Below are 137,370 nucleotides of genomic sequence, written 5' to 3'. Positions count from 1 at the left end.
CGAGGTCCTGACTCTCTGTGGTCATTAAAAATCCCATGGCACTTCTCGTAAAGAGTAGGGGTGTAACCCCGGTGTCCTGGCCACATTCCACCCATTGGCCCTTACCAATCATGGCCTCCTAATAATCCCCTTCCATTGAATTGGCTCTATCACTCTCTCTCATCTCCACCTATAGCTGGTGTGTGGTGAGCGCACTGGCGCCGTTGTACTGTGGCTGCCGTCGCATCATCCAAGTGGATGCTACACACTGGTGGTGGTTGAGGAGAGATTCCCTGATATGATTGTAAAGCGCTTTGGGTGTACAGTAGTAGATATGAAAGCGCTATATAAATGCCTCATTCTATTCTATTCTATTCTAAACTAGATTAACAGCCTGGGCTGCGTTTCCCAAAAGCATTTTCTTAAGCCTAAATTTATCATAGAGACAATTGGTGGCAATTGTTCCACGATCAACTTAGTCTTATGACGCTTTCGGGAAACGCAACTCTGGTTGAAGCAGTCAAATTGTTCCACTATTACGAGATGATAGTGTTCTCGCATTCATTTTCAGAGCAAACATCAAAGTACGTTTTTAGAGCAAACTGTCTGAGGGAGACTGTCAGGGGACTGTCTGGAAGACTGTCAGACGATCAGTTTCCATTGGGAGACTGATGAACAATGGCGTCATTATATTGAGTTGTTTTTATTTCATAGAGAGAGAGCATGCTTGGCTGAGCATTAAGTGTTTGATAAAATAGTGTTAACATTTAACTGTCTTTACTAGTACACTCTAAAAACTGTTGGGTTGTGTTAACCCAATTTTGGGTCAAATATGGTCTCACCCAACGTTGGGTTAAAAATTCAATTTAAAAATGGACAAACCCAGCCGTTGGTTTACATTTTTAATGTAACCAATGCAATTTGTCCATTTTTAAATTGCATTTTTGTCCATTTTTGATTTTGTCCAAAATGCAATTTGTCCATTTTTAAAGTGCATTTTTTAACCCAACGTTGGGTGAGACCATATTTGACCCAAAATTGGGTTAACACAACCCAGCAGTTTTTAGAGTGTATTGGAACTCAGTTTGTTTGAGGTTAAATTCTTTGTTTTAATCAATGTAAAATAACTCTGATATGGTTAGAAGGCAAAACGAGGAATAGCAGTCTTTACCAATCAAAACACTTCAGAATCAGTAGTTCATTATTAACATGTTTAATTATTGTGTGGAATTTGTATTTTACTAAAAACAACTTAAACACTTTTGAGACTTATGAATTATATTTACATTACATATTTACATTGACATAAAAAATTAGTACTTGTGTACTTTTACTTAAGTAAAAATTGGTCTTTACAACTTTTACTCGTAACAGAATAATATTTGACCAGTAGTATCTGTACTTTCACTCAAGTAAGGAAGTTATGTACTTTGTCCACCTCTGGCTTCAAACCTAATTAAATACCTGATCCAGCTCATCAAGTCCATCAGGCTTATTTAAAACTACAGGTATGGTTGGAAGTTGGAACTAAACTCTGTAGGGCTGTAGCCCTCTAGGAATTGAGTTTTGTACCCTTGATGTATGAGTTCTAGATCTGATATAGGGCAATTTGTTCAGCAGAGTGATGTAATCTTTGTTATGATTGCATCATCTATGACTTCTAGGAATAACATGATGCATTCCATATAATGTATGACGAGGATTGCATCGTTCATTGTTTTGCCTAAAAAGCAAGTACTGTCTGATAACTGTCTGGTTCATCTTCTCCCGACTTACAGGCAGACATTTCAATCTGCCAAGCCTGTAATAAAGACTATAAAAAGATGGACCAATGAAGCAGAGGGGAATACAGAAGACAAGGAAAGCACCAGGCCCAGATGGTGTTTCACCTGCCTGCCCCCTGTGCTCTATAAGGACCTGAAGTGGGACAATCACATTGACTCCATTGTGAAAAAGGCCCAGCAGAGGTTGTACTTCCTTCACCAGCTGAGGAAGATCAACTTGCCACAGGCGCTGCTGATGCAGTTCTACACAGCCGTCATTCAGTCTGTCCTCTGCACTTCAATAACTGTCTGGTTTGGCTCAGCTACAAAATCAGACATCAGAAGACTACAGAGGATGGTTCAGACTGCTAAGAGGATTGTTGGTGCTCCTCTGCCCACCCTCCAAGAACTGTAAACATCCAGAGTGAGAAAAAGGGCTCAGAAAATCACCCTGGATCCCTCACATCCAAGCCACCTTCTCTCTGAACTTTTGGCACCGGCGGTCCGGCGCTACAGAGCAGCGAGCACCACAACAGCCAGGCACAAGAAAAGTTTCTTCCCCCAGGCAATCTGCCTCATGAACAGTTAAATGTTCTCCCCACTGTGCAAAGATCAATATCACTTATATTTATATGACAATGCCCTGCATCTTCTTATTCCATTCCCTGCTAATTCTATTATAATCCGTTTGTATATAAATATATATATATATACTGTTCACATATATCTTTATTTTTATTTTATTATCCGTGTACTGGAAGCTTGTTCTGTCACCAAAAAAAAATTCCTTACCAAACATACTTGGCAATAAAGCTTTTTCTGACTTTGCTTCTGTCCAAACCCAGTCATAGATTTATTCATAGATCCAGTCAAATATGTATTTGAGTAATTTCTGGTTTAAATTGAGAACCGTATTCATTATTATTCGCTCCCATTCCCAAGTATATACTGACCCAATACCATATCTTGGAAACTAGAGCAAATCAACAATTTTAAGCATAACCTTCATTCTCAGTGACCCAAAATTAGTAAAGTTTGACAACATTTAATTCAGAAGCATTTTGGCTGTGCAATCATTGCTTTTCATTCTCATGAGCATCATGCTTTAGCCCTTAGCTGTAGTGCCACCCTGGTGCTACAGTTTACACAACATGACCTGAAAGAGAGAGCTGCCATATGTCGATGATTCAAACCTCACACAGCCTGACACAGAATGCTTTCAGGAGAAAAATCTGTCTGTAAAAAAACTGTAGTTGCTAGCTCAAATCTCAATATACCGCTCTTAATAATAATAAGAAAATCATTGCCAGGTCACTTCAAAACGGTTGCTTTAAGTATGAAAGTGGGTGTGATGATTAAATAATTTAACCTGTGAATGTAAAAATAGAATTTAAAATATATGTGGTTTTTGTGATGTTTTTGGGTTAACTCATTTTTGCCTGTTGCCACTGGAGAGCGCTCCAGGTTGCATGTTGTTTGGCTGATGCTAAAAAGTAATAAAACGAAGAACAAGTTGTTTTCCCTATACTCACAGTGTTGCGTCAGTTCCTACAAGAAAATATATATAATCAGTATTATACTAGCATATTGATGCAGACATAATTTAAATTGGCGAAAGTTCCCACTGCCATTATCAAGCTGGAGATAAAGTGCACAGAATGGATGCAATCTGTCACAGTGTCTGGGTTGGGTTTCCCTGGGTAACCACTAGAGGTCCTCTTCTTCCACGGTGTCATTCACTCATTTAACTACATTTCCCATCATCCTGTTCTGTCACTCATTGATTATTACACACAGCTGTTTCCCGTCACCTTGTTTGTATCTGTGTATATATACCCTGTCTGTTTCAGTGTTTGTCATGGAGTCCTTGTTTGATGTCTGCACACTTCCATGTTTCCATGCCTGTATTGTTTCGTGTTTTCTGGACTGCCTTTGTTGGATTTGGACCTTTTGCCTGACTTGGATTATGATTACGGATTACCCTAATAAATTGCGATTGGATCTTACTTACCTTTCCGTGTGTGTGATCGTGACACAATCATCCTTCGGATGAGACGTTAAACCGAGGTCCTGACTGAAAAATCCCAGGATGTCCTTCGGAAAAAGAGTAGGGGTGTAACCCCGGCATCCTGGCCAAATTAGCCCATTGGCCTCTGTCCATCATGGCCTCCTAATCATCCCCATATGTACTGATTGGCTTCATCACTCTGTCTCCTCTCCACCAATAAGCTGGTGTGTAGTGGGCATTCTTGCTCAATATGGCTGCCGTCACATCATCCAGGTGGATGCTGCACATTGGTGGTGGTTGAGGAGATTCCCCCTTCTATGTAAAGCGCTTTGAGTACCCAGAAAAGCGCTATATAAATGTAACAAATTATTATTATTATTATAATCATCGGACATGTCGAAGCATTCGACGAAGCGAGGGAACAATGCTCCACCTATGTAGAACGATTTGAGCATTTTGTGGAAGGCTAATGACATCAGTGAGGAGAAAAGAGTCTCAGTATTTCTCAGTGTGGTGGGGGCAGCAACGTACGGACTCTTACGCAGCCTCATTGCGCCAGTTAAGCCTGGGACTATGAAGTATGACGAAATTGTGAGCACACTGCAAACACATTTTACCCCCAAGCCAATTGTGATCGCAGAGAGATTCCGATTTCACAAACGATATCAAGCTGAGGGTGAAAGTATCGCTCAATATGTGGCTGTGTTAAAGAGATTAGAGGAGCACTGTGAGTTTGGCGATAATTTGAGTGACGCGCTGAGGACAGATTTGTGTGCGGTTTGAGTAGCGAGTCGATACAAAGGAAGTTATTCACAGAAACGGCTCTCACGTACCAAAAAGGCCGTGGACATAGCGATGTCAATGGAAGCTGTGTCTAGGGAGTCACAGCACCTGAGTAACTCACTGAAAGTTAATGCAATGTCCCTGTCATCAGCGTCGTCCAGAGAGAAATGTTACCGGTGTGGGAAGTCCAACCACATTGAAAGTGAGTGTTTCTATAAGGAACAACAGTGTCACAATTGTGGCAGGAGAGGTCACATTTCACGGATGTGTAGAATTAAGAAAACGGGTGACAAAGGACCCAAAACAGCAAGGGGAAATTCATGAAAAAATAAGGATCAGATGAAGAAAAGACGAATTCATAAAGTGGATGTTAATGCGGAAAGAAGTGATCATGACACAACCTCAGATACTGATGCTGAGTTGACACTGCACAAAGTGACAGCAGTACTTGATGATACTTCATGAGTGAGTAAAATGCAAAAATCAACAAGGTCAATATCATCATATATCAATATCATCAATATCATCACATCAATATTGTGTCATGGTTCCTACAATGGCGCCGCTGCGTTCGGTCGCCGTCAGGGTAGCTCCTCATAGATTGTGCTTTTACTTAATTTTTTACTTACTTTTTCTTTCTCTTTCTACCCGTATTACATCTGCACTGATAACTTACGAGAAAATGACACTTTTGGATATTGGATATCGCTGTACTGACTTGTTTTGGGACACTTTATCCTCGAACTCTTCATTTCCACCGGAGATTCTTCGCAACGAAGAAACAAACAATGGACACCCACGAGACGACGCTACAAAAAACATCGCGGGAAACGCGCCGGTATTCGAAACAGATTGAGGCAGAGAGCACACAGTCCTCCTCTGCCTAGCATTTTACTCGCCAATGTCCAATCCTTGGAGAATAAGATGGACGATCTGAGAGCCAGGACAAGTTTCCAACGGGACATCAGGGACTGTAACATCTTTTGTTTTTCTGAAACATGGCTCGCGACCTCAGCCCCGGACTCTACTGTGACGCCGTCTGATAACTTCTTTGTGTTACGGAAGGACAGAACAGCTGAGGCCGGGAAAACAAAGGGTGGTGGAGTATGTTTTATGATTAACAAGAAATGGTGTGACCCCAGGAACACCACCACTCTGTCGCACTCTTGCTCGCCCCATTTGGAACATTTATCCATCTCTTGCCGTCCATTCTATCTACCCCGGGAGTTCTCATCGATCATCGCTACTGCTGTTTACATTCCACCACAGGCCGACACCGGTGAGGCTTTGTCTAAACTCCATGAAGTGCTAAGCGGCTACATAAACAAACATCCTGATGCTGCTTTTATCATCGCGGGGGACTTTAACAAAGCTAATCTCAGGAAAGTCATGCCGAACTTTTACCAACATGTCACCTGCCCTACCAGAGGGAACAATACGCTGGATCATTGCTACTCTTAGTTTAAGAATGCCTACAAAGCCCGATCACAACCCGCTTTTGGCAAATCGGACCATGCCGCCATTTTCCTCACACCGGAATATAAACAAAGGCTCGTCCAGGAACCTCCGGTGCAGAAAGTGGTGACGCGCTGGTCCTCCACTTCTGAAACTTGGCTACAGGCGGCTCTTGATGACGTAGACTGGGACATGTTCCGGGCGAGCTCATCTGACGTCAGCGAGTTTACGGACGTAGCATTAAGTTTTGTAAACACACTAACAGAACAAGCAACGGAAACTGTAACTATCAAGATTTTCTCAAATCAGAAACCATGGGTGGACAAAAATATTCGTGCTGCAGTGAACAAACGCACGGAAACATACAACGCCGGTCTTCTGTCGGGAAATATGAGCGAGTACAAATCATCCTGCTATGCTCTTCGCCACGCAGTTAAAGACGCCAAACTCCGCTACAGGGATCGTGTGGAGACTCTCTTCCAACTAAATGACTCCAGACGCATGTGGCAAGGACTGAGGACCATCTGCACCTTCGGCACCAAATCCTCTACAGAGGTGAGAGCAGATCCGTCGCTGGCTGACGAGTTAAACTCTTTCTTTGCTCGCTTTGATTGCAATCGCGGCAGAGCAACTCTGCCTCTCGGCGCGCGAGAGAGTAGCGGACAGAGCGGCGACAACCCTGCAATCACCGTGTCGGAGGACGAGGTTAGACGGGCGCTAAAGCGGGTTAATGTCAGGAAAGCAGCCGGACCTGATGGCATCTCTGGTCGCGTTCTGAGGTGCTGTGCTGATCAGCTCGCTGGATTGTTTACATCTATCTTCAACGAGTCCCTTGCTACATCCGTGGTCCCCTCATCTTTAAAAAAATCGGTCATCATTCCTGTGCCGAAGAACAATAAACCCTCATGCCTGAATGACTATCGTCCAGTTGCCCTCACATCCACAGTCATGAAGGTATTTGAGAGACTGGTTAAAAACAACATCTGCTCCTTCATACCTGATACACTGGACCCTCTTCAGTTTGCCTATCGGCCAAACAGATCTACGAAGGACGCCATCTCTCACGTCCTACATTCCTCTCTCACCCACATCGACAGCAAAAATGGGAACTATGTAAGGCTGCTTTTCATCGACTACAGCTCAGCCTTTAACACTATAATTCCCAGCAAATTAACTTCCAAACTCCTAAATCTGGGTCTGAATCCTTCACTCTGCAAGTGGATTCAGGACTTTCTTTCATACAGACCCCAGGTAGTGAAAGTAGGCCGGTCCACCTCCGACTCCATCACCCTGAGCGTAGGAGCGCCACAGGGCTGCGTTCTGAGTCCCCTACTTTACTCTCTCTACACACATGATTGCGTGGCTTCTCACAGCTCCACTTCTATTGTCAAATTCGCTGACGATACAGTGGTTCTAGGCCTTATCTCCAACAACAACGAGACCGCATACATGGAAGAGGTTGAGAAATTAACATCTTGGTGCCAGGACAACTGTCTCTCTCTGAATGTGACCAAAACCAAAGAGCTGATTGTGGACTTCAGAAAGAGACAGCAGGCCTTTACTCCTCTTATGATCAGTGGGACACCTGTGGAGAAGGTGAGCAGCTACAAGTACCTCGGTGTGAACATCTCTGAGGATCTTACTTGGACCTCTCACATTCACACACAGGTGAAGAAAGCCAGGCAAAGACTATACCATCTGCGACAGCTGAGAAAATTCAGGGTATCACCAACGATCCTAAAAACTTTCTATTCAGGGGCCATAGAAAGTGTTTTAACTCAGTGTATCACAGTGTGGTATGGGAATAGCTCAAGTCACGACTGCAAATCACTTCAGAGAGTTGTGCGCTTAGCTGAGCGCATCTCTGGGTCTTCTCTCTCACCCCTGCAAGACATTTACCACAAACGCTGCAAGAGCAGAGCCAACAAAATTATTAAGGACTTCAACCACCCACATAACTGTCTCTTCAACTTGCTGCCATCAGGTAAGCGCTACCGCAGCGTGAGGTCTAAAACAGAGAGACTTAGGAGAAGCTTCTTCCCTCAGGCCATCAGGCTCCTAAACTCGGCCTCCTAGCATTATCTGTACCCTGGACATCATACCCGCACTCTGGACATTAATACCTGCACTCAGCACTGACTGCTCTTATTGTAACGAAGCTACAAATCTGCATCCCTGCACTTTACACTGCTGCTATGTAACTACCTCGTTACTATTGTCTGTACATTTCTGTAAATATTCTCAGTTAGCTTACAGATCTTTTTTTTTTTTTTTTTTTATTATTTTTTATTATTATTATTTTTATTTATTTAATTTTTAATTATTATTATTATTAGAAATTATCTTATATTGCTTAAATTGTTAATATTTTTAGTGTTTTATAACATTGCACTATCTTGGAGTTCACCCTATTTACATTTCACTACTGGTTGTATATTCTGTATATAACTGTGTATGTGACAAATAAAATCTTGAATCTTGAATCTTGAATTGAATCAGTGATAAAAGTGAAACCTAAAATTGAAGGCCTGCCGATAGACATGGAAGTGGATACGGGAGCAGCGGTCTCTCTCATTTCAAGTGAAATGTACAGCGCTAAACTGAGCCATATTCTATTCCATCACACAAGTATTGTACTTAAAGGGTTAGTTCACCCAAAAATGAAAATTCTGTCAGTAATTACTCACCCTCATGTTGTTCCAACCCCGTAAGACTTTCGTTAATCTTCGGAACACAAATTAAGATATTTTTGATGAAATCTGAGAGCTGGATCACTCCTCCACAGGCTTATGGACACTATAACTTGCTGGCCCAGAAAATGTATTAAAGACATTGTTAATATAGTCCAAGTGACTCCAGTGGCTCAATCTTAAGTTTATAAAGCGACGAGAATACTTTTTGTGCGCAAAAACAAACAAAAACAACGACTTTATTCCACTTTTCATTTCCTTCTCTCTGGGCCTCGAGTCTTTTCACGTAGTGTAATAGCGTAGCGCGTCTGTGTTGCACGTCACCACGTAGGCTCACTATTGGGCGACGCTGGTCATGTGTGTGATACGTGGTGACGTGCAACACAGACGCGCTATGCTTAAACACTACGTGAAAAGACTCGAGGACCAGAGAGAAGGAAATGAAAAGTGGAATAAAGTCGTTATTTTTGTTTGTTTTTTGCGCACAAAAAGTATTCTCGTCGCTTTATAAACGAAAGTCTTATGGGGTTGGAACAACATGAGGGTGAGTAATTACTGACAGAATTTTCATTTTTGGGTGAACTAACCCTTTAAGACATATACGGGCGAAGTGATTTCTCTAGAGGGTGTCATCAAAGTGTGTGTGAAGATGAACAAACAAAGCGTTCGAATTTTCGGAGATTTCAAAATAACCGTAAACCCAGCCCTTTGCGTGGAACATTATCCGTTACCACGGATTGAGGACTTATTTGCTTCACTGGCCGGAGAGAGCAGCGGTTTAGCAAGCTAGAACTCTCTCACACGCTTACCTGCAAGTGCCAGTTAATGAGAACTCCCACAAATGCCTCACAATAACTAATCATAAGGGCATGTTTTCGTATAATAGATTACCTTTTGGAATAACATCGGCACCATCCATATTCCAAAAAAGTAATGGAGCAAGTACTTTGGGGGATACCATACGTCCATTGCTTCCTGGACGATATCCTGGTCACAGGAAAAGATGATGGTCATCACCTGACAAATCTGGAGACGGTACTGAGTCGACTGGAGAAGTTTGGCCTTTGTGAAACCAGAAAAAAGTGAGTTTTTCAAGAGCTCACTGGAATATCTGGGACATGTGATTGACGCAGCAGGGCTCCACAAGCCCCCAGACAAGCTGCATGCTATTGCAGAGGCGCCAGCTCCAGTTAATGTTAGCCAGCTTGGATCATTCCTGGGACTGGTAAATTATTATGCAAGATTTGTTTCAAACCTGGCTACAATTCTTCATCCATTAAATGCAATGTTGCATAAGGACATTAAATGGAACTGGTCTCTGGAGTGCGAGGAATCTTTCCAGGAGGCCAAAGCTCAGTTGCTGACACCAAGTGTACTCACCCACTATGATCAAAGACTCCCAGTTCGCTTAGCTTGTGATGCTTCACCCTACGGGGTAGGAGCTGTGCTTTCCCATGTGATGTCTGACGGTCAGGAGAGACCGATTGCATTCGCATCTCAAACTTTAAGCAAGTCTAAGCAAAACTATGCGCAGTTAGAACGGGAAGCGCTAGGAATTATTTTTGGAGTCAGGAAATTGCATACTTACCTTTATGGATGCCATTTTACCTTATTGACAGACCACCGTCCACTTACTACCATCCTCAGCCCTAGTAAAGTCACTCCATCCATGGCTGCCGCGATACTTTAGAGGTGAGACTTTTGAGGTATAAAATGTTTAAGTTTTGGGTAGTTCAAAAAGAAAGAATAAAATACTGTATGGAATGTCATGATTTGTGTTGTGTACCTCATAACTGAGTTTACATTCATTTGGAGAGACACCAACGTTCAGTTACATTATAAAGTGATCACGTTATTGCCATACTTTAAGTTGAATTCCCTGTGTTTCTATAAGTTTGGATATATGAAAATTGATGATGAAAGGGGAGAAACTGTGATGTTTTGGGGTTAATTCATTTTTGCCTGTTGCCACTGGAGAGCGCTCCAGGTTGCATGCTGTTTGGCTGATGCTAAAAAGTAATAAAACGAAGAACAAGTTGTTTTCCCTATACTCACTGTGTTGCGTCAGTTCCTATAAGAAAAAATATATAATCGGTATTATACTAGCATATTGATGCAGACATAATAGTTTTCTCATGTTTTAATCCAGCTTTTTAGGTATAAGTATTTGCAAACCTAGCGGGGAGTGTGGTCCAGCTGAAGAGAGATGAGCATTGGGTTTTTGATTATCTTTACTGTGGTATCTATTTTTAGTGCTTTTATCACTTGCCAATCTCTGTAGTGGGTCAGTGAAGAGAACATCTGGTCACAACCCTATAATAGGACTGAGCTTATACATCAGTTTAAATTATACAATATGTCTGAAAACCTAAACAGAACAAAAAATAATTTAAATACACAGGTTGTGCGTTCAAATTACCCTGGTCACTTTCATCCTGAACTTCCAGTTAGCAACTCTAAAATTGCCCTTCACCTAGACTATATAATCGTTTTGTTTTGTTTTTTTCTCAGAAAAATATATCCATACCTGTTATATGTGCATCTTGTACTTTTATAGTCCTACATAACAATATCCAAAGAACACAGAGCTAACTATAGAGCTTAGGCCGCTTTTGCGTAGTTTGTGCTTAAGGTTTAATAATCACTTGAAACTTAGCAAACATGCTAAGCAAACAAGCAAACACTATCATGGAAACTATGTGTAAACCTTAATTAAACAATTTATTAATCAATTCAAAAGGAATTTATAACTGTAGCCTATGCTATTACGCGGTAGCCACATTAGACAAGCTGTTTGAAAAATATTTGGATGGATGATTCAGCTGAGGGTGCCATCTTCTGGCGAGACGCGACCGTCACAGTGTATTATGGCTCTTCGTTTTCACTTTATTTTGATGGTCCCTTTAAAGGGATAGTTCACTTTGAAATTAAATTTTGGTATGTTTTAGCTTACCTCAAGGGCATCCAAGATGTAGGTGTCTTTGTTTCCGCAGTAGTTTCAATTTTGATATTTTTAGGTCAAACCGTTCTTGTCTGTCAGTCATATAATGCAGGTCTATGGCCACCACCTCAAAGAGCATGCACAGAGAAGTCCCCATCGTCAGTACACATTGATGGCCTAAGACACGAAACGAGCGGTTTGTGTGAGAAAACGAACAGTATTTATATCGTTTTTACCTCTTGTACACAACCACGTCCAAGTGATGGCGCGCGCGCTTCCTGGTGTGTGACGTGTGCGCGCGTTCTGGTAGTCTGCGCAACGTTGTCTGTTGATATATCGAAATCGTCTTCCATTGCGATTGTTATTTCATACAGTGGGGACTATGCATGGTTTTATTTTGCATTTGATTACTTTATTACATTTCTGCAATTTCTTGAATACTATTGTTAGATAGACCTAACAGATTTCGGTAACATGGATAGGCTATGGCCTTGTCGGAAAACAGTGCGTCTTTGCAAGCTCTGTAATCAACTAACTGCTAAAGTATCTCAGGACATTGTGCTTTACCCCCCTCTGAATACGCGTCTGAATGTACACATCAGCACTGGGTTCTTCTGTCATCCAGAAACAGGGATTTTCCTTCTACTGCTACACAGATGACATGCAGCTCTTTGTGTCGTTCTAGCTGGACAACCCCACAGTGCACGGATCTCTGCGTACCTGGCAGACGTCTTAAACTGAGTGAAAGAACACCAACTTCAACTCAACCTATCGGAGACAGAGCTTGTCATCTTATCAGCTATAGCCCAGTGATTCAACGTCACAAAAAAAGAGACATAAAGGTCACACAAAAGAATGCTGTGAATGCTTTTGCATGTGACTAACAGCTGCATTTAGTCTTACAATATATATTTTTTTAAAACAACAACTACTTTTTCACAGTGTCTTCGCTTCACTGTGCTGCTTCATTGACCATAAAAGAAGAGAGAAGAGCTTTTGATGTAGACCTATAACAGGAAATGAAATATTGTTGATTCGTTGAAGTGATAAAAAGTTAATTGTAGATAAATTACAGTAGCATTCTTAATTCAAACGTGTAACATTCACACAATGGCATACAATTTAGCGTCACATAATGATGGCCCTTGTTTTACTGTTTTCCGCTTTACAACTTATCTCTTCTGCTGTTAGAAGCAATGTATGAAAACATAATGGAATGTTTGTTTCGGTTTCTCAATCACATTGACTGAATTGTTGCCTCCGGAAAACAATTTAAATATAATTGCATCACTTCTACATTTATCAAAAGGAAGAAATCTAAGGTGACATAGGATTTCAGGTGAGACTAGCTGTGATGGCAAGCTTCTGCCACAAGGGGTCTTCAGTGCTGTTTTGCCGTAATGTGACAAAAACTGTTTAGGTTTAGTCAAAATAGGAGCTTGTGAATGAAAGTTCATTGCTTTTTCATTTTTGGTATTTCCCATATAGTATTTCCCTCACAGAAATGAAGATTCAGAAGTAAAAAAGCACACTATTACCCGGTAATTGATAAAATGCACTATAATATTCCACAGATTTGTGCAAGAAATGCAATAGGTCTCTTTTCCTTCCTTTTTATTCAGTCTTCCTCAAGTCAAATCTCTCCATAATCTTATCAGCAAGGATGCCACTAAGATAGCATGCATCCTCCAAAACAGGACACACTGGTGTAGAAACAATTTCCACTTAGACATTGCAAGTGAATTTTGCAAGCAATTACAAAGAAACGACAAGTAAAACCTTGAATTAAACATGAAATTTTTCACAGCCAGGGAGCCGTATACTCATGGAAAGAAATGGGAATGTCAGTGGACATATACCTTGACATATGAGCTGGTCCCTCACCACACATTTAAACGGCAGTTCTTATTTCTTTTAAGTACATGAGACGTGGTTTGAAGTGAGACCTGGGCAAAAATCAATCATGATACAATCATGCAATGCGAGTCCATAATGATTATGAACCTGCGAGGACCAGAGCAGCATATTTGGACACAATAATTAGGTCAGTTGTCGTAATAACTGATCCCAAAATAATTCAATTGAGATTAATACAGATCTTTTCAAGAGAGAAGCTCTTACATTTTAATACTGTGACACTTGGAGAAGCTACAAGGTCTAATACCTCATTCTCCATTTTGAGTCTGTAATGAGTGTGTACGAAATTGGTGAGAGCGTGAAACATGTTGTGAAGGCAGTCGAGCCACATAGGGTGTGCGACTAATTGGCCAGAGAGGACGTGAAGAGTGAGGCTGAATGGCTGACTGATGATTTTATTAACTCTCTGCAGCTGGGCCCAATCCTGAGGTATAGGAGGACTGCCCAAGAGGCCTCATACAGTCTCCTGGGAAACTAATGGTGAGTCCATAGGGGGGAAATAGGGGGAGGAGCTGTTTTTATTTTTTTGCCCCTCGCTTCAGTTCTCTGGTATGGCACATTTGGAGCAATGTGTGCTGAGATTTTGCAGGAGAGCTTTGCATTTATATTTAGTGCCCTGTTTCTTGTCAGATGACACTGGATTTAAGTTATTCAAAAAAACAAAACATCAGGGGAGCCTGGTAAACTCTACATTATGGGGACATAATATCCAAAATCCTTGTCCTTGTGGAAAACAGCTTATAAATCATACTAAGTGATGTTCTTTGAAAATGTAAAAATGTAGAAAGTTGTCTGTGATGGGTAAGGTTTATGGTTAAGGGATCGAATATACAGTTTGTATTGTATAAAAATCATTATGTCAATGGAAAGTCCCCATAAAACATGAAAACAAAGTGTGTGTGTGTGTGTGTGTGTTACAGTCCGAAATGTCTAAGTAACTGTCCAGAGATTGTAATAAGAAAAAAGTCACATTGTTGGCCTAAAATTCTTCTCTTTTTTTTTCATAAAAGTTAGTTATTATTATTAGTATTATTTCAAAAAATACTACAAACATTAGGCTATTAATATTTAAATTTGAATGATTTTTTCTGCCAAATTAAAGTCAAGTGTGGTGTCATGGGACAAGAAAACCATAAAAGAGCCATAACTGTCATTACATTAAAAAACATTACATATTTTGGCCATTTTACGAAAAGGAATGTTTTGTTCAGGTCAAATCCAGTTACTAAGCAAATTCCTTGACATTCATGAATCAAAATTAAATTATATATTTATAACAATATTGTAAACCTTGAACATGTTTGAAACCGTTATTGAATTTAACTATTAAGATTATAGCCAATAAATCAATTTGTTGTTCAGAAATGTATGAAACTAACAAAGGTTATTCATGTATTTTGTATTATATTTTTGAAACAGTTCTCCTGTTTATGATCTCAAACATCCTTATTTGTCATTGATTCATATTTTATTCAATGAACAACCAAGCAGCACCTGACATCTCACAAACACTTGCTATTTGTGTTTACTAACTTTATTTGCATAGCCTATATGTTCGTTGAATATATATTCACCTCTTACGTTCAGCTATATTTTCATAAAATGGAGAAATTAGTATGTCATATTTTAATTGTATATGTTCCATCTCCCTAATAAAGATAAAGAGTGGGTCTGGAATTGGGGAATGTTGAACAAAATGAACAAAAGTGCTTCAGAGAACAACAAATAATCCAAGACCAGAAACACTCATGGTCGCCCTATGATTCAAGGAAAATGCGAGATTCACTCAAGCGACATGAAGCGAGCGTGCGGCTGCGATGACGCGCTGACATGCTCTCACTGAAGGCGTAGTGCGCCATGTGCTGCTGCTGTCCGCTTGTGACGGGAAACATAGACACAAAGAAGCGCATGGTCCAAATGCAGCCCCACCCCATACAAATAAACAAAGACCCTGAGCTTCACACCTGTCTAACGTGGGTCCACATAAGACATTTTCTTCGAGAAGAATACTTCAGTATCTAAAAGTAGCCTACAGATAACGTCCAGCATGATGGAGCAGTCGATGCACGTGCACAAAGAGAGGAGCGCGCGACTTAACCCTTGCGGTCGTGAACGGCGTCTTTATCTATTTTCTTGCACATTACGGGTTGATGACTGGAAATAAGCGGGGGTTCAGATGCTCTCTGTGTGTCTGTGTTAAAAAGTGGACCGCCTCCTCCCTCATTTCTGTCCCCTCCCTCAAAAACCCCCCTTCCCAGTAGCCTTTTGTGTTCACGGTGCCCTACACAGTCACTGCATTCCTGTTTCGATTACTATCCGCTCATCCGAGAGCTCTGCATTTGAGATCTTCATGAGAAAGTGGCCCAATTCCGAGGAAATTCCTCACATCTACTTCTGGGACTTTGCTACGTTGAGGAAATATAAGTGGAGTGTCCAGTCCCATTCATACTTTTATCCGATCACTTACCTTCAGCGGACGGGGGGGAAGTGAACACAAAGATATATTGTACAAGCGTGAAATGGATTAAGTCGCATTGAGGAAAGCTGGAGCACCACAGACGAACGAAGCGACGGCGAAGGGGTCGGAGGGAGTCGATGAATTTCCAACATCAACGAGAAAGAGGTGAGATATCAGTGTCTGTCAGTCGGATGGTGACCGAGCCTGTTCCTGGGAGCCCTTAAAAGCAGACATGCTCAAAGCTGACATGTAGAATCAAGATTTTGGGGCTGGTTCGTAGTATATTTCTTTTTCTGAAATGCACATTAATTATAAAAAAGTTCCCTAGCATTACGCTGGGTGTTTCTTTACGACATCCAGAATAATTCATGACACCATTTCAGGAGAGGAGAGAGGTGTATGTGAGATGGTAACTGACCACGAGGACATTTTGAAATGCCAAATCTGAGAAAAGAAAAAAACAAAAAACTGTAAATGTAGCCTATAATTTACGTTAAATGGGGCTTTCACATAGCCTAAGATGTGCTATGCTATTATAAGCTAAAAGACAATATAAGAATGTCCCGTGAAATCGCGTATGCTCTATTCAGCACAGATGATCCTCATCTTCCTTTTTAATGTAACATCTCCGTTGTAGCCATGTGTCAGAGCATTGCTCAGTCAGAGCAGTTTCAGTACCGTGTAGTGGACAGCGCAGCTGGTACAGTAGATCAGTGATTCAAGGGTGGGAATTGTGGGCGGCGGGTGTGTTCCCCCAACCCCAACACACACAGTCACACACAACCACACAGGGGTCAAAACAAAACAAAACAAAAAAAGATGGGGGCGGGTCCTAAAAACGTATGTATTCTCAAAAAAAAAAAAAAATCTTTTTATTAATAAGTGTACATTTAATAAGCATTTGTAAACGTTTCAGTAACCAAAAAGTCATATAAAAAAATAAATAAAAAAAAAGCTAAAACATAAAAGACTGCACTAAATAGACGCTCATGAACAGAAGTTGCCTATGCCAGAGTAAGCCATATGTCACAAGTTTGTCGCATAGTGTTCTAGCACATCGACAAAGCATAAAGGCCCGTTCTCGCCAGGAACAATAACTGTAACAACAACGACAACAAAATTTTTTATAATCGTTCTAGTTGACAATTTTGAGTCCACACCACAGCTAACGACAAGGACACAGAGGAACGATATCGTTGGAATCACTTTAAGAACGATTATTTTTTTCCAGCTGATGAAGGAGAAAAATATTTACAGCCAATCAGAATCCATTGAGCACTTACAGCAGAAAGTAATGAAAAAAGTTTATATTTTGTAACACATTTCTGAATCTATATAAAATGCAAACAATAAACACAATATAAATAATTCAATAACGAAATAATAAAGTCATCCACATTTTATGGACTTGATGTTGTATGTTGTTACGGCAAACAAAAATAAAAAAGTATTAGCTATTTTAACCATACTACTGATGAAAATGTTGGATTCCCAAGGCGAAACTGAGAAATTACTGAATTTGTTTTTTCAAAGCATGATTTTGCTTACATTCGGTTACACAACACACTACTGTAATTGAAGTCCCTTCATTCAACAACCCATTTTGGGGTTATCTTAGATCTTGGGCATGGGCCCTGTGCAGACTCTCTTTCAGGTTCTCTTCAAACATCTTTTTCCAGCGTCGAGTAAGGAACCACTCAAATGAGTTGAATAATCTCACTTTCTCTACTATTAGTATGTATTTATTCAGTACCAACTTCCCACCAGCTAGGACATATTGCTGAAGAGGCTCACAGACCGACTTGATTGCTGCTTTATTGCTAAGCTCTTTTTATTTGCCAGCCAATAGACTCCTTGACAGCACAGACTTGAGTCTGTTCATTCTCGGCCTTCTCCTTATCCCCCTCTCTCTTCAGAGACAAACAAAGTTGAGCAGGATAAATAGTCCCCTCTCCCCTGAAAAGAGCCTTCTTTGTTTGTGCAGTGTGAGGCGTGGAAGCCGATGTGGCCACCATGTGTCACCCAACTTTCATTAGCTGTCCGCCTGGAGAGAGATGTGGCTATTCAAGCTATTGCATGCTATGTCAATAGTGAATTCCACAAGGCAACTCCAATAAGGGAAGCCTTACTAAGTCACTAATCAGTTGTCTGGGTATATGCAGAACTGACCATTTATAGCGCTAATATTCACATCACTGTTTTAATATGATACTAGGCAGTAGTATTAAATCACGATATTGACTGGCTATGCAGTCTACCTCATCAAATACCACCACAATGCTGTAATATCATCCAAAACCATTAATGTGGCACTGCAGTAATGTGTCATAAAGCTCTGTTTTTGAACCCCTTAAAAGCTGTACCTGTAATTTAATAAGATCTTGAACAGGTGATAATTTGCAGTATGAAACACAAAGCACTCTCCAAGCCAACTCTTTCATTTTTAGCCGCAAAAACCAGTGGATTTTATTACATGCATAAGGGGTTGATGAGCCTGATATCACACAAAAAATAAATCAGTTCTTCCTTCGTGGAAGATTATTTTTATATATATTTAAATAAATAACCCTACTGACGCTTTAATCAGTGTAATAAATGTACACTCTCTAAATGTCTACACATTCGCATCATATTTGCATGCTTAGCAAGACAACTTACAAACATGCCCAGTGATCTATTTACCAGACTGATTTGAACACTTTACTATTCCAAGACCATTTTAGGTTGAGCCAATTAAAAGTTGCAGGCTATTTAATACCACAAGCATAGACACTTACTTATCTTTTCAACAATATGTGTCAAAATTTCATGTCTTTTGATCTTATTCTGTCTTGACTGTATTCACTTTTAGATTTTACTCGGCCAAACCCCAAAATGATGTCTCCAAAAGACAAGCCGAAGAAGAAGCCTCCCAAAGACAGCATGACATTACTGCCATGTTTCTATTTTGTAGAGGTATGCTTTCACTGTATTTCAGTTGTTGTGGTGAAGCTTTAACAATCTCTTCAAGCCTTCTTCATCCTGCCCTTAAACTGCCGGAAAAAATGCATGACATGTCACGCACCACTGCCTTATCTTGTGTGGAGAGTCATCTACATAGAATGCCATTTACATGTCGCTCTGAGTTACAATAATGATGTGATGAATCTTATGAGCTTGTAAAATGAAATGTGCATCTTAGCTGTGTAATTTGACATTTGTGAAGTTGACATATAATGACAAATGTGAAGTTGATATTTAACACCTAGATGCTATTTATTTTACATATAGTGTGTCATAAGCTGGATATTGGAAAACTCAGCTTATCACCGTGTAAAATGAAGGCGATATCAAGTACCTCTTTAACCAGGGTTAAGAGATTTTAACAGGATTTCAGCAAGGATTACTTGGGCTTAAACTGCTTTATTTCTTTTCAAGGAGATAATATTGATGTAAACATCTAAGAAGAATGATTGTGAAACATGAATAGAAAATGTAACTAGTTACCTAGACTTATTATTATTATTATTATGTCTTGATATACTTGATATAAAAAAAAAAATCAAACCAAGTGGCATCTGCAAACAAATGATATCAGAGCTTTTCTTAGACCTAACATCACTCTTTTGCTATTTTGTAATTCATTTAAATAACTTGTCTCAAGTTAAGTTTTCGTGGTTGTATAAAGTCAGTTGCTCTCAAGTTCACAGGTGTCCTGGCTAGTAGTAACCACATGTGCAGTTCACCGAATTAATATGACCTAGTGATGTTACATATGACACCAAAGTTTCGAAGCATGTATGTATTGAACGCATCTCTATTTTTAGTGAAGTTCCGTGCTGGATCGCATATTGTTTTGAGAAACACGTGATCAACGAAAAACGAAGCCTCACTTACTTTCCAGTCATGTGAATGCTTCACTTTGCATGTCGGAACGTTTGAACCCAGACCGCGACTCTAAAAGGGTTTATGGAAGTTCAAGTCCATTTACTAAAAAAATTTATAGCCCATAGCCATATTCATTATCATATATTCAAACAGCATAAAAATTGGCTGAAGCAGTGAACTTTATTAAATAAAACAAAAGAATCCAACACAAGGATAGTCCAAACTAGCAAAGGCAACGTACTGCATGAAACAACGCCAGACAATGAACTGACAGAACTGAGGGCATTATACACAGAAAACTAATAAGCAACAGGTGTGTGTAATCAATGAATAACCATAGCAAAAAACGTAAACCAAAAGGATAAACTAATAGTCTTTGAAAACGAAACATAAAACATCACAGATTGTGGCACAGTCCAAAAGTGTTAAAATACTTTTGGCTTAAATTTGAACAAATATCCCTTGGTTTCACAGACAAGGCTTAAGCCTAGTCACAGAATAAAATGCATGTTTGAGTTGTTTTAATTGAAACAACTTGCACTGAAATATCTTTAAAAAGTGCCTTTGTTTTGTCTCTTATTAGTCTGAGCCTTGACTGTGAAACCAGGAGTAAATGTCCTAATTGAACTATGGCATAATCCTGGCTTAATCTAAGCCCTGTTTTTGAAACCAGGCCAATATGTTTTTTGTTTTTACAATATGCAAAACGCTTACACTATTTGTTTGTTTTTTCAAATAAATACCCTGTTTTGATATTTTGTTATTTAAAGAAATTCATACATTTTTAAGCTTGGCTTAAGTGTTAAAATGTTTCAGGGGGCCACTGTATGCCTAATATTGTTCGCATGAATAATTCATGAATGTGTCCATGTAGTAAATGTTGACTGATTCCTCCCTCCATAATCCTCTCCTGTGCCACCTTTCCCATAACCCACCTATTCTCTCTCTCTCTCAGCTGCCAATAGTGGCATCCTCCATGATCTCTCTTTACTTCTTGGAGCTGACAGACGTATTGCAGCCAGCCAAAGTTGGGTTCCGTTGCCATGACCGCACACTGAGCATGCCCTATGTGGAAACGGGAGACGAGCTCATCCCTCTGCTCATGCTGCTCAGCCTGGCCTTTGCTGGCCCTGCAGCGTCTGTGAGTGTTCATACTCTATTCATAAACAGCCTAACCTATTTATCCCAGTGTAGCTTCTGTGAAAATTATACAAAATCCTGTTACTCTATTCATTGATGCAATGTGGACAGTAACAGTGAATTGCATGGTCAAGGACTGAGTTTTAGCATCTTGTGTAAAGCATAATTAAATACTTGACAGATTGGATTTCTTATGGTGCTTCAGGCAGCTCTCAATATTCTGTGCATTTTTGGATTAGATCATGCTGGGTGAAGCCTTGATGTACTGCATGCAGTCCAAACTGAAGATTCGCTCTGGTTCAGAAGGGAGTATCAATGCAGGAGGCTGCAACTTCAACTCCTTCTTACGCAGAACTGTGCGCTTTGTGGGTATGTTAAGAAAGACCTCAAGTCTTGGCAAACTACAATTAAACAATGTGTAGTTATGAAAAATGTTAATTGCTGCATATTAAATATGAAACAAATGCAATGATTATGTTTTTCTGTAGGGAGAACTATGCATTATTCAATAGTCAATATACTGGACATGTATAGACTTAAATACAACATATCTGAATACGAATATTGAAATATAAATAATAGAATTAAAAATGTATTTTTAATGTTTGTAAAGAGGTCACTTTATACCAAATTTGTATACAAAACCTGCATTTATTTGATCAAAAATACAGTAAAAAAAACAGTAATATAAACTATTTAATATAAACTATTTTAATATATTTTAAATAATTTATGGCAAAGCTGAATTTTCAGCATCATTACTCTAGTCTTCTGTGTCACATGATCCTTCAGAACTCAATCTAATATGCTGATTTGGTGCTCAAAAAACATTTCTTATTATGAATGTTGAAAAAAGTTGTTTTGCCTAATATTTTTGTGGAAACTGTATTATATTTTTTTTCAGGAGTCTTTGACCTGAAATCATATATAGTAAATTATGCTTATTTGGCGTGCTGTCCGGGGGAGCGCTCCAAGCTCGGAATTTGGCCCAAACTCCCCCCTCCTTGACTGGGAAAGGAACCAGCCAAGAATTTTTTTGTTGTTGTTGTGGGTTGTGTGTGTTTGGGGGGTGTTATTGTTATATTGGTCTTTTTATTTAAAGGAATTAAATAATTAAAGGATTCAAAGGGGATTAAGAAGTTTCAGGTCTATTGTAGTTATGAAGTTGTCTAATCAATTTAAATGATTTAAAATATGCACATATTCACTCTAATTCGTATGTCTAAAATGTAAAAAACGCAAAACGCTTCTTGTCTCATCACATTCAAAAATGAATTAGCCTACATAAATCATTTAAATAATAGCATATTTTCAACTCGAAATGGTGAAATTTCTTTAAAAAAAGTTGACTAGTTTGCATCACTGGATATTACTGTCGGTCGCTGAACATTTCTATTGTAAAACAGCTGTCAGATATGAAATGTTTAGCTCCGTACATCTCCCTACACACTCTTTCACTGCTAAAACTAAAGCATCGCATAGGAATTCACACTCATCTTCTCTGAACAGTAAGGCTCGCCTACGTTGATTTGATTGGCCATCTCAATCATTCTTACAGTGACGAGAACTAAAAATGAGACAGACCAGCCTAAAAGTGTAACTTTTAAAACTTTTTGTCATCCGAACATCAAACAGAGCTGTGCGTAGGCTAATGGAGTGCAGCAGAGCAGCATCAATAATTTCAAAAACTAGGACAATTTGGCCATTTCTAATTATTGGGGAGGACTTGTCCCTCTTAATGTCTATGGTGGTTATGGCCCTGTTTTGTAATGTGGTCATTTTGTTTTATTCTTGCAAGAAAAAGAAAATCTTCCATTTCTATTTAATATTATTTATAGTAACTATTTAATAGTAACATTTTATAATGAGAAATGTACAAAGATATTTCAGGTATTTCTAAGTCCCTCTCATATGCATTTCTGATTTTATATCTAAGCTGACATACAAATCATATAATAAATGACCAATCAATATGTTATATGATTGTAGGAACATCTTGAAGTTTACCTGACAAATTGTCACAAAACAAAAGGAGATTAAGGGTACAGTTAAAATGAAATAATACCCATTTGAATGGTACTTTACACACAAAACAGCTTTAAATGAGAACTTGAGGAGAACAATTTGATTGTCCACTAGGTCTCTTATTCTTAGTTTTAATACTTGGGACCTCCTCTGACTTCTGACATTCATTATTCATACACTCGACCGCCTTCAGACATTTTTACAGGTTTGTCTATTTTGGTAGAAGCATATGGTCGAGTGTTGGCCATGTAAGACTCACACAGACAAACAAAAACAAGCCTGGCTCTGTTCAGACGGTTCCACACTGACAGTTTCTCGTCCCCTCACAGGTGTTCATGTGTTTGGGCTGTGCGCCACTGCATTGGTGACTGACGTTATCCAGCTAGCCACAGGCTATCATACTCCCTTCTTCCTAACCGTGTGCAAACCCAACTACACACTGCCGGGCGTGGCCTGTGATAAAAACCCCTACATAACCCAGGACATCTGCTCAGGCCGGGACCAGTATGCCATCCTGTCAGCAAGGTGAATACACATAAACAACACCATGCTTTCTCACATATGACTGGGTAAATTCATGTTGTTGCTGCATGTAGGCTATTACACGATTTGCATATTTGCATATAACTGCTAAAAAAACTCATTGCATATAAATAAACAGCACTATCCATATGCGCAATTCATCCCCCTAATGTTCCGTATCTAATGTGTGGGCTAAACAAGACGAAAAATAGATATTCTTTATGTTTATTTCAATTTTTTAGTTTCTATCCCATTGCAATGTTTTCCAACAAGGATTACGAATGGATTTGTCCTCAAATCCTTGTCAGGCGGCACATAGTACAAGGATGCTATGGAACAGAAATGACATTGTGTTTTGCTCATTGAAGTGTGGTACATTCCTTCTGCATCTATTTCTTGTCTCATTTACATTTCTTCCTCATATGCTAAAACTCTTGGCTGTGCTCTTTTTTTGATTATTCATGTGATGCGTTACTGAATTAATATTTTTTTCTATCTGTCTAATCAGGAAAACGTTTCCCTCCCAGCACGCCACTCTGTCTGGGTTTGCAGCTGTCTACATCTCCGTAAGCATTTCTCTGTACTTCTCTCAGGGCACTTTGATTTAAAAATGATCTGATGCAAAATACTTGTTATTTGGAATACCATGCCACTGTGATCATTGAGCAATCACTGTTATTAGAAGGATCCGGCATCAGCATTAAGCACCGTAGAACCGTGTCAACTGCTGAGTGACCTCTACTGATGGAGTGTAGAGTATATAGGCCACAGTCAGCTTGGTGTCTCCCAGCTGTAGAGCTAGAGATGCTCATTAGTCTTCTTTTGTTAGCTATGCCTCGTTGAACTCAATGTGGGATTCCAACTGTTAATGAAGTCATTCTCTCTGGACTGTGAAGAGAAACATTCAAGCTGCTGTAACTACATTTGGAGTATTTTAGTTCATTCTAATTGGAAATTAGTGTTATCCTGTAGAATCTAATTGGCTGACTGTACTTTAAAAGCATGAAAACTGGTTGTTGTAAAAAAATAAAGAAACTGAGTCCTTTGACTCAAGTAAAGTGGACTAGGAATTGCATGTCTTTTCCCATGGAAGCACAAGCGTCTTCTTAAATAGCAAACTTAAACCATTTAAGTAAAATTAAGTAGCTGCAAGTAGATTTAGCTTGTAAGTTCTATGATTAAAGTATCACTATTTTTACTTAATTATATTGAATTAGCTCTAAATTATATTAAATATATAATATTATAACATTTACTTTAGGGTTTACAATGTAGCATTAACTTCGAAGAATAGCGAAAAATCTAACTTTAGGTTAAAAAGTGTGTTAATTTGAGAAAGCTGTTTGGGGTCATTTCATATTTTGGGGGTTTTACTAGAGCAGTTGTTATCGTTGTTATTGTTTTGACACTCGTGTTTCTCTACTCAGATGTACTTCAATGCTGCCATCTCAGACAGCACCAAGCTATTGAAGCCAGTGTTGGTGTTTGCATTTGCCATAGCAGCAGCGCTGGCAAGTCTGACCCAAATCACCCAGTATCGAAGCCACCCGATTGACGTCTACGTGGGTTTCGTGATTGGGGCTGGCATCGCTGTTTATCTAGTGAGTCTTTAATTGTTTTGTAGTTTGCTTCTCTGAACAATTTTTGCTTTGACAGCTTCAATTTTAGGTTAGCAGAGGATATCAAGACTTATTTATCTTCCTTCTTTCACTCTTTTCTAATCTTTTGACTGCAAGCTCTATATTTAGGATTTCGATTCTATTAGAGGAAGACAAATCCTTCAGGATTCATCAGGGACAATTTCACAGCTCCTTTTCACTGTCATCACTTTGCTCCGTCTCTTTCCTCTGATATGTCTTTGTGTTATAATCTCCATAACCAGTCAAGTGGGTTGAAACAATTTCAGAAAGTATCATTTAAATTAAAATAGATAATAGGTAAAAGAAAAAAATCAACAGCCAAAAAATGAAAAATATAATGCAACTTTAAAAGTCTTTAAGCTCTGTATAACGGATGAACAGTAAGTGATTTGCTTTTACACTACATGACCAAAAGTATGTGGTTTTCTAACTAATGGGTTTGGCTATTTCAGCTACACCCTTTTCGAGCATAAAATCATAATACAGCCATACAATCTCCTCAGACAAACATTTATAATACAATGGGGTGCAAAGAGTGTGAAAACACACTCCTGGGCAAAAAGAAAAAGGTCCAAAATGGCCAAACACTAAGCTTTTAATTGTCTTAACCACCAATTACTGGTCAGGAAATTAGCTAAATTTAACCAAATGCACTATTAAAAAGCCATTGCTGTCTCAGAAAACCAAGGACAGAATGAGTTTTTGGAAGAATATGGGAATTTGTGTGTGGAGTGATGAATCACAATGAGTTGCCTGGTGATGCTCCAGAGCGATGTCTTCTAAAATCTGCTGAGAAATATAATAATAAATGCATCTCTACCAAAGTGAAGCTTGGAGGAAGAGCTGTCATTGTGTGAGGAGCCTTTTTAGCTGCTGGTATTGGTGAGCTACTTCAATGTGAAAAGTCATTTAATACTTTGGAGTACAGGAGAATATTGCAGAATGGCTTGCTTCCCAGAGGAATTTGGTATTTTCCAAAAAGACAATGCTCCTGAAAATTGTGCATCATGCCTGACACCTAGGCCTACATGAACAATTTACAGTTGGTTTTATGACTGCAAGTCATTCTCTTCAAATGCTATTGAAGTTAGAAACGTGTGTACCAATGTCGTATGTAACTTTAGACACTAAATGTCAGAATATCGAATATCCAGTGTCAAGCCAACTTTATGCCAGTATTTCACTGGGAATCGCTTAGCGTGAAACTCTGTGCGTTACATTCATATTCTGAGTCCACTTGCCTGTTCCTACATCTAGTATAGCCTACATCCCCAATAAGGTGCGAGTTTGGTCTTTTTTATTACTGTAGTAGTCCATTAAGCGTTAAGTGTCCTGACTGCAAGGGAATCCTGGAGAATGATGTATTGAGGGAATCCCGCAGAATTGCGCTGCAATATAAACCCACTAAACATTGGACGTCGGATAGACATGCAGATCATGTCTATATTGGGTCCGTCGGTCCATGACCAATTCTGGACATCTATTCGCCAAACTAGGTCCACTATTTGGACGTCCAACCATGACCCAACTTGGACGTCATATTGACGTTCAACATTGGACCTTTGAACTGGGTAATTTCTTTGGACGTCATTTGTACGTCTATGACAGGTGCAGGAAATTTACATGATTACTATGTAATATTTTTTTTTTATTTACAAATATCAACATTGTTATTATCAACCTGATTAATACATATGAATACAGATTATTTATAATTATTTAAGACAATTTTCCCAAAGCTCCATTTGATCGTCTCAGCATCAGGTGATAACTGGAGACGCGTATAAAGGTGTGATGCTGTAGCTCAAACAGTAGAGCGTTGGTGCTTGTAATGCTAAGATCATGGGTTCGATTCCCAGGGAAAGCAAGAACAAGAAGTGTGTGTGTGTGCGTCTGCTTGTCATCTCATGAGGAGAAGCCTAAAGAAGCTGCTGTTTTGTTTGAGCGCACTGAGCGCGATTATTGTTTGGAAAAGACTTATCTAATAAAACACACGATCCACAGCAAGCCGAACCCGTCTCCTTCCTTCTTCCCACAAACTAACTTTTGTGGACGGAAAAAAGACGTCGCCTGGCGTCACAAAACAACACCTTCAATGGACCGAATTTGGACGTCCAAAAATTACATGAAAATGACATCACTCCGACGTCACATTGCGAGTGGGAAGTTAAGAAAACTAAACAACCGAGAGAAATATATGTCTACTACCTCAGATTTAACGTTTTATCTGTACATCAGCATCGGGGAATAAATAACCTCGTTCACGGTAGAGAAAGCTGCTTACATATGCAAAACTAACTGCAGACTTAAATGTAAACACAGCTTTTGTGTCTTTATCAGCTTTTCCATATACTGGCCCTGATAATCATCACAAATACTGACCGCTTGCTCCATTTCTGTAAATCCGTTTTTATGAATGAATGAGTCTCTCCCCTGTTGCTCTATAGTTTTCTTTGTCAACACTCGCTTACACCACCTGGCCTGCTGGTGAGGTCGACTAACAGCTATGGAGATTATCAATCGGCAATCTACTGATATTCCTGCCATTCCCGGATGTCAAATGTTGCATTTTCTGTCGAGTTTGAACCACTGAATTTGTGAAAGCGAAATAAAATTTCTATTTTTAAACAGAATGAATATTTTGGAAGTGAAATCTGTAAGTTGAATGGATTATTAAATTTGTAATAATGAAAACGTGTGTGAAATGTTTTGAATTGAAATATCCGCAGCTTAAATATACAACCATGTTGAATTTCAGCCCATAAAAATGCAAGTCCTAAAAATACAATGCATTAAAATGCAAGCAGGGTTAATGCAATGCATATTTTTTCAAGTAGTGCAATTCAACAAGCTTTTTTGTTTCAAAAACATTTGTCATTATTTTACTTCCATACTCCTGCCAAAATTGCAAAGACAACAACCAAGAAATGGCTTGAGAACAAGTCCATCAGGCTCATGTTTTCGCCTGGTCAGAGTCCAGATTTGAACCCTATAATGAATGTTGGGTCTCACATTAAACTCAAACAAACTGGAAGACAGATAGCACATTAAATTTGGCTAAAAGTCAAATAAAAGGTTAAATAAACTAAGACTAAAAATCTAAGAAAAAACTAAAAACAAACTAGTTACAATGAAACTGAAATAAAAATAAAAACTGAATTAAAATTCTAAACCATGATCAACTCTACTATATAAAGGCAAAATATACCTGCACACTTCAGCATTTTATTTTTTCAGGCGTTTCAGCAACAGGCCTTTGTCAGTCCTGCTCTAACGCACCTTCCTATTTTCAAGTAATCCTGAACACCCTGATTATGTAAACTCTGCAGGAAGTAAACAATAATAACAATTTTTGAGGAAAAACTTCCCACAATAAAAGCTGTAATAGCAGCAAGAACCAACTCCCTATTAATGCCCAATGTTCTGAAATTAAATATTAAATAAGCACATATAGTGTTTAGTTGTCCACATACTTTTGGTGTATGTGCAATCTAATTCATTTGTCTTCATGTTGTAAAAATGTCTGATTGATTAGTGGACTCTCATTAACCTTACAATAACAAGTGTTTCTAATATTCCAGGCACTATATGCGGTTGGAAACTTTAGGTCACCTGAAGAGGCCTCCCCCAGGCCATTGAAGCAACCCCATCCTCCACAAAAAGATCCTCTAAGAGAACTGACACAGCGTGGCCATGACTCTGTTTATCAAAAGGCCCATGCTTCTGAGAGCAACGATGAGCTATCAGCCCCGCCTCATGTTGCTGGCCTGAACCGTAAGGTGCGTCGAGAGAAAGCCTCAATGGGCAGCCTGAAGAGAGCTAGTGCAGATGTCGAGCTTTTGGCTCCTCGCAGCCCGATGGGGAAGGAGACCATGGTGACCTTCAGTAACACATTGCCCCGTGCTAACACCAACGCTATGGAGGAGCCTGCTCAGCGTCACATGACCTTCCACGTGCCGATGGACTCTCAGCGTTCTAAACAGCTGGTGTCCGAATGGAAGCAGAAATCAATGGAGATGCGCAGTCTCAGCCTTAGGGATGAGGAGGAGGAAGGAGCAACTGCGGAGGGAGTTGATGGAGTTGAGGAGGAAGCTTCAGAGGAGCTGGGCATGCCGTCCTCCCTTTATCCTACTGTGCAAGCCAACAGGGGAGCAACGACAGCAGCAGGTGTTGCCAGGGTGATGATACCTCAGAGGCCCGGTGCACCGCAGTTGGTTCATATCCCAGAAGAAGCCACCAGACCACCACCAGTGTCACCTAAAAGCGTCACCACAAGGGCTAAATGGCTGTCCATGACAGAGAAAGGAGGTCCAGTACCAGCTGCCACACCAGAACCCCCACGGCTGCCCAACCAGCCAAGGGTTATGCAGGTCATTGCCATGTCTAAGCAACACGGTCCAGTTACCATCACCACACCAAAGTCCTCTGAGACCGCCTCGTCCTGTGCTACCTCCAGCACTGGTTCAGAGTCTCCGTACTACCGCATCCCATCGGAGCCAGACAGAAGCAGCATTGTCACGGTAGACGCTCATGCTCCTCATCACCCAGTGGTCCGTCTGTCTTCAGGCAACGGGAACACCTGGGACTGGAGAAGCACCTCCAATGGTAGCACAGAGGTCCATGAGACTAGTCGGACACTGCCCAGGCAGGAATGTGTGCGTGATTATCGTCCCATGAAAACAGACTCCCTCTGTTCCTCTACCAGCGAGCCTGACCCAGGGATCCTGCCTCCGCCACCTCATCCTGACCTGCTCATGGACAGCAGCCTCAGCCGAGATTCCTCACTTCACCGTAACTCCTCAATCTCAGCTAAAGACTGGGAGCCCGGACAGCCTCACCCAGAACCGGACCACTTCTTTAAGAACTTGCAAACAAACAGACAATTTAAAGACTGAGGAGGTTTTTTTTTTTTTTTTTTTTTTGAGGACTCCAATGTGAATAATTGTGTTTTCAGTGGATGGTTAGAGAATACAGCCTTCTTGGTTATCTCACATTGAGCATCTGGGGTGGATTAGTGCAGTGGAGCACCAAGAGGATCACACAGACTTGAGGAGGCTGTTCAGTGTACATGCACAAACTGTGAGGACCCACAAACCTCAGAAAAATAAAATACAAAATCAAGTTGTAATTAATACACGTTTATGCTCTTTTACATCTTTACAATTTTACAGTGCAGAAAATGTTTCCTCTTTCAAGATCAAGCTAAGTTCACATATACCAAGACCAAACAACCAAACATATTTACATTTTTATTTGAGCTTTCATTCATACACAATGATTTACATTGTATTGTACAAGAGGAAATCATGTTACAGTTATCTAATGACTCACTGGGGACAGATTTATTGTGGGAATAATGGCTTTGCTGTGTATGGAATCAGTTTTAAGTAGGCCTAGTCACTTTCTCCTTTTTATACTAAAATATGAAGTACTGTTCCTTGTTTGTGCGTGTTGCATGTGTGTTTATTTATGTGTCTTCTAGACCTTGGATGGACTGTTACATATCAGCAGGGATGGCCTCTTTCATTTTGCTGCCCAATGTTAAGGTTTTTGTAACAAACTTTGAAAAATAAAGTTGTAATAATACAATGTGCTTTTAGTCCATTTTTAGATAATTGTTTTGTCAAAATCAACTATATGAAAAACAAGTGATTGTGTTTATTACTTTTTTTCCTAAACTTTCATAAATTTATATTCAGACAGGTTTGATGGATTATAATTTCACAGTAATAAATTATTTATTTTTATAATTGTTTCAGAACATCAACATCCCGTGCATGTATTCCTTCCGCTAACAATAGAATCTGCATTAGTATATTTTATATAATAGTTAAACAATGTTCAATCATTTATTTTTTTAGGGAAACACATACCGTAATTAACGTGTATGAGTACATAAGTACATTAAAAAAATAAGCAAATATTTCTTCAAAAATTAGGTCTGGGAATTAAAACACATTTTATGGGGAATTTTCAGAGACATCATGATTTGTATACTGTACAAACTGTATATTCTATCCCCTAAACCCAACCATATACCTCTAAACAGCCCTCACAGAAAACTTTCCTAATTTTTTACATTTTCAAAAAAAAAAAAAAAAAAATGCTATCTTTAATGAGTTCACCAAAGAGATGACTAGACATCATAAACACGACTGTATTCTTTAACAGATAATGAATTAGAGCCTTTGAAGACACACAAATCTTCAAAGAGGCTTCTATCTAAAGAAAGGACTGTCATTATTAAAACAGCTGGAGAGAATATGCCGTGAGTCGCGTGACATGTCTGTTTTAAAGACGGTGATCAAATCATTATACTCATTTCAGAATAGTACATTAAACATTCAGTGCCAAGTCAGGCTGTGACTCAATATTGCAGCTATACAAGAAGAGTGAATGTTCCCTTAGTGGGTCATAAAAAGAGCTGCAGCCAAGGCTGGCATGACTGTTCCAACAGCACAGTTTTGACCTCCTTGTGGTGATTCAACATTACAAGAAGAAAAAGGCAGGGATTGAGCTTTTGACAGCAATGGGGAAATATATTTTTCTTTTTTGTTCTTTTGGAGATGTATGCAAGGATGGAAGATTAGCAGTAAGATGACTTTAAAACTGTTATGTTTTCCAATATCATGTGATTGAGGAGACATATATTATCCTAAGCAAGTCAAGACCACACTTGTTCTATCAATCAAGACCACAACTGTCATGCTGGACACAATGTTTGGGGGTTTTTGACTAGAGATCTATGGTATTGTAGAATTAAGGAATTTAGACCAAGTAGACCAAATCAATGAGATGGAATTATTCATGTTACAATTAATGTCAGACTACAAGTTCTCTATGTGGCTTTGAATGGTTGGTACACTAATATGAATAGTGTACAGTACATGATTAAGTGTATTCAGCAGCTAATTTAATTAAGTTAAATATGAATACTTTTTGATGGTTGTGATGGTTATTAAACGGGCATTGTTTCAGGTTAAGACAACAGTTGTCTGCTCACATGGTTGGACATTTTACTTCATGCCACAAAGTACCTCAAAGACATCTCTGTGACCAACAAGAAGTTCTTGCAGGATGTGGATTAACCATTTATCAAAGGAAATGAAGCACAAGAGAAGGTGAAGAACCTGGACTTATTAATCGACAGATTAATCCACAAATGGAGAAGCTGGCACAAATTACATGAGCACAGATGGAAGGGTAACAAGTTGTACTGTCCCTCATTTTGCTTCAATAACAAAAGGCATTAATGTTCACTATAGTGAATGTGAGAAAGCATTTGAGTAGCTTAGCTTTAGCTTCTCAAATGTTTCCTCACATTTATATATCCTCAATCAGTTTCCTATTTATCAAGAGTGCATTGTGTGAATACTTCATACGAGAAGGTAATGAGAAACCGCACTGCTTTCACTTGCACTAGCTCTTCAGAACAAATTAATAAAATTGTATTTGAGTGACAAGTATACAACATAAAAACTGAAATTACAGTTATTTGGAAAATGCAACTTGACTTGGCCTGCTCTCATTTACGTGTGTGCCTTGCATTTCACAGTCACAATACACAGTGTAGGCGATCTGAATGGTGATTTGAGCATGAGAATTTGCTTGCAGATGCATGAAGATTTTAAATAGTTACGTCGCTGTGAGCATGTCCTGCAGGCTGACGCTCTGACACAGTTACACTGTTCTTACAACAGATAATTGGGAAGACTGTATGCTTGCTTGTTTATATGTTCATGTTGTGCATTCACAGGCAGATAGAAAGAGAGGTAAAGTCAGCATGAATTGTTCGTTAATGGCCTAAACATCACTTGCATTACTGCTACTGCTAAAAGACTCACCTGCAGTGCTTCTTTCATTTCAATCAATCAGTTTGTAAAGAGTGAGGTATGTGGTCTCTACAGACACATCTCATTGAACAGGCCAGCAGGGGTTTCTATAAAATCTATAAAATCACACATGGTTTTTTGTTTATTCAAAATGTCATTAAGTGAGTCATATCAAGCTGTCTGTAAGAGGAAACTAAGTTTTATGCTGAAAAGATTTGCTTGTCAAAGTAAATTTGCCCACATCAAAATATATAATTTCACATCATTTTTTCCCCACATTTCATGTGTGGGGCTCTACAAACCCAAATAGATTTCAAATAGAATGAGTAGATTTGCCATAATTCCATGGCAGTGTTTTTTTTATGTTTTTTTTTCCTTCAGTTTATAAGAAAAAGAAAATCACAAAATATAAATGTTTCTCCAGTTTTTACTTTCTCATTCTTCACAGTAAAGAAAATGGCTTATCTTACCACAATTTTCCCAATCCTTTGGACTGTTAAATAATAATAAATAGATTATTCACACATAATCCTAAAATAGGCAATTAACATAAATGCCTCTTACACATCTACTTGTAGCATGAATTGAAAAAATAACAAAAAACATTAACCAAAAAATGTGCTTCATGCAGTAAAATCTAAATTAATTGATTTTATTCAAGTCAAAAATATTATTTAACATTATTTAATCAACCAAAATTAGGGTTGTAAAATTATGGGAATTTTCAAAGATGGAAACTTTCCATGGGAATTAATGGGAATTTAAGGGAATTAACAGGAATTTATGGGAATAAACGGGAATAAACTGGGAATTTTCAAATTTGAAGGTTGGCTCTTCATAGGGAACTTAAATATAGTTGAGGAAAGTATATTTTAGCATAATCTTGACTAAAACAAACAGATGCCATTCAAATACACTTGAATATCCATGCCATTCCTCAATCAGAGGAAAGCCCAAAGCACAAGACTATTGAAGGCACACATTTGAGCCTGTGGACTAAACAAAGTGAAGTAAGTTTTGATGATATTATGGGGAAATATATTTATTAAATGTTTAAATTGCAAATATCACATACAAATGTATTAATTTAGTAGATAGCAAGCTGATAAGTTAGATGCTAAATAAGCTAGCATAACTTTATTTACCACATAAGTAGGGCTGGGCGGTATGACAGTATATATCGTTACCGCGAAAGAAAATGTCAACCGTAACAGATTTTTTTATTCCGTGTATATACCGCAACATGTAAATAAGTAGGCGTGGTTAACTCGCGTGCAGCGTGCGTGAGACTGAGACACTGATATTTGTCAAAGAAACATGAAGAAAGACCAAAAGGATCCACAAAAGGAATTACGTTTAGAGCAGTGCAGCACACTGAAAGTTTAGAGAGACGCACATGCTCGCAACGGGGCTTACTTGACAACAAGTTCATATATCAATATTCTAACGAATAGAAATAACCTTAAATAATGTATCTATCTGTCTCTTATGTGTACAGTTACTTTCAGAGTGGACGCGCAAGCGGTTGCCGTGGTAATGAATATTTCCAAAATTCCCCAGCTTAACTTCCCATGGAAATTTACCGGAAACTTTCCGGAAATTTTCCGCCCCTTTGCAACCCTAACCAAAATACATTAGGTTACACCAACAAAACTAAATGTAAGGGTTATCAGGGAGAAAAGCCCTTTATTTATATATTTAGTTAGTTAGTTAGTTAGTTTTTTGTTTTTTGTAAAGTGGAGCTTCTTCTACTGTTGCATGCTCTTTGATTTTACTGTCCTAAAATCTGCTGTTGAGTCTCCACTGAATGATTCCTACACCCTCTCCTAGCTCAAAACCCAGGTGATTTGTGTGGCACAGATGCTATGAACATAAATAGCAGGAAGCTGGTAAAAAAAAAAAAAAAAGGTCCTATACACAGGCCAACAGTTTGTGCACTGCATGACACACCACTCATTTGCACAAAGATAACAGTAGCAAAGGATCTCATTTCATGTATTCTCTATAGTCCAGTCTGAGTTACAGAAAAGAGAGAAGTGAAAGCCTCCAGACTACATGACACCACAACTTCTTGAATTACATTAATCTCTTTCTGCAGGCCTTTCTGTCTTTATGCATCACAAAACAGCAGCTTCACTCTAAATTCCCATAACAGTAATACATCAATTATCAACCAAACCCACCATTCAATGCCCCTGAACATGTCCTTCAGCAGAAAACAAATCTCTCACATCTTAAAAAACCTTGAGCATTAGATTTAACTCAATTTATTCAATAATAAGTACTGAGTATGAGCGCTTGTTTGATCTTTACGTGTAATAGCCCTATGGCAAACCCCTGCTTTTGCAGTACTAACAGGCTTGAGATTGAGTCTCCAGTACCTCTACCCCTCCTCTCTTAGAACTGAGACAAAACGAATTGGCCTTGTATAGTGGAGCTCGAGCGTTGACCTTCAAATGTCAGAAACAGACTAGTTCATAGGCCTATTGAAGTTATGAGAGGGATATCTTTATTTCCTCGCATTTATGCTGGCTCATAAACACAAATATGCATGCAGAACAAGTCAAATGTGGGTTGCAACAGCTACGCTAAGCCTTTATGAGTCATATTGTCCCAGAAGAACACTGTTCATTCACATTTAGTTATATCTTCCAAATGTTAATTAATACCATTTCATAAGCAGAGGCCAATGAAATGGTGTGCATAAAAAAAAAAAATGGTTTGGTCTACAAGTGCAGACTAAAGAAAATACAGCTCTGTCCTCAAAGGTAATTCATGTTATTTTTAGAGGATGCAACACATTGGAATCTCCCTGATGCAAGTCAAAGAAATTGTTCTACCTTTGTCATAAAAGATGGATTACATTTATGCTAATGCTATTGTTATTGCATCTAATTTCATCACTGTGAACTCCCAGTTGAGGATGTTTTCAACACCTTGCATTTTGTTCTCACTGCAGATTACAACATTTATTCACTCAGGAATTATCTTATGATTCAAACGTATAGGCCATTTGTGAATTGATCCACTCTTGGGTTTGGGTTGAAAAACATGGATTTCATGAATGGAGCCTTTACGCCCCCTACAGGAGATTAAGTTATTACCGGTATTTAGGGTATACAAATATCTATGATTCAAGATTGTATTAAGGGATATAAAGAGAGAGAGTGATATTTCGCTGTTTTACTTGAATTTATAACCAATAAGAAATCAGAGGACACGATAAACACTATACTATATTTAAATGTTGGAGTCAGTTGGACTATACAACATTTGAATATTCTTGGAAGGCAGCCTTCGTTTCGCGTCCTTAGTTCGGCCTGTTTTGAAGGATGCATCAGATCTATCCTTCGCAGCCTTAAATCACCCACAATCCTTTGCACACATTCCAATTCACGAAAATAAACTGATGGGAAATGAGTCGGAACTGCAGCTTGTGTGAGTTTATTAAGAAATGTAAGACTAAATGTTTTCGTACATGAAAGCATATATGTTATCTTTTGTTTTGCAGTAAATTAATCACTAACACTAAACTGACAATAATGTAAACCACTGGGAGACTGCAGACGGCTGTTATTCAGTGAATTACATTAATAAAAAGCCAGTTAATATAAATATTTGTAATACAAAGTATTTTTTCTAAATTAAGTTTTAATAGTATTTTTCAGAACATGTGTGACGTAGCCATGCGCTCTACTAGACCATCTCATTCTAGCATTTAATTGCTGAATAGGACACTAGCCTACAAGTCTCAGAAGGACAGGACTAGGAAGGACACAGTCTTGGTAGGATGCAGCCTTCCATTTGAGAAGCACCCAATCCAGTGGATCTCTGAGCTGGTGTGAATGGCGGTGGGGCTCATTTGCATATTGATAGAACCGCGCATACTAAATGAGGCAAGGGTGTAGAGTGACATTCAAGCTATTTTAAGGCATGAAGAAATTTTAAATATGTAACGTTTTTTGGTGATCAAAGATTAATTTTAAGGGATACAATTATTGACAGGGGGACTTTAGCCTACTATTTTTTCCTTTCAGTAAACTTTTTCTATAACTTTCACAGTTTAGCATTAAATCATGCTGTGATATTTGCTGAAACTGTCCAATCATATCCAAATGCAGCCCTATACCTAGAACATTTTGCTATTGGTAAATTACTAGAAAATTAAGAAAGTGCAGTAAATACTAAAACTATTTGTGCTCGTCCTGCTCGCAACATTAATAAATTAAAATAATATAATAACAAATACCAGATTGCAACATCAAGCAACATAACCGTATTTTCAGCAAGCTTTTTTCACGGAAAATTTTAAATAATTGAAGTAAAAATAACCATTTTAACAAGTTCTGGATTAAGTTTGAGGATGATACACACAGAACAAGCTTTTTATGTACAGCCAAAATACCTAGCAGTAACTATGTGTGTGAAGCAGCTGCACCAGAAGCCTTGCACATTCTAGTTAAAAATGGCGCCCCATACACGTTAAAATAAGGTGGATGTAAATTAAAGAAATTGTAAATGCTGAATAGAGTTCTGCAGTTATGATGTATTTTTGTAGGCCAACCCAGAATTTGCATCACACTGGTTCCCTCAACAAAAACCGATAGGATTTGGGATTTTTGCAAATAAATAAAGAAGAAAAAGCTCTGTGATCAACAAAAGTTTATGATGCACATTACACAATTTGTCCAAGATAATTTTCACAAATGAAAAAAGCGGGCTAGTGCATGGATGATTTGTGATTAATGTCCCTGACAACATCTGTAGTAGGCTACCATAGAAACTTGTGAGCAAATGCATTTTTCAAGATACTTTAAAGCTTTAAAAAAATCATGGGGTATGTGTTCACCGCAGACCTTATTTCAGACATTTAACAATAATCCCAATAAAAAAACACACAAAAAAAACCCACATTGACTTTGGGACGATGGAACCTGAAGTGCTAAATGCTCACTTGTTTCCAGGTTTTGACGAACAAAAATACATCATACTTGCAGCACTCTTTATGGTGACTCTCGCCCTGTAGCTAAAAGAGACGATCAATTGCTTGTTAACTGTGGAATGCTCAATTAGCTGATGGCCTGACATTTTTTTATTGTATGATTTAAAGGGTTAGTTCACCCAAAAATTCAAATTCTGTCATTAATTACTCACTCTCATGTCGTTCCAAACCCATGGGACCTTCGTTCATCTTTGGAACACAAATTAAGATTTTTTTGGATGAAATCAGAGAGGTTTCTGAACCAGCCATCGGCAGCAACGTCATTGCAACTTTCAAGGCCCAGGAAGGTATAAAGACCTTTTTTGGGGTGAAGTAACCCTTTAAGCTAAAAAAGCTAATTTTATTTCACATTGTTGTTGGGTTTTAGTTGTGATTTGAAATGTTTCTTCAACGTAATCGTCTTGACCAACAGTTTTGGAGCTTTTTGTCTTTAATCATTCAAGTAGATTGGAAATCCACACAATTTGCAGTCACTTTGGGTTTGGGTCTGCTTAAGGAGGTCTATAATACCTGGAGAAATCTATCCCTTAGCATTTCACTTAACCACAGTGGTGGTTGTTTGGCTAGCGGATCAAAAATGTATAGGCTATTTAAAATAACTAGCCTACATGTTTTTGAATAGGTGTCAATGGAGAAAAATGTTTTTTGGCCCCATGTAGTTCTGGTAAATACCAGCAGGGACTAAGGGGAACATGTTAACCAGCCAAACTTTGACCTCTTGTTTAAAAATCCTATGTAAACACTCTCTTCACATGTGGAAAAAAGCAGTGTTGTGCTGCCCTTTTACCTGCATATTGTGAGGTTGTTTTTGAATTTAAAATTTGGGCTAAAACTGTTAGAGATGGTGCTGAGGTGAACTGGAATGTGTATTTGATTGTTCCACCTAATTCTGTGGCTAAGTAAATATTACAGTAATATTTAATTTTATTAACTTAATAAAATCTCTGAATATCATTTAGGCCTACTTGATTGTTTGAGTTACACATACCAAAATAATTGACTAAAAATCCAACAGTTAATTTTATCTAAAATTTACAGTTCTATTTAAGTTTTTTTCACTAAAAGAATTTAGTATTTGACTAACCCATTATTTATTTATTTATATAAATCACTTAATATATTTGTGCAATTTCTATCAAAATATTTGAGAATGGAGAATTAAACTGATCTGTTTCAAGAAACAAAAATAGTACTTAATTTCGCCGCTAGGGGTCGCTAACCTAATGTTACAATAACAAAGGCGTAGTTTGATGATGCAACATTTGCTAAGAATTATGGATCTTGTCGTCAACGTCAAGCCGACCGATCTAATAATGTTTATGGATGAGTGAATACATCGATGTTTTTATCATGACTGTGATATGAAGCAGGTCGGGATTGCTAAGAGACCTATCAGCTCCACACGCGACGCGAGTCCCGTGGATATAAAAGGAATATGGACATTTCATTCTACCGAACTACACGCAAGTGCAGAATTACTACTCTTACAGGTCAGTTTATTAGACAAACTAAACTTGTGATGTAACGCAGCGCTGTTTCACTTGGTCTAACATTACACTAGCTAGCACACTAAACTGCATTTGAATGTGTTGAAATTTATGTTAGTTTGTCTGTATGAGACTAGCAGTAAGTTAGATCAACATTAGAATAACATACAGATCATATTCTAACATTGTATCATTGTTGAACTATATAACATTGATTAGTTTTATGTAAATGTGCTCACCTGTTTAATAAAGTACATGTAGGAGCGGTCGAAGTCTCGGACGTGGAGCTCTCGTTTATATACTGTCTATGGGAGCTCACAGCATCTCGAAAACACCGCGCTGATATTGATTCTCGTTTTAGTTCTCCTTTTTTATCCAAAGTCTGCTTGCCATTGTCCATAATGTTTGAACGAAACAACAACAGCGTGCAAATAGACATGCTAACTACACAGTTGTCCACGTGTGTCGCCTTGGTTACTATCAGATTCAGAGGGTTCTGGTTGCTATGGCAGTACGAGCGGAAACCAGGGACAACGCAGATATGACGCCATTGACGGCGACAAAACGGAAATAAAGAAACGGTTACAAACGAAAATTTCAAATTTCTCCTGGTTTGAAAGTTGTTGGAAACTGTCGGGATAATGTAAGTCCTACACGACAAAAAAAAAATATATATATATAACATAGATATAGTGATTTTTGCTATTTTTAAAGCAAAAAAGTTACATATTGTGCCTTTCAGTCTCCAGAACTTTCTCTTCTCAGCATCGCAGAATTGGTGCATTTCCTCTGTGAAATTCAGGTGTGTGTATGTTTTATTTTATCTATAAAATCATTACTGTGCTTTAAATCATTTTATTTAATCCAAAACAACATAGCCTACTGGGACGCAATATGAGTCACCTAAACGAGTGTCACGTCTGTCTTTTCGCTGATTGAAATGCCTAAAGCCTTGCATAAAACACGATTTTATTCCTAAAGATAATGAATATAATTAATTTAGATCAGGGGCGATTCTAGGATTTTCATTTTAGGGGAGCTCAGCCCCCAATGAGGGTATGATTTAAAAAAAAAAGAAAAAAGTTAGTTTATGGTCTAATGCGCATCATTTACTATATTTTATAATCACTGAGGTACCAAATGCGAGGTATTTAGGGGGGTTCGGGGGCATGCTCCCCCGATAAAATTTTGATTTCTCTGATCTAGCCTACATATGTGCATTTTAAGATGTTTTGAAGGCCAAAAAAATTGGATGACAAAAGCTTTAAAACCATGTGCGGGCAGCTGTTTATTTTCCACACTTCATCAGCATCACACTCTTCTTCTCTTTGTTTTTATCTTGCTCTGTCTTTTCCCCTCCTAAAGCTGAGCTTTGACTGATTTAGGCTTTTCATTTTTGTCTGTCAGTGAAGAAAGTAAACATAGGGTCAACTGATAGGTTGATTTATGAATCATTTTCTCAGACAAAGCTACCAGGAAAGCTAGGTAACTAAGTTTATTAAATTCATTCACAATATGTACACATTCATTATTGATCTAGGCCTAATACATGGCCGTAGACAGGGCTTTATAATCAAAGAGGTCATAAATTTGAGGTTGTTATAGGGTTAAACATTTTTATTTCTCTGATATGTGCATTTCAAGACGTTTGAAGGCCAAAAAAGGATAAGAAATAGATTTAAAACCTGCTCTCTCCTCATCTCCATCACTGTCTTTTTCTCTCAGTCTCCTGATCTTGCCCTGTCTCTTCCCCTCCTAAAGCTGAATTTTTTTAATTTACTGAAGGCTACAAATTGTATTATATTAATTCTCAACATGTACACATGCACTATTAATCTTGTGCCTATGAAAACGGCTTTGTTAATGTTTCTTGTCCCCTCACAATGACATAATTACACGTTATAGGCCTATTTTCAGCTCAAAATGGCGAAATTAGACAAAAGTTTATTAGTTTTCTAATTATTTTTGTCATTCGTTTAACATTTATGACCTAAAAAACTGTCAAATATAAAATGTTTAGTTTAGCTACTTACATCTTAACTCGCACTTGACCGTAAACTGAAGCGTCAGTCGTGCTGCTAAAATTCCATGTAAAATTCGCGCTCAGCAGCTTCTGTGAACATAAAGCCCGCCTACTTTGATTTGATTGGTCATCTCAAATATTCTGACACTGACGAGAGGTGAAAGACCAATGAGGCTCAGATGAACAAACACACACACACACACACACGCGCGCACGCCTCTGTTTCTGACCTGCGCTCTGCTTGGCGCTTCTGCCGACTGAAGATGAAGAACATTATTTAACCTTGTCAAAGACAAAAATATATATATATATCTTTTTAGAATAACAACATTTCTTACTCCAAGTTTTAGGGGTGCTGAAGCACCCCTAAAAAGGGGCTAGCCTCGCCCATGATTTAGATGATAAAATATCCTCAGAACTGTGCACTGTTTGTTTACTGGCAGGTTTTGGAGTCAGTCGCGTCGCAGCATCGAGTGAAACTCGAAGAACGGCGATCTGAAGTTCGAAGTTCCCCCGCAGAGCCCGAGTCCATCTCAGGCACGAGAACAGACCGGTTGATTAGGCTACAGTTGAATTACTTTTTACATTTTTTGTTTTTACTTCTAATATTTTTGTTATATAAATTTAAATGTAGGAAGTGTTGTATACATGTTAAAACAGGCTAGATGCTGTATTGCTGAGTGCTGACTGTATAGGCTACTCATCGACAGTTAAGGCCGATGTCATGTAACTTATAAGGTTACGTTGTGGAGTATTTTACAAAGGTTTACAGGAAATTTTAAGTTAATAAATAAATAAAACAATTAATATTACTCGTGTTTTTTTTATGTTTTCCTCAATTATTACTCAATTTTATTTGTGTACCAAATACAGTTATTCAAATCTACTTCATATTTTTACTTACATTTACTCAGTTCATAATGGCATATGTAATTCATTTCATTGCCTTTATTAAATGTAATCAATATTTTTAAGTGTAAAACTGTTTTAGCAAAAAAAAATTAGTAAATCATAGTAAAAGTTTTTAGAGTGGAGAGGATAGGCTAACGTTAGTTAACGAATGGAACCTAATTGTAAAGTGTCACTGGAAAAATATGTCTTAATGCTGATATGGCATGTATTTTCATTTTATTGAAATACTGAAATACCGAGAATTTCTAACCTCAATTTCCAACAATTTTAACATCAATCTAAGTTTCGAGTCTGTGTTTACATCGTTTATACAGCCCCTCAAGTGTCCGGTGGGAGGCGTATCCAAGCATCTCATCTCACTCACTAAGAGGAGGAGAAGCCAGACATTGCCCTAAACTCTCTCGCGGAATAAGTGTCGCGCGGGAAACAAAGGCTTGGCTGCTGTGGAGTCAACAGTCGCGCGCTCCATCCTGAAGCCATGTGAGAGATCTTCTGCTGCTGCTGCTGCTGCAAAGGGACGCCACAACACATTCACCGTCGGGTTGAGCGCCGCTCCCCGGAAAACAGACCACACGTCCTCGCCGTATTTGCAACACGAGAGAATAACCGAATTAATGCCCATCATTAGATAGTAGCAGCTCAGTCATATTGATCGCCTGTGTCATTTACGCCTCCGAGCGGGGGTTTGGTTTTTTCTAAGCGGGCGCGAGAGAAACATTCGCTATCGAAAGGGAACGGGTCTGGCCATTGAGTAAGTATTCATTTTAGAACAATTGTTATTTTCCTGCGGGTTTTATTGTGTTTCGTTTCCTGACATCTCTGCTTTGTTGATATAGTAGGCTTGGTTTTGCAATGGCGCTTTAAATCGTCTGAATGTCTTGAATAGGCTACATTGCAATAACCGCGAAAATAACAGGATTGAAATGTAAAGTAGCAATGCGAAATAAGTGACATTTACCCCTTCGAAGAGAGTACAAACGGGTTAATAAGATATATAAAGGTTGCGTCTTTCATAATATGTTTACATACATTTTAGCACGAGCTTTCTGTAATGGCCCAATAACACGCTGGTGCGTTTTGCAGCGCATCCCCTTGTTGAAGAAGCAGTACGTGCTCGGGTGTGGGAGAACCACATCTAGTAATACTGATGAAACTGGGTGGGATGATCCAATATGGCCGTGCAGACCTGGATTTAGCAGCATATGATGTTAAATATTTTGGTACGCAATTGGATTTTGGTCATTTTATAGTTCAGAAATCTGAAAATAATTTCCCCGCGCGCGCAATCAAATAGGCTTCACGTTGGGCTTTTACTTCTGATGCGCCCCCCCTCTCCGTGTCAAATCTTCACAAATCTTCTCAAATCTTCCATCGTGCGTTCATTCCTCAGCTGGAAACGCTTTATTTTCGCCAAGAGCAAGATGAGAACCATGAAGCGTTTTGTATTATACACATTACGTAAAACAGTTTGTTGTTTATCTTTAATAACTGAAATGTATCCTTTTGTGTGGAGAATAACAAGACGCACATGAAGGGGGAATGGGAGAGTGATGTCAACCCTATTACATATCCATTGCCAAAGCTTTGTGAGTCAAATTTACGCTTCCATGAACATTTGAGGCACTAGGTCATTGGAGCCACCAAAGCATGTTCCTGGAAAAAAAATCAATGAAGTGCTTCTGAAATTGGGGTAGGCGCTCTATTCAGTGCATTATGAATTGTGCAAATAATATTTAGGGTATGGCAATAACCACAATTATCAAGGATTTTCTTATGAATAGTTTAAAGTATAATTTATAATTAAAACAAGTTATGTGGTTAATAACACTTGCAGAGGCATTAACATATTTGTTTGAGCAATTAGGTGTGTGAAGTATTGCTAGAATGTGAATATTGTCTTGTGTGAATACACCCCTTGAAACTTACACTTACCTACATATTAAATTTTTTTAAAGCTGGCATGAAATGAACATTCAGCCTATTTATTTTCTGAATAAATGTTACAGATCTTATTGGGAACCATTCATCCATGCATGTTTCATTTTAAAAAGTTTTTTTTTTTAACCTTGTAATGTTAATTCAAAATGTCTAACCTTCCGGTGAAAACAACAGACTTCTTTCTGTTAACTTATGCAGGACTTCTCCAGTCATTTTGTCCGATTAAACCCCGCCCCTGAAACCTTGTGTATATTTTACTAACATGATCATTCATTCTGATTGCATTAATTCAGCATAAATTGTATGTAGTCTTCAAACTTCAATACTTCAAACATGATTTTTGAAGCTGCTGATGTGTTTTTAAATAAAAAATGCTACTGACAGCTACAAAAACTTGCTCAAATTTGAAATGTTTCTAAGCTTCTCATATGGGACTCACAAAAAATGTCTGTGCCAGTTTTCCAACACAGCAACCCTTATCTGCCTGGGTCCCCAGCCCACATTGCTTGCTGAGAAGCATTTATAATTTATAATTAGAGACTATTGGAAAAATTAAGATTTCCCAATCAGTCAACTCAGTGGCACAAGTGCATTAAAATATTTTACATTGTTGCTTAAATATGACTGCTTAAGTATTACGCAAGTGGCCAAATGGTCACATGGGATCTGTCACTTCATGGGTGTGGCCAACTGGCCATCCAACAGCAAGGAGTCCTGACAGCTGCGGTGATTTGACACGGTTAAAATTGAACAGCTCTGGATCGTCCCTGATGTTTTAACCTCTCACCTATATATCTCTTCCTTTCTCTATCAGAACTCTGTAGCAGATAATTGCCGGTAACAGACTCTCCTCATATACTCAAGCCCTTCCTGCTCACTCCAGCCGTTATGACAATATCTTAATGACTGCTACAAAACATGAGTGTACACTTAATGACTCACTTTTTCACAAATGGCCAATTTACAGGAGACTTTTTTTAAAATAGCTAATGCCCATTTAAAAAAAATTGAAAGTGGTTACGGACTACATTCGCTTAGGGTGGAAAATACTCTTCAGTTTTATAAAGGCAGTTATCTCTAAAATCTCTAACTGTTAACCAGAAGGTTCCAGTGAGAGAGACCACTGACTGAAGTGTTACCAGCTATAAGTGTGACCTACATTCTATATGCTTGAAATATATATGCATGCGCCAACAGCTTTAGAAGGTATCCTCCCTTCCTTTTCTTCTCCCCATGGTTGATTGGGCCCCGGCTCATGGCATGTCTAAAAAAAAGGAGTGCATGAAACTATTGGTGCCGTCCTTTACAGCCAAGCTGGACCTTCTCAAAATCCTCATGTTGAAGTTTCTCAAGTCTCCCTCCCACATTCCTCACAATCAAATAGCACTTAGTATGTAACACAGTGTGTTTCTGTCAGTCCGTGAGTTTGTTCGGGTGGCCTTTTTAGCTCTTAGAGGATAAGTTTTGATATCTTGAACATGCGTAATTTGTAATATTTATAAATGATGCACAAATGCGGGCATGCGCACATTTAAACATTTCAATGGGCTTAAAAAGCTTGCCCTCTTACAACGGATTTAGTTTGTAAATAACTGATGGTCATGAACTAAATATGATTTCATTGACAATAGTCGATACTAAAATTCATACGCAAATTACTTTTCGTGCCATCAGTTGCATGCACAATCAAGCTCCGATGATATCCCTGTTCTTGGCTCATTTCGGATCACTGAATGAATGGCCCTGTTTACACCTGGTATTAAGATGCGCTTTGGTCGATCGGATCACAAGTAGACGAGGGAGACACATATCCATTTACACCTGGTGTTTTAATCCGTCTCTTTTGTCCACTTTCAACCACTTCTGTCCTAATTTCTTCGAGGGGAGGGTCTATGTTGGTAAATGTATGGGTTTTTTCAGATCTTTCAATCTAATGGACAAAATAAACTCACGCAATTTACATATGAACGTGACTGGAGACGACGGAAAAACATACGGATAGCAGCAGCTCTCAAGACGAAATCAGGAATGGTGAGAGTACATTGTGCTTGGTACGTTTTTCATTTTCCAACCAAACTTGGGTCTCCAGCCAACAAAGTTTAAATCCCGTCTGTTTAGCGAACTTCCCATAATGTTTACATGTTAGGTCAATGGCCGGAGAGTGGGCAGCAGACTTTTGGCTAAATGTATTCGACCACATCAGCGTCTACAATACTATAGCAATCCAGTCTAATGCGTTTTTAACTAGCCTATCTCTGGAAGTGTTTGAAAGTGGACAAGCTCAAAACATTTTATACCTTTACACCTGTATTTAGCATTGTCCACTTGTGATCCGATCAACCAAAACTCGTCTTAATACCAGGTGTAAACAGGACCAGTGAGTTGTTGACTCAAGAACAGATGCAATTGGATCGGTCCAATTCGCAAATGAATTGTTCAGTGTTATTTGTGAACCAATTCAACCTTTACAGGTTTAGTGTAAAGAAGCAACTTGTTCACAAATCGGACATCACTCTTGTGTTTCAGAGGGGGCGGTGATTTCTTCAGTTCGAAATAATGAGGAACAATATGCTTTTATGAAATGTAGTCAAGAAAAAAGTATGATGTTATGCTTTGGAATGAAGTAAAAAATAAAATAAATACTTTTGACTGTCCACCACTGTTCAGATGTTATGATTTGCTCAATGTTTTGGAGTTGTATATCCTACAAGCCATTAAAATCTACGACTCTCAGGAGAGATTTACATCACCATTCCTGCATCTGAGGAATGAAGATGGGCTTGCTTTTTTTGTACTTTACTTTGTAATTTGTAATTGGAACCCAATGCATAAATAGGCCCTGACATTTTTGTCACATCAAAGTTTATTGCATATACACAAAAAAGGAAGCCTTTGGTTGATTTTATGGCATGTTTTTTATGCATTTTATTTTCTCTGTAGAAATCTAGCCACGATTATCTATTGGCTGCTCTTTGTCACTTTTGGCATTTTAAACACTTTTGTTGGCCAGTGAGTGAACCAGTGAAAAGGTCACAGCATGGCTTCAGTGTGTTGCCCAGCAGTGGACTAGAGAGGGGAAACAAGCTGTAAGATAAGTGCACCCACACTGGAGACTTCACAGATTGGATAAAGCTGGCCAGCGTTGTGTTTTTCCTGGACTCCCAAGTGCTTTTCCAATGCTGTCAATGAGATGTGGCGAAAGGAAATGGCTGCATGGTGTTGAAACTTTTCAAAGAGTTTCTCCTCAGTCTTCCATTCCTAAACCACTGATGCAGTGCTGTTCTAATTTGCATAGAGTTTTAGAACGAGTTAAATTTATTGCAGATAAGTAAAAAAAAAACTACTAAACAACTGGTAAGATTATGTTATTGAGTGGAAGAGGATTATGAAACAAGACTAACACATTCGTGAAAATCATCTGAAGTGGCCATTTAAATATGGTCAAGTTCAAAGGTGTCTGTATGCTAGAGATTATATACTAGGTTTCCTACAGTCATAGAAAATCTAGAAACATCAAGGAATTCTTAAATTGTGATTTCCAGGGCTGGAAAAGTTATGGAAATCAATAAAAAATATATTTTTATCCAGTAATCAATCCCTGGAAAAGTAGTGGAATTCCACTGGTTGAATGGTGGGGTCCTGTTCATCAACTCTTATCTCTGAATCATTTGCTTATTGCTTTTGTTACAGTCCATGTTGCTCCACTTTTGATGAGTGGGCAATACTGCTCCATGAATCATCCTCTGCGTGATCTCAAGTGCTGCATTTGTGACTATCTGCACTAGTGGTTTAAAATGCAGGTGTTAATGCAACATTGAGTATTTTACACTGAGGAGTGGGTCTGGGGTGAGATTGAGTTCAACCGTTATTCCATCAGTCAACAGATAATACTTTGGTCTGAATGTACAGAAGTAAATGACTTAAGCTATTGCTTAGATTTCATCTTGCATGATCAGTTCCATTGTGAGTGATTCTTTAGGTCTGAATTTAGAGAGAGATAACATATCGACAAACATTCCCTGTGAGGGAGTGAACATGTGACTGGCTCTGCTCGGGTGGGCCATTGAGATCACTAATCAGCTGGATGACTCTCCCCTACAGCCATTTTCAGGAGAGAAGCTCTTTCTCTGTGGACCAGAGCAAAACCCTGCAGTAAAACAGGCTTTGACAAAAGACATCATTGTGCCAGGTTTATCATGGGCTTCCACTGCCCATCTTCCCATTCCATGGTTGACCTCTTTTTATCCATGTGTCCCTTTTCCTTTGATATTTTGTTCTAAGTTTCCTCAATCCATGCATTGTATGTTTTGCCTCCCTCTCACATGGATGCCCATCAATGCATCTTGCTCGACCTTGCCACCTTGAATTATAAATTCAAATAAGAGTTTTGGTTTCTCTTTTTCAGTATTCACCCATATCAAAGTCATACTGAACTAGTGGAACCAATAGATTATAAAGCGTTTGCTTTTTAATCTCTCCAGCAACATTGGTCTTCCCTCAGCCTTATGTTGGAGTTCTGGAATCAATTTAGGGAGGAATGCAAAGGCCTGTTAACATTTTTGATATTTACATGCCATTCATAACTTCTCCCTTCACCGTTGTTGGACTGGTGTGCTGTGAAAAAGATTTGCAATATATATCGGTGCATATGTGAAGTTTGATTTCTGAGAAGAGAAAAAGAGCTGCCCACTTTTTTTATCGATTCCTATCGACCTGCTTTCCCTCGAAGGAGAGAAGTCCAAAACACTCTTGACAGTCTGGGCTCATATTTTACAGGTGTTCAGCATGTGTAGACATAAAACGGGGTCCATTTGTAATGCATTGTGAAAGAGTACAAGATGTTCATTTTTGCAGGTAAAGGAACAAATTCTTCAATAGGAAATTATGTGTGTGTGTGTCTAAAGATCAGGCAGGGATCTGGCAATGCATTATGGAACAAAAATGTTATATTGAATGCTTTGAAGAAATGTCATGGTTTCAGGTAAATGTAAAGTGATGCTAATTACTTCTGTTACTGCATTTTTTGCAGGATGTCGGAAGCTTTGTCACAGGAAGAGAAACTTCGGGCCATTGCTGTAAGTACACTGTAAAAAAAAGAAAAGAAAAGAAAAAAAAAACTGAAAATGTACTGGTAATTTTCTGCCAGTACATTATCCAGTTATTTCATGGAAATTTCCGTTAACACTTAAAACACAACCTAATGCAATGCGTAATTCAAAAATACAGGTAAATTCAGTAAAACACCTGTAAAAAAAAAACAATACAGAAAATTCCTTCATATTTCTACAGTACATTGTATATTGTGCCCTATTTTATGGACTTTTTTTTACATTGTAAATAATTAAACTAATTCTAACTTATTTTTATTAGGACAACTAGTTAAAAGTAATTGATAAAAAAAAAAAAAAGAATTTCATTATTGAAATAGTCAGGTCTGTGCACCAGGCATGGGACATTTTGTTTTATTTAATGCAAGTATGCATTCATTGTTCAAAAGTGACATTAAAGACATTTATAATGTTTCAAAAGATTTCTATTTGAAATAAATGCCGTATATCTTAAACTTTCTGTTCATCAAAGGATCCTGAAATCCAGCTTTGCCATTACAGGAATACATTACATTTTAATATAAATTTTAATATTTTAAATTGTAATAAGATTTCACAATATGACTATTTTATTGTATTTTTGATCAAATAAAACCTTGGTTTGCATAAGAGACTTTTTATGCTAACTTATGCCAACTTTGGCCCATTGGTTAGCCTAAGAAACCTTTTCTGACCCTAAACATTTGAACAGTAGTATATACATTTTTTTAAATCATCAAAATAAATGAATAAGCCTTAGTATATGTGATTAGCACTTTCAGAATTACATTTTTGTGAACAAAATTCCTCATTACGCATCTTGAATGTAGTAGTTCTATTAATCACACAGGATTAGCATGAGGACAAATGTGAGGATACAGTTTTAGATGCACAGAAGGCCTAAGTGATGTTAGTCTCATGAGGTATTATGGTCCTATAGTATGTCAGTGAACATCTATAATGGCTAATGTATGTCCAGCCATTAGCACTAAAGCACTTCTGTGTGTTTAATTATTGATGGGCCTTGCATTGTTTGTGAACAACCAGACTAATGTTGCCTTCAAGCTGTTTCCCTTCATCCATCGTCTGAGAAGTGGAGACTTCCTGGATGTGCATGGTCAAGAGTTTTATTGGGAGTTGTGCTTTTCAGTTTAATGAAACTCTGTCTACAGTATGTTCAGATAGCCGCAGAATAGAGCAATCAGTCCTGGTTTAAAGCGCTAAATACGGCTTCGTGTCATTGGAGGGTTTTAGATCCAGTCACTGTCTTCCATCTGAACGTCTCCTTTCAGTTTTGTTGCCTGTGCATCTCTCAAAGGCTGCACTATACATTCAGTTAAAAAAAAACTTCCGTGCCTCAATTGGACTTGTTTATTAAATAACGTTTTTATTAAGATAGAACTTTCTGGTGTTATGGAAGTCAGAATGTTTTATATTTACTTCAGTCACTGTCACTATGGCTACTGCAGGCGTTAACTGTAAAAAATAGAAAAGGTGCTTGACTGGCCTCTCCTGTAAGCTGTTGCATGAGCAGGAAAATTAGAATCAGACCTGTTAGTACACTCTAAAAAATAAAACATTGGGTCAACAAAAAAAAATATGTTAACGTTTTCCACTAGAATTTTTATGTTAAGACTACAGGCAGAATTACATTAATTCAAAGCGATGTTTTGAGTATGGTGAATTACTTTTTTTGGGCCACAATAAAACGCATTTCTAAGTAACATGAACTTAATAATTTTCAACATGAATGCAAGTAATTAAGTTGATCCAACATAATGTTTTAAATTAGGTGAAGCAGTTTTTTGGCCACAATAAAACACATTTCTAAGTAACATGAACTTAATAATTAAGTTGATCTCTGCAAGAGTTAAGTTGAGCCCTTTTGATTTGAAGTTGATTACTCTTTTAAACATAGGCCTACATGTAACATTCATCTTTTAATATATTTCCCTTCCAAAACATTTAAATGAACTGTATTACCATGTCCCTTCTAATACAACGTAAAGCATACATTTTCTTAGAAATCAACCTGTGTACTTATCACTTCAAATCAAACATTAATTGAAATGTATGGTCACTACACTGTCATTGGACAGGCGCGCACACACTGTTAACGATATCATTGGCTGTAGAGTGTGACAATCTGTCAATAAAAATCAGCCAACACTATTTTGTTCTCCTCCGATCTACATTGATCTCATAAATTGCCTCTGTAAAGTTTGAACACAGAAAACATTTCATCACTGGATAGGTTTCGTTCGTCAGCTGAATGTGCGGAACGCTTTTCAGAGAAGATAAGGCAACGTTATTTTAGTACAATTCACACCCAGCGGTAACTCAGGGAGAAAAAAAATCTCTGAATGCTTAACGTGAAACTTCGGACTTCCGACCTATTACCATCGTGTCAATTCTCTATTGATTTTGATCGTAATATCAATTTTGATTAACGTTAACATGCGCGAGGGAGGGAGGGAGAGCAAGACAGTTTGAAGACTGTGAGAATGCGCGCGCGCGGCCGGAGGAGTTTCTCTCTCTCTCTCTCTGCTCGTTCTCTCAGTAACATGCACGGGCGCCTGTCACAATTGTAAACAATAAAAACGAAATTTGGAAAACTAAAACGGAATTCATAGGGCCCTACATAACTCCGACTTGTTTTGAGCAAAGTATCTGAACAAATAGTATAACATTAGCTATACTCAATCAGTGACAGGCTACAGGTACTAGCTAACTTTACCTCGGCACACAGACTAACGTATATCAACACTGCTCAAATTTCAGAGTAAGGACTTCCAGATTTCGGTATTCGGTTACAGTAGGCTATCACCAACAGAATCCTGAGCGAATGCGAATATGTGTAAGCATAAAATTACTTACGCTTCAGCGAGTTTCAGCTGTGGCCACACTCCGCTGGCCTTAAACATGCACAAGGAAACTGTGGACCGTTTACACGTCATCAAATTGTTTTTTACATTAACAGAACTTAAAATTAAATTAATTTTTGATTAACTGAAAATGGTAAACTCTGACAAGTCATGATAGTATATTGAATCAATAGGCATAATTTGTGTGTCATCCCAGCTCAATAAAATAACAATTACAAGTAAAAAGTCTAACAGCATCTCAGAACTTGATTTTTTATTTCACAACAATATATTTATTTAAGTAATGACTAAAGGTCCTCTGAATTAGTTTTTAGAGTGTAAATGTATTTATATGAATAAATATTATATATTTATATTTTAATAAATATATATGTTAATAACTAAAACCGTTAAAAACTATTTTTTTGCTGGAAATAAAATTAAAGTTAACTGAAATAATATGAATAAAACCTATATAGACATATATTTTTTTTTAAAACATAAAAATGACAAAAGCACAACAAAATGTGCTAATAACTAATAAAAAAAACGAATAAAATTACTAATAAAACTAATTGATACTGAAACAACATGATTGTAACTCATATAATAAAGGATTTTTACTATTTCTTTAACTAAATCAGTTTTGTTAACTGAGATTTGCACAGATGTTATTTGATTTTGTTAAGTGAGAAGTTTGGTTTCTTTCAGCAGTTTAATATTTTGTCTCTTTTTAGGAGAAGAGAAAGAGGGAGGCTGAGATTGAGAACAAAAGAAGACAACTGGAGGATGACCGCAGACAACTCCAGCATCTCAAGGTATCCAGACAAAACAGCTGAAATATTTTCACAAGCTGAGCAGGTGTGTGTTTGTCATTGTCCCTGTGTCATCATTCTGACTGCTGTCACAGTCTTTCACACAGAGGTTAAGAGTCAGGGTCTCGTGGCGTATCTTCCTTATGTAATTTACTGTCCATCTGGTCACACACACACTTCAAATTTCTATTTTAAGCCCTAGTGTTGAAATTCATAATGTGAGAACGATTTTGCAAGATTTTTAAGTTGCTGAAAGGAGAAGGGGAGTTTTAACAGCAGTTTCCTGTTTGAGGGGACAAGGGAAAAAATCTGTATCCTCCCTTTAAGTGAAGATCTGCCTTGTTATGGTAAGTCAGGCCCTCTCACAAATTTTTAAAAGGCTCAGTTTTAAAAGGCTCATGTACATTCTCTGGAATCATGAGAACCTTTAACTTTTTATTGCAATTTTGAATTAATGTTTTTAAATGAATCCTCATTCTATGCACAAGGTAGTTGTCAGCAACTATCTGCCTTGGTAAGAAAACATTTTTAAAGCTGCAGTCTGTATTTTGTCCACAACTATAAAATACAGCCTCACTCCATTCTGTTTAGATTTGAATTTTATTGTCTCTGTCTGCACATTAAGCCTGGATACTCTGTAAACCCTAATAAGTTGAGTTCAAGGGCGTAGGTTTGATTTTGACACTTAAAAGTCCCCCTTTTTTGCATTTATGATAGACTTTTGACTGCAATTTCATGTCATCTAAAGCCTTTATTTATAGATATGGTAGTCAACCCATTAATAACATAATTTTGATTATGTAAACCAGGGTTCACCAATCTCGGTCCTGGAGGGCCGCTGACCTGCAGAGTTTAGCTCCAACCCCAATTAAACACACCTGAACCAGCTAATCAAGGTCTCATTAGGCATACTAGAAACTTTCAAACAGGTGTGTTGGAGCTGGTTGGAGCTAAACTCTGCAGGACAGCGGCCCTCCAGGACCGAGATTGGTGAACCCTGATGTAAACCAACAACATTACAATTTAGCTTTTTGTACTTCATGATAGAGTATGTAAACAAGCATACATTCATAACTGAAAAAAAGTATTCAACATTATTCAAATTTTGTGTCTAAATTGTCTTCAATTAATCAATTCTGTAATGTTATAAGTTGAAGGTAAGTAATGATGACAAGGAGGCAGTTTTATTTTTAACTTTATTCAAAGTTTAATCGCTAACTGGCATGTAAATCGTAATTGGCAGAGTGCAAATTACACAAGTGTTTTTTGGGGGTCAGAGCGCTCTTAATGATGCTGTACATCACTTTATTTAAATGTTAAAAATGAATTGGACCAAAGATCATTCTAGAGGAAAACACACCTGGGAGTCTACTGTTGCTATAGACCTTATACGGCAGAGAATCATTAGAATTTTGTGCTTGAACTTCCGTTTTTGCAGTAGCTCTGTATATTTATATGGCGTCACTGTCTAAGAGTAATTAGTTGGTGAAGTGGATTGACTTACTGTAGAGTTAACAGAAGTTATCATTTCAAAACGAGCAGTTCATTCATAAATCCGTAAGATCTTACCTTCATGCTGTGGAAATGCAAACCGGAAGACAGAACACAACGAGTGCAGTGCTGAAAAAGGGCAGGGCTATCTAAGGTCTATAGTAGCGAACATAACTTTCACGTGCATCTGATTGACAGATAAATTGCATGCTCTTATTTCAGTGTTTTGGTTTTAATTTTGTGGATATTTTTGTTTACGGTTAACTCTAAAGAAGGAAAACATGATCATTTTACAGAACTGTGCAGTTATGTTTTAAACATTTTCATATTACTTATTTACACCGTTCAAATAACATAAATATACAAAACATATACTGTAAGACGGTTAAAGGTGCATTATTCTGGATTTTCCAATAATTAAATTATAGACTATAAGTAATGCCAACTTATTCTACTAACCCTAATCTAACAGTCTACTACTAATACTCTTATGAGAGTTAGCTAATATAGTGGACCATCGAAATAAAATTTAACCGATTTTGCTGCCAAATGAGTTATGATGCCAAAAAATTGTATTTTAAGTAATGTTAAGTTACGATAACATTGCTTTATCAATGACAACATTAGGGTTTACAATGTAGGAGAAAGTATTTTAACAACTAATAATAATACTATAATAAACACAAGTGGATAGATGTAACTTGACAGATCCTCACTTCTGCACACATCCATGACTAAAGACACTCATGCATATTTATTCATGGCCATATATTTTAAATGCATGCTATAATACATTATGTGTAATATTTATTATTTGACAGAATCTGAACAATCAGGAGGTTAGATGAACAGTTAATTAATGGGTGTATATGGAATATGTCATTCTTTTTATGATTTCGCAATTATCTCTGGATGCCTGCATACATTATTACCACAATTATTTTCATCATTCAGGCCAAAATATGAAAACGGGAAAATGTATGCAAATCCTAAAGTTCCCAAGTCTGCTGCAGAGGATCCATGGTCAAAAATAATTCGCCTGCGTGCCTATCCTCAGCTCCTAAATATCCGGCAAGGCGATTGTTTCCCTTTTGTTATCTGTCACAACGTGATATTTTTTGTTTGTTAGTTTTATACCTGCCATTGTTTTTTGTGCATAAGGGATTTTGCTCAATAGGGAACAATGGAACAGGCCTTAGTTTCCTACTGAGCGAGACTCAGATCCTTTGTCCTCCCCTCTGTGCTGGGATTGTATTGCGTGTGCATGTGGATGGGTGTGAACGTGTGGTGATGTCAGCATATCTGTCACCATGCCAGAATTTGCGGTCACAAAGCCAGAGCGGAGGGTGGGGGTTGAGGGACGAGAACGAGAGCAGGAGAGGGTCAGTTTGGACTGTTTTGAATGTGTACAAGTCACAAGATATTATATGAAATTGAGTAACTTGTTGCTAATTCTGTGTGAAGGATTACATTTAATACTGACCCAGTTTCATAAGAAAAGGGAGTAGCTAAGAGTTTTAAGACAGCAAAACGAATAGTAAGATCTAGGGCCCTATTTTAACGATCTGAAACGCAAGTGTCAAAGCGCAAAGCGCAAGTAACTTTGTGGGCGGGTCTCGGCGCTGTTGCTATTTTCCCGGCGGGATAAATGACTCTTGCGCCGGGCGCAAATCTAAAAGGGGTTGGTCTGAAGTAGCTTCATTATTCATAGGTGTGGTTTGGGCGTAACGTGAAATAAACCAATCAGAGCTACATCTCACATTCCCTTTAAGAGCAGACGCACTTTTTCCTTGGCGTATTGCTATTATAACGGCGGATTTGCCAGGCGCACGCCAAGAGCGGTTCACAGCCGAGGAGACCAACGCTCTCGTCACGGCCGTAAAAGAGAGAGAAGTGACTTTGGGGATGGGAGAAACACACCCAAATTAGCTTCGGTTAAACAGGCATATAATAATGTGGGTAAATGTGTAAGCTAGATGTATGCTTTTATAATAAATTATTATATTTATAATAAATTGTCTATCTGTCTATCTATCTATCTATCGTTTGTAATAATATGATTTGCAAAAATGAAAACTGCTGCTTCTGTGTAGATTAGAGAATCACAGTGTATGAGCGTTGTGCACTCTATACATTATGGTCAAGCATGCGCCCTTAAAATAGCATAATGAACAACGCGCAACGCGTCACTGACTTTAGACTAGGTTTTTTCTGGCCAGTGGCGCAATTGTTTTATGGAACAGTAAAATAGCACCAGGGAACGTTTGCGCCGGAACACGACTCCTTTTTTGCGCTGAACCGCCCAGGGAGCGCAAGTTCATTCCCTAGTTTAGCAACGTGCTTCTGTGGAGGGAAAAGCGCGCTTTGCGCGGGTGCAAAATAGGAATGAAACATGCGTCGGTGTACAAAGTCAATTGCGCTGGGTGCAAGATAGGGCCCCTAATGTTAAAGGGTGTTTTTGCATTTGGTAATTTTCAGACTGTACACAAAAATGTCAGTAATTGCCTTGAGTCAGTCTTTTTAGTTCATGTGACTGTGCTTTTTCTACGAATGGCTCTTTTTGACATTCTGCGAATCTGTCTTTCTTGTGATGGTGACTTTTTTTGTTGTGTACTTTCATTAATATTTTTAGGTAATTTGCCTTTAAAATACTAATTGCACACATACACTTTTTTTTGCTGTAAGAAATGTCTTGAGTATAGTGATAAAGCAGGTACCAGTAAGGATGGACTTGCTACAGAGAGCAATGGTACATTTCCCAGTAGGCTAGGCTGGTTGAAGGAAAAAAGTTCCAACATCCACAGACCGGCCCATTTGCAGTGATGGATCCTGTGCTTCATGTGTGATTCACTGTTAGTGAACACCTCTGCTGTATTCTTCTTCTTTTTTACCATTGTCTTCCTTCTTGTCTGATGAGGTCTCTTTGTTTGTCCATTGACCTTCTTCCTCATGCTTTTGTTATTTTCTTGTTCTTGTTCTTGACCTCACCTTCACCCTCTTTCTTTCTTCCCACTCTTAGTTATATCTTTTTTTTTCTTTTCATTTTCTCCTCCAGAGGCCTGTCTGAATGAATCTTTCAGATGTTCAGCCTTGCGGAGTTCAGACACTACCGTCTGTACAGTAGACAGTGTAAGAATGAAAGAAGGAAGAACAACAACAACCTCATATACGTAATTGTAAAAGTTTGTGATCCGAACTTAATTATTTATTTATGTATTCTCATATAATGTCATCTCCACCTTTATCTTAGCCTCCTTTTTTTTTGCTCTTTATGAAGCAACAGGTGTTATCAAGCGCTCTGTGATGTTTCTCTTCGGTTTTGCCCTATCATGGGTCTTCGGTTCACTGTTTGATGTTCAGCAGATGTTTGTTTTTATCTGCTGCAGGTTTAACAGCCTCTTCTGTCTCTGCTGCAAGAATAGAAACAGCACTGTTGGCAGCAGCAGTTTGTAATGCTAAACTAGTTTGTCTTGAATAAGCTCACTCTAATGCCATTGATCACTCGTGCTCATTGAGAAGGATTTTGCTTTCTTAATGTGACATTTCTTAATGAAACATAAGGCAGTCTTTGTTTTTATCCATATGACAGGTGACTGGATGGAACGGGTTGAGATTTCCAAGAACACACAGTGTGCCAGGATGCCTTGCATTGCTAATTGTGGTCCAGTGCCATCTCTAGGGCCACCTTTGTACCCGAAATATCTTCCATCCCTGTGCCAGAAAATGTTCTTTTCAGACAGCAGTGGCTTATTCTGCTTATCTGCTGTCTGTTTCTTCCCAACATGGTCTAGAAGCTCTGTCAGGAAGCCCTGTTTTTGCAGGCGCCTGTCAAAATGTTTCACTATCCAGAAATGTGCATAGTGTGCATTAGCTTCCAAGGAGAATGCCCTAAAGTGAAAAACTAATGGACAGCTAATAGTCATGTGCTACACTAACCTTAATGGTCCAGATATGTTTACGTCGTCAGCACAATGAATCAGACTGACATAATCTCGTTTTCAAGAGCTCATTTTTGTTAATATTAAGCAATTAGGGACCATGAAATATATTTGTATAGATGTACTACCCTTCAAAAGTTTGGGGTCTGTAATATTTAATAATGATTTTGAAATAAGTCACTTATGCTCACCAAGGCTGCATTTATTTGATCAAACATACAGTAAAAACAGTAATATGAAAGTACTAATGCAATTTCAAATTTTCTATTTGAATATTTTTAAATGTAATTTATTGCTGTGGTGGCAAAGCTGAATTTCAGCATCATTACTCCAGTCTTCAGTGTCACATGATCCTTCAGAAATCATTCTAATATGATGATTTGATGCTCAAGAGATTATTAATTATTCATTCAATATTATTTCCAATGTTGAAAACAGTTGTGCTGCAAAATATTTTCGTGGAAACTATGATACATTGTTTCTAGGATTGTTGATGAATAGAAAGTTCATAAGAACATCATCTTTGAAACAAGTCTTTTTTAGCAATATAAATGTTTTACTGTCACTATTGATCAATTTAATGCATCATTGCTGAATTTTTATTTTATTTTTATCTTACTGACCCCAAACTTTTAAACAGTAGTGTGATCTGATCTCACCATCATCGAGTCCTTCTGAGATTACATGAAGAAACAGAAAATACTGAGACTGTAAAGAGAGGATACTTTCAAAATAAATGATTTTTATTTATCAATTAACTTCTATTAACTAATTCAGTGGTTCTCAAACCTGTCCTTGAGTACCACCAGCACTGCACATTTTGTATGTCTCCCTAATCTATCTCACCTGATTCAACTCATGAGCCCATTAGTAGAGACTGCAAGAACTGAAATTGGTGTGTCATTGGGTGACAAACAAAATATGCAGGGCTGGTGGGATTCCAGGACAGGCTTGAGAACCACTGAACTAAATCAAATCAATATTTGGTGTGACCACCCTTCACGTTTAAAACAGCTTTTGTCCAGGTATACTTGCTCATGTTTTTTCAGGTAGTTTGCATGTAGGTTTCTTCAAGCGTCTCGGAGACGTCTCAATTTTTTCTGTTTCTTCATGCAATCACAGACAGATTTGACGATGGTGTCCTTGTGCATACAAACATCTCACTGGATTATTACAATTAATGGCAAAATGAATGTTTGGAGATGTAAACTGATATTTCCTACTGACACACTACAGCAAAAGATAAACCTTTTTATTTGTGGTGAAAATACTAACGTGCCTAAGACTTTTGCACAGTACTGTGTGTATATATATATATATATATATAAGTATAATATTTGCAAGATGTTTTTGATGTCAGCTGTTGTTTAAGTGATGTTATCTTCTCTAAAAAGAAATCTCTAAGCTATATGGCCTTTTTTGACAGTCAAAGGCTTTGAGAGAGAGATGGCTGTTGGACGGAGCGCCATCCAGTGGAGAGGACGAGGCACAGAAACAACTACAAGAGGATGAAGCCAAGACCAAACTACTGGAACAGACCATCCTCAGGTTAAGACCGGTCATTTAGCATTTTTATACCTTCCATACAAAAATCAAGCATACATTGCTGCGTGTAGTTCATGTTTACTTATATACATATTTTGTTATTAATAGACTAGAACAGGAGATTGATGAGCTTGAGACTGGCGTGCCTTTGAAAAAAGGAGAACAGGGCAATGCAAATGTAAGGTTAAGTTTACTCAATATGCTTTAAACTAAATTGACATATCTGTTCAGTTTAGTTAAGGTTTTAATGCCATTGATAATACTGACTTTCTGTCATATGTCTTCTCTGCTAGGCACCTGATGGTCCAGTGAAGGGTGAGTGTCAAAATACTTTGTATATTTCAATATTTTGAGTTCTCCATCATTCTCTGTTTTCACATGGCATTACACAAAATGGAATATGACTAAAAAGGATTGTTTGTTTGCAATTATGGTGACTCTTAATATTTCATTTGAATGTCCATTTAAACTTAACTGGTTATTCACATTTGGCATAAACAGTAGTGAAGCTAAATGAATCTCGTTCTCTTTCCCCAGCAGTTGAGAATGGCATACATCAGCCCAGTCCTAGTGCAGATCAAAATAGCAAGAAACAGATCACAGGCATTGAGGCAAAGCTGCAGTGCACCAACCCTGATGTAGCCATTGAGAATGCCAGCGCAGAGCATCCCGTCACCATGGTGTTCATGGGCTACAAGAATGTAGAGGATGAGGCCGAGACCAAGAAGGCACTGGGCTTAGAGGAGACAGTCAAAGCTGAATTTGTGGTCATTGAGGACGGTGAGAACAAAGGTGGAAACGAAGGGGCCAAAGAGGACCTGGCCCCACCAAACGGCAGTGCCTCCAGTCCTGACAAAGCTCAGGACGAGGCCAAGAAGGAGGAATCGAAAGAAGAGGGCAATTCAAAAGAAAAGCAGCCGTGCAAGTGCTGCACAGTCATGTGAGTGCAACCGCTCACCCTGAAGTTTAGACACTGGCGGAAAACTGACCCCCTGACCATAACGAAACAATGAATGAGTATACCCCGTATACTTATAATTAACTTTTGTTGTCTAGTATGTATTTCTTTTTTATTTCTATTAATATTTTTCTATATTTCTGTCTTGACATTTATATATCTATATATACATATATTTTCATTATGTAATGAAGTCCAGTATTTTACTTGTTGAAGAACTGAAAAATGAGGACCACAACAGACTCCACTTTAGACAACAACATAGTTAAAAGAACATCTTTGTGGTCCTCACCCTTATTTTGTTTTAAGAAAAATAAGATGAACGTCTCAAAATATGAACTAGTTATTTATCTCCCGTATACATTTGTGTTTCTAAGATATTACTTTATTACTGAGAAGAAATTACTATATTGATATTACAATGTTATGCTTTTAATATATATTTTGAGCATTTTGCTTTGTTTTTATTATTATTATTATTATTTTATTTTTATTGTTTTGCTAAATCATCTCAGACCACTGTGAACACTGGTACATTGAGTGTAGTCTTCGTCCACAGTCATACATTCTGCATTACACCTCACAGTAGACCAATATGTTTGTAAATATGATCCAATTATTTATGACTCTTCATGCTATGATAGAATACATTTAATCATTTTGTTTAAAACAGGCTGCTGTAATTTCCCCCGGAGTCCAATTATAACCACAGCAGCTATACCTGCTTTAACAGTAAATCACGTTTTATAGGCCAAATTCTATTTACAAAATTACTCATTTTAAACTCATTCTCTTTTCTACATGAAGGATAACATTGTTAGATATCATTATAATCAATATTCATTTTTGAAAATGTAATAACAACATTGCAATGCCTCATATTACATATATGTAGTCCATATTGTTAAAAAGCATTCTTACCGTATGTAAAATATATCTTAATATCATTTGAAAAAAAATCATTGTTTGAAGTTGAGGGTTTTTTGCTAAATGGATTGCTGTAAATTGCCCTCAATTAAACAAGAGTCCAACATGTTTCAATGTTCAGGCAGATAATTCCCAATAATGAATCATTCATTGGTGTTAATTCAAGTTCAATAGCCTGGGGTCTAAAACATGTTTCTCATTCCAAGACCAACAGCTTTGTAAATGTAATTTTGCTGTCTTTATAATATTACAATTTAATGAATTATTTCATTTCCTGTAAGACAGTATGTGTTGTGGATATCAGATAATGTCATGAGTTAAAGGTGCTTTATTGATATGGCCAATGCCTGTTATGGTCCAAGTGTTTAAAACTGGAACAATGACAATAAAACAAAACAAAACAGTTGTGTAATGGTAATTCTTTGGTAATTTTCTTTGATAATTTGGTATTTTTCCTCACCTACAATCAGTGAAGTCTGACACAGTTACAAATGTGAGTCATTTGGAAAACAAATTGTTTAGATTTGCCAAGGAACATGATGATGATACTATCTATTCAATGCAGAGAGTTTCTGTGAAAAAAGAACTCAATCCCCCGGTTTCACAGACAGGGTTTAAGCTAGTCCCAGACTAAAAAGCATGTTTGAGCTGTTTTAACTGAAAGCACCTTGCACTGACATATATTAAAATATGTCAGTGCCATTGTTTTGTCTCAAGATGCACACCAATAATGTTTTTTTTGTTGTTTTTTTTACAGCACTTTTATAAAAGCTATCTAAATGCCCTAATTGAATTAAGGCCTAATCCTGGCTTAATCTAAACCCTGGCTGTGAAACCAGGGCAATACGTTCCAATATTTGCTCTGACATTACTGTCATTGTTTTAGATGGAAAGACTTCAAATTCTGTATCAAATTCAATTCATGATTGCAGAGCATTCAACCCGTATGGGCTTCAATGTTTCTAATATGTGAAGGTTGCCATCTGCAGGCTAAAATCCAGTTTGGTTACAAGTGAAGCAGCAGTTTGTTGGCTAAAATGACGCTACTCACTACTACTGTCATGTTATATTCAGAGCTGGTGTGTTGGGGGTGGGGGTGGGGGCGGGACATTGTCCTGGGCCCTGATGAGGGGGCCCTACTGTGGTCTTTTATGGTATAGCCTACTTATTGGGCCTGAAGAAGGGGAGGCCCACCCATTAAATTTTTTCCAAGGCACATACATTTTAGTGACAGTGCCAAGTATAGTAGCACTACACACAGATGGTAAGTGAATGACTCAATGATTCTGACCTGAGTACATGGGTAGCAACTCTATAATATGGTGAATTCGGTCAGGTAAATTAGGCCACCTTTTGCAATCTCAATGACAAAAAGTGGCTTACTTTAAGGGACAGTTCACCAAAAAATGAAAATTTTGTCATCATTTACTCAACCATGTGTCCTTCCAAAACAGAAAGTGTCATACACTTTCTGAACTTTCTTCAGCATAATACAAAAGAAAGTATTTCGAAGAATGTTGGTATATGGATAAAACAAAACAATGAGACATTTCTCAAAATATTTCATTTTGTGGTCCACAGGAGAATATTTTTTGGGTGAACGATGCAATGCATCATGCATAGAACAATATTTAAAGGTGCTAGAAGTGGTCCAGGATAATAAATAGCCTACATTTTCTAAATGTATTAAAGGTTTTCTTTTTGTCCAGAGTTATGTTTAGATTCTACATTTAATAACGGCTGATATGTTTAACCATATAAAATTCCTTAATAATAGGCTACTTCCAAGACTGTGCCTATTCCACCCATATCTAGTTTCTTCCGACATGATTATAATCCTACTGTTCTTAGCCTATAATATATATTAGCAATGCGTCTGGTAAAACTGTTTTTCCCTTTGACAGCACATTGAGCTTCGTCCTTTTCGATGCTGATAATGGTGGGTTCAAGCACAGTTCACTCTTCAACTTCATTTTTCATGGTGGCAAGTTGGCAACAGGGAAAAGTTTTCGCAAACTTTTTTCGACCGCCTTTCCAGATTGACAGCTCTTCTGTCCAATCCCGCTATCCAAGGACAAGTGAGGTCCCGCCCACACTCGGTGCTCCAGAGTCGATTGACTAATCAGAGAGCGACAATCCCCCCTCCGCCATTTTGTAAGGATATAAGATATACTAGACGGTCTACCTCCCGTCTACGACAACCTGTAGTTTTGTGTAGTGCCATGGACGGGTAAGTTGAAAACATCTTCATTCCAATTATGATACCCCTTAAACACGTTTTTTCGTTGGATGTTTGATTCATTGTGGTGACATAATACGTTATGCACGTTTAAATTGTGTTAAATGACGTAAAGTGAAGTGGAAATGGTGATTTTTGACTCGTCTCTGCCGCTCTTAATGTCTCCCGTGCCGGAAGAGCCCAAAAGTTGAACCAAACTGACCAACAACCTGTTGCAAGTAACTTAGTCTAGATGAGACAGCTTTTTGAAACACTAGCGAACTTAAAATACAGTATTTTTTTAACCTAACTGGCAAGACGAAAATGTAAAATAGACCTTGTAACGGATAGAAGACACAGAACAGTCACTATTTGGCAACCAACGTGTCTCAGTTTCCGCATTGTTGTTGGGTGGCTAGCTAATTACCTGCTAGCCTGCTAAACCGATACCAGTTCAACTTTATTGTAGCTTCACTCGTTTGTATGGTCGATTCACGTTAAATGTTTTTTTTTCAATCAGTACTAAGTAAGTTTGATACACGTAACGTACAATGGTCCGATTACAGTAACGTTAACTGTTTTCGATAATGACGCGTTGAAGATATCAGCTGCGTTACACTGGCACGAAAATACGTTTTTTTTAGTCCCATTTGACACAGATCCGATTTTGTTGCACAAATGAAAACACAATAAAAAATCTCAAAGAGATCCTTTTTTGCACCCGTTCTGAGCCACTTCAAAATGTTTTTTAATCCCATATCTGGACATTTGACCAACGTCTAAACTCAAATTCCATTGAAATTGCAAGCCACAACAATGCGAGTTCGACACGTTTGCCCACAAAGATAGCTTTTTAAAATGTCGTATTATGAAGCAGACTTTCCTGTATTGGCTCGCACTATTGAGGTGGAAAATTCATAAGAGATTGTGCAGCACAGATATAAACATTCAGGAGCATAGAAACGTGTTTTCAACCTCTGCCCCCTGAATTATTTTAATAAAATAGCTTCGCTACTGAAAGCTGCATTATATTTCTCAGTAAGAAGGTGATAACTTGGCTGTTTTTATAATTAAACTCACAATTAGCCTACATAGAGACGCTGTAAAGAACGCGGATATCTTCATCAGACTTTATTGCTGACTCAAGGTCCATAAGAAACAAAACAACAAACAAACAGAAAAGAACATAAATTCAGTGCATTACAAAAAATATAATAATAATACCAGTTTATCCACAACTTGGACTGATAATGTGTAGTACTGACCCATATATTTGAGAAGCCCACAATAATCTCAATCAAATTCAAATTTTCAAACATAGTAACAATTGTACATAAGATTTCATAACTCCGCTTGGAAAGTATTAACTCCTGCACTCACAAACATTTCACTTGCACAATGCCATCTAGGTCTCCGCAAACTTGCTGTTCTATAATTTGACCAGTATAAAGTGGTATACAATATGCTTTAAACAATGACATCTTCTCTTCATCTGATCTAGAACTAAACTTGCATAGATGTCTATTTTACTTTCACAAAGTAAGATCTCTCTCTTACTGTATCTCTCTCGTTAATTTATTTGAATTAGATTTAAATGAACCATAGATAAAATAACAAATGAAAACTACTGTTATTTTTCGGTAGCCTATATATCCGTTTAGTCAAATTGTGTGCGAAAACGTCCATAACAGCTTTTAACTTGTCCGTGCTGGTAAATGGGCTAATCAATCACGGTACCACTTGACATGAGTTATAAATTAATTATAGCCTAATACCACAGCCATTCAAAATCTGAGGATCTACCCTGTAGCGTAGTAAAGATTTAAGTGTAAATTGATGTGTGAACAGATACTGGATACCAGTCGTGTCTTAAGTGAATATAAATGGGTGGGACAAAAACCTGATATGGTCAAAAGGTCAGATCTGTGCATAAAAGACTTGCAGTGTAAACAACTCAACCTCATTGTTCAGAACTGATCAAGGTTGGAACATGTAACGTTTTATTTAAGTATTAGTAAAGTATAATCAAAAAAATTATGTGTAGGCCTATGCTTTGAACTGAATCATTTGCATGAGAATGCTTAATATAAATTTGCACATTATATCCACAAGGGATATTTCACCCTTAATTTTTAATTCTGTCATTTGTACTTGCTACGTTCCAAATTGGTAAGACTTTATTTCATTCAGTAGTATAGATTTAGGCTGAAAATAGATTTTAGGCAGAATGACAGCCTACAATGGAAGTGAATGCTGACTGAGACCTTTCATTCAAGCCTAATCTCCTTGTGAGAAGGAGCAACTTACAGGTTTAAAACATGATAGTGAATGAATAACAAAATATTGGCATAAAATCCTGTTTTTGTCTTCTGCAGCCGGTTAGAGACTGATCTGTATCCTCTGGGATCCAGTTACGTCACTGAAATAGAGTAAGTTTTGCATCTCTTTGCTTTTAATGTTAATGTCTCTTTATTTGACATGGACATACAATTACATTGGACGAACCATATGCATTAGTTTTAGTGTTATAGTATACATGCTAATTTTCAACACCTGTCCAAGTACAAACAGAACTGGTTTTACAGCATTATCAACTGAATCTACCTGAACTAAATAATTCAAGAAATGTTCTCAAGAGAAGTGTGAAACTGATTGATACTGTTGAGTGGCGTGAAGAGTGGCTTAACAGGCATGCTTTGTTTTACTGTTTGCTTTTGTATCAGATTGCATCCTAGAAGGTGTGCCTGAATTGCAACTCTTGTTTTGTACAACAGCAGTCTGTAGTTCCTGCTGAGCCTGTTTGCATGACATTTGTGTACCAATCAGAAGTGACATTTTCTGGACACCTATTGTACTAAAGCCCTGTTCACACAGAATGACAATCTTTAAAATGATGCAAAGTCACTGTATCCAACTGTATCTGGCAACATGTCTGCACTCACATTGGTAGTTGCCGCATTGTTACTGTTTATTTGCATGAACTTGAACACTTAACAGACATACAGACAAAACAGACAAAAAATTACCAAGCTCACATTCAGTTTTGCCTCTATCCAATCAACAATTGATGGGTGGAACCAACTCTCTGCTCTACATTTTTCTTTAATAGTCCGTTTCACTGTGTATTTCACAATATGGAAGAAAAAATGTGTTCCAGCTTCCATTACATGGCAGACATAGGCTACTTTAAGGATTGCATAGCCCTATCTTTTGCTGAATTTATCAAATGTGATTGAGCCTCTTCTAATTTGTTTAATGCTTCTTTTTTTTTTCTTTTTTTTTTATAGCAGTGTCCATGATATAACGGTCGGCACAAAGGTATGTCTATTCTCTTTTTGTCTTTCTTTTTTTTATTTTTCCATCTCTGACATGCAAATGTGTAACGTTGGTTTTCCCTGGTTGTTGTGGGTGTTCAGTAACAATATTAGTTTGGGTTGTATGTCTGGTTTTAGAGGTTGTGTGTTTTCTAAATTGCTGAGACTGAAATTCTTCTCCCATTTGCATCTGATCCTTCAACTGTAATTATTCTGGTCAAAGGGCACCTGCTGTTTAAACAATCACTGTGATAACTGACCCAAAGGTGAAAGAAGTAGCCTACACTCAAATCTTGATGTTCTGGAGGCAATTCAGAAATGGCGACCTGGAGGATTTAGTCACTACTCTTTATATTTTGCTACTTAAGATTTTGCTAAATAGTTGCGTCATACAGTTATTTACAATATTGCTCTCTTCACATTCATTTGGATGTGTTTGTACATGGAGACTGCCTGCTGTTGTTTCCCCTGATGTCTTTCACACATGTGAGGAGTAAAGATGTAGTAGATGAAGTCGGAGTCTGGGCACTAATTACTGTGGTTGGAATGCTGTGCTTGCATTCCTGTCTCCCTGACCTCCTTATTCAACACAGACTGTGCTCTCACCCTGAAGGCTTGCACTTTGTCAATGGATGTAAACATGTTGGCACCTGCAAGTCTTAAGCTCCTAGAGACCAGTGTGGGAGTCATGGTTCTCGGCTCCTTTTTTCCTTTCCTAAGCGAGCACTCAAGCTGCTATGCCCCGCAGTTAAAAATAGAGGAAGGAAATGCTGTAGTTGGGTGGATGTCTCGCCCAAAAACAATGGATGGTTCAACCAGAGAAGGCTTTCCTGTCATAACTGTTTTATAAAAGTGATGTTGAAACCTGACTCCTGCAGGATTTAGCTGGGAGGAATGTGGCGTCATCCAATTTTAAAATGCTGTGCCACATAAACAGTATTAAGTTATTTTTTCCCTTTCTCCGCAGTGTTATTGACTGTTTACTGTAGGCTGCTTATTGAGCCTATGGGCTGTATTTAAGGTAAACATTTATCCAGGGTGTGGTAAAGTGCTCTTGAGGCTGTTTGTAGTAGACCATAGGGGAGAAATCAGCCCGAGGACCAGGCGTTCAGCTTTGTTAACAATACTTTCTTTTGGGCTGGAACAGAACACACATTGTGGTAATGGAGTGTAAAGGCTTTGGCTTATCCAGCGCATGTGACCACTTCAGCAGAGACTTGCCATTTGAAGTGGTTTATTAAGAGAGTGATGCTGAATGATTTGCTCATTGCTCCATTGGCCAGCCAAGTGGCTCCAGCTTGGCCTTGAGTGAGAGACTTTGTGTTAGTGTTATGGCAGGACACAGCTGCCTCTGTTTACATTTCTGTCTTTCTTTGTTCTGCTTTTACCAGCAGTAAAGTGTAGTGATCTCTTGTGCTTAGATGCCTATGTAGTAGTAATTAATTGTAACCATTAGGCAATGAGTTTTGTTTTTGTCATTTTGGAAATTTTCCAATTGGATCATATCAATTGTGTAATCAGACTGTTTTGGCACATGCTTATCTTTGTCATATGAGTTTCTATAGGCTAATATTATGTCAGATGACAATTTATGTTACCCTTTTGTCACTAATGCACTGATGTAGCTGATTCACATCTTGTCGCAGTGTTTAGGGTCTTCTGGTTTGAGTGTTCCATTTTGCAAACCTTGTATATGTGTCCTGCTTAATGAATCACTTCCCTTCTCTTTTCAGAGGGGATCTGACGAACTCTTTTCCTCCTGCATTCCTAACGGACCCTATATAATGAGCTCTGGAGCAGGTAGGCATTTATGGCTGTGGGTTTATACGCTACTGTTCAAAAGCTTTGGGTCAGTATGATTTTGTTAAATTATAGCCCGGCAATATATTTGAAATATTATATCCAACTTTACCTGCGTACATAGTACATTCATGCAAGGTAATGTATGCTATATAGCAAATCTCGGCTGTTTATAATGCTGCAAAATGTAAACTATATTATTGCCCAGATCTAATCTGCTCTAATGCAGGCATAAAAATATGAATGCATTATAAACCTTGACTTTTTTTTTTTTTGTAAAGCTGCTTTGTGTAATGTGAAGTGTTGTGAAATGTGAAAAACTACATTTTAAAATGGGAAACGTTTATTTTGAATGGGAGTAATATTTCACAATATATATATATTTTTTTTTTTTACATAAATGCAGCCTTGATGAACATAAGAGACTTCTTTCAAAAACATTAAAACAGATCTTATTGAGCTCAAACCTTTGAAAGTAAATGTACATGTATTTGGATTCTTAAGTATGAAATTAAATTGAGATGCATTCTTTTTGTCAGCTAATGGTAATGACAGCAAAAAGTTCAAAGGGGACATCAGGAGCCCTGGCATTCCTTCAAGAGTGATACATGTACGCAAACTGCCAAATGACATCAACGAAGCAGAAGTCATTTCTTTGGGGCTTCCCTTTGGAAAAGTGACTAACCTTCTGATGCTGAAAGGAAAGAACCAGGTAAAGATTACTGCTGCCTTTCATTTCCCTCAAAATATGATTATACCCCGCTTTGAATGTACATCATCGGGCCTTTCCTTATTGTGTTATCTCCTCACAGGCCTTCCTGGAGATGAACACAGAGGAGTCAGCACAGACCATGGTCAGCTACTACTCCTCTGTCACCCCTGTCATCCGCAACCATCCGATCTACATGCAGTATTCCAATCACAAGGAACTGAAGACTGACAACTCACCCAACCAAGTTGTTAGTACAAATTACATCACATTAGACATTTAATCAAGGGTAATTACTCAATATAAATAACTCTTTCAAGAATGATAATGCATACTTGTGCCCTGCCCCCTCCATTCCCATAGAGAGCACAGGCAGCACTGCAGGCGGTGAATGCGGTCCAGACAGGAAGCATGTCTTTGAGCGCTGTTGATGGAGCAGGTATGGGCAGCCAGAGCCCTGTGCTGAGAGTAATCGTTGAAAACCTCTTCTACCCAGTTACTCTTGATGTCCTTCACCAGGTACTGACTTTTATTTCTTTATAGTCCTTAATTTAATTTATTTTATTTTATTATTATTATTAAATAATATTGATATTATTATTATTATTATTATTCCATTACTTATTACCCCACCCTCCCAGATCTTCTCAAAGTTTGGGACTGTTTTGAAGATCATAACATTTACCAAAAACAACCAGTTCCAAGCACTGGTTCAGTACTCAGATGGAATGACTGCACAGCATTCAAAGCTGGTGAGTGGCATAGTGGATCAATATATTTATGGATGAATGGGCAGCTAAATCCCTTCTAAACCATGTAATCATTTGGCCTAACATTCAACAGTCTTTGGATGGACAGAACATCTACAATGCCTGCTGTACCCTTCGCATCAGTTTCTCTAAGCTCACCAGCTTGAATGTTAAGTACAACAACGATAAGAGCAGAGACTACACTCGTCCTGACCTACCTACAGGAGACAGTCAGCCCTCCCTCGATGCACAGACGATGGCTGCAGCTGCCTTGTGTAAAACTTATTTCTTTTTTTTTACTGCTGTTAATAAATGACATTTTCAAACTGCATTTTTTTCCTCCCTTTTTTATTATTATTATTATTATTATTATTATTATTTCTCAGCTGCTCCTGGGATCATCTCTGCATCACCATATGGGGCTCATGGTTTCCCACCAACGTTTACCATTCAGCAGGCAGCAGGTCAGTCATTGCCCTCATAATAACTCTCTGTGGATTGCTTTAGCACAGTTTCCCAGCATAGCATCAATGCTGTGTAGTGATGGCTGTCCCTCCCACAGGTCTGTCTCTGCAGGGCATGCCTGCCGGGGCTCTTGCATCGCTTGGTATTCCTGGTGCTGCGGCAGCCGCCGCCGCTGCTGCTGGACGCCTGAGTTTTTCCAGTCTCACTGCGGGAGGAAACAGTGTCCTGCTAGTCAGCAACCTTAACCCTGAGGTTAGTGCCATTTTGAATAGTTTAGATTCTCTTAGCCTTTTAGTTCATTAGCCTATGGTTCTTGTTTCAACAAGCCATACTCCATTTTGGTTGGTAGAACTGTAAAAATAGAGAAATGTTGGAAGGAAATAAAATTAGATGGTATATGGTGATGAATTAACCAAATACTTCATAATATGTGTAGCTCTTCAAACCATGTAATAAGTGTTTATGACTGTGGAGGCTCATTTGACTACTGTACAAACATGCATGTCAACCATTTCTTAATATTTGTTGACCCTTGTCTGAAGCCATCTGAAACATTTCATTTCTAGTATTCCTTTAGAGCTATGAATATATATATATTGTCTCTATCTTTCCTGTATTTCATTGTTAATCTTCTCTCCTTTCTTTATTTATTTATTGCCTTAGTGTTCCTATAGTGAAAAGCATTTTAATTTAGCAAGTTCTGCTGACTGGAACACTACATTTTTCTTTGTGTATACTGACCTTGTTTTTTACTTCCTTTTCTTGTTTCTCTCCCTCCCCATTCCCCTTCCCCCTTTTATTATTTTAATACTTTGACCTGGAATCTTTTGCCAACTGACTGCACCACTTTTGTTTTTTTGTAATAATTTAAACTCCCTACCCACCCAAACAATATGATTCCCTATTCACACGAATACTGGATACATAAACAATTTGTTTTTCTACTGTGCAACCAACACACAACAAAATCCCCACCATACATTGTCGGATATCTTCCTTTACTTCTACCCTTCCCCCACCTTTTCATCATGAACAATATCACCCACCTTCATGATCCTACCACCGTTTTTCGCCATTCCTGTGGAACTGCCTCGCTGTGGACATGTTCAACCTCCACTGTCCTGCCTCCGATCTTTTCCTGTCCCTTCCTCCCTACGCTGCCTTCCTCTGCTGTCTTAAGAGCGTTACGCCCCAATGCCTCTTTATTCTTTTCGGTATGTTATCATTGGCATCTCCTTTTTTATTACCTTTTTGTTTTTCATATTTTAACTTCATCTAAGATGTGTACTTTGGTTTGTATATGTGACGGAGTTTTAAAGAATTTTTGGGCTCCTTCATTTGGTGGATGCTAAATATCTTTTGCAAATGGCTAAATTGTTAAATATTGTGGTCATAACTGTTGTGTAGTTTAGACTGATCTTAGCCACGTGACTCTACATTCAATTTGAGAGCCAATTTTATAGCACCTCGTTGCTTATTTTAAATGCCATACCCTCTCAATAAGCCGTATTGAATACTACATTTAATAATCTTTTGGAAGTTTTATGTTTGATTCCCTGTATGTTTAATCAAAGGTTAACATGCACATTTTTCTGCATTCCTAAACGTATTAAACCAATCAAGATTACTTTGAGTAAATCTTTCGAATAGCGACATACTCTGTGTTTGTTGTGAAGTAATTATACATTCATAAATGTAGAAAGCCAGGTCCAGTAGTGATGTGTCACAATAGAAATGTAGTCTGTTTGTACCAGTAATGCATGCCTTACTTGGCTATAAAATTACTTGTATAGATATTTCATTGAAACATTCTTGAGTGTTTGGTTGAGAAAATGGTAATCAATTGTCCTGTCATACCGTAGTCACGTCCTTATGTAGCTACTGCTATCTTTTGTTAGGTGTGTATGGTGATGTCATGAGAGTGAAGATCCTGTTCAACAAGAAGGAAAATGCTTTGGTGCAGATGTCTGATGGAACCCAAGCCCAGCTAGGTATTTATAAAGATCTTTAACTTTTTAGTAACTTTCCTAAGAAGCAACACCAACCTCTCTTGCCCTTTTTAGCCATGAGCCACTTGAACGGGCAGAAACTGTATGGTAAGGCTTTGCGGGCCACTCTTTCCAAACACACCACGGTACAGTTGCCACGTGAAGGCCATGAGGATCAGGGGCTCACCAAGGACTACAGCAACTCTCCTCTTCACCGCTTCAAAAAGCCAGGCTCCAAGAACTACTCCAATATCTTCCCTCCTTCCTCTACTCTCCATCTCTCCAACATCCCGTGAGTCCACAAAACTAACACCCGTTAGTAACACATCTGTTTGGCTTCTTTAGCCCTACTTTATTCAATGTCAAAAAAAAAATTTTTCTCTTCTTAGTCCTGCGGTCACTGAGGATGATCTCAGAGGATTGTTTCTAAGTTCAGGAGCTGTGGTTAAGGCCTTCAAGTTTTTCCAGTAAGACATTTTTCCAGATTTGATTTCCACAGATTGTCGCGATATTTCCTGGAAGTTTTAAAATATTGTGTTAATCCTTTCAGGAAAGATCGTAAAATGGCTCTCATCCAATTGGGCTCTGTGGAGGAAGCAATTGAGTCTCTGATCAAGTTTCACAATCACGACCTGGGAGAGAACCATCACCTCAGAGTGTCCTTCTCCAAGTCCACCATCTGATGGAGGTTGTTTTGTTTTAAAGAGGTTGAAAGGACTGTCACTTTAGACCAAACTGTAAGCCTTCCACAATTTATATCACTGTGGACAAATGTGTTCCACAACACACACTTGATCATTCCTTTAATTATATCTATATTCACACATGTATGTCTATTTTGTAATTCCACTTTAAACCAGTAGACCAGAGGAACTCTTTAACCCAATGTGACTTGGGTTTTAATAGTATGTTTTCTCAGACGGTTTGTTTTATGACTTAGTTCATTGTTGGCACACATCGGTTTTGGATCATAGATGCTGCATAGTTTACACTTGTGCCTCTGCGGAAAGCCGCACCCCTTCAGGTTGCACACGCAAAGCCTTGTTTCGTTTGTTGAACCTGTAATTAACCTTTTCGAACCTATTCCCTATTTGCCGTTCCAAAAAAAGCAACTGTGCCTTACATGGTGCTTAAAGTTTATCTTCTTAAATGGCCTTAGAAATATTTTGATGTTTTTGGCTTCTTTACAGGAACCATTAACCTCAAACAAAAAACAAAAAACCCCTGCCTGCTGTTCCTAGGTGTTCCCCATTTAAAGACATTTAGACTAGTGAAAACAAAAATGTTTTCCTGCTAAATGTTTTGTTAAATTACTTCAGTTTATTAACAGGCTTTGGTTCTGTACCTGACTGTCACTGCTTATTTTGCATATAGTTATTCTAAATGTGGATCTTTTCCTTATGTACCGTATGTAAGATATTCTATAATCTATAGTTTCATTCCTTTTTTTTTATTTTTATTGTAGTCACACATACTTCTATACTGTCATCTATTTGGGCTTTGGCCCACTGGGTTCTCTGTGCCTAGACTGTTATATTCTCAATTTAGTTGGGAGAAACGCTTCATAATTTCCCCATTTTTACCCAATTGCCTTGCTTTTTATGGGTTTTGTCAATTTTGAAACCGCTTGGAACCAAACCAGAGTTCACTGATTTTTACATAATTTTTGATTACTCTGCGCGTGGCAAAATAAGTCAGGTTTTCTCTTACTGTCACTTGCCATTTATGTTCAAGAAAATTTAGCATTACAGAGTCTTAATTTCCTATGTGACGTTTGTGTGAACCGAAACACCTGTGACAAGACTTCGGATTGTTTTTGGCACTTCTGTGTTGGGAAACATTAAGGCCACGGTCTTTCCGACACATCATTTCATGTTGTTTGTGGCAGAAGTCCTAATGCTCAGACATTCCCTTTTACCTTTGAGCTTGTACTTGTAATCTTTCCATTAGCCAATCTTTTTCTTTTTTTTACCCTTTGTAATTAACATTTGTTTGAGTGAGTTTTTTTCTTTTTCTTTTTTCTGAAGAGTAGCATGATGGACCAAAGCATCTTCCCTGTACTGCCAGACAGTTTTTGCTATTTCTTATTGAAGTGTATCTTACTGTGCAGCAATATTGTTTCATTGACTGCTTTGATTTCAGTGAGCAGAGGCAAAAAGTTTAGAGGCCTTATCTTTATATTATTGCCTTTTGTTTACAAGAAGCAACACAAGACCTTAAAAGAAAATATTACAACTTAGACAAGACATTGTGGGCTTTTTTTGGCCTAAAGCATCAAAAATTTCTGTTGTCAGAACAGAACCAAACAAAAGTCTTAAAGTAGCGACAGAGCTCCTTTCTATTACGTTATATAGATACTACTTTCTATTGCGTATATAGTTATACTTGTTTTTCCCACTATGGATGTAATGTTGAGAAACAGAGTGGGTGAGGGCTACTGTATATATATATATTTTTTGTTTTGTACCAGTAATTGAAAATCAGCATCATTTCTGTGTCAAACATGTATATTTTGATAAGGTAATAGCAGACATTCAGCTCATTGTAGAGCCTTCCTTTTTTATTACACAATATTAAAGAGATTTCAACACGTGTCTGAACATGTAATTGCCCTCTTGAAAGCGTAACCTTCTTTTGATATAGATGCTCATACTTTTCTGTCTTCAATAAATCTTTCTGTTTCTTCCTTTCATCTGTCTTTTTTAATTTCTGAAATTATTAAACATCTTGATCTTTTCACGTTCTACATCTGTTTGCTTTGTCAGTCATGTGGTTAACAATCTCTCTTTTCAACCTTCCTGCATTTGGGAGACCTCTAATGACTCACTGGTTTCACTAACTTATTTCCCACCATCTGTTTGCTGTTAGGGGATATAGAATGAGAAATTAGTGTATAAATTCACTTTAATTTTGGTGGGAAGCTATTTGAATTCTTGGAGTTGCTTCAAGTGGCTCAATTAAAATATTTTTTAATGATTGTGATGTTCAAAATTAGTTTGTGTATGGAGTAGCTGGAGATAAAATCTGCCGTCTAGACTGAAATATGACAATTCCCCCTGTATAAACTTTATTCAGAGCAGTGCCATGACAGTTATGAAAGTGAGGCTGTGAGGGATGGACTTACCGTGCTTTCAATGTCATCTTTTTCTTGGAAAGATATATTTTTGCAGTGTTTCATCAGCAAAAACACCTTAAATAACAGTGCAACCCACTGAAACCTGGCGCTGCTGTGAATAAGGTCTATTACTGCTTTGCTAATTTATGACTTTTCTCATGCCATTATCAGTAACAAATGTTTTGGTGTGTCTTTTTTTACAATATTTACAGATTTTGCATATTTGGATGCATTAAATATGAGCCATATGCCAATGTACTTTTAAAGTTAAACGTTTATAGAGAGCCCAATACCTAGGTCTGTATTTTATATGTATATCTTCTATACAGCATGTACTGTACATGGATGTGAAATGTTTCTGTCGACTTAATGTTATATTCTGCTTCTCGTACAGCAGGTGGCGCACTAGTTTAAGATTTAAAAGTGGGTCATTCCTACATTTTGGTGCCGTTTAGACATTGATACTTGTGGAAAATACGTGTTTTATTTATTTTATAAAGAATTATGGAATGTTTTAAAAGTCGTATAGGTCAAGAACAATAATGTATTAAGTGTAGCCCAGCTATCTAATACATTTAGGAGGGTTTAGCAACATGTTATTTTGAGGTCACATGATTACAACAAGGTGACAAGGGTTGTGTTCTGATAAAATAGTCTCACTTTAGCATCTTTTTTTTTCCGTACAGCTTTTTAACCTCCTCCTCTACAAATCTTTTATTCTTGCCAATATGCCTATCTCTCCCCCATCTCCTTCTCATTTTCTAAAAGTATTGCCTCCTCTCCTCAGAGTCAGAATCCTTGGTATGCATCTGCTGCACATCCCTGCAATCAAGAAGATATACATAAAATATGCAAATGTATTTCATATCCGAATAAATAAATTCAGATGTCCATCCCATTAGCATCACTGAGACATCAGGATTATAAAAAGACTGGGCATTGAGTGGGTCAAAATTAGCCACTTCATGGCTTGTAAACAATGTAACATTTGGTTACCATTTACAATTATAAAAACTGTAACCTTTACTGGGAACTCAAAAGGCACAGAATCATATGAGTTTTGATGTGTTCATAGAATTGAGATGCAATAGGCAAACCATTTTTCATGGCTCAGAGGATTGCTTTATTGGATCAGGTGAAGCAGCTCCTATAAAGATGAGGCAATGCTGAGTGAGAAAGTTATCTAATAGTTCTGTACCAGACTCTGTTTTTCAGATGTTTTAATATTTTGGTTTGCATGCCATTTTCTGCTTGAAATTTCAGTAAATTAGGTATAAGCAAGGGAAACGTAGTTCATTGAATCTTTTGAGGCACGGTACATTAAATAGGCCACAGCTATAGTTCTCTCAGCAAACTTTCAAGGGCACTGAAAAGAGATAAAAAAGGAAAAAGTACAACATAAACAGGTTTTTTTTTTTTTTTTTTTTTAAGAACCTATCGTTAACAATGGTCTATCAATCTATGTAAATTCCTAAGTTTTGTTAATAAGTTTTAAATCAAGCAACTTTATACCAAAATCTAAATTAATATTGTTTTGGGCCATGGATGATGACTAGTATTACTGTAAAGAGACTATTTGAGGAAAAATGACCCTAAAATGCTTAAGAAAACGACTCAAAGACGCATATGAGCAATCTTGAGATGACAGTAAACGGCAGAGGTGAGTTTGAAGAGAGCTCGTCCAGGCCCCGCCCCCTCCTGAAGGTACACCGCTGATGAAAACTGTCGCACACGAATCAGATTCAGGATGATGAACCGATGAATTATGAAGAAGTGCGCGAGTCAGATGCATTAGAAAGCTTGCGCGATTTAGTTGATCTAAGCTAAATGTATACCAGCTCCGAAAAGCTAATCCAAAGTGTGAGCACAGGCGTAGATGTTTAAGCCAGAATGGGGCAAAATTGCCTTTGTTCCTCCAGGACAGAAAGGACTCGTGCAAACGGCTTGAGATGTGCGTAGTATCTCTGCTTTTCAACTGGAGTGAGCTAGAAACAACACGATTCCGCCAACAACCAACAGATAACTTGTGCGAATAAGATGAAACGCTAAGCAGAAAGGCGTGCGTTACAGACGAGGATGTGTTTCTTGTGTGCTTCTCGAGCAGACCACATGGGGTAGAGGTATCTGGAAGTTGCAGCGCTGCAAACGGGGAGCATCACTGTAGGAGGCTCGAGACGCGCATTACACTGTCCCGCGTTCAGATGATGGACGGATTTCTGACAGAGCGATAGAAAATGACCGTGGACCACATTGGAGCCCCCTTGCAGCAAATGAACCAATTGTAATGGATTTTCCCCTAAAAAAACATCAACTGTGTGCCGATTAAGAAGTAAGCTACAGAAAGTGATGCTGCTCGTTCTGAAGGAATGAAAATAGCTCTGGATTAGCCTACAAGCCTAGTTATGATGTTCAAAACTGCGTGTAGGCTATACATTCACTCAAGCAAGCGGGTATTTGAAAACTTGTCTGTGAAATAAGCGATTGAGAATCTTCGTTTGGAGGTGAAGACTATATCAACTCAAATGGAGTTGCCACTGGTGGTTTTTACGGTAGTGTGTTGGGTCTCCGTATGGTCGGACGACAGGATCATCTCAGACAGACATGCGGTCTACTGGAACAGTTCAAACTCCAGGTGAGTGTACGCTATGGCAAGCTAGCTTAATATTTAGTCCTATATCATGTTAGCGTACAATTTGCTTTACATTACGTGTAGTATTGACTAATTTGCTGAATTCTTTACCATTTAATTCAAATATGTTTCATACCTAGTCCTTTCCGATTATTCCAGTTGTTACTGATACCGATTTTACTTTTACTAGTAGAGTAAAACATTGAAACATTCGACACAGTATCTATCCTGAATTGTTACTAGTGACATTTTCTCACCAGCTATAATTTGCATTTTGATTTGTCATATGTAATGACTTACTGCTACAAGATAAGTAGGCTATTTAAATAATCAGTGTCTAACCAGGATAATAAGCTAACTAGTAGGCTACCTTATTAATAACTATATTCGTAAAACTGAAGGGCCAGCAATAATTGGAATACTCACTAGTTAACTTTGAACAGTTGATTTGATCCTATCCAATGGAAAACCTTGCAATTTATTAGTAGGCTACTGGGATAGTGACTAGTAGCAAATGAACACTAGGATCTAATTATTAAGCACTAGCAACTAATTGATTAGGTTCTTCGAGTCACAAATGAATTAATTATGGTCATTAAAATTGGGGTACAACTTAGTTTTAAGGAATACATGTTAAAATGGTTTGCCATACTTTGTTCAAACCCTGGGCCATAAATCATTACCACTATAAGGCACAGATGATGGAGATGGGCTTTTCTTGTGTTTGAAAAGTATACATTTTATGAATTACAAGGCGTAAGTAAAATTGGTTGGACTGTAGAATATGCATCATCCACAAAATATTTGTGACTAAGTATGAGTTTAACACTTCTAATCCTCTTAGAAAAAAAAGCAAGTAGGGTTCATATAATTGCCAGGATTTGTTCACCACTGCTGATGCTGTCAGAGGCACTGTATCATTTACGAAATTAATAGAATAGCAAAACTTGTTCAATGTATATGATGTGGAGATGCCAAATATACTGAATATCATGGTATTTCACAAAAGATTTTGCATGAGCTGAATCAAAAAAAAAATTGCACATTATTATCATGATGTAGGCTATTTTAGTCAATCAAGAGTGCAGCAACCCCAGATGCTTTCACGGGTTGACAGGTTTTGAAATCATAAGTTCCATGTGAAGTTCCCTGACATTGCTTATTCCTCCTTATTTCAAGGGTAACTGTGAGCAGGGTTCTCTTGCTGGCTTGGAGGGTTTGCTCAGGGGATGTCAGCCTAATGGCTTTTGACATGCAGCTCCTCAGGTAGAGCTTGGCTAGATAAATAAACACGGCGAAGGTGCTCTCACGGCTGAATTAACAAAGTTAAGAGTGGCTGTCTTGCAGTACATCAGTAGTCTGCCGAGGTTTAAAATATTAAAGAGGCTCAGAGGAAGATTTCTTCTCGAGCTGGGAGCATGCTCTTCCACCTCAATGAAATGTAGGGCTGGATTTGAATTTTTTTGCATTGAAAAAGCCACCCTGATGCGTTTAATCTTCATTGATCCTTATTTAGCAGGATACTTTACCTTTTTTCACTCTGTAGACGATAAATGTGCAGCGTTAGAGTCTAAAATCCATTTCCCCTGTTTATGATTTAGCTTTGCTTACATACGCTCTTAAAAATAAAGGTTCCCAAAGTTTTTTGTTTTTTTTGCAATATGCCATAGAAGAACCATGTTTGGTCCCTCAAAAACCTTTTACTGAACAGTTCTTAAAATAACTATTTTCTTTCCACTAGTGTGAAGAATTAAAAACTTTTTCACTTTAAAGATCATTGTGTGGAATGGAAAGGTTCCATGGATGTGAAAGGTTATTCATGGCTGCCATTAAAGGCTTTTATTATGCTGGAATAGTTTTCAGAACTGAAAGAAAAACGCATTTCTTAGATGTGAGTAGCCTGTAACCCTGTTGGTGCTCACAAAGAACATGTATTTCTATTATTTTCCAGCTACTCTATCAAAAAGAGACGCATTTGCGCCCCACCAAGGGATTATACGAGAACCAATCCAAAAAAAAAAGAAATCTTAGGGGTCAGCTTTACTTTTTAGCCCATCCTGACCTCCCTTCTAGTCCTCTTGCAGTATTGTCACAATCGAGGTGAGCCTTTTGCAGGGCAATTCACCTTGAGCATTAAAAGCTTGCCATGAATCATATTTTCTCTCTCTTAAGCTCCCTGTCAGGGGTTTTCTATTGAAGCCCACACTGAAAAGAGGATGGACATCACCTCAATGCCAATATGCTTGTCCTCTTGGGGGTCCAGATGAAAAAAAGAGAAGATGCCCAGCTCTGTAACCCAAGAGGATGGACTAATCTAATCCTGTGGTTTATCCTTCAAAAGGCCCTCTCTTCTTGAAAGCTTTGAGGTTCTTAACAGAAGTCCCGGCTCATAGCCCCTCGCTCAAGTTGTGCTGCGGTTGGCTGGGGACAGCTCAGTGCTGGATGTTGTCTCTGCCTTCGCAAAGGAAAGAAGAAGAAGAAAAAAAAAAACAAGTGGAGCTGAGGAATCCAGTGCTCACAGTGATTCATAGATGGCTGCTGTCATTATTCCCTTGACAGCTCACACTGCTTTTTTTCTGAGACACTCTGCGGCTGCCTTTTTGGCCTGCAGTAGTGCTTTCTGTTGGAAGTCCTGGCAAAGCAACTGAGTGTTATTTGCATGCAGGTTCATCTCTAAATTGTTACCATTATGGAAACAATGAATATGTGAAAAGGTCTTGATGGAAGCCACGAATAGGCCTGGCTCTGAGAAAGGCTATGAATATCTTAAAGTAAATTGCCTGTGCAACATACAATGCGTAGAAGAGTCCAGTTTGCAAGTCGTTATATCGGCTTATTGTAATTTGTGATTGAATTTAATTAAACATAACCTCTCCTCTCGTCTGATTGTTTGCTATTAGATGGAGTTGCACAACCATGTCTAATGATTTTGACGATCCACAGCTGTGCTGATGATGATGATGATGTAACGGCTTTGAAATACCCGTCTTTACAACGGGGAGAATCTCAAGCACTCCGGCTCAGATTTATATGGTACCCTTCGGTTGGTTTCGTGGTTTTTAGGTGGAATTTAATTTTTAAAATGAAACGTATTTATCTCTTCATGCTTATTTGCCTTACGCCGAGATAGCACTCGGATAACTCATAAGCGGATCAAATTTCCTCTTGTCAGACAAAGCAGGTAGAAGCTCAAGTAGCCGTTCGCACAGTAAAGAGGTTTGATGCTCATGTTCTGATTTGTCATTCCTGTCTATCTCAAGTTTACAACCTTCGGTGGCTAAAAATGTATTTTCAAGATGTTCTCTGCAGAGCTGGTCCCGATATAAGGCCACAGTGCTGAAATCTTTCACCGTATGAATTATGTTTTCAAAACACAGCACTATCCTGTCAGGAAACGGGAATGGTTGTTAGTTAAGTTTTATTCTTTCCCTTTCTGTTTGAACGTCTCTTTCTGATTTTACTGCACTCTCCAGGTGCTTCACCAGTGACTCATTGTCATATGGGAATATGTCTTGAAATATGTAGGTTCACTGGTTAAAGATTCATCCCCTTTGGTTTTATCATTTGGTTGTAGTGCCGCAAGCGCGTCAAAGTGCATCGTTCTGTTTTTAGTTTCAGCCCTGATTGGTCTGTATTTTCATCCAAATTTTCAACATTAGCCGTGGTAAATATTTTACTTTGCATGGTAAAAGTGTTTTAGTGCTTAAGTTTTCAAGCCCTATTACACCCTAATTACATCTCAGTATCTGATGTGTATTAATGTAGTTTCATGGTTTTCCCAAGGCTTAAACATTTCAGTATTTAGAGCAACTGTGTATGTTTATCTAAGAAAAACAGAATAAAACATGCTCTTTGAGATAGACATGCTGGTCTAAATCATACTATTACATAAAAGTGCTCATTTTACACTTTTTAAATGCTCTTAAACGTTTAAAAATAGCACAAGGTGCAGCTTTAACCCTGGGGCTACAGTAAGACCTGTGGCAAACCACTACATTAATGCGTGTTTTTCCACTTTCCACAAGCAATCTGGAGGGAAAAAAGACTGTCCTTTTTCCAGTGAACTTTCATAAATCTTTCTCTTTAAATACATAGCAATGGTTGTGGATGTTGCTTTTGCTGTATATCTTGCTTTCAATGCTTGCACAGTATGCTGTGTCTGTCTTGGGAATACAACTCAAGGAATTTTTCAAGCTGTCGGAGCGCTTGCGGCTCTGTGGAACAGAAGCTCGGCATTGTTTTAGGGTGTGCAGTTTCAGACCTGACACATGCTTGTTCAGCAGTCATTGAATAAACCAACTGTATGTGAAATGCGAAAATCAGATTGTAGGATCCCTGTGCTGATGGAATGAGATTTCTTCTTTTGTGATTTATTTTTGTTAATTATCACTTCTCTGCAGCTTTTACACCTCAGAGCACAAAAGCTAAAAAGGCAATGTACACAACAAAAAGGTGCATTTACACAGTCTAATGTTGCACAAAGGATGTATAAATGCATTTGCAACAGCAGGTATAATAATAATAATAATATTATGAAATGTAATGTTTTTCAAGTATTGAATTTTTAATGTAGAAATATGAAATGATTGGAAAAATATAAAATGAAAAAAAAAAATATAAAATGAATACTCATTCATGGCAATGACAAATTGTATAGTTCACCTAAAAATAGAAATTCTCTCATCATTTATGTATCACTGATACATATCAGGGTTGGGTATCGTTTGAATTTGAGCAATTCCGATTCTGCTTATCGATTCCTAGTTTCGATTCCAATAAGGGAAAAAACCTTAGTTATCATTCTTTTTGCAAAACAGCTGAATATCATGAACAAAAGTCAACAGGCTAAAGAACACTTACACAAGGAACTTTGCCTGTGGTTTTAAAATACCATAGCAAAAACAACTAGCCTGACTAATATAAATTTCAAGCATTATTAAAGACAAGTAAACACTTAGTAATTAAATAAGAACAAATAAATTAGCATTAGCACAAACAAATGAACAAAGATACAACTAAAACATTTTTTTTTTAAGATGTTCAGGTAGGTTTATGTAAAATAACATTGAACTTTATAAATAAAATATACATTGCAAATATAGTTACAAAAGTTATTCAGTCAAGATCAGCGAGTACATTTTCTCTGTCTTTTGTTGTTTGATTAACATTAATTACACAGATGGCAGCAGGATTGTTAGGCTGCTGTCACTTTAAAGGAGTAGTTCACTTTAAAATTAAAATTACCCAATGATTTACTCACCCTCAAGCCATCCTAGGTGCATATGACTTTCTTCTTTCAGAAGAATACGATCGGAGTTATATTAAAGGGATAGTTCGGCCAAAAATGATATTAAACCCATGATTAACTCACCCTCAAGCCGTTCGAGATGCATATGTCAATCATTTTTCAGACGAACACATTTTCAGTTATTTTAGAAAATGTCTTAGATCTTTCAGTGGTTATAATGTCAAGTTATGGGGTCCACCTCCTTCAAGTCCCAAAAATGAGCATGCATCCTTCACAAAAGTAATCCATCCGGCTCCAGGGGGATAAACGAAGGCCTTCTGAGGGTAATCCGTGTGGTTTTGTCGTAAAAATATACATATTTAAAACTTTATAAATGAAAATAACTGGCTTCCGGCAACGGTCGACACGCGACATTATAACCACTGAAAGATCTAAGACATTTTCTAAAATAACTGAAAATGTGTTCGTCTGAAAAATGATTGACATATGCATCTCGAACGGCTTGAGGGTGAGTAAATCATGGGTTTAATATCATTTTTGGCCGAACTATCCCTTTAATAAACACCCTGAGGCTTCCGAGCTTGATAATGGCAGTGGATTGCAACCATCAGTTTGAAGCTCAAAAAAGTGCATCCATCCATTATAAAAGAACTCCACACAGCTCCGGGGGGTTAATAAAGGCCTTCTGAAGCAAAGCAATGAGTTTGTGTAAGAAAAATATCCATATTTAAAACTTTATAAAGTAAAATAACTAGCTTCCGGCCAAACGAACATAGGGATTCGACTTAAGTCTAAAGCGCAACTTATGCGAGTAACGCGACGTACTGCTGATATTTCAATACGCCATGACGCACTACGCTACTTATGACGTCATAAGTCATAAGTAGACTGCGTTTGGCCGGAAGCTATAATTTTATTTTGTAATATTTTGCATATTTTGCTTTGCCTCGCCTCAGAAGGCCTTTATTAACCCCCCGGAGCTGTGTGGAGCTTCAAACTGATGGTTGCAATCCACTGCCATTATAAAGCTTGGAAAGCCGTGTGTTTATTAATATAACTCTGATTATATTCGTCTGAAAGAAGAAAGTCATGTGCACCTAGGATGGCTTGAGGGTGAGTAAATCATGGGGTAATTTTCATTTTAAAGTGAATGCAATATACTGTTACACATGCATTTTCTTTCTCAACTGTTTACCAAATTTGTATCACGTGAATTTTTCAAAAGGTGATTTTTTTTTTTTTTTTTACCACGTCAAAATCTAAAATTACCACAAAAAAGATTATGAAAATATATTTTTCAAATAAATGCAGCCTTGGTAAGCATAAGAGACTCACTTCAAAAACAGTCAAATAAAAACTTTAGATATACGACATAATGAGTATTTTATAGCTTAAAGCTGAACAGTATCTGTCTCATGCATTCCCAGCTAATTAAGTGCTCTCAATAAATTGTGATAATGTCCTTCACTCGTTTTAGGTGAAGAGCGGAATTCATGATAAGGGATCCAATCACTAAATCGGGGACTGAGTGTTTGCAGCTCATCAGACCTCGCTGATTAATGACATCTTAACGGCACTTTGCGCTATCTGAATCATATAATGAAGAGTCTATATATTTCGCTAGATGTCCTCAGGCAATTCTGCACAGCACACGGGATGTGTTCTTCCAACCAGCCAGTGTGTTACTTTACATGTATTAAAGAACAAAAAAACAAGGTTATAATGCTGTTTTCATCCAAGAACATTTGTGATTTAGAGTTTCCTGACATAGATGATCCACTGTGAGTTAGGTAGCGTGAAGTTCTAATTTCTGTTGCCTTAAACCAAGCTATAACTTTCCATTGTGCTCAGCACCGGAAAGTGGTTGTCCTATATCAAGCCCATCGCTGTCTGTGTTTCTCAGCCCCTCGCAGACATGCCCACAGTGGCTCTTAATTAAGAATGTTGTCACAGAATATAACTTCAACAGATTGGTTATTGATTGAACCTCTTTTCTTGGCAACAGTCTCCAAATCCCCCATGACTTTTTGCCAGCGGCAGCTATTACACACGAGCAGTAGGTACTGCATGTTTAACTCTGCCATTATTCTCCAAAGCCATTTTACTTTATTTCTGTTATGTGTGGTTATTTATCAGTGCCTTCTAACTGAGGATTAAAATGGGTTGTAGCATAATTCCTAAATACATTACACACAGCTCTGCTTCGGTCTGTGCGTTTAAAGGCAGATAAAAGCCAGATACTAAACCTGTTTGCAGTCCTTAGGCATAGATTTCAGGATGTGGGATAAAATCCCTCCCTGAGGCTTGGTCTCACATATGATTAGGACATTACACTAGTGTGAGATAAGATATCATTTAACATTTGTGTTTCAGACCTTGGCTAACCCCAGATCATCTTATTGATTAGCACCTTGATACACCTTTGAGCAAAATTGCAAAAAAAAGCACCATAAACATCAGTGTTTATATCTGAAATATAAACTTTTATCCCTGTACTTCTGTGGTAACTTGAATTATTGTAACACAGAAATAATGATACCGAGTGGCTGAAAAGAAGTTTGTGAAGCTGTTTCATACCTCTACATCATAATAATAATACATTTTATTTATGGGCGCCTTACTCAAGGACACCTTGCATGCAGATAAAACACGTAAAACAATTTACAAGCAACAATTAAAAAAAGCAACAAAACAACCTTTACATTTGCAACCAATAGGAGATATGCCTTTTTAGAGATGCGTTTTCAAACGAGATTTAAAAGTACGGAGAGAGTCACTGTTGTGAATGTCAGGTGGAAGTAAATTCCACAGATGAGGAGCAGCATAGCTAAAAGCTCAAGATCTCATAGAAGCCAAACAAATGCGAGGGAAGAACTAAGGAGAATGCAGACGATGATCTAAGAGTTCGAGAGTGAGTATGTTGAAAGTAGGTCAGATAAGTATAAAGGAGCCAGGTTATGCAGTGCCTTGTAAACTAGAAGCACAATTTTAAATCCAATATGCGGTTTACCAGGGAGCCAGCATATTTGTTCCATCGTAGGAGTTCCAGTAATTATTTGTACAGCTGAGTTCTGCACTAACTGTAACTTGTGTACAATTTTAAGGGGAAGACCATAAAATAGAGCATCGCAATAGTCAAAACATGAAGAGTCAAGAGTATGAATCATAATGCCAGTGCTCCTCGTTGAAAGGGCTGGGCGGAGGCGATTAATGTTACGTATGTGATAATAATCCGTCCGAGTAATCTTGTTAATATGTGCTTCGAAAGACACCCAAGCTCTTAACCAGCGTTGAAAGAGCAATTGTAGAGCCATCAATACACACTGGTAATTGACAGATTCTTTTTTTGTACCTACAAAAAGTTTTACTGCTGTTAAGCTTGGTGAAAATCAAGTTTTTAATGTTGTTTATATGTCTATGTGGTGTTTTTAATATACTTTAAGACAAACCATGATCCTGTTACTGCGTAAAACATGACAACTGCTCTCTCCAGGTCAGCGGCAGCGTTGAATGTTCGCTGTGATTGTACTTAATATGTAAAAATGTAATCATTGTCGTTTAGGAATAAGATTGTGTTGGTGTTGGAATCGATTTTTTTTTTTTTTTTTTTTTTTTTTATTAACTTCCATTATATGGAAAAATGTATCTTTTATGTAACACAGAAGAAAGTCAGTTATATGGGTTTGTAACAGGGCCAGATATTTAATAGAGCACAGGGTAACATTTTCATAAAACAATGACAAAGATGCCCCATATATTTCAAATTTGAGGGTTACATGTATTTAGAATTACTGGGGGGTTTTTTTATCTGTTTTTTAACAATCAATATTTTGAATATTATTATATTAAGTTCTGAGTCGTAGTTACCATTTTAATTTCTTAATTGAATTACTTTTTTTTTTTTTTTTTTTTATTGATTAAAGTATTTGACAAATGGGTGACATTGTATTTTTTTAAATAAAAGTGGTCCTCAATAATGTAAAATGTAATGATAAGAGTTAAACATTTTTAGTGAGACGTATTTAAAAAGACAACAGCTAAGTAAACTTTATAAAGTTTGCATGTGTGTGGGTGGAGAAACTAAAGCCCTGAGGTTTCAGGCATTAGAGAAGGACAGTTTGTGGCCCCTTTTGCATCTCTTTACTATGTCATGCTCTTTTTGGTATTAATGCCAAATGTACTGCTAAGAATATCAATGAAGTGGATGGCGTAGAGAGCGAGGGATGGCATCGCTAATTTTTAACGCCCTGAGGAATATTTTATGCATCATATCAGAAAGAGCTGCTTAGTACTTGATTGGATACACTTCATACAAAACAGTGTGGATGTTTCGCACAAACATGCAAGTCATGTGTATGTTCATGTGTCTGTTGAAGTTTAAGTTTGAATCAATGTTTATTAATAGTTAACCTTCTAATCTGCTTTTTTATTTATTTTGAGAAGTCTTAGGGGTTAAGGAACTAGTTCAACAAGGAACTGTTAAGATCTCCAATTGTAGCCTGTGGTCAGAAGCGCAGCATTTAGCTGTAAAGCGACTGGACTAGAAGGTTCTCTCTGCCCCAATGCCACACAAGGTGCCAGACACATTTTCACCCATGGGACTTCTTTGGCTGCTCAGATTAATGGCAGTGATGTTCTCTAATGGACCATAAGAGCTGCTTCCTGTAATGCACTCAGTGACCAAGTAATAATTTATTCACCTTTTGCCAGACTGTTTTGAACATTTCTCTAGCAATACATGGCAACTTACTCTGCAGCTATTTTTTAAGTTTCCCTCCACTAAGCATGTGTCTCTACACCCCCCAGAGAACTAATTAACTTACTTCTCTCTGTCTGTTTTCTTATATGAGGGGCTGTAGGCATAAGTTTGTTGTAGGAAATAGTATGTGCATTTGGAGATGACAAAACACAACTTTAAAATTTCTAGAATTGCTGGCCTTTGAAACCTTTCCGTGAATTTGCACCAATATAGTGGATTTATTAGTGGATAATTATTTATTTTTATCCATTTAGTTGTATTTATGTTTATCCATTTATTTATATTTATTTTGCAGACAAATGACATATGGCCCCTAGGGTGGTTACTTCACCCAAAAATGAAAAGTCCCTCATATCGTTCCACCTGTGAGACCTTCGTTTATCTTCAGATCACAAATGAAGATATTTTTTATGAAATCTGAGAGCTTTCTGTCCCTCCATTGACAGCTACGCAGATACCACATTCAAGGTCCAGAAAAGTAGTAAAGACATCATTAAAGTAATTGTTTGCGCAAAAAAACAAACAAGCAAAAGAAAATGTAACACTTCATTTACAAAATAATATTATCCAAACTATGTCAGCTCTCAGGTCAACACAACATGCATGCATCGTGGTGTTCAATATTTTTGTAAATAAAGTGGTAAAAAAAAAGAGTTTTTGATCAAACAAAGCACTCTTGTCCCTTCAAAAAATTAAGGTTAAACCACTGGAGTCACATGGTTTACTTTAACTCTAGAAGTGCCATGGCGGTCATTTTGACCGTTTTGAATTTTATATCTGTAATAACTTTGTTGAAAAAATAAATAAAATCCTGCTGGTACCTGACTTTTCCTAAAAGTGTCTGTATTTTCATTAAAAATGTTTTTCATATAAATTACACATAGCCTAAGGCAAAAAAAACAAATGAACATATTTACCTATTTCGGCCATAGACGGTCATATTGACTGCACTGAATTTCGCGGTATTATTATAGGCTACATATACCAATATACACAACAATAAAATGTGGTGAAAAATACACAAAACATATTCCACAACAAATCATTTAAATGTATTAATATTCAGAACAGAACAAGAATGAAAAAATAACTATAAACAAGCCAAAATGAAATACTTTATAAGCGAAAGTGAAAGTAAGCGGCGTTGGGCTCACGTAACTCTCTAATTAGAATCAAAATGTTTCAACATTTGCGATGTATTTGGATGGTAAACTATTCTTTATTATAGGCTTTGTACTTCACTCACGTTCCAATATCGACGGAACAAATCATCCTCTTCACATGCGCAAAATGGTGTGAATTTTACTAGGCTACTGACTGTATAAACAGAGCAGTGGAATTTTTATAAGTTAGGTTGACTATTTTATTATTATATTTTATTATGGCTATAATGAACAGGCTGCAATGTCAAGATTGCAATGCTGGAATATGGTGTGTGTGTGTGTAAGGCGCGGGCGCGATCGAACAGTGGAAACATGAAAACATAGGCTACTCCGTCATTTTGTTCAGGACATCTACGGATATTATTTATTTATAAATGTATAATTAAACTTGTTTAAATGGACAGTTTGGTGTTGTTTTGTTTTTAAAAGATAACCTAATACAATAAATGCATTAATCTCTCAATTGGGTATTTATCATTAAAGATATAGAGTTTGGAGTCTAGCGGTCAAAATGGTCAGTTCTAGTAGATATGGAATTCTGGCACTTCTAGTGTTAATGATGTCTTTCCCGTTCTGGTCTGGACCTTGAATATGGTAGTTGCGTAGCTCCCAATGGAGGGACAGGAAGCTCTCTGATTTCATTAAAAATATCTTCATTTGTGTTCCGAAGAAGAACAAAGGTTTCATGGGTGTGGAACGACATGAAGGTGAGGAATTAATGACAGAATTTTCATTTTTGGGTGTACTATCCCTTTAAGCCAAAGCATCATCCACCCAGCTGATAGTGATCCCTGTTGTACAATTAAAATGAAGGATGCAGATTGTCTTGTTTTTGTTGAGTGTATTGTATTACCAGTAGTTAAGTGCAGATGAAACAGATTAACTAGCCTTACTGGGTTCAGAGAGTAGGTCAACGGCTACTAGTCAACAGAATTGTAAATAAACAGTTCCTGTCATTTTTTTCGGTCTTCAATTGCCTGAATCATGTTTGTCATCAAAATGTTAAACCTCTTTGTGTTTTGCATCAATTTTATGTGTGTTTATGTGTGTGTACCTGTGTGTTGGCTCTGAGCTCCCTTGTCCCTTTCTGCTCACGTTGAGGGAGTCTCATGGTGCTCACTTTAATTCTGAAAGGCAGGCCCGTATAAATAATTCATTTCCCCATTGCTTGCCTAAGTTGCCTTATTTCTGCATGTGGTACAAGTGTTACAGCCAGTCTGCAGGGGAGGGTTTTGGGGAAATGCAAGAAGGTTACAGAGAAAGTAAAAACAGGGGTTGGCAGTCACTCTTTCTCTCTACTCCTTTTCCTCCTTTCTCTCGCTCCGTATGCACTTTCTTTTGTTTACACATTGTCTTTGTTCCACATATCATCATTGTGCAGATTGTTTTTTCTGGAGCCAAGAGCGATCAAACACTCAAATACTTTGACAAAAGAAATCATCAGAGCCTTACAACCAGTGAACGGTTTAGAAACCCCAATTTTAAAGCATGTGAAATACCAAGTTGACATTTCAGGAGCCATCAAGTTATTGTTGACTGCCCTTCACTGTCCAGTTTGGTCACCCGAAAAGTTGTGCATTAAAAAGGTGAGGAGAATATTCAGTTTAACCTTGTAGGGATAAGTCCACCTAAAAAATTTAAGCATTTATTCATTCTCATGTCTTTCCAACCCTGTATGACCTGTGGATAACAAAAGGAGATACTTTAGATCTGTGCTTTTTTGATATGATGAAAGTCAATGTGTTTCAGTGTTGTTTTAGACCCCGTTGACTTTCATTGTACAGACAGTTGAAACATTCATCAATACATAATTTGAAGGTGGGATGGGGGGAGGTGCCACCACTTGCCAGGGTCGATATTGTCCCCAGCGCTTTTTTGAAAAATGTTGCTGCACAGACGTACATAACACATCCAGATGACGTTAATTTGTCTTAAATAGGAGGCGATCTGGCGCTGGAATGTGTTTTTGAAATCATGCTGAGTATTCGTTGCCAGTGTTCTGGCTCGTGCGTATTCTTCACAGTTTACACAGACGAGCGCATCAATCAATCGCTTAATGCCGTTGCAGAGACTCTATCTTTTTAGGTGAAATCGCAAAACAAAATGTACACAAACGTCTCCCTCTTCCATTGATGAACATCTTTGATTTTAATGAGGAAAAAAACCATGAGGGTGGATTAGGGTTGGCAAAAACTTATGAGGGTGGCTGCTGTTGTTTATGCATTTATAAAATTGTCAGTTTTCCTGTTCAGCATATCTTGGTGTGTATGTATTTGGACATTTGCAGTTGATGATATTAGCATTTGAATATAATGACATTTTTGTTTACTTTTGTATGATAAACTACACTACTATTTTGAATGTTTGGGGTCAATACGATTTTTTTGAATACTGTATTTAGCAAGAATGCATAAAAAGTAGCCTAACATTACAATTGTGTTGCAAAGGATTTCTATTTTAAATAAATGCTGTTCTTTTGAACTTAAAAAAAAAGGAACACTGTATATTGAGCAGCAAAACTATTTACAACTGGTAATCAAATCAGCATATTAGAATGATTTCTGAAGAATCATGTGACACTGAAGACACAGGAATATATTAAAATAGAAGACTATATTACTGTTTTTACTGTATTTTTGATCAATTAAATGCAGCTTTGGTGAACATAAGAGACTTCTTTCAAAAACATTACAACATCTTACCACCCCAAACTTTTGAACGGTAGTGTATATGATACTGTGATAATTCTCCGCTTGATGTCCAAATTAACATCTGGATCCTGAAGTAACACCAATTGAGAACTACTGTTGTAAAGATAATTAATGTTGACATAGACTACATTGTGCAATGTGCATATGCTGAGGAATTATTTAGAAGTGTTGAAGAACTTCAAAAATCGAGTCTGTATGTTCACCATGAGAAAATGTTGTAACACAAAACTGTTCTTTGAATGCACACAGATGGCTCCTGCAATGACTCGACTCTAGGGACGTCAATCTACATAAATTCTCATAATCGATCGTTGTTTAAATGAATGATAAATGAACTGATTAACTACTAAATTACAACATTACTTAACAACCACTCGCTTAACCAACAAAATAGTTGTCGTTTTTAAGCTTAGAAGCTTGGCTTTACAGTGAATATAGTGAATATGACCATCACTTAACAATTGCTTTTAAATTTGCTGACATATTAGAAGTACTCTATTTTCATAGTATGAAAAAAACAACTACTTAACATGAAAATGTGATCTGTAAAATTATCGTACATGACAGAGAGACTTGAAACGGTATAACTCCATCGAAAAAGAAGTTAAAATCTGCAGTATGAGAAATGTTTGGATTTAGAAAAAACAAATGCTAGTTGTCCTCAAGGATAGATATCTAATTTTGAATCGCAGAATCCAGTCATGGAAATGTAATTTACAGTATAATGCAGATGTTATAAAACGCTTGAATTGATGGATGGATGAATAAATCGAAAGTAGAGCTGTGCAATAAATCAAATCGCAACATGGTCTGTGAAAAGGACTGTTCCAGGCCGCCACCTACCAATTGTCAAATACACTCAAAACTTGAAGAAATTATGACAGAAATATATTGCTATTGTACAATAGAATGTACTTCTCAAAATAATAATAACAATAATACAATTTATTTAAACATTAAGGGATATATTTTTTGTCCATGTTTTATTTGAGTAAATTGAGTAAAATTGTGCTGCACTTTGCCAAAAAAAATAAAAAAATAATCAAATCAAATTACCAATCAAATTAACAAAAATGTAATTAATCAAAATATTAGTTTTATGCATTCATTTGATTACCACCATTTGTATTAAATCGTAAAAAGATTTTTATTCTATTAAACTATTATTTTTTAAATAAATTATTAATGATAAAAATAAGTTGTTAATTAATCCATCATCGATTATAAAATTTAATTGACTAGACTTGTTTTTGATGATTGGAATTTTAATAAACAAAACAAACAAATGGTTTCAAGTTTGTTAGAATGAAGCATTTGTTCAACCAAAAAAACTTTTTTTATTAATTTACCGGACATTTTAAATGATGGTAATAATAAGAGATGATTGTTTAATACCACATACTGTGAAACTGTGATATTTTCTTATACGGTCATCATACCGTGAAAATCTCATACCGTTACAACCCTATTCTCAACTTGCAGAATATAATAAGCATATTTATTTCAGTTAGAGTTAGAGACCAAACTATACCAAGTATTTGTGGTGTGTAGATGTGTAGCTCGCCTGGATTGCTTTGATCGCTAAGATTGACATGTCTTGATTTACCATGCGCCATAGAATAGGAGATCATGAAGATCATCACTACTCGACTCACATTGTTATTGCTTTTAAATTATTAGTGTCATCGAGAAGCCACTTTCCCAAAAAACTGTCTTGGCATAGGCAATGAGATTGTTCCACACAATGCAGTGCATTTTTTTCAGCTTGTGACTTTATAACCAGACCATTTCCCTGGAAACCCCTCTAAACAGACCCTGCAGTTCTTGAGGCTTGAAGAAAAGTGCTTTTTCCCCTTGAACCCACAAAATTACTGTCTCGTTATGGTCTATTTGTGTTGGATAGATTTCCTCAGTGCTAATCTCTGCCACAGAGGACATTGATGCAGCACAGTGATAGCGATGCATTATATCCAGACCCAATCCTGGACCACCTCATCTCCTTAGAGGGCTATTTCACTTCTACTCTACCCCGGTTTAATGTCGCTCCGTACAATTATACAAGCCTCTCTCATGCACACAATGCTCTGCCCTGCAATTTCAGGCCCTTTTCTGATATGGGTTATTATGCAGGCTTAGAGGTGACTTGCAAAAACTTTTGTCGGTAAACAGGGCTTGAGAGGCAATACAACGCCGCGCAGGTTCTTCGCTCAGGGTTGACATTCAAGAGTCTGGCAGAGAGTGTGGGAGGACCGCTATGCCACAGAATGTAGTTTCCATGACTGCTCAAGCTCACATTTCACAATTCAGATTTGAAGCTGCTGTATGACATGGCACTGTTTTCTCAAGCCGTGCTGCTGGTGGTCTTGGTATGCGTGGGGACGTCTTATAAACTGAGGTTATTGTAAGAACGTGGTCGTTCTGTTAGTCATCTTGAAGTTTTACAGAGCTCAGACATTCATCTTGTTTATTGACCGGCACTGACTGATTTTATTGTGTGATTCTACCTGTTTTTCTTGATGTTGCAGTCTGAGAGTGTGGAGAAGACTAGGAGTGCCACTTAAATTGATTCCTTCATTTTAATTTCATTTTTAAGAGTTAATTTTCAAATTACACTACAGTTCAGAAATTTGGAGTCAGTAACATTTCTTTTTTAAATGATTGTTTTGAAAGAAATGTGTGGTTTTATTAAATTAATCAAAAGTGACATTTAGAATGTTACAAAAGATTTCTATTTTAAATAAATGCTTTTCTTTTGAACTTTGTATTTATTGAAGAAAAAATGCAGCAACTATTTCCAACATAGATAATAATAAAAGTTTCTTGAGCACCAAATCAGCATATTAGAAAGATTTCTGAAGGATCATGTGACACTGCGGACTGGAGAATCAGCTTTCACATCACAGAATTAAATTACATTTTAAAATGTACTTAATGTTACTGTTTTTGTTCATATAAATGCAATCCTGGTGAGCATTTCATTGAAAAATCTTACCAACCCCAAACTTTTGAGCGGTATATTTTACACTGTTTATATAGTTAAACGTAACAATAAAATAATACAATAATAAAACAGTAAACGAACGTAATTTAAACTGTTTTAAATGTAGCAAAAACATTTTTTTACCCTTTAACATCAATTAATTAAGCACTTATAAATACATCTGTTGTTAATTGGTTTCTTAATTTGTTGTATCTGCCACTAGTCCCCCACAAACTGTATTTTCTACATTTTCTGTGGATAGACAGTGATTGATGAGACCTCTGGACATTCAAGCTAACAAGACTAACCATCTTGTCTTCAAGGATTTAAAGTTTTTTTTGTACCACCTTAACAAGATCAATCCATTGCCATTTCTTCTGAAAATAAGTATCGACTCTTCTGAACTGAAGAAAGCACTCTAGTCAGCAGATTACAGGAGTCAAGTATGGTCAAGAAGGCTTGGAGAGGATCTTTAAGGAGTGTGTATTTCAGTATGGAGCTTGATAAGTTTTTTCCTGCTCCTCCACTGGTCTTTTTTTTCTCTTCTTTTTTTGATGAATGAAAAAGCAATCACTTTCTATTTGCAATGCATTCAGCTTATAACTGATTAAACATGAGAGGGCTCACAACATCTGTCATTTCAACCAATCAGGATTTGTTTATATAGCGTTTTGGATGTCTTTTGACTGTCTGTCTTGAACCTTATTAAATCCTCTCAGCACTCTCTGCACGTTTACCGAGTTCGTCAAAATGATCTGAGAAGATTTCAGACCACACTGTTTGTGCTGATTCATGGCATTCATCAGTCAGCCACTGTAATGAGCTTCTCGAATCAATATCAATAAGCGGAGGATGAGAAATGTGATGAGGACGAGAAAGGCCGATTTAACACTGCCTTCTGCCTGCTCATCGCTCTCAGTCCTCCATTTATTGAATAGGATTGGACTCATCTGTCCATCACGGCTTAGTGTATCACTGACACCAGCCTTAACGGACTCTTGTATCTTTTTCCTCAGATAAAGTAAACACGATTGAGTGCTCTTCAGCTTCATTAAATCCCGCCAAGTTTTCATACATATAAAGCAGGTGTGTTCTCTTAACAAAGATATCTATCTGCGTTGGAATATAGATTAAATACCCAGAATATAGAGGAGCTGATTTGTGCAAAAAACTGACAAATATCTCCTCTTTCCTCTGGCCTGTCTAGCAAAATGCTGACCAATGACACTTCTGTAATAGAACAGTAAATGTATTGATTAAAGGGCTGCGCCTTAATAATCGGCAAATGCCTTGCAATATCGTTTTTCTGACATGGACTTGACGATGATTTTTTTTTTTTGTTATTTTAACCACAATTTGAGCATTGTAGCACAGTACATGCTGAGTTCTGGGTTGTTTCAGTAAATGTCATGCTTTATAGCAACATGCTGTGTGGAGCAAGACAGCGCTACTCAACATGTGGCCCTCGAGCCTTTGCTTTGGAGCCTGCTTGACATCAACAGCAACAATCACAAACATGCCATCTTACTGTTTTAGTAAGCAGCAGGGCGGTATGACAATATAAAAAATGGTAGAAATGTGTCAAGTGGCAGAGATTGTGCTGAACCATGTAATGTATTGTATTCTGCAAACTGTCGCAGAGCAAGCGCTTCAAATGTAGACAGCTTTGTTGATTAGAATGGGAGTGATTTAGTTTTCACTTTCAGCCCGTGTCCAGTGTAAACACAAAGAAAATGTCGGTTATTTACAGCAAGGGTTTTTAAGATGGGGTCCGCGGCCTGCTTTTGTATACAAAATATAAGAGAAAAGAAAACCATTTTACAGAATGTATTTTTGTAGGACTGGAAATCTGACTGGAAAAAGACTGGAGTAATGAAGCTGAAAATTCAGCTTTGACAATGCATGAATGAATTAAATTAAAAAATATATTACAATAGAAAACAGTTATTTTAAAATGTGATAATATTTCACAGTATTACTGTTTTAATATAGCCTACATCAAGATGATAGGTCTGGCAACTCACCATAGACACGGCTCAGTCCGAGGGGCGGGATAAACGGTGGTCTTTCAAATTCCCTCGGCACGCAATAAGACAGTGCTTCAACCAACCAGAGCGTTTTCCCAACAGCGGAGATAACGTTAGTTGATAGAGTCAACTTTTGCCGTATCTGGCCGGCAAAACGACCTTTTTTTAAGAATGACTTAAGTGCCGTTCTTTGTTCTTTTCTCAAAGAAAAGCTTAACTCCAGTCTTCCAGAGTTGCGGCCAAAGCCGAATCGAAAGACCGCTGTTCGTCATCAGCCATTCTTTGTTTTCAAGTAGCAGGGAACCGTCACAACTCTGTCGTCATTATGTTAAGCCCGCCCACTGATGTGATTGGCCTGACCTGAGTTTGGTTTTTCCAGCTCAAAAAGTCAACGGAGAGTTGCTAGACTACCCTGGAAGCAAAATAAATTTTGCTGCCGCTAGGGTGCATCTAGATTTCTGGGCTAGTTGTAATATATTTCTGATCAAATAAATGCAGCTTTGGTGGGCATAAGAGACCAGATTATATTTTTTTGTAATTTGTTTTGGCTTAAGTACAGTAACAATATAAAAGCCAAATATTTTTTCTTTTTTTATAAACTTTTTCATGTTTGAAAACCCTTGGGTTACAGTTACCAAGCAGTGTTACAACTTGGAGCACATATTATTTAATGATGAGCAGTCACAGGTGTGTTTAAATATGCTTTTTTTATATAACCGTTTCAAACATGACTCACTTAATCAATTTTATAATGTATGCCAGTTCTGAGTATGTTAAGTGTTACATAATGTGCATCTGTTTTTGCCCTGATGCCAAACTTAGTTTTCATCCATCAAGTTTAAAAAAGAGATGAAGTTTTGTACTCTTTAATTTCCTGGATAATCAGACAATAGGCATTAATTCAAGGTTTTATAATTTTTGGAAACAGTCTGGGTTAGTACCTGTACATCCCTTTCAGACATCCCTTTAATCCCTTTCTCTTGCGTCAACAGTTACTCCTGTTGGATGGGGTTCATCCAACGTAGTGGTATGCCGACATTACCCTGGATATCATAGCTCTCGATACACCACAAAGACTTGCTGTCCTGGTCACAGATCAGCCAGCGAGGCGCACACCAACAATTTGTCCTCTTTTGAACTCTGATATGTCCCCCATTATGTTGTATGGATTGCAATAGTACTATTGCTCTGCTAATTCAACCTTCAAACTTTGCTCTTACTGATGGAATGTAAAATCAGTGAAGATTGACCACCAGGACACCCATATATAGGTGTGAAACCTCCAACACTATATTGGCCAGTGTTTCAGTTTCATTGTCCGCCCCCTTGTCTGACCCGCACCTCGGCTCTCCTGTATCCACCAAAACTGTTTGTTGGGAGCTCCACAGAGTCAATATTCATGGTCGGGCTGCTATAACCAAACCTTTGTTCACTCGTGCCAATGCCAAATGTCGGTTTCATTGGTTCCAGCAGTGCAAATCTTAGGCTGTGGACAATGTGAAACGTGTTGTTCTCTGACGAGAAGAAGCCTCAAAGAGGCTCAAAACCCGTTCTGTACTTGTGACAGAATGGTTCGATAAACATGAAAGTGAATTGAACTCCTCCCACTTTTGAGCTACATTGGGGCATTTTGGAGAAGCAAGTCAGAAAACGTTTTCCTCCACCAGCATCACATAGTGACCTGGCCAATGTCCTGGAAGAGGATTCGCTCAAAATCCCTCTGGCCACTGTGCGGGACTTGTATCTGTCATTCCCAAGACCAATTGATGATGTATTGGCCACAAAAAGAGGCCCTACACCATACTACACCCTACACCATTTCATTGTCTAACCCATTGTCCAAAAAACATATACATATATATATTCACAACTATAATATACAAAAATACCACCACACATGTCTATATACTTTGTTAATAAAAAATTAATTACTATACAAATCAGAAGTGTGGCTCTTGATGATAAAGACCTGCTTTGTGACCCCCGTTTTTTCCCCAAAGTTAATTAACTTTGGAGTAAACTGTGAATATACAAATATTTAATATTATTTTTGGAAGGAAATATGTTTTTCCACCAAAGAAGGGGGCAGCAATAGTAAACACACCTCCTCTAAGCAGGCACGTGGAGCGGATCAGAGGGCACGCTGATTGCCCATTGGTGCATTGTGTGGCGAGTTTATTCAAGGCTCCAAAACTGGAACGAGTGGCCCCTCCTGGTGAATGATGGGTCAGGTCCCAACAGAGACTGCTTTCCTCTCTGAGTGGGCCTTGTTTCCCCTGGCAACATCACAATCCAGGAGGTCACAAAGGGCTGGGGGAAAGAGGCTTTAGGGTTCAGTTCTGATGGTTATTTCTCCCCTTGTCTGTCAGAGGCTGAATGAGACGGGGAGCTAGGATTACACTGGACAATTCCTCCCTCTCTCACTCCTTCCTCTTGTAATGTGCGTTAGAGCAGCACTGAGAGAAAACGTACACGATCTGCGCTTTTTGTTTCCGCCTTCTCGTTCCCTGCTGAGCATGGACCTCCACCAATTCTCAGAGCTGTAGTGTGGAAAGCGGGCGAGAGACTCTTCTGTTCTCACTCATTTAAGTCCTCTCATTCACTAACACAGAAACAAATAGACACAGAACAAGATTTGATTGGCTATTAGAGGAGTTTGCATGACTCGAGACAGGAGTGATGGATAAAACGATGGTAGACTGCAGAACTCCAATATAAAGTTCGCCTGAAACTTTGAAGTTAAGTGAGCGTGAGCTAATGCGGTCTGAAAACAAAACAACAGATATAACAAATGATCCATCCTTTGAGCCTTTTCCGTTTGAATTCGGCAGCATGCAGGGGTATTCATTAAGTGCAAATAAATGAAATCCTCTGAAATCTCCCTCTCCGCTTTTGTTGAGGCGATGAAACACAGAAGCTAATGCTAAAAATTGAAAAGAAAAATAGCAATAGAAAATGACAATGAATAATTCATGAGACATAAAGTCACCATTTTGTGTTCCTGTTACTTTGTTCCTCTGGAGAATGAGAAACAAACATGAATGCAAAATGCATGTCAGTTTGCTTATTGGAATCACTTTCAGTTATTGTTAGAGCGTTTGTTTTGTCATTTTGTTTTGACCTCCCTGGGGAGAGATGAGCTTGTAAATCTCTGATAACATATCACTGAACTTTACTCTCATGAGGTGTGTTCTCAATTTACATGGTGAGCTTTTAGAGATCTTTGCATGACAAATGAGTCTTATAAAATAAAATAATTTCAAGTTGTTTATTTGTACTGTTGTCTTGCTACTCTAATCTAAAGATGACAACGGCGTCCCTTCAGGCCTTCCACCCTATTTAACCATCGTTCTCAGCAAATGAAAATACTTCTAATGATGATGAACCAGGGAAGGTCTGTGTTGAACCAGGGAAAATGATTTAGGAGATTTAATCTCCAGGTCTGATGTTTAGCAATGCAGCATTATGCCTGCAGGGAAAAACGACTAGAAGTTTTGGCTATAATTGTCCTTGCTTTGGATTAAAAGAGCTGCTTTTTGTAGATTTCCCACTAGCTTCTCTCTGTAGACGGGGTCTCTGTAGACATTCTTTGCTTATTGAACCATAGATCAGAGAGCTCAACCTGGATAGAGTGATGCAGTGCTGCTTTAAAATACAAAAACTGTGACCATTTAAAAGGGAACATCAAATCTAATGAATTTTTGTGCAAAATAATGTAATGGTGGGTATATTTTGTATGGCCAAGGTTATAAGACTAACAGTAAAATAATACAGTTTCCATAATCTAACCAAATCTTCCATAATGTAACCAAAAAATACTTTATGCATTTTGGCAGATGTTTTTTTTATCTAAAAGCCTACTGCACATTGTACTATTTATAATAGTCCTTTGCAACTATTGCTTGTCAGACTGTGCGAACATGATCCACGCTGTAAGCCATGTCACACTGTGGGATCTCAGTTGTCTTTGATGTCAGACTCCACGGCAGTCAAGACGCGTTAAAAACGGACGCAAACAAGAAGACTCGTCCAGAGATTTACATCGTCAATCCGTGATCTGCATTTACATGCGGGATAGAAATGGTGGCTAGCAAACGAAAACAATCTCTAGCGTTGATTTTGATCATCTTAAAAAAAAAAAAAGTGTGTGTGTGTGTGTGTGAAGCAAGTGGTGGTTTGTTGTTGTCTCACTAATTGCGTCATCAGGTTCGACGCTCTTATTTGATTTTGATTTTGTTGTAGGAGAAGTCACACGGCAGGGCTGTGCGTCAAATCTTCTGACGCTGCCAGAATTTCTTTGGAGGTAAAATTGATCTCATTGGTTATTAATCTGGCTGTCGATCCCAGATAGCCAAAATCGTACATTGTGAACCCGGCTTAAAGCAATTTAAGCTAATACATATTAAAATATGCTATTTATGGCAAGACGTGACAATTATATTGATAGACATATTTCACATGCAACTTGGGCTTTCTGGCATTATTTTATTCTGGTCAGTTATGGCATTCTGTGGTCAAATGTTGCAAACATTTGCAGAACTATTTGACCATTGTCTTTGGCAACCATGAAGTCTCCTAAAACTCATGTTTCATGTCTCTTGTATCACTCCACTGCTTCTTCTCATGTGATGAAGTAATCTAAACTCAAATCAATATGTCATGTCCATTTATTTATTTATTTGGAAAAGTAGCCATGTAATAAGTGGGGGATAATGTACATTTCAGCTTGTCATTATCTGAAAATAAACCACTCCAGGATAATACAAGAACTCTCAGCTTTGTGTCAGGGTCATGATCACCCTGTCAGGGGTTGTTTTGCGATAATGCTGTACATTATACCTTACATAACCGCTATTTGTTACGTGATCAAATAGCACGTCTTGTAGCATGAAATGGAAACTATGGAAAACATCAACATCAAAATCAAACCATCAAATCTCAGGGAACAAGAATTATTATGCAGGCTAGATATGTTGAATATGCTTTTTGAAAAAAAGTATGATAATCTGTATTTTTTAGAAGCTAAGTTTAAACAGAAATAATGCACTTTGCTAAGGGTAAATAGTCTGAGCAATGTCAAGCAAGTTGGTCAAAATCGCCTTTGGCAACAAGGTCAGCTACTTGAACATAGTGTAAATAGACTTTTTTAACCTTTTTGACACATTTTGCTAAGCTCATACGATGCATCACAAATATTCAATCCACATGGCAGTGAGCCTGCAGGCAGAGACGTGTCTCTTGCACAGTGTTCCCATCAGTTGAGCTACAGCTACAGTGTGTTTATCATCCAAAGATTCATGTGTTTTTTTATCACAAACATCTACTGGACATTTACACTTTAAAAAATGGTGTCAAGGTCAAATAAAATACAAGTTTGACCAGATAACCGAAATTACATATTGATTTGTTTTGCATGCAACTCCCGTTCTGTAGAAACACATCAGTTCTTGTGTGATTTCATCTACATTTGTTTGAGGGACTGTCAAAACCTTCCCACAAAGCATTTCATGTTTCTGTCGAGGGCATCAGCGCAATAGTCTTCTGGACATGAAGTCTGACAGAATGCTGAATACCTCACATGAGTTACTGTGTCTCTCACTGATTTTATCTCGCCATTACACTCTCATCCATTTTGTTTTGAAGGTTAGGGAGTTGGCAGTAGCCCCGTAAAGCTGTACAGGAGCAAACAGCAATCTTTCCTTAGACCTTTCAGACATAAAGAACAAAATGCCAGAAGGATTTGAACAGTTATGTCAATAACACAGGCTCCCTCTCAATTCTGTTTTGTCATTCTGCATCCAGAAAGTTGTTCCAATACCATTAGTGCATTAAATGAGTGGGGTGTCACTTAATTGCTATTCCATTATTTCATTCATCCAAGTGTAAAGACAAACAACATAGGAACTGTTACACTGATCTGGTAATGGAAAAAGAGGTCAATGCTCAATATGTTATTCCAGCATGCCATAGCGCAGAAATCAGAGCCCCCCGTTCAGCTTCTGCTCTTGACAGCATCCTACTTATGAGATGCAGTTGGTACAGTGACACCTGTTTGGAGTTTTTTCTCTCTCTCTCTCTGCGTGGTTTATGTTCCCTTGAGTGTTCTAAGCCCCAGCTGGTGAGAGTCTCTCATCTGAGAGATGATTAATGAACAGGCATACAGAAGGCTGCCCAAAGAGCTCTTCAGGACCCCTCCAGACCGCACCACAGCTCTGCTTGTAAATCATCAGTTATCGCTAGCATCCTGCTGTCAGTGCTTTAGTTTTAATGTGTTTAATGTGTCATTCGTACATGTGCATGTGGGAAATCATTGTTTGTGGAGGTGATGGATTTGTTCTGTCTTTTCAAATAATTGTTAAGTACAGTGGCCCAGTAGTGTAGCCTGGTAATACCAAACTCTGCTACTTCGCTTTGTTTCGTAGACAGAGTCTGGAAGGGCATTTGCACGACTTTTGCAGATTATGTGAAGTAAATCTACGCATCCACGGTACAATCAGCGTCTACGTCACGGCTCTCAGCCCGCCCTCTGTTCGTTGATTGGCCAGCTGTTTTGAGGCCGGAGGAAAACTGGGAGATAGGTCGCTATCTCAGACTGAGTACAGAAGCGAACTGAAATTGAGCGGAAGTACGAAGTCTGACGTAGTCAGGCTACCAGTAGTGCACAACACAGCTACATTTAAAAAGCAAACATAAGTTCACAACACAACGAAATGAATCCACAAGACAACAGAAATGAGCTACAACACACCGGAAAATGTACAACACAACGGAAATGAGCCACAACACAGCGGAAAATGTACAACACAACGGAAATGAGCCACAGCACAGCGGAAAATGTACAACACAACGGAAAATGTACAACACAACGGAAATAAGCCACAACACAACGGAAAATGTACAACACAACGGAAATAAGCCACAACACAACGGAAAATGTACAACACAACGGAAATGAGCCACAACACAACGGAAAATGTACAACACAACGGAAATAAGCCACAACACAACGGAAAATGTACAACACAACGGAAATGAGCCACAACACAACGGAAAATGTACAACACAACGGAAATAAGCCACAACACAACGGAAAATGTACAACACAACGTAATAAAGCCCCAACACAATGGAAATGAGTTACCATCACAACTTAACTACGGTGGCCCAGTAGTGCACAACACAACGAAATTTAATAAGCAAACATAAGTTCACAACACAACGGAAAATGTACAACACAACGGAAATAAGCCACAACTTATTTCCTTACTTATTTCCTTCTGATTTCTGTGCTATGGCATGATGGTATTTAACTTACTTAAGCCACAACTTATCAAATTATATTATAATAAATGATACGTTTTAACAACTTGGAGGAATTGCCAGACGTTCCCTTAGAGATCATGCGCTGTGGTAGCAAGTCAAAGCATTCTAGACTAGAGTATAAATATGCAGCTATAATGCACGTAGGTGATTTTGAATTAATAAATGTCGATATACAATGGTTAGCTACATACTGTTAAAACTAATCGTGGTGTTGATACTGTATATTAAGACTGATGACTCTATATAACAACGCTCCGAGAGCCCTCTAGTGGTCGGGAGCATTTCCATTGTGTTGCGGCTTTATTTCGTTGTGTTGCACATTTTCCGTTGTGTTGTGGCTCATTTCCATTGTGTTGTGAACTTATGTTTGCTCTTTAAATTTCGTTGTGTTGTGTACTATTGGGCCACCGTAGTTAAGAGTGATGGTTTGTGGAAACCTGTTAAATGGGTAGTTCTCCCAAAAATGGAAATTGTTTTGTTTTTTTAAACGTGTTCAAGCTCCTCTTCAAAAAATGAAAAAGTGAATTGGGAAAGGGTGTAAAACTCCAATTATGACCAAAAGAAAATAAAAAAAACACCTTAAAAAGCAGTTCATAATCTTATGGTCCATTTCAGGGTTCAGTTTTCACTGCCTGACAGACAAAGGGTCTTATATGGGAAAAAGTAGGGCTAGATTTCGACAAACATTTTTGAATCAATCTGCTTTGAGTTTGATTCATTTCTGATTCACAAGCTCTTGAACCAATTTAATTCAAATTTTAAATTGTTTCCATCACTGCACTGTAAGTAATAATAACTTGAAATTGATTCAGTAATTGTTATACTGGACTTGCTATCTCGTCAGATTGATTCAAATGATAACTCTTAGTCTTTGAATAATTTCAGAACCCAAATTTCAGTTGTGGTGGAACCATTACTTTAAAAGTAACAGGACTAGGTGAGATAAGCATGAAGCTCACGTCGCCTCTTTCTTGCAGATGATCGTAGAGCTGGTGGAGGTGTGCGCCAACAGAGAGACAGGGAAGCAGCGTGGATGTGCAAATAAAGTACTTGTCAGACGTTGACTGTGCTAAACACAAATTCATGACATATGAAATGACATAGTACAACATTTATTACTTAATAGCATCCAGAATCTGCTGTCACAGATATACTCACATATTTAACATGGTGGATTACTTTTTGAGAGCTGAATCAAGTACTATACTTGCAGAGCGCTTAGAAAGAGCATAAAGCGATTCTACAAAGGCAGAACAGTGAGAGCCATCCGGCAAATTCCCTCGATATAAATGCATCTTGTTAGACATCATTAAGAGTATAAAGGTCTAAAAACATAAAAGGGCTGAGATAATTCTGCATGAAAGAGAGGTGAGAGCTCATGGGAAAGCTGGTTATGTTCACGTCATTATGCTATGCAGTTTCATCAAATGACTTCTTTGATGCATCTGGTTCTTGCATAGAATCAATTTTACAGTTAATGAGTTAATGTGCAAATACAAATCTGATGTATTTATTACTATTGTTTCAAATGTATGATTACTGCTTGTCTTTTAGTGCATACAATACAAATACTGTACACATAAAGTGTATTTATTCTTTAATAGGTTCTGAGAAGTTGTGTACTGTGTATTGAGCATTAATATTATTTTGACATAATATCAGCCAGCAGGTGATATTACTCGGTGTGCCTCCAGTTTCTTGGAAAAACTAAAAAAGGAAAGATATTTACACCCTCTTCCAGTTCCTGTATTTCTAATATGTTTTCCTGTGTTCTGGAGTGTAATTGTCCATCTGTTTGACTTGATCATGCGGAGGATTCAGTGTGACTCCTCTCATGAAATGTATAATTTATTTATCAAGTGACATTTAAAAAGCTAGAATTTCATTTGCAAGAATCCTATAAATGTTAACACAAAGTCGAGCAGTCACTAAAGGTGCCCTACAGCAGTTATGTAAGACAGTCAAGTCCCTAATGACTCAGTAAAAGTCACTGAATCACTGAGTCATTACGCATTACAATGTGTGGGTAAATGTTTAAGACCACATTGCGTTCTAACTTGCAGATAGAGATTTTGTACTAGCATAATTAGTGCAAGGTTAACTTTGTATGTAAAAGTTATTTAATAAAGTGTTTACCTGCTAGAGGCATTTATTCACTGATGAAGTGTGCAAGTGAGGTTTCTTTGCCACTAGTGGCACCAAATGGAATAGCAGTCTATTTGTTTTAATGGCCTGACTTGGCTAGACATAATAACTTACTTTGGTTCGTTCAACTAAACCTTACTGATACTATTAACAAAAGCAAATGTGAGATAAAAAAGCATTTGCTGAAGCAACCATGCTATTTTAGAATGATTTTACTGTAATGCAGAGGACTCGTACCCGAGCGCAGTGCTGTTCCAGTTAAACTACTGAGCAAGTTTACTATGTTAGAAAAGCCATTCATATAGAGCTGGTTATGTGATGCAAATTAATTAGTTTACTGCATGAAAATAAGTCTTTATTAATTGATAATCTGCTCCTGTAATCATAATTTGTGGGAAAAACAGTAAACGTTATTGCAATTTTACTGCCACTAGAGTTAATTTAGCTGGAAACTGCAGTGAATTGTATTTATAAGTGTGCAGGCACGTTTTCCCAGTGAGCCTAGGTTGCATAAAATAGCTGATATAGACCACACGTATTCTATAGATTCTGCCACTTTTGTGTTCTCACCTTACCTACTGTAAAATCTGCTTTAGCGCTTTCATTAGCATTCTTAAAAGGAAAAGTTTAAGGGCACCAAGTCATGCATAGTTTAACATTTTGCCAATAATTGAAATTCTAGTAGGCCAACATACCTTTTGCCCAACAGAACCATTAGACCATTATAGGGTGAGGCACAAAATGGTGTCTTAGATCAAGATGACAGATTTCGTGTTATGTGCTAATGTGGAGCTCTTTGCCCCTAGCACTTAGCTCCATGAATGTGAACTCTTGACAGCTGTTGCCAGTAATAACACTACACTTACACAACAGTAACGGGACAGTTCCCCCAAGCATAATGGTCTGCAGGGGTAGAGATATATTACAGTAAGTCTCATCAATGCTAATAAGCTCCAGAGGGGCTCTCAATAACAATTAGTTTCATCATCTGATCCCCAAGCTCTGTGACACACTCATGAGAAACTTTGACTGCCGTATGCCAACAACTACAGATATGTGTGTGTATGATGTACAGGGTGAAAATACCATAATCATTAGTTGACATTAATGTTATTCTTCGCAGTGTCAGCAGGGTAATAAACAAGATGAATAATTCCTACAGATTTCGTCTAACCATGATGATCATTTAAAGTTGTAGATAAACAGCGCAATGAAGCAGAAAACATTGTAAATACAATGGGGTACAGAAGTGAGAAACCAGTAGAATACTTATATTGTGCATTTAATACATTTTTATTACAAATATTTTCAACATAACAGTTTGAGTAAAATATTTAATTGAACAATTGAATATTTAGGATTGTCCCTCTTTTTTTTTAATGACAACTGTGCTTATCCATTGTATCCAAGCATGTTTTGCGAATGTTTCAGAACATCTGACCATCTGTACAAAGGTGTCACATGATCATTTATTAAAATTCACATGATCATAGTCACAAAGTTACTTATTTGATTAGTCACCAAGAAATAATCCAGACTTTCTCCAAATACTATATTTAAGGTGCAGTCCAATTGACAAAATTTTGGCAATATTTGGCAGAAAACAGGTCCATTGTCAATTGTGAATGGCAAATCAAGCAGTTTTCTGTTGGTCAACACGGAATGAACTTGAGCTCGTTGCAAAATCTGTGTGGGAAAATCTTTCAGCCTCACACGTAATTCCTAATTGTGTGGATTCCTATAGAAATGGTCTATTTTATACATATGTATCAAATATAAATTTCACTTTCCCTTTTTAATTTGAATTAATTTATTGTGGTGCATGATGCTTATTGATTTCATATGGGTTCATTCATTTTCAAGCACCGTTTGATGCGCCACTACCCCAAGGGCTAATTGCTACAATGAATCCATTCATTCTCCATTAACACAAGAATGAGGTTTTGTTTTTTCCTAACAATGGGAGAGAAAACGCATCTGGAAAGTGGGGGGGGGGAGACCAACGGATGTTGATATTTCAAAATGTCCTCAGCACAAACTGACTACACTCACTCAGCCACTGGCTATCACAGATGACTTTCTGAGTAGCAGCAGGATGAATTTTGTGTTGAAAAAATGCTGCAGTTGTGTTGTGTTCCTCTGTGTTGTTGACAGGCTGGTCAGGTGTGGGAGGGTGGGAACTCTTGAGGGACAGTGCAGACACCCTGGATAACTCTAATTGGCCCCGGGTGAATAGTTCTGTCAGCGGTGGAGGAGCGTGGGAGATGGAAGAGGGCCTTATGGAATAGATCGAAAGAGCAGGATCGATCACAATTACAGATTCACTCATATCCCAAGTGCTTGTTAATGACTCTGTGTGATTATGATGGCTGAGAGGTGGATCGTAGGTGGAGTAGTTTTCAGCTGCAGCCAGTGATTGGTTTGACATGTCACTGGCCATAGTTCATCATGATGCCACTTCATAGGATGAGTATGAGTTATGAATAGTGTGCGCCGTCACAAATTAGGCTTGTTTCACTCTGCATATATAAGCAGTGCGCAAGCAAAGCTGCAACCTAACTAACAGCATCTTTGCTGCACGACAGAGCTGTGGCTTTATCAGTAACATATCAGTTAATGGTCGATATTAGTCATTTAAAGAGAGTAAAGACATTTATAATGTTACAAAGGATTTCTATTTCAGTAAGTGTTGTTCTTTTTAACTTGCTATTCATACAAAAATCCTGAAAAAAGATATCACTGTTTCCACAAAAATATTAAGCAACAAATGTTTTCAGAATTGATTATAATACGCAGCAAATCAGCATATTAGAATGATTTCTGAATGATCATGTGACACTCTAAACTGGAATTATAATGCTGAAAATGTGTTAAATTGTGATAATATTACTGTTTCTACTTTTTTATCAAATAAATAAAATATATTACAAAATCTTACAGACCCCAAACTTTTGAACGAGTACATTATAATGTTGTGTAATTTAATTTAGTTTAACATAATTGTTTTTTGAGACAGTATAGAATTTGGTTACACTTTATTTTAAGGTGTCAAAACATTTAAGTACTGAGTAATATTAAGTAACTACATGTACTTACTATAGGGTTAAGGTAGGATTAGGATGTAATTATGCATAATATACTGTTATTACTATGGTAAGTACATGTAACATATGTAACAAGGACACTGTAAAATAAAGTGTTACCTAGAATTTTAATGTCTCCCATTTACTGTTTTACCAATGGTAGATAGTTAGTGGCAATATTTTGGCATGTTATAAAAGCCTATTTCAGAAGATTGTTCATAAATATTTTTGTAGTGCGTTTTCTATGTGTTTTCTCCTGGTTTTTTAGCAATGCAGAGACGCGCTGCTTACATGAGCAGTGCGAAGACTGTGACCTGTTAATGTGGGTGCCAAAATGCATACACGCTGCTTATGTGTTGGTGTGAAACAGGCTTTAACAGAAGCCGTGAATGAGCTTCTCGCTTGAGCATCGATTTTGGGGAGATAGTCAGCAAAATCAATTTGCCTTTTTTTTTCTTTTTTCAAAGATCATTTATGTGCCAGAGGTGGAGTGTAAAGTTGTTAAAAGCTGTGAGAGAAGGAGGAAATGAGCAATATTGTCAAGCTGGAGGAACTTCCTGAAGGTTGGCTAAGATCAACTGACAAGCCTCACAGGGGAATAAAATCAAAGCTCGGTTCAACATCAGCTTCAGTTAGCCTAACGTTCTTTAAAATGCGCAGAGCAGTCAGGCATCTCATTTTGAGGAGACTAACCCTTCTATCTCTTTTATCAGCAAGTTTAACCTACACAACAATTAACATGCCACTTTCCTTATGATGACTAGCATCTCTGGCTGCTTTGATGTGTAAATGAGCGGAGGTCGTTTTTTTCCCTCTCCTTCCCCATCGCAGAGTATGTTTACATAACGCAGAGCGCTGGGAGCCAATGAGAGGCAGCGTGCCAGTGCTGCCAAGAGAGGACCGATAGATCTCAGTGTCTGATCTCCGCTTAGCCATGGGCACTGAGAGGCGGTGGGAGAACCCGGGAATACATTATCCACTCAGGGAATTTTAAAGAGGGGGAGAAAGGTGGAGGATGGAAGAGAGTGAGAGATAGGTGGGGGGAGGGTGGCTGTTGGGATGGGAAGATTCCCACAGACCACTTGGCCAGATTCACCCACCCAACCCCCTCACTCTCTCTTTCTCTCTTCGCCTTTCACTTCGTCACTGTATGAATTGCTCCATCCAAGTGCTCACTAATGTACTGTACTTTTGTCCTCGATCCGCAGTTTGCTTTTGCTTTATTTATTTACCCTAACAGGAACGCTGCAATCCGCTCAAGGTCAAACTCACTTAAGTACCTCCATCTGTATTACGTAACCTCAGTAAATATTCTCTTTGTTTCTTATGCCTGACTCGAATACTAAAGCGTGTACTAAGTTGTGCATGCTGATTTGGAAAGTAAGAGAGGAATCTCATCTGGCCCAGCTGATTGAAGTTTAGCATTGCATCTTATTAATTTGATTTAAATATTTCATACACATAGTCTGATTACTGGTGCGTGGATACCACGGCTTCATTAATTACACTGCTGAGAAGACCTGCGTTGAACAACGTTCGGTTTCATTTGTGTACAAGTTGGATGGTACTGGTTTGGTGTTGGTTGTTGGTGGTTGACAAAAGTAGCCTTGCTGGTTAAGCTAGTGGAAATTCCTGGTTTGATCAGGGTTTATTTGGTTAGCATAGCTGTTGTAGATCCCTGAACTACACCATCTGGCAAAAAAAATATATATATATATATATATATATATATATATATATATATATATATAATTCTCCATTGAAGCCTAAGTTATGTATTCTGACAGAATATTCTATTAATTATCAAATTTCTAGTATGGTCCAGGATCAGAAATGGCACATTTCAAATCTCATACTTCCAGGGAGCTCTATATCAGCCGAGAAACTGCCATTAAGATGAATGGGAGTGCTAACAGATAGCTTTCTTTTAGGATCTTAGACCTCATTGGATAAACTAGCATTGCATGCTGGAGAACATTGTCCAACATAACATAAGCTGGTGACCAGGGTTTTCAGCAGTAATCTTTTGTTTTATTTTTAATATGGTAATTGCCGGCTATATCAAAAGATGTCTTCATAAATTATTTATGAAAACCTTGAGGAAATTTAGTAGAGAGTATTTGCAGCCAGTGTTGTTTCTAAATATTCTTAGAGTTCAATAAATAATATTTAGGGATTTGTGAGGAAAAAAGTGAATAAAAATCATTAGACTGTGTGCATCCGTACATTATTTTTATTTATTTTTTATATAAAATGTATATCAGCTCTAGTTTAGGCTATGACCTGTGGTTTATCTGACTCTCGTTATTTTCTAAATCACTTGAAACAAAGAGAAATCCTGGAGTGAAGATAGTGTGGCTAGAAAGTGGCGTAGTGGGATGAAAATAAGTGGCTCAAAGTGCAATACTTATCCCAGACCTCGATCATTTGCTGGACACAGACCAAACCTCAGACACAGCACAGTGCCAGGGACCCGGGAAATCAATCGATGTGACAAACTGCTCGCCATCTGTTTAGGAGAGTCTTCCCCCTTTGAAACCACCTGCCGAGGGGGCGTTGATCTCAGAGACTTGGGCAAGACATCATTAACATTATTTGTGGATTATGCCAAGCATTAGCATTATTTAAAACAAACACAGTCCTTTTTGGTTCTTTTCAAAGTGTGGTACCATGGTATTTTGGACATGGTACTGTTGTATTATCATTGTTGTTTTTTATACATTTTGCAATAGTTTTACCATATATTTGCTGACTTATAAACATGTACTGTGGCATTACTATGGTACAGTGATGGTAACAGATGATAATAAAAAATTATTAATATGTTATTGTCATGAAATCAATGTTACCATGTCTAAAAACAATGTTTTGTATTTTTGTGGAAAGTATGGTAAGATTTGTACAGTGATGTAACAGAAGCTAATACTATGGTGCTTTGAAACATACCAAGAATACCATGGTACCATTATTTAAGGTGTGTAACAACTAAAATAAACAACTTTTGTGATTTATATTAACATAAAATCTGTTGCCTCATCAATGTTCAATACAAACTTTTTTCTGCAATCATACACTATATGGGAGTAGTGAAAAGCATTTTTCTTAAGGTGTGCTTTTAGCCCCCTTGTACCCTATATCATGCCATTACCATGATATTTTGGGCGGTATGATACTATGGCACGTTACTGTGTTTTTGTAAAGCCCTGCCATCCTGCGTTCCTCACCTCTAATGTAATGGGAAATATCATCAAGTTATGTCATTCTTTCAAACCAAAGCTTCAGTGTGTTTCTCAGTCATCCATCCATTGAGTGACCGAAGAAATGAAGAGTGAAGGAAAAGGAAACGAGCTCAGCGGGCATTATCAGAGTGTGTCGTAATTAAATCAGCGTTATTTAATGCTATTCAGCTATCCTTCAGAGGCCCTAGAGAAGTCCCGAGAATATATCAGCGTTACAGTATTACCCATCCTCCTTTGCTGAGCTCTTATGCCTATCTGTCACTGTCCTGTTTTCAAGTAGCACACAGCAGCACTTCTTCCTCACAGGTGTGAGTTAGGAGATAGCAGGACACTACTTAATTCAGATGTTTCCCCTCACAGTTATCTTGCTGTGATCAATGCAACATGACAGTGCTGCTTTTATCAGGGGTATTTATAGGCCAGACCTTGGTGGTCTGTCCCTTCCCCTGACACTGCAAACTCATTAAGGGCCAATCAGTGAGCTTCCACACCTAAGATCTAGCCTCACGGTAAGTGAAAAACCGTGTCTGTATCTTTGCGAGCCTGTCTGTCACCTGACTGTCCTCGCGGTATGATCATGAGAAGGATCTGGAAGGACTGAAAGGACTCAGTTCATACCGCAGAGTGTTAGTCAGGCATGAATTGCTTCAAACTGATTGAATGCTTCATTGAAGAAGATAATTCCTGACATGTCACCCTCACGGCTCAGTCCTACAGAGTCAAATGTTTGTTGCTTGAAAATAGTTCCTGCTTTGTTTACTTAAGGCCTATTACATATGCAGTTTTTAGAGACAATAGCTCATTCACAAACCAAGTCAAGCAGTTAATTAAAAATCAACAAAGACTCTTGACAGTTTACATTTAGAGTCGCACGTAAAGTGCTAAACATTACATATGTTAGCTTCGGCTAATCCACACTGTAGGGCTATTTCAACATTATGTGGTTGTCACAAATCGGTTGTGATGCTACTGTCACCGCATGCCAAACATCCACTCTTTTTACGCTTCACTTTATAGGCTGTTAAACAGGAGGAGAAGGATCGTCCCTTTTTGAGTCTAATTAGCTAATGGCACAGAACAAGGCGGCGAGGGGCTAAAGGAAGGAAAATAGGATAAGAAAAACAGCAGAGCTAGCAGAGCTAATTAATGAACTTCAAAAGAAAATATTAAAAGTGAGTAAAACCAGGAGCAACAGTTTGGTTAAGTGAATAATTAAGCAGAAGTGCTTACCCTGGTGCCGAATTTCTTATTTTTGGAGTGAAAAAGGCTTTGTGTCTACATTATTGTTAGCATCAGTTTTAACCCAAGGGGCTCAGTAGCTGTTCACCAGTTAGCCTTGCATCCCACAACACTCTTCTGGCCGATGGCTAAACTGTTGGGAGATACATTTTAATTTACACCTGCCAATGCTCGAAAGTCACCTACTATGGCTAAATAATATAAAATTATGTTTGTCAAGCTTTTTATTTGAATGACTGTCTTTCGTTGACCTTGATAGAACTAGATATGAAAGTCAGCGGGTTCTTTTGTTGTTGAGTCACCTCTTTGACAGCTATTCCCCTGCGCTTGCGTGGGAAACATCAAAAATTGATGTTTGTAAGAGGACTCTTTTATTTTGAGCTGATGCCCCAAGACATAGCCCTTCATTCTGTACTTTTGGATTTCAGTAAGCAGTCCTTTCATTCAAACAAAAGGAAACAAAGCATTGACCCTGTAATGTAAGTCAAGAGGAAGCTAGTCGAGCCGCTGTTAAGGTGATTAAGGTGAAGCTACTTAATGAAACTAAGAAGTGACTGATAAATTATTTTGTTGAGGAAACTCAAAATGAAAAAGATGTAGTAGATTATGCCAATTGAATTACCAAATCATTTATCTGCGTAGAACATGTTATGTTATCTAACATAACAATATAGCATAACACAACAACATAACATATAATGCATGACATAACCCTAAATTCAAGTTGTTCATTTAGTGTATTTAAGCCCTTAGCTTCGTTTATGATGGAAGTGGTTGTACGTTGTGTTTGATTCCTTTATTCTCCTGCGTAATTTCTTAGGAAAGAATTTATTATTGTATTTCCTGTGCCGTGCAATTTTTACAGCTACCAATAACACCTGACAGTAACATAACAACATAACCCTAAATTCAGAAGCATCTTTCCGCCTATATTATCTTACACGTAGACAAATTAAGTTTATGTTATGTTTTATGTTATGTAAGAATAACATAACATAACCCTAAATTAATTCCTTCAGCTCGAAAGCACCTTTCTCCATATATTATCTTATATGTAGATAAATTGTCATGTTTTATGTTATGTTCTGTTATGTAACATAATGTAAACCCTTCAGCTCAGAAACATCTCTCTGCTTAGATTATCTTGGATGTAGATGTTTCGTTATGCTGATTCTCAGTAATGTAGTTTTTGTATTCTGCTTGTAAAAGGAGTACAAAATCAAAAAAATATACCATTTGTAGTCCCAAGACAGCGATTTGTTCATTTGCTTTAAAATTAGGCTGTTGCAGGAGCCTGTTTTTCCCTGGAGTATGTACCTATTTCAAGAGCTCTACGAGGGTCAAGGTTTGGTCAGTGGAGGAGAAAAATAGCGTCCTCGTTTAAACAAGAGCAACTGCCATTTTAGAGCACTGTACTGGCAATTTAGAGATTAGCCAAACCTCCCACAAACTGCTGTAGTTATAGCTTCAACACTCTAGAGACAGAGTCCCCATCTACAATAAACAGAGATAACTAGCAAAATTATTCACACTTTAATAGGGAGGTTGACATGACACATTGCAGCAGAGTCCTGCTTTTTTTCCAATTGTGCCGGTTTGTGGCCTCATATTAATTGAGACACTACATGGAGAATTTGTTTATACAATGGAGTTATACTGTGTTTGTGTGTGTGTGTGTGTGTGTATGTGTGTATATACAGTACTGTGCAAAAGTCTTAGGCATTTTCACCATAAAAAAAATGGTTTTAAGCCAGTTATTTATATATTTTGCTTTAGTGTGTCAGTAGGAAATATCAGTTTACATTTCCAAACATTCCTTGTGCCATTAACTGTAGTAATCCAGTGAGATTTTTGAATGCACAAGGAGTTTGACAACAGCCGGTTGTGCTCCACACGGGGATCTATATGTATTAGGGCTATCGATTTAATGTGTTGATGTAATGAATTAATTATGAAAAAATAAAAATAACACACCCTATATTATATATTAAACTTTTATTTCAATTATATTATATTATATTATATTATATTATATTATATTATAGGCCTGTTATATTTGTCAACATTGATTTATGCTACTTTGTGTGTGTGTGTGTGTGTGTGTGTGCGTGTGTGTGTGTGTGTGTGTGTGTGCCCTTGTTTATATTACATTGTGGGGACCAAATGTCCCCATAAGAATAGTAAAACCTGAGATCACCTACATTGTGGGGACCAGCCAGCGGTCCCCACTTTTCAAAAGGCTTATAAATCACACAGGATGAGTTGTTTTGAAAATGTAAAAATGCAGAATGTTTCCTGTGATGGGCAGGTTTAGGGGTAGGGTTAGTGTAAGGGGACAGAATATACAGTTTGTACGGTATAAAAACCATTACGTCTATGGAGAGTCCCCACAAAGATAGTGAACCAGACATGCGTGTGTGTGTGTGTGTGTGTGTGTGTGTGTGTGTGTGTGTGTGTGTGTGTGTGTGTGTGTGTGTGTGTGTGTGTGTGTGTGTGTGTGTGTGTGTGTGTGTGTGTGTGTTGCTATTGTTGCTGCTGCTGTTGAAGGACTTGAAGATTTAATTTAGCTGTTTAGGTCCTTAAAGCACTCAGTATTCCGATCACTTTCTATACCACCTCTCAAGTTTGTAGCCTTGTGCCTCTGTGTTAAATTGACCGTTCTGTCTCAGACCAGTCATGCATTTCAGTAGTGAGGACAGCTTTCCACAGGAGCCCTCCTGATTAGAGCCAGTCAAAGAAGAGTCGATGGAGGGTGAAAGCAGAGCAAAGTACTGTTTAGAGCGTACACACATTCATCTGGAATTTTTGTTCAGGACCGTGCCGTATGGTCGCTCTTTTATGTGTGCAGCACGCTCTCATTTGCAGCAGGAGGGGGGGGCTGGCCTGGTCAGTTGTCTCGTAAGAGATGGATCTCCCAAGAGCTATGGTCTGAAACCGATTTTTCAGCTGTGTTTATGGGACAAAAAAGAGAAATGGGGAAAGCGGTGAATTGTGTCTAACTGGCAGGACTGCTGAACACATGCTGTATTTGTTGATTAATGCTCTGAAAAAGGCAACAGATGGTAATGTTTTGCATCTGTCAGAGCAATTACAGAATCAATCAACCTACCCCGACCTTCACTTCAAATAGTCCTAATTTATTTATCATCTGTGGCATAGGGGTTGCATATCGAAATTTGTAATATTTATTGAAGTTGGTTTACCTCTTGAGAGTGATAAAGGTCTGTTATAGCAGATAAAGCCATATCGCAGACATAGTCATATTTACTTCATATCTCATTATATTATCTCACCTATAAAAGAGGTTTCTGTGCATACATTTTCAATGTTTTCCAGATAAGGTGCAAGGCAGTTACTAAATCATCTGGTAGATATTGCTGCTTTATACAATCACGGTTTCAATTGGCACATGAATTTGCTCTTTTGGTCTGTTCCAGTTTATGGAAGTTTTTCATGTATAATTCCAGGTTTGTGTTGGATTTTGGAGTCGAGTCACAGGGTCTCGTTTATGGGCCATGTTCGGGCTTCAGCTCGACTGTGTGGATCTGTGCAGCAGACACCTCAGCACCTTCAGGATATTCATTCTCTCTCCTTCCGCACAAGTCACAATCATGTTGTAAAGTGGGTGATGAAAGTCAGGTGAGCTGCATGTAGGGGCACGGCCTCATTGGAGTCCTGTCAGTGGAGAGAAGAGGCCCTTTCATTCAGTTTTCGATCCACTGTGGAAATTCAAGAGTCTTGTTTAGTTTCAGGCACGAGTGTAAAATCTACTCCACGACAGCCCAGCTTCATCTGTAGGACTCTCACGAAGAGGCTGAGTGTCTCCTCTGTGGACAGCTGTCCAGCATCATTAGGCTTCCTCCATCAGGGAGACACGTGCCCACTGTGGATCACCTCTGCAGGTGAAGTGAGACGAGATTCAAAACCTCTCAGTTCCCTTCAGCAGAATCCTTTGTTCACACTGCACGCAAATCCGATTTGGTTTTCAAATCCGATCTGATCCGTCCGCACTGTCGTTTAGCAAGTGATAAAATCTGATCCGTTTGTTCAGAGCGTGTAGTCAATATCCACTGAATGTGTTCGCTACAACGTGGAAGCGTCAGAACAAATCTAAGAGACTTTCATTTAAAACGACTGAGAATAACTGTCAGTGTAAAAGGAGAGGACACAAAACTGGAAATTGTACCTCTGCTCATGTCCATAATGACATCTTGCTGTGATGCTGAACTCACAAGGAATATCGTGTGCCTAAAACTGCTGACTCTATTTCTCATTCACTACTAAACACATCATGTCTCACAGTTCGATACATGATGAAACAGTGAGCAAAAATGAGAGTATTTGAGCTCCAATAGTGAATACTTGGTATTCTGTTACATGCATGTCATGTACTGAATAAGAAAAAATAAACTACTTGACACTTGGAATATCTGGAATCAGATTGCAAAAAATAAAAAATAAAACAAAATCACAAAACACGTATTGGATCAGGTTTGTAAACATCGATTCAGAACTGGGTTTGCTAACACATTTCATGTTTTCTTGGTGTAGATTAGACTACAAAACACTAATTGACTTTAGTAGTAATAATAAGGTTAATTAATAAAGTCAATTAACCCGGTTCGGGAGTGTTACAAGTGTACACAGAACACGTTTTTATATTCCACTGCGCTAGACGAACATGTTTGACCCCTGTGCTTGTGTCTTTTGCAGTGTCTCATGCATGACACGGTGCTCTAAAAACAAGGCTCTCAAGTTAAAAGAAGTTCAGCTTTTAAAATACGAGTCTCAGGACCTTGTGTGTGTTTTTTTTCTTCTCGTCCCATTGACCTGCATCTCATGCTTTTACCCACAAAAAAACGCATTCTGTGTAAATAGCCCACAAGGCTGCATTAATTGGATCAATAATTAAGTAAAAAAGTGAATTGTGAAATATTATTACAATTTAAAATATTTTTTTGTATTTTAATATTTTTTTAATGCATTCCTGTGATGGTAAAGCTACATTTTTTGCAGTTTTCAGTGTCACATGATTCTTCAGAAATCATTCTAATATGCTGATTTGCTGCTTAAGAAACATTTCATATTATTATCAATGTTGAAAACAGTTGTGCTGCTTAATATTTTTGTGGAAACAAACCCTTTCTTTCAGGAGAATAGAATTCTTTGGTGAATAGAAAGTTTGAAAAGAATAGCTTTTATTTGAAACAGAAATCTTTTGTAATAATGTACAAAAGTCACTTCTGATCATTTTAATGAATCCTTGAAAAAAAAAAATATATATATATATATTACTGACCCCAAACGTTTAAACAATAGTGTATACAACATAGACATTTGTTCTATGCAGTAATTTGCTTTGTCCTTTTTTCCGTTGATGGATCTTCTTATCCATTATTACTGTATCCTCCTAAAGGATTCATCAATGACCCAAATGACTCTTGACAATTTACAGACAAAAAGTACTATAATTGTCACTCTTCATGGCATTATTCATTTTGTAGTCTAACAATAAGACACTTTTGGACTGCTTCTGTTTGACTTGATGCTCTAAAATTCATTCCAAGAGAAAAGAATAAAAAATGATGGTTTTTTCATGTCCTGCCCTCTTTAATAAGTTACACAGGAGCCAAAGCTTTGGGTCCTGCCTCCAGTATCATGCAAAAGAGCGGACAAATCTCCTGGTTGTGACTTCCGTACGTGAAAGCTCATAATTTCACGTTTAAAATGATTACGGCCCCTGCGAGGCTGCACAGGCTCCCCGCTGGCATGTCGCTCCCTATTCGGTGCCGGAGCTAGCCGTGCAAACCGAGCTGCCTAACAATGAGTCAAATATTAGGACCGACACTGCCTGTGGTAAGATGCCACACTCCCGATCCGGTAATTGTATTCAAAAGTATTATTTCTTCCCATGGAGATGCTGCAGTATCCCTGCTGTGTTTCTGTCTGAGCGGAGGGGAATAATGAGGCCGGCTGTATGCTGCAAGGAGGCTGTGGACGGCCTTCATCATCAGGATGGGTCGCTCCCTCCAGAGCCCAGGAGCCTGACTGCAGATTTTTGCCATTGTGACCAGAGGCAGACTTACGATCCAGACGCCATCTATCATACAGCAGCTTGCTAAAGCAGTCAATGGCCCTGATTAATCACTTCGGCCAAGCATTGCTGATTGAGTCTGGATATTAGGGCTTTATTTTATTTTTTTACGCCCTTTATCAATGCCACATAATAGATTAGATTGCATAGTGCCTGAATTCAGTCACTCGCTGTGATGTGTGTCGCAAAGTCATTTAGAATCTTTCTAGAAAATGTCAGTAATTGCTCTATGAAATATTAAGAGTGTCCACAATAAAAGAAACGTAAAATCTTAAAGGAGAACTCGGTAACTCTAGCGAACTCTACTCACTTCTTCGCTGATTTTCCCTTTTGTTGTCGCATGTTTTCCCCACGAGGTCCCCCTACAGCTGTGGGAGGGTGTATATTTCACAACACGGTCGTAAAAAACTCACTTGCGGCGGCCTCCTCCCCCTCTCTACCGCTGCTCATGTGCGTTTGTTTTGATCGGAGCAAGCCAATCATTCAATCAATCAATTGACGTAAAGCAATTTGTGTTTCGCGCTCGTTCTCGTTCTAGTTCTCGCTTCTCACGAGACTTCCAATTTCTATCTTGCCGGGACGGTAGTCCACAAGTTGCAAGGTTGGTTTTCCGCCTGGGAACGCTGGGGGGAGCGGGGAAAGTCACCAATATCACAGAACAGGTTGTTTAACCATCCAAATGATTTCTAGACAGTTTTATTACGTTAAAAAAGTTACCAAGTTCTCCTTTTAATACACACTTGCCAAGTTCTTAGAAATGCTCTCATGTTGGTTTCGGATGGTTTCGAAAAGCTTCTATACCATTTTATAGGAAAGTTTCAATTAACGACTTTAAAAATTTAATGGGGTGTGATCAAGTAAAGAGAATTTTCTCTTATTAAACATATTTTCCTCAAACCTTACATGTGTACACAAGTACATGTGACACATTTTATTGATTATTTAAAATATATACAGTGGTGGCCAAAATTAGAACGGAAGTTCAAAAGAACAGCATTTATGTGAAATAGAAAGCTTTTGAACGGTAGTGATAATGTTACAGAAGCTTTCTATTTCAGATAAAGGCTGTTCTTTTGAACTTTCTATTCATCAAATAATCCTGAAAAAAATTGCACACAACTGTTTTCAACATTGATAATAATAATAATAATATAATAATAATAATAAATGTTTCTTGAGCATCAAATCATCATATTGTAATGATTTCTGAAGGATCATGTGACACTGAAGACTGGAGTAATGATGCTGAAAATTCAGCTTTATCAGCAGAAATAAATAGCATTTTAAAATATATTTAAATAGAAAACAGTTATTTTAAATTGTAAGAATATTTCACAATATTACTGTTTTTGCTGTATTTTGGATCAAATAAATGAAGCCTTGGTTTAAAACATTTAAAAAAATCTTACCGGTCTAATAATTTCATAACATTGAATACATTTAATAATATTGACATTTTTTATTACAAAGAAAATATAAATATTCGTTTTTAAATATTTAATATATTAAAGTATTGAAAAGTATTTTTTCTTTGCAAATGTCATTAATTATTCATAAATATAATTTAGCCTTGCCTTGTCATAATGTCATGAGGTCAAATGATCTGATGATTTTTAAGACATTTATTGACCTTGACACACAGCCATGAGGCGTTCTCTATGATATCGCTTGTTATCGTTTTGATTGTGCTGATTTAAAATGATGTATCAACCTTATGAAGTACCCTGGAAACAGCAGCCGTGTTGACATCATCATGGAGGATAGATTTGGCCCTCTCATCCAGCATGGCTGTCATTTGGGGAAACTTGTTCAGAATGGCAGCACTCTCTCTCTCTCTCTCTCTCTCACTCTCTCTCTCTCGCTGGCCCCTTCTCTTTCTATTTTGGCAGCGTCAGTACATCCTCGCTCCTCTTGACATAACAAGGTCCGGTTCCCAAGCCCCTGCATCAGATGCGGGCAGCAGATAGCCCCAGCGATAAGTGGCTTTTCTCCTCTCTTTTATCTCGCATGGAAGAGCTTTGCCTTGGAGCTTTGCATTCACAACATTGTGGCAGCCCTTTGCTTTTCCATATCATTAAAAGCCCCCAGTGTCTAGCAGGGCTGGCATGATGGCAAAAGGCCTGCTTGTGGCAAGAACACAATAAGTGGGGCTGGAAAGCCTCCAGAATCACATCGTACCGAGCCGCGGCAATGCCTCACAATGTGTAACGCAAGTGTGTGTAATGCCAGAGTTTCGGCTCCACCACCTTTGGATTTACAGCAGTGTGTGCGTGCATGTGCCTCAAGTGATCCTTTGGTACAAAGACTCGGGGAAATAAGTATACAAGACTTCTGCGCGGCTTAAAGAAATGCTCACATGCTGCCATCTTCACTATTAATGCCGTAGAATATATGTACTTGCTTAATGTGTGTGTGTGTGTGTGTGTGTGTGTGTGTGTGTGTGTGTGTGTGTGTGTGTGTGTGTGTGCGCGTTCGTGCGTGTGTGTGTGTTTGTGTGTGTGCGTGTGTATGAAATGTTTGTAGAAATGCATTATTTCTGTTTTGTTTGTTTTTTTAGCAAACAAAGTCTCTTTGAATTGTTCTAAGTGATTTACATAGAATTAAATTACTATGGTGGACATTCTTTTTTAACCAATCATGTGCAAACCACCATGGATGATGACATTTGACCCTTACCTATAACTCTAAATGTTTGTCTGACTTTATGTCATTGTGTATTTGTAGCAATTTAAATTCAACATGATTGATGAAAGTTGGGAAGTATTCTATTAAACTGATATCTCTCAAAACACATTATTTTGATAAAAGAAGAAGAAAATTGAGAATAATTATTTTCTTGTTCACAAAGATGTTTTTCTCCTTTGGGATTGAATTATTTATGCATAAACATATTTAGAAGTTTTTCTACCAGCGCATTTATGTCCTTCACAAAGCTTGTGTGTGCAACGTTTACAATTTTCTCAAATGTTGTTTACCAGAATATGAATGTTCAGCTTCTGGTATTGTTGCATATTTTCTCCGATTGTGACAGTTTAGATCCATGGAGCTCTCTGTCTAAAAGCAGCTTCAGATACTTGAATGTGAAGATCTTCTGAATATCAAAGTTGTAAGATACAAAGGGAAGACGACAGCAGGTGAATGAGGAGCGGCATGCTGTGAGGAACTGAAGAGTGTTTGTTTAGAATTCTCCATGATGCTCCGCCTATTTGGGAAAGCAGGGAGATGTGCGTGCGTGTGTGTATGTATGTACATGAGAGAGAGATCTTTTGATATTTCTGAGCACGAGCGTCAGTCTGTTTATGATTCAGCTGTCTCCTCATCATGTCTGTTAACACTCGCCTCCCCCCCCCAACCTTCCGAACCACCGTCGGAAAAAAAATCCATTTATTGTGCAATCCCACATTTGCCGTTAGAGCCAATCCGCGGTTATTTTTAATGAGGTTATGGAAGCCACTGTAAATTCACAAATCGATATTTCACCATGAACCATAAACAAGTTCCTGATGTGCTTTGGGAGAGTTTGAGAAGGTCAGACTCAACAGGAGAAATGTGTTCCTGGAAAGATTGTGAAGGATGAGTTTCACGCACACACACACAAGGTTGTGATCCCTCAACATCTGGGATGTTCTGCTCAAACTGATATATGTCCCCTCTGTAATCTGTTCATGCTTGATTAGAAAGAAATATCTCCGCAGCGTTTATGTTGAAGGTCAGGAGCTCCAAACTTTCTGGAGATTTATTCCTTTTGATAGTATAAACAAGTGATTAGACAAACAAGTCACTTGGACTTGTTTGAAAGGACCTAAAATACATTTGTCCGCTTAATGTAAACGTGGCTGAAGAAAGATGGAATTGAGGTAACAGTTTGGGAGTGTGGCTAATCTACAACAGGTGGACCCGATTTAGACTGTGAGAGCTGAATTACAGTAACATATCCAGAGATGTTCCGCCGCATGGAAGTAATTTACGGCACGTTTTATGGTGCGCGGGTATTTGTGTGTGTGTAAATGTGACTGCAAACATCTGAAAGAGCCATTAATCGAGGGCAAAACAAGCTGGCTTTAGAAAATCATGATGTGGGCTGCACTGTGAGGAAATCACCGTGCCAAGAGTTTGTCTTGTTAAAGGGCAGACAGGCAGGTGCTGTAGAGGGCAGCTTGTGTAGATGAGAGCACAGGACCTCAGACTGAACACTGAAGGCAAATGAACCAGTGCCTGATGGTCCTTCCTCGCTTACAGAGGTGTGAGTGCTTTCTGCTGTTTTCACTTAGATACACGTCGTACAAAAAAAAAAGGAAGGGTCATAGAGTAGTTCATATGTGGCACAAGGACACTTTTAGAAAATATTGTGCTCTTGATTAAATTTCGGTTATTCAGTGCAGTTTGAAAAATCATTGTCTTGTTTTGTTTTCCAGTACAAATTTCTAAACATTCATGAAACTAAATGCATGCATGGATGCATCTCACGAAAACATGTTTTGGTCATATTTCACCCTAAAAGAAAAAAGAAATGCACACACACTGTATATATATTCAAATGTTTGGGGTCAGTCAGTAAGATTTTTTTATGTTTTCTCCTATGCTCACCAAGTCTGCATTTATTTGATCAAAAACAGAAATATTATTACAATTAGAAATAACCTTTTTTTATTGTAATATATCTTAAAAGTGTAGTTTCTTCCTGTGAAAGTCTTTAGTGTCTGTCACATGATCCTTCAGAAATCATTCTAATATGCTGATTTGGTGCTCAAAAAACATTTCTGATTATTATCATTGTTAAAAACAGTTGTGCTGCTTAATATGGAAGCCATGATACATTTTTTTTTCCAGGATTTCTAGAAACTAGAAAGTTCAAATGTAGGGCATTTACTTGAAATAGACATCTCTTGTAACATTATAAATGTCTTTGATGTCACGTTTGATCAGTTTAATGCATAAATATATAAAGCCCCGCCCCTTTTCAGCGCTGCGCATGTTGTCTTTTGTCTTCCGGTTTGTATTTCCACAGCTATCTTAAGGATTTATGAAGGATTTAAAATCTTCCCGGTCTACTGATATATGTTAGACATCTGCTTTAAACATTACAATGCTCGTGATAACTTTCATTAACTCTACAATGAGTAAATCCACTTCACCAGCTAATTACTCTTCCACAGCGATGCCATAGAAATATACAGAGCTACCGCTAAAACGGAAGTTCAAAGACAATATTCTAAAGATGGCTGCGCACTTGTTTCTCTGGCGCATAAGGTCTATATATTTAGCATGTGTGTGTGTTTGTGTGTGTAGATGTTTCACATCTGAGTTTTCCAGCTTTGTTGTTCTTTTAAAATTCACTACTGTAATACAAACGCAAAAACAATGCTTTTATTTGTATTACGGTAATTAAAATCAGTACAGTAAATACAGCCATGTTGTATAAACGCTACAATATAAAAAAATCCATTGCATTAGTGACATTTTTTGCATTATAATAATAATGCAATCAATCTTGATGGTACAATAATTTGAATAATTGTATCATGCAAAAAATATCTTTGTTTTTTCGATAAAAGATGACCCTGACATATCCATGCCAAACAAAATTGCTTTAAGGCAGTGAGTCATATAAAATTATATGTCTTTAAAAAGTGTCTTATCTTGATCCAGTTGGCACATTTGTTACTTGTTTTAAGCATAAAAACCTCAATACATCTATTGTTTTATTTTTTATTTTGTCAACAGCAATTTCTTTTTCAGTCAAAGGCATATACTCACAGGACTCTCACAACACAGTACTGTCACACACATTCGCAGCCTCTGTAGGTCACACTGACTTTCAAACTGATTCACTCATGCTATCTTTTGCCTCTCCACCCGTTCTCTCTCCCTCTCCCTTCTTTTTTCTTACACTCTGAGAGCTGCATTTTCATGAAACGCACACTATATAGAGAGAAAATCAAATGCGAAGCATGAAAATTTATTTTATGGTGCCAGTGTGGTTCAAAGCTTGGATTAAGGGTGGAATTTAATATGAAGTTGATGATTTATTTGACAAGCTCAACTCGCTGACTAAATGTGTGTTTTTTGTAAACATAATCAACATTTTCATTGATAAATGTTGCTACTGCACTAACCCAAAAATATGAACAAAGGCAAAACCAAGTTGTTTTTTTAAGAGGTCTATTTTAGGCCCTAGTCAAAGATTTTTTTTTTTTTTTTTTTAAACATCCCCCTTCTCCCCTTCTCATTACAGTATTACATCGAGAGTTTGGTTTTCTGTGTGTTCTGGTTTGCCATTCTCTCTCTGCATAATGGTGACCTAGATAGAAAATATGCATTGTGGTTATTCATTCCAGCTTATTCTGTTGTGTTCCCTGTGATTTTCTGCCCAACAGATTTAGCCTTTGTGTGTTAAACATCGTTCTTTGCTGCTGTATGGTTTGAATGGAGGCCAAATATAAAACTGAACTAAAGAATATTTCAGTTGTCCCTGTAACAGGAGTTATGTCAGTCATCCTAATCTAATGCTCTGACTCTCCGTTGCAGGTTCTGGCAGGGCGAATACACGGTGGCCGTGAGCATCAACGACTACCTGGATGTGTACTGTCCGTACTACGAGAGCCCTCAGCCTCACAGTCGCATGGAGCGCTACATCCTTTTCATGGTGAACCATGATGGTTACCTCACCTGTGAGCACCGCATGAGGGGCTTCAAACGGTGGGAGTGTAACCGGCCCCAGAGTCCCGACGGACCCCTGCGCTTCTCTGAGAAGTTTCAGCTCTTCACCCCCTTCTCACTTGGTTTTGAGTTTCGGCCTGGGCACGAGTACTATTACATATGTAAGTGTGTGCATTTTTCAGTGTGTGCACGTTTCAGAAGTGGCTTGTGGTAAACTTCTAAAATGAGAAGTCAAAGTCGACTCAATGTTGCAGTGGTTCTCAACCTTTTTGACTCTCCATTGTAACCGTCCCCAACAGTTTTCGAAGGCCTAACGCTTCTAGTTTCTGTCAATTTAATTTTAGGATTCCAGAAGATTTCAAAACGTAATGTTCTTAAACCAGTGAAACCATTGTAATTCACTGGATAAGGATTAGGATTTTTTACTCTCAATTTCTACCCAATTTAAGATTTTGTTAATTTACCTAGATTTGTCTCGAAATCACACTTTCAAAATTATATTTCGCTAGTACTGGTCTCTCTTCACTGGCTTCCAGTCAAATATTGTAGCCAGGTTAAAGCATTATTGTTTGCTTATAAAGACCTGGTTTGGCTCCTCCTTATATTTTTGATCTTCTTTCATTTCATCATACATTCCAGACACCTCCGATCAACCAGTAGTTTATGGTTGATTGTTCCCAGGAAACGTCTTAAACTGAAAAGAGATCGTGCCTTTTCAGTGGCTGCTCCACAGCTCTGGAATAATTCCTTCTGAAATCTCATCTATTTATTACTGCATATACAGACCCTTTCCAAAAAATTTGAATATCATGTAAAAGTTTATTTATTTCCATAATTCCATTCAAAACATTAAACTTCCATAGATTATAGATTCAGGGCCCACAACTTAAACGATTTCAAGTATTTAGTTGTTTATTTGTACATAATTTGGGCTTCCAGCTCATAAAACCCACGAAAACAGGATTTCAAAAAATTAGAATATTACATGAAATCACACAGTAATTACACAGTGATACCATGGTCATTGAACCAGGTTTTGGTTATTTTGGCAGTGTGGGCAAGGTGCAAATCCTGCTGGAAAATGAAGGAAGCATGAAGTGCTCTGAAAATGTCCTGGTAGACGGCTGCATTGACTCTGGATTTAATAAAGCACAGTGGACCAAAGTCCTCTTTTCTGATGAGAGCAAATTTTGCATCTCATTTGGAAACCAAGGTCCCAGAGTCTGGAGGAAGAATGGAGAGGCACACAATCCAAGATGCTTGAAGTCCAGTGTGAAGTTTCCACAGTCTGTGTTGGTTTGGGGAGCCATGTCATCGGCTGGTGTTGGTCCACTGTGCTGTCCACTCAACGCAGCCGTCTACCAGGACATTTTCAGAGCACTTCCTTCAGCAGAAAAGCTTTATGGAGATGCTGACTTCATTTTCCAGTTTTCCAAGACAGTGTGAACCAGTTGTTGTGGAGGTTAAATTAAAATAAGAAATATCTTGTTTGTGCTTGTTTTGGCTTATTTTAAATAATTTAGTCATCTTGAGATTCCAGAGTTTTCTGGGAGGCCCTGGTTAAGAACCACTGCACTGCGGCTTATTTATTTAGGACAAAAAAGCTCCATTTACATGTGATGTTTACACAATTTTGAGGTAAAAGGAACATCATTGTATATTTTATATAATGCTATTATAATTGTTATTTATTTCATCATACATAAAGGCCTGGCTTCACGACAGGGCTTAGATTAAGCCAGGATTAGGCCTTAGTTTAATTAGGACATTTAAGTAGCTTTTATAAACATGCCTTAGAAAAAAACATTACTGTTGTGCATCTAGGGACAAAACAATGGCACTGACATATTTTAAGATATGTCAGTATAAGTTGCTTCCAGTTAAAACAACTCAACATGCATTTTAGTCTGGGACTAGGTTTAAGCCTTGTCTGTGAAACCAGGGGAAATATTACTTATTAAATCCAAGTCTCAAAAGGTTTATGAATTACTACAACAAAACATAAGCATATTTTGTGTAGTAATGATTGGCTACAACTAGCTGTTATTTATATACATTTTTTGGAACAGTAGTCAACGAATGCTTGGTAAATAGGTTTTTTATGGTCTCAAAAACAGAGGTACATCTTTAATTTAATTATATCTGAGTAGTTACTATACGTAATTTGAACATGAGTGGTTTTCTTTGTAATTAGTTTGTTTCCACCAATTTGACCTATTCGTGTGGATTTGCGGACTGGCTGTGAACATGACAGGCAGGCATTATCGCATTGACAGGGTCAATCAGCCAATCACAGAGACTTTCTGTGACTTTTCAGACTCCCTTCACGTTCAGCATTCATTGGAATCTCTGAGAACACAATGAGCTGCAGGGAAGCAAAAGAGACTCTGCCTAACTCTGAAACCTCAGCTGGTGGACCTGAGAAAAATCTGTGTTTTGAGCTTGAGTATTTATACGCACAGTTTGAGCTTGTATTTCACACTATTTGTTTTGCTATTTTTTTTCTTCCATCCTCGGGCAGAACGTTCTAAAGTTACAGGGCATTTAGAAAGACGCGGATAGTTTGTGAGAGAAATAGAAATGCTGAAATAGAGATGCTTTAATCTCAAAAGCTGTAGCTTTTCCTAAATGAACAAACATCCAACAGCTCATTCCCATTATCCTCACAAAGCTTTAAACTGGTGTGTTCAAATGGAAAACTTGTCCTTCAAGCATTTGTTTTACTCTCCTCTAGTGAAGACAATTTAGTGTGGCTAAACCAAATTAAAAGTAGACATTAAACAAAAAACATCGTTTTTTTTGTACTTCAACCGCCTAGCTGTTTTAATATGATAACATGAAAGACTTTTATCAGTAAGATGCCGGGAGAAAACAGGGAGCGGCAAGCAAATCAATAATTTATATGGTAATTACAATTCCTGACATGGGAGGCTGTGTCGCGGGCAGATGTGGCTGGGCCGGGAGCCACCTGTGTACAGTACAGAGAGTCTGGTGACTTTGAGCTCTCGCCGGCTTTGTGTCGCAGAACCGCACTGTCCATCAGCAGCCATTCGCACAGCGGCCGGACGGGCCTTCCTTTCTCCCATGGAGATTGCCAAAGATCCTACATGCTTTTCATTTGACTGCTGATTATTCCCTGATTGACAGCTCAGACTGAAAGGGAGCGAAGCAGGCGCGGAGGGGGCGTCGTTCTGAGTCAACATCCCCTCCGCCCAAGCCCCCCTAAATCAGCGGGGCGTAGCGCTGCTTATCATAAACGCCGCAGTGTTGTCTCCGTGCACCAGAGAGAGAGCGAGAGAGAGATGCCATAATAAGCAGGCAAAAAAGTTCAAAGATACCCTTCAACTCTGTGTTTCTGCCCCCAAACTGATTTTTAATGCATCTGCCTCGCAGCTCCCAGCCAGGTCCTGCATTGTGAAGGCTTTTGTTTCAGGCTGAAGGGTCAGGGCTGGAAAAGGCCTTCGGACACCCCCGCTCCCCCACCAAGACGGCCCCATTCAGCACCCCAGCCGCTCCCTGAGAGGATTGTGTGGTTACCGGCAGCTCTATGGGCGTCATGGTCCCTTGGGGGATTGATGCTTTGAGGCAGGGTCGGTGGGGTCAGCGATGAGAGATGGATCTGAGAGGTTATCACGGGGAAGTGGGGGCTGATCTCGATTGTCTGCTAGTAAAAGAACACGTCCATCAGACCTGGTCAGACTTAACCCCCGGACTTCCATCTCTCCGCCCGTATTGATCGGCTGTGATGACATCTTGACAGGCGTCTTCTACACAGCTGCCGGCGGTTGAGGTTGGGTGCTCTCCAATGAACCTAGGATCCGGTGTGCTGGACAAGCCACAAGAATACACAATGACCTGGGGGGAGGGTTGTTCAGGTTGAAGATGACGAACTCAAGACCAGGGTTGGATTTTTTTCAGGGATCCACTGAAAATGTTTGTGGAAATTCAAAAGATATCTAGCAAAACTCTAATAGTGGTTAGAAAGAAAAGATGCATCGGCAACACAATTTGTAAACATTTTCAAGATAATATTTGAATAATTTGAATACATTTTTGGCTTTAATAATAAAACTATATACTAAATAAAAAAGCCAATCATTTCTTTTTGGAAACATCATGTTTCTCAATCACATTTAATTAGTAAAAAAAAAAAAAATGATGAGTTTATTTTGGCTTATGAGTGTTCTCATCAGCTGCATGTTCATGTCTCTTTTGTGTTAGCACATGGCTTGTGATTTGTTTTACTGGCCATGTGCTTGTGTTTTAGTCATGTTTGGTGTGAGCACATGGCTTGTCATGTATGTTTCCTTGTGTCATGTGCTCTCCTGTCAGTTGTCTAACATAGGCTATAGACTTATTTATAAATTAAAAAAATGCTAGTAAATGACTAGTAAAAAAAAAACCTGTAGAGTAGTGGTCTGGGTTCAAACATTCCGACACACAAAGTGAAGCATTCACGTGACTGGAAAGAAAGTGAGGCTTCGTTTTCCGTTGATCTGAAAACAATACGTGCTCCGGCACGGAGCTTCATGAGAAATTGCGCTGTGTACTCGTCTCGATACGCGCTTTGAAGCTTCAGTGTTAAATGGAACATTACTACTGTCTTGTTTCCCCCACGGGGTAGTTTTTGTTTGTTTTTGTTTTATTTAATGCTTAATAAAAACCCATCACTCTGCATTTGAGTCCTCTCTACTTTTATCAACCCAAACTCTGAGAGAGAGAGAGAGAGAGAGAGAGAGATTGGAGTCAGTAAGATTCTTTTATGTTTATGTTTTGGAGAGCCTCTCAGCAAGACTGCATTCATTTGATCAAAAATAAGATTATTACAATTCAATAATTTTTTATACATTTCTATTTTAATACATGTTACTATTAAATGATTGTCACTTTTGGTCAGTTGAAGGCATCCTAGCTGAATAAAAGTATTAACTTAAAAAAAGGTCTTTCTGACCCCATATATAAACTTTCGTCATTTCTTGCCTGTATTCAGATGGGAATCTAGACCACTCCGACTGTGACTCGTACTCACCAGCTTGAGCGGTACATTATGCTGTTTTCTTCATGTGCTGGGTTTTCTTTGTGGACATTAGACTGCGGCCAAGTTCAAATAAATGATTTCACTCCCCCCTTCTTTCACACAAGACCCTATAAGGGAATAAGCAGGAGATGTGTTGTGTCTGGAGTACAGAGATGAATGAAGTAATCTGTCAGAAAGCTTGTGTCTGGAGTGCAGAGATGAACGGTGTTGCTGATGTTCTGGTGGAGCCAATCTGACGGTAGACTGCTGGCTGACTCAATAGTGACTCTTTGCTCTCAGGTCACTGAGTGCTATGTGGGGTAATTTGCTATGGGAACATTGCGTGTCACAGGCCATTGTATATGAAGACACCAAGCTGGTGAAGGTCACAGCAGTTTCCCTGAAATGAAGAAAATCTCCGACTTTGTTCTTGATTTGGTTGTCAAACATTCACAAGTGTCACCTCACAACAGCAGGAGGATCTTAAACCAGATTGATTCAATGTCTTGCTGAATGATTCTGTTTGTCACAAGCACATTTAGCTCATTATTTCTCTTCTACTTCCTTTTCAACAGCTTCTCCTCATCCTAACCACGCTGGCAAGCCGTGTTTAAAGTTGAAGGTGTACGTGAAGCCTACAAGTAAGTCACGCTCTAACTGTTTCGCCCCGCCGGCGTAGAAAATAATATCCCCTCATGTCTACGGGCCAGCCTTCTGTTAGGCATAACAGGAATGCAATAATAAGCAGTGTTTGACACATTTTCCAGGAACATTTTGTTAATGAGATGTCATATTTATTTTCAAGCTGTGAGAATGTGTTCAAATGCAGTCTGCAGCTGCTGAGGTCTAATGGGAACGATTAGGACTATTGTGGATTTTTCCTTTAAGATTTTACCTTCATTACTCACCAGTGGAAACTCCCAAAAATACAAATTCAGTCATCATTTATTACGTATGATGTATAACTTTCTTTTTTCTGTGGAATAAGATATTTTGAGACATGTCTCAGTGTTGTTGTTTTTTCCCCATACGATGCAAGTTATTGGTCACCAAAGCCAATGTCTGGTTATTCAATTCAACATTATTCAAAATATTTTCTTTTGTGTTACCCAGAAGAAAGAAAATCATACTATCCCATTTATTGTTGGCAAATGCAGAATCCTAAAAAAATATTATCACAGTTTCCACAAAAATATTAGGCAGCACAACTGTTTTCAACATTGATAATAAGACATGATTCTTGAGCACAAAATAAGCATATTAGAATATCTATGTTTTGATCTTCGTTCTGAATCTGAATCTGAGATTTTCTCAGCTTTTTGCTCAAAATGTTGCTTTTTTTTATGAAACTTGCCCACATTCAAGTGTTGATAAAAAAAGAATGCATTAAGCTAGAATAAAACATTTTCGTTTTTTTAACCAGAGGGTCTGTTCTTTCTTTTGAAATAGCCTGTTCAGATATTCATACAACAAAATATTCTGGATGCCATGAAATTTTTGTGAAAATTATAAAAAATGCTGGCAGTTTTTATTTTTTATATGCTGGGAAAGAGTTAAAATATCTTAAAATAGAAAACAGTTATTTAAAGCTGCAGTCCGTAACTTTTTTGGGTTAAAAATTATCCAAAATAATTTTTGAGCAAATACATAACCAGCCAGTGTACAAAACTATCTGCTTGCCTTAGCTTGATTCAAAACGGTTAGCTTGTAATAATGTTTTTAACTCCAGTGGTACTGGTGGATTTCTGCGTGAAATTCAAGCATATCTTTGCGTCATTACGTCACATCTGTACACATAAAGAAGGTGTCTCGGCTAGTAGGCTAAATTGCGTGTGAGGATGTTGGAGGTGGAGATTTATAGCGATTTATAGCGTTTTCTCGCTATAAACTTGCGAGCACGACCACTTTCTTAGCTTATAAACTCACAGCACTTGACATAATTAAACTTATCAATTTGATGGCGGATCCAGAAAAGTTCAAACGACAATCACCAGTGACAACTAGAGATTCACCCGGTGAAAATCCAAAAGACTTCGGACTTCGCTACAGAAAAAAAGAATCATCGCGATTTACTGCAACATTTTTTTCTTCCCTAGTTGGTCAGAACAAAAGTGGATGTTACTTGTTCAGACGACATTTTCCGGTGAAAATTCTTATGTTGGTCATACTTCCAAAAAGTAGAATCTGTGATTGCGAATGACAGTATCCACACCGGCACGGTGACTGACAGCCTCACATTCTCCTCAAAACATTGGATTCATCCGCGCTGTGCCGTGCCGAGCCGAGACACAACCCACGTAAAGTTGATAATTCCGTGAATAACTGCAATTGCGGATTTCGAACAGAGATGGCGACAAAGAGGAAAAACGATGGACTGTAGCTTTAAATGGTAATCTTTTTTTTTTTTATTACTGTCTCCATGAGGCTTCTTTTAGAAACATTTGGAGAAAAAATCATATTGACTTGCTTTGTCATTGCTAATTGTTTAGTCCAAACTCGGTCCATGCACTGTCCTGCAGAGTTTAGCTCCAACTTGCCTCAACACACCTGCCTGGAAGTTTCTAGTATGCCTATAGACCTTGATTAGCTGGTTCAGGTGTGTTTAATTGGGGTTGGAGCTAAACTCTGCCAGACAGTGGGCCTCTAGGAGCAAGATTGGACGCCCATGGTTCAGAACAACAGCGTTCAAGCTCCATTTGGATATACAGCATTTATTCTAAATTCACTGGCACAGATATGTCAGGTTGGTGTAATCTATGAAAACCGTGTGTGAAATGTGAACCAGATCCTCTGCCTCAGTAATTAAACTCTAATTAGGTCACTGCTGTGGGCCCCTGCTGCTTTGAGTAAAGGTATGCATTTCCTAGCGCTTCCTCTCCGTGTGCTGTCTCTCTGTGTTTGTGTGTTTCAGATGGTTCTGGCTATGAGTCTCCAGAGCCCTTCCTGACTGATCAGAGCCAGCGCTGCAAGGCGGACGGCCCGTGCCTAGCTGTGCTCCTGCTTCTGGCCTTTCTGCTGGCCCGCGTTTAAGAAGCTCCACCGCTGCCCAGACTGCCTACCGCTCTCCCTCCATCCATACTCCCTCAGGGAAGCCCTCTCATCCAGACCCCCCCCCCCCCCCCGGCCCACAGGCTAACGCGCAGTCATCCTCTTTTTTTACTGAACGAGCTCCTCGCAGCTGATCCGAGGACAGAGACGTTCGCCCTGCTTAGCGGCTCATGTAAAGCAGTTGTGAGACTTAGACACCTGTCGTGGAATGTGACCTTTTATATATGCTGTCATGTAATCGAGGCTTGTATTCATGTGCCATTTTGTCACATTTCAGGGCATAGCAGTTTACAAAAGATTTCAGATTTCACTTATTTGGTTAGCTATAATGCCCCCCCACATCATTTTTACTCCATACTCAGCCCCTGTTTACCCAGAAATTAAGGGATTTTTTTCCCCCCCAATAACAAATGACACCAAAGGACTCTCTTCAGAGTTTTAGTTTTATTTTCCGTTTGAAGGGAGAGAAGAAATGTGTTTTGTGGTAGCCAGCAGTTAGGGACTTAGTGTTAGACATTCACGTGCATGTGAAACACTGTGAAACAAACTGATCTTCTTACAATAGTAACGATATATTTTTATTAGCAAAAAGGAAACAAAAGTAGACCTTCTAGCCACTCGTTCAGTGTACGGCTCAGCTGGTGGAGTTTGGATGAGACGCAGCCAAATGTCAGTGCTCACTGCTGGCCTTCGCCTCAAAACTATATGTCTACTGGCGGGACAAGGACACTGAATCTCCGAGATGAGAATAATCGCTTTGGTGCAAACCCAAATGCCGCTTAATAAAACTCTGCATTGTTTTTTCTTTCCAGCTCTGTGGGACAAACAAGCAATGAAACGCAGTGTGTGTTTCAAAAAATGATCTGTGAGGGTCAGGGACTAGCCACTTTTAATTCACCGACGCACGCACTGCGGGCATGGGCGAAAAGGAAATGGATTTTTTGTATTCTATTTCATGTTATTTTTGTAGCATTTAAAAGCAACATTAATTATTCATGTGGTATGAGGAATGGTTTTAGTGGCGATACAGTGTGTGAGTCAGCAGTCGGACGTATTCAGATGGGCCCACTCTCACTCTTACTGTTGTTATTGTGATCTTGTCAAACTGTATTCAGTATTTAAAGAGACAGAAAGCATTTCTTTCCATCTGATTTGATTGTGTCCTCTTTTTCATGTGACGTTTTGTACAGCCAACATGTTCTGTCGAACTGAAGAAACATGCAGAAATGAAAAACAAAAAAATAAAGCATTTTTGTCTACGAGATGTGAGAAAAGATGCATTGTCTAGAGTTGACAAGTAACATTTTGACTCAGCTTTGTATAGAATAGATGTTAGATGAAATATTTTAGATGATCTCTGCAGACATTAATGCTAAAGGTGCTAAAAGGCCTTTTTGATTTTTTTTCTCAAACGACAACAAAACACAACACAGCACATATCTAAAAACGTATTTGTTTTGCTATGCACTGCTAAATTTTCCTGATCTGTAAAGTTTGATCCATTTTGTACAGTATCTAAAGATTGATTAAGTAACTTTATGTAACTGAACATTATAGAAAATGATGTGCTTAAGAGAATACTTGATATTAAGACATTATTTTGAGATAAAAAACAGCTTTAGTACACCCTGTGTATGATT

The 137,370-nt window shown here is 38.0% G+C and overlaps 4 protein-coding genes across 6 annotated transcripts; all 4 read left to right on the top strand.

Annotated features, from left to right (window-relative positions):
• Positions 1–15,832: 15,832 nt before the first annotated feature.
• Positions 15,833–30,776, top strand: plppr3a (phospholipid phosphatase related 3a). The gene is made up of 8 exons (XM_084411004.1): positions 15,833–16,159; positions 18,846–18,949; positions 20,817–21,002; positions 21,241–21,370; positions 23,356–23,551; positions 24,057–24,114; positions 24,976–25,149; positions 28,770–30,776. Exons 1-8 carry the CDS (start codon positions 16,132–16,134, stop codon positions 30,081–30,083), a joined length of 2,190 nt encoding a protein of 729 aa, XP_084267130.1. The 5' UTR covers positions 15,833–16,131; the 3' UTR covers positions 30,084–30,776.
• A 12,049-nt stretch (positions 30,777–42,825) lies between these two features.
• Positions 42,826–62,391, top strand: palm1b (paralemmin 1b). Of its 2 annotated transcripts, none has more exons than XM_084411683.1 (7): positions 42,826–43,195; positions 49,412–49,457; positions 53,071–53,151; positions 60,004–60,125; positions 60,231–60,300; positions 60,416–60,437; positions 60,660–61,209. In XM_084411683.1, the coding sequence occupies exons 2-7, from the start codon at positions 49,413–49,415 to the stop codon at positions 61,064–61,066; spliced, it is 747 nt and encodes a 248-aa protein (XP_084267809.1). In that variant the 5' UTR covers positions 42,826–43,195; position 49,412; the 3' UTR covers positions 61,067–61,209. The 2 variants fall into 2 exon arrangements, with proteins under 2 accessions (XP_084267809.1, XP_084267810.1); XM_084411684.1 differs by having other exon boundaries at positions 42,827–43,195; positions 60,663–62,391.
• A 1,768-nt stretch (positions 62,392–64,159) lies between these two features.
• On the top strand, positions 64,160–75,842 carry ptbp1a (polypyrimidine tract binding protein 1a). Its single transcript, XM_084411414.1, has 16 exons — positions 64,160–64,237; positions 66,601–66,654; positions 67,513–67,543; positions 69,273–69,339; positions 69,879–70,051; positions 70,152–70,298; positions 70,412–70,567; positions 70,690–70,800; positions 70,892–71,072; positions 71,184–71,261; positions 71,360–71,514; positions 72,443–72,476; positions 73,161–73,253; positions 73,326–73,542; positions 73,640–73,717; positions 73,801–75,842. The coding sequence occupies exons 1-16, from the start codon at positions 64,230–64,232 to the stop codon at positions 73,931–73,933; spliced, it is 1,716 nt and encodes a 571-aa protein (XP_084267540.1). The 5' UTR covers positions 64,160–64,229; the 3' UTR covers positions 73,934–75,842.
• A 2,252-nt stretch (positions 75,843–78,094) lies between these two features.
• On the top strand, positions 78,095–137,000 carry efna2a (ephrin-A2a). 2 transcript variants are annotated; one of them, XM_084410606.1, is made up of 4 exons: positions 78,095–78,997; positions 127,534–127,826; positions 133,258–133,323; positions 135,594–137,000. In XM_084410606.1, the coding sequence occupies exons 1-4, from the start codon at positions 78,888–78,890 to the stop codon at positions 135,710–135,712; spliced, it is 588 nt and encodes a 195-aa protein (XP_084266732.1). In that variant the 5' UTR covers positions 78,095–78,887; the 3' UTR covers positions 135,713–137,000. The 2 variants fall into 2 exon arrangements, with proteins under 2 accessions (XP_084266732.1, XP_084266733.1); XM_084410607.1 differs by having other exon boundaries at positions 78,766–78,997; positions 133,258–133,325; positions 135,599–135,829.
• Positions 137,001–137,370: the final 370 nt, after the last annotated feature.

Source organism: Rutilus rutilus (genome assembly GCF_951802725.1).
Source record: "Rutilus rutilus genome assembly, chromosome: 6".
Classification (NCBI taxonomy): domain Eukaryota; kingdom Metazoa; phylum Chordata; class Actinopteri; order Cypriniformes; family Leuciscidae; genus Rutilus; species Rutilus rutilus.
This window is presented reverse-complemented; position numbering and strand designations above follow the sequence as displayed.

What these genes read in the sequence shown, in the direction of transcription:
- efna2a (XM_084410606.1), top strand. Translation starts at nt 78,888, where the DNA reads ATGGAGTTGCCACTGGTGGTTTTTACGGTAGTGTGTTGGGTCTCCGTA. An exon ending in GCACGAGTACTATTACATAT is followed by an intron (nt 127,827 to 133,257) that starts GTAAGTGTGTGC and finishes CCTTTTCAACAG; the next exon opens with CTTCTCCTCATCCTAACCAC. An exon ending in GGTGTACGTGAAGCCTACAA is followed by an intron (nt 133,324 to 135,593) that starts GTAAGTCACGCT and finishes TGTGTGTTTCAG; the next exon opens with ATGGTTCTGGCTATGAGTCT.
- plppr3a (XM_084411004.1), top strand. Translation starts at nt 16,132, where the DNA reads ATGAATTTCCAACATCAACGAGAAAGAG. An exon ending in TTGCAGCTGTCTACATCTCC is followed by an intron (nt 24,115 to 24,975) that starts GTAAGCATTTCT and finishes TTCTCTACTCAG; the next exon opens with ATGTACTTCAATGCTGCCAT. An exon ending in CTGGCATCGCTGTTTATCTA is followed by an intron (nt 25,150 to 28,769) that starts GTGAGTCTTTAA and finishes CTAATATTCCAG; the next exon opens with GCACTATATGCGGTTGGAAA.
- palm1b (XM_084411683.1), top strand. Translation starts at nt 49,413, where the DNA reads ATGTCGGAAGCTTTGTCACAGGAAGAGAAACTTCGGGCCATTGCT. An exon ending in GACAACTCCAGCATCTCAAG is followed by an intron (nt 53,152 to 60,003) that starts GTATCCAGACAA and finishes CTTTTTTGACAG; the next exon opens with TCAAAGGCTTTGAGAGAGAG. An exon ending in ACCTGATGGTCCAGTGAAGG is followed by an intron (nt 60,438 to 60,659) that starts GTGAGTGTCAAA and finishes CTCTTTCCCCAG; the next exon opens with CAGTTGAGAATGGCATACAT.
- ptbp1a (XM_084411414.1), top strand. An exon ending in GATGGCTGCAGCTGCCTTGT is followed by an intron (nt 71,073 to 71,183) that starts GTAAAACTTATT and finishes ATTATTTCTCAG; the next exon opens with CTGCTCCTGGGATCATCTCT. An exon ending in TACCATTCAGCAGGCAGCAG is followed by an intron (nt 71,262 to 71,359) that starts GTCAGTCATTGC and finishes TCCCTCCCACAG; the next exon opens with GTCTGTCTCTGCAGGGCATG.